The sequence below is a fragment of the Sitophilus oryzae genome, unplaced genomic scaffold (assembly GCF_002938485.1).
Source record: "Sitophilus oryzae breed Bouriz unplaced genomic scaffold, Soryzae_2.0 scaffold_306_pilon_pilon, whole genome shotgun sequence".
Classification (NCBI taxonomy): Eukaryota; Metazoa; Arthropoda; class Insecta; order Coleoptera; family Curculionidae; genus Sitophilus; species Sitophilus oryzae.
In genome coordinates, this window is record NW_022146870.1 from 341,263 (window position 1) to 470,107 (window position 128,845).

Below are 128,845 nucleotides of genomic sequence, written 5' to 3' on the forward strand. Positions count from 1 at the left end.
ATTATACACATATCTTTTTCGATACGCAGGATGATTCAAATATATTTTGAAACTCTAGTTGTGTATTATTGTATTGAATGCTACATAATTTTTTAGCTTAATGAATTTGCCATTTAGTACTGATAAACTACAATTCCGCATACTATACCGGGTGCGTCTCAAAAGTGGCTCACACCTATAACGTTTTTATTTTTTCAGATAAAAAATCGAGTTTGGTATGTTAGTACATATGGCATAAATTAAGATTGATTATCGTATTCAATTGTTTTCGGTCACTTAATTGTTAAGGCACTCAATTGTTCACCGGAAATGATTACAACTTTTGATTTTTAAATGGCACCCTCGGTATTTTGTTATTTTATTCGATAGAAAATGACACTTTAAATAGAATGATATATCATATGTCAACTTTTGACATTTTCGAATATGGTTTATTTGAAATGGCAACATGCGATTCATAACGACAATTTGACTCAAAATACAAACTGTGTGGTACAAAATTATTCATAAAAAATGCTTTTTCTAAACATGCTAACGAGCCACCCTACTTCCATTTGAAAAAATTGAGATATGATTAAAAATACGATATGGGCATCTTTTCACCTGCCAGGACAAAACACTAAATACATTAGATGATCAAATCTAATTTTCCAAGACTCCTTGATTACAAATTAGTGTTTTTGACACAGCCATGGCAAATACAATTTTGTTTTAAGCGAAAACGTCAAAAGTTGACATATTTGCTGTCCTCCATTCGCGAACTTCGAGTTCCGGGCTTTACGCCCTGGGGCTACTCGAGAACGGTTCTGAAAGGAGCGGTGCGCGATAGCCTGGTGCCTCCATATGGCGCGGAACAGTTCTGGAACTTTATGATTCAATTGAATGGAGTGAGTGTATCGCGTTCTTGAACAGTTCAGAGCTGCTCAACTGCGTGAAAGGAGGACAGCAATTATGATATGTCATATTCAGAGTGTCATTTTCTATTGAATAAAGTAAAAAAATACTGAGGGTGCCATTTAAAAATCAAAAGTTGTAGTCATTTCCAGTGAAACAGGTGGTCAACAGGTGGAAACAAGTGGACGAAAATAATTGAATACATCAATCAATCCTAATTTATGTCATACACTAACATAACAAATCTCGTTTGTTTATCTGAAAAAATAAAAAAGTTAGCTAGGGGTGAGCCACTTTTGAGATGCACCTGTTATATATAAAATATAGTAAAAATATTAAATGTCAAGGGAAATGTATTGTAATGAACATTGTAAAAATATTTCTGTCAATATACACAGTTATTCAAAAATATTTTCATGCTCTTGTCAACTCTAGTCTTATTATAGGTATTTTATATTTATATGAAATGCTATAACTATCAATTTTTTTGATCCATGAATTTGCCATTTAATTTTAAAAAAAAATCATAATTTTATTAAAAAAATTGGCATAATAATCTCAAACCAGAAACCCAATAAAGTTTTTTGGAAACATTTGATCACTCAGTAAATAACTTTTAAATACCTACCTCTCTTTTGGAATGCTAGATTTGTCAAGACCAGATTTTGTACCTGACCGAATATGTTCCGAAACTGTCAAGTCAGACTTTTTTTTAGATGTTGAGGAATTTACTTTATTTGCTATTGGCAGTTTGCTTTTCTGTACAGTCTTTTTAACGCTTGCTAAACGTTGAAGTTTATTGATATTTCTATTCAGACCTTGTTTGGAAGATAAATCACTTGTTATCGGTGTGTCTTGTAATAAGTTGGATCTTAGACTACGCCGTGATGTTAAAAATAGACCCCCTGAGTTATTTAATTTTTGTTTTTTGGTGTCACCTTGTGAATTTTTTCTTCCATTGACCTTGCTGATTTTTCTTTTGAGCATATTTTTGCGGGTCCCATTTAATTTTAATAAACCATTGTTAACTAATTGTGTGTCATTCCTTGCATTTAATTCCTTATTAACAATACTTGTACACTCAACATTATTGGGTGAAATTTTAACCTCAATTATATCACTTTTCAAAGGACTTTTTTCTTTTTTTTTACTTCCTCTACAGTTAGATGTCTCTGGTAAAAGCTGTATCTTCATATCAATGTTCCCTATCTGTTTATTTTCTCTGACAACTTCCTCTAATGCCTTAACTACCCTCTCCTTCAACATTAAGAAATCTATTTCCTCACCACCATTAGAACTGTTAATAGATTTAATACCAGATTCACCTATTTGTTGTTTTTTTAAAGGTGTTGAAGTGCTCATTTTAGCATTGTCATTAGCTTCAAAAGAAAAGTTGTCTTCAAAAGAAAAACTACAACTTTCTAATTCTCCTTTTTTTCGGAATTCCTCAAATGGAAACAAACTTTCTACATCCCAATATGGTGTTATAACTTCTGGATATTCCACCAACCAGGGCTGATTAATTAGATCTAAATCCAGAACACATATGTCACCAACACTAGTTAAATTGGTATCTAGATCTATTTCAGTTCTTTCTGTTAGATATACTGTACTGTTTGAAAATATGGATTCATCAGGCAGTGCAAAGCTTTCGTTGAGAGTATTAAAATACTTCTTCTTTCTACAACCGTAACATTTGTGATTCAGCTCATCACTATCTTCATTCTGATTATAAGACCTAAATATGTAGTCACTAGAATCACACTGAGGATATAAATAAATATCAGACACATTTTCAGCCTTGTTATCTAATAACAACTGTGATTTTACTGGTAAATCTTTGGGGCTTTCTTGATCAACAGGAACTATATTTACTGTGGGATTTAAATTAGAAGAAGTCACGGCATTCTCGCTTACAGATGTTCGAATTTCCTGTTCATTTCGTGGAGAAGCTCGAGTTTTTCTTATGTATTCCATAATCAATACCTAAAAGTTTTGTTATGTGAGGTTAATAAATAATGCCTATTTTGTATTTGAAAATTACTATTACTAGTTATCTTGATATGGACAACAATAATTGAAAAGGTATATTAAAATGAAAATAAAATAGTTTAATAGATAAATACATCATGATTAATGCAATGATATTATTACTATTAAATTCGATAGTATAGTTACATTAAAACATTGTGAATTAAACAGTTTAAGCTACCTGCAATGCTGTTGTTTTAGCTACTACGTATTCTGAGAAAATCAACGGCAAGTTTTGTATAAATCATTACCGAACAAAACTAAACATTATCACCAAATTTTCTTTAAATTTTAATCATGCCTTTATCATGCAAATGCATTCATCCATTCATGTTAAACCGCGAGACGGCGACAGTTATGAAGTTAGCAATATTTTCTATATAAGCAACTTTCCCGCGTTTTATTGTTCTAAAAGCGGGAAATTTAAATAACAGAATAAATTTTTAACAAGACTTTTAAAAGTAATAGTATTATCCTTGATTATGGGTATTATTATGGAAATTAAGATGGAAACATATTAGGACTAAAAAGAATTTCTACTTCTGTGATATCAACAAACTTAAATTTAAATGCTTTTTATGGATCTTAAAATAAATAGTGATGAAAGGATCGGAGATTACTTGCAGCCTGCAGCATCAATCTATAAGATCCCTAAGATCAATCCCAATCCCTGGCAACGGCCCACACCCTTTGAATAAGAAGACTAAGGAAGGAGCATAATCAGAGTACTCTGGCATAATGCTATCCATGTATTTATGCATGGTGGGCGGAAAAGCCACCATAAAAGCTCTCTAGGGTGGGGTATGGGGTGGGGATCCTTGACAGTTCTGTTTGACGATTCATTTGACACATTTGAATTTGATTTGAAATTTTGTGGATTTGTCAGTCTTTACGGAGCTTATTTTATGTTATTTATTATTTATTCTACTACTGATAGTTGTATAAAGGTAGTAAATCTAGATGGAAATTGTGGCAGAACTTAAATTAACAGTGACACTATCGCGATTTATCGAAAAAGACTCTAAAATAGTTGGTTGTGTAGCGTGCGGTAGATCTCGGCAAAAATTGAGTGAAATAATGGAACAACTTTTCGCTAGTAAGTGACTATATAATATACATACGTGTAGTAAACCGATCATTTATGAAATTCACTTAAATTAACTAAATTATATATTTTTCTTGCATTTTAGCTTTTATTTATTACTTGTCAAAGATTAGATGTCAAAGAATTTAGATACGTTAATTTGACTTACCTGCTTCAGTAGCGTATCGAATGTTTGTGTTAATAAATACTTATTATAACTTATCTATTTTATTAGAATTATGGGTATTTTTATAACAATTTTAATAACTACCAACATTTATTCATAACGTAAAATAAAACAAAGAATTATTGAGTCTATCCCACGTCTACCCTACATCATAGTTTTATATTTTTTAAATAAAATTAGAACGACACTGATAAACCGGAATTTAAGTCGGCCATATTTGAGGCCCATCGCGGTGTACCTAAAGTCTTCTTATTCAAAGCCCACACCGGTTCCATGTCCATAGCCGAGGACCGCAGTTCGGATTCCACGTAAACAAAGTAGGCCCTGTCTAGATTAGCCCTGGCAGCAAAAGGACACGTTAACTTAAAATTTACCTCTCTTTCCTTGTCTGAAATTTACATATGCGACTGTTATGAAGTTAGCCGTAATCATCTGACACTTTCCCGCCTTTTGCAATTATTACGAAGAGAGGAAAAATTTAAATACCAACAAAAAATAGTTTTAATTAAAGTTCATCTTTATTATCGTAAATTTATTATTTATTATACAAAATAGTTTTACCCTGTCAAATTTTAGCTGTAAATAACAAAATAAATTTTTAATATATCATGAAATATTGTTTCTAGTTATACCTATTAATAATATACTTATAATATTTATGGCAATATCAAGGCAATATCCGATCGTATCACCTATCCATCACCTATCTTAACCAACTAACGAACACTTTGATAAGATATCATTGGTTACAAAGCCGATACAGTCATCATGTAGTCTATTGTAAGGTATTCGTGGAAAACGTTAACAAAGAAAATACGATTTGACGTTAATAGATTTCTTTTTAATTATTTTTAACAATTTCCATCTGTTATAACTAAGTTTTAAAAATTTATTCTCTGTGAGTGTTTAATATGACGGATAAAAAAACAGGTTCCATCAGGTAAGTTAAATAAATAATTCTTTAGAAGATAACTAAATTGCCATATATTTTAAGATCGTAGCTCGATACAGGATGGCTATAAATATAATAAAATTTGAGGGACGATTCCTCAGATATATGTATATTTACTTAATTTCGGCATATAAGTACTCAATGGAGATGTATAGTATAAACGTAGGTAAAATACCGTATGATTGAAAAAAAAACAGCGTCAGCGATGGCTATGAAATGAAAATCGCTGTCATTTTATATGTAAAATTATATGGGGAATGTCTCTGTGGGAATGTGCATGTTCATTTCCAAATCAAGCCAGTGTACACACACAATTTTTTTAATAATTATTTTTTCTTGTGGAGGTTATGCTCACCCCTCAAACAAAAACTCACAAGCCACCACTGCATTTTAGATTAAATTTTCTGAACAATTTTATTTGTTAATAAATAGTTTTTACATAGATAATAAATAAATATTTGTTCATTAATTTTGTGTTTTACAATAATTATTTTCAGTTGCATCAGAACAATATATGTACAATACTTATTCTTTAGATTTATTCGCAAAATTATTAAAACGTTTTAAACTAATCCTCACTTTTTGTTATAGCGGGTGCGTCTCAAAAGTGGTTCACGGGCTCACGCACCGGGTGCGTCTCAAAAGTGGCTGAAATAACTTATACCTTTTTTACATGATACAAAGAATACAAGGTATGATATTGCGCAGGTTGGTCACTACGTCACAGGTGATAAACGGCACCATTGGTCGGCAAGCTCCGCGCGCCAATTTCAAATTGTCAAACAGATGACATAATAAATGTGAAAATAATTTTTCAAATGTCAAGTTCGATGATTTGACATAACTTTTGGGGTTATGTCCTAATTCTTCCCTATTTTAGGTCTTTTTTAATTAGTGGCAATTGGACAATATGAATATTTTTTTGTATGGCGTATGACGTCACAGGTGGTATGCGCAAACTTAACGAAATTGGAGCCGCTATCGATCATACCTTGTTTTCTTTGTACCATGCCTTTTTTATATTTTGAGATAAAAAAGGAGATTAAGTATGTTAGTATATGACATAAATTATAAGATTGATTGACATATTCAATTGTTTTTGTTCACTTCTTGTTTTACCGAAAATGACTACAACTTTTGATTTTTAAATGGCACCTCGGTATTTTTTTAATTTATTCGAGAGAAAATGGCACTCTGAATAGTGCGACATATCATCGAACCAGAGTGGCTCATTAGCATAATTGGAAAAAGCATTTTTTTACCCATAATTTGGTACCACATTTGGTATGTCGAATCAAACTGTCTTTATGAACCGCATGTTACAATTTCAAATAAACCATATGAGAAAATGTCAAAATTTGACATATGATATGTCATTCTATTCAGAGTGTTATTTTCTATCGAATAAACTAAAAAAAAATACCGGGGCACAATAGTCATTTTTTGAAATCTAGGTGGATAAAAATTCCGGTTCCTTAGGTGTACTAATTTACATTTGTTTATGTATATTGTAAAGATAAGAACTCATACTATAAGAAAATATGCACAAACAGAAATGCTATATTAGTTGATGTTTGATAAAAAAATATTGTATCGAGCAATTTAAAACAGGTATGGACTGCTTTGCAAATCCGCGCAGTAATAAAGTGAATTTTATTGACTTCGCTGTTCGTTAGCGAGTTCGTATGTTCGTGTTCGCTAGTTCAAAAGATTTCAAAATTTTTAAAACAGGGAAGGTGTAGATCAAGGTATGTAGTACTAATTAAAAATATAACACATTCAAACTTGAAAGGTTTTAATAATATAGATAATTGTTTCGTGGCCCGTGCAAAAATATTTATTTTTATTCTTCTTTCAAATTCAAAAAGCTATATAAATCGATTCCCGCGGATTTCTGTTTTGATTCTGGCTTTATAAATATACTTAGGCTTTTATATTAATTGTGATATATCCTTGTTTTGCATATATATTTGCAAGTTTTATCAATATTTTTTTATTCTCAGCGACATGTTCGGTCACCCGTAGAACACTTTTTGAAGTTTGGTGCCAAGAACCCGAAAAAATCCAAAGGTATATGCACTTTTTAATTGGCTACTTGAGGTTATTGGTGTAGATCATCTATCTGAGAAAGAGGAGTTATCGGTGCTAAATAAAATTTGAACATTTTCGTAGAAAATTAGTGAAAAATAGGAAAGCTGGCATATTTGTTTTCGATCAAAAAAACGGTACACCTTTGCTTTTTCTAGAATAAAAATTATATTCATAATCTCCGACTAGTTTCTAACAAAAACGGCCTCTCGACAATTTTCTGTTCGACAAAAGGTTTTTGCGTAAAAAATAAAATAACCCTATCTATATACATGTCCTATGCATCTTTAGGAATGTGGATAATTTTATTTTATTTTCTCACGCAAAAACCGTTCGTCGGACAGAAAAATGTCAAGAGGCCGTTTTTGTTAGAAACTGGTCAGAGATTATGAAAATAATTTATGTTCTAAAAAAAGCAGTAGCGTACTCTTTTTTCAATCATATACAAATATGATATTTTTACTTTCAACACCCTGTATCTAAGAAACGATGCATTTCCGGACCTATGTTCATAGGAACTTTCTATCATTTCATCTAAGGAACACGTCCTTGAATTTTGTGGTAATATTAAAAAACACCCTGTATATTGGGGATATTTTTTTATTGTTTTCTGATAATGCTGTTAGATTTGTGCTTAATTGGCCACTATTTGAATTCACTAATACTTACTATTAATATGCTAATAACTTTGTCGGAATTTAATAAGAACATTTATGTCCACCTAGAACGGATAAAATCTTTGAATAAGAAGACTAAGGAAGGAGCATATCAAAAATCTTAGGTACACCGCGATGGGCCTCAAATATGGCCGACTTAAATTCCGGTTTATCAGTGTCGTTCTAATTTTATTTAAAAAATGTAAAATTATGATGTAGGGTAGACGTGGGGTAGACTCAATAATTTGTTGTTTTATTTTACGTTGTGAATAAATGTTGGTAGTTATTAAAATTGTTATAAAAATATATAATTCTACGTATTTAAAATTATTATTATAAAGTTATAATAAGTATTTATTACCACAAACATCCGATACGCTACTGAAGCAGGTAAGTCAAATCAAAACGTATCTAAATTACAAGTAATAAATAAAAGCTAAAATGCAAGAAAAATATATAATTTAGTTAATTTGAGTGAATTTCATAAATGATCGGTTTACTACACGTATGTATATTATATAGTCACTTACTAGCGAAAAGTTGTTCCATTATTTCACACAATTTTTTCCGAGATCTACCGCACGCTACACAACCAACTATTTTAGAGTCTTTTTCGATAAATCGCGATAGTGTCACTGTTAATTTAAGTTCTGCCACAATTTCCATCTAGATTTACTACCTTTATACACTATCAGTATTAGAATAAATAATAAATAACATAAAATAAGCTCCGTAAAGACTGACAAATCCACAAAATTTCAAATCAAATTCAAGTGTGTCAAATGAATCGTCAAACAGAACTGTCAAGGATCCCCACCCTAGAGTGCTTTTATGGCGCTTTTTCCGCCCACCATGCATGAATACATGGAGAGCATTATACTCCTTCCTTAGTCTTCTTATTCAAAGGATAAAATGACCACTGTGCGAGGGTGCCATTTAAAAATCAAAAGTTGTAGTCATTTCCGGTGAAACAGGAAGTGACCGAAAACAATTGAATACGTCAATCAATCCTAATTTATGTCATATACTAACATACCAAATCTCGTTTTTTTAATTGAAAAAATAAAAAAGTTATAGTGGTGAGCCACTTTTGAGACGCACGCGGTAAATTCTTCAGTTCAGCCAGGTTGAACGTTTTCGCGCAGCGCTATGGAGACTTGTTCGATTTATATTCAGTACTAGTATTTAAAAGGACTAAATAAAAATATATAGAAACTTCTTTCAATGCGCAGTAGTGAACGGAACGTTTTCCAGACGTTGCTAGCTCTCGTACTAGTACGTGTCAAATTGATTTTTCATGTTTGTTTTGTAATTCTCTTGATATATTTTGTGTATATACCTTTATAACTCTTAATTCTTTACGCTCCTGAGGAAGATATAAACCATATCGAAATATAGAGCTTTAGAATAAATTAAGTTTGATTTAGAACAGACCGCTTCCCGAGAATATGTCACTGTTGTAAAAATACAACATTAGTTTTGAATTGAATGAATACATTTTTATACAAGTATTTTTTGTTACTTCTAACCAGTACTGCTTTTTATTATTAAGTACGTATATTATATTTGAATAAATATTTTTATTTTAAATGGTTTGGCTTGAATCCTTATCCATTGATTTGTTCTAATCTGCTTATTATGGCCATTTATTTACTTGAATTACTGGAATAATAATTCAAGAATTGTTCGTTTATCATTTATTAACATTTTTATTTCTTTTTAGTAAAACCACAGGTAAAACTACATACCAAAGTGGTCAAACTACATACCATACGTCTGTCGTTGTCAGTAGAGAATTCCACAGTAGAGAAGAAATCAGGTAAAATAAAAAATAGCATTGTCATCTTAAATAGCGTAACTAAGAGTAAAGGCTGTCCAACGAGTCAGGGTAGATTTGGACAGGAGACATCCCTAAATGACAGAAAATTTAATTTACGTGTGCATTAAAATGATAGCCACAACTGTCACTGCCATGTATCCTCGTTGGTCAGACTATAGTCCGCTTGGATTAACAATAGTTCCTATTCAAAAAGTCCTATTGTATTGAAAAAATCAGGTTTCCTATTTTAGATTTTCACTCCAATCGTTTTTCAATAGCAACATGCACAAGATAAAAATGAGACGTCAAGTTGCAAAACCCGCTAATACCGTTTTTTTTTAAATTGCCTAATTACATATATATTAATAGTGGACCCTGAAATCTACATAAACATAGTCCCAACCTGCAGCAAAAGTCTCCTATTCCTATATAAAATTTACTACAAATTATATACGTTACTGCAGTAAAATCCGTCTTATCCACTTATGTTTGCTCTTTATTGTCATTATTGTTGCAAATCCAGCAATTTTTCATAGGCTTTTTACACAAGTATAATATTACTACTGACGTCTTATCCAATTCGAATCCTTACCTAATTTTTATGAAATAGTATATCTTAGTTATTATTAGTTAGAACTGATTTATCGAGAGATGGCGCAGTCCCTGACAATATTTAATTACATATGACCCATTGAAAACCAGAGTGGTCTAAGTCAATTTTTTTCGATTTTCTAATTTCAATATATTACGATTCTTGATGTAGTTTTCTATCTACTCACCAACTGTTAGTCTATAAAAACATCATATATCTCACTCAAAATTGTAACCGTAAAGAGACAACGAGTTACATCCTAAAGCCAGAGTGGTACAAATGAGACTTAACCACATGTTAATCACTCTGGTATTTTGGTAGTATATTTCTTACGGCGTAGAGTAATTAACAGAACTAATTTTACTTCTAAAAGTTGATTGGATAAGGCAGTTACTAGTAAAAAATGCATTTTTCATAATAATGATAATGAAACGTTTTGCCCCGAAAAGTGCCTTCGCTGGAAATACAATGGTTACATTTTAAAATATCTGACCTACACAAAATATAGATAGAATTTCTATTTAGATATTGAGCATACATCCATTTGGTAAATAAGGCAGAGGCAGACTAAAAATATTCAATTACCTGGCGTTCATGAATTTTGGTGTCCTGTAAGGGTGCGTTTATGTTGGAGCGGCGATAAACGATAAGAGCAAAGCAAAGTACTGGTAGTAGCGAAGCAAAGAATATTATTATATTAATTTATATGTAGGTGTTTATATTGGAGCAACGCGTCGAGACAAGGTTGGCAGTTGAGTATCGATAAGAGCAGCGCTAATTCACTGCTTTTATCGTTTATCGCAGCTCCAACATAAACGTACCCTAATGCAAAAAAAGTAAAATATCTAACAACTATTTCAGTTTATACCGCCAATACATCTAGGGTTTTTAAGAACCTAGAGCTGTAGAAGCAATAAATATACCTTTTCTCTTTCTAAACCAGGACAAATATGACACAGAACTTTTAGAAAGTAATCTGCCCTATGAAGAGCTTAACTAGGATGTTTTTGATAATTCTGACACTATCAGATATATCTCTTAACTTGTTAAATTCTCTTATAAACATCTCTAAGACAGTTTTTTTTATTTACATGAAGACTTATTTTATATTATGCACTATTAGTCTGAGACTAATAGTGCAATCAATTATTTAATTATATTATAATTGAATATCTTGTATCTAAAAATGTACTAATGTTGGAATGAAAATCAATAACTAATTATTTCTTGTAGATATAATGCAGCCTCAGGAGAAAGTAGATGGACAACTACTAACTTGAACGCGACATTTCCATCAAGTAATAAGTAGATATATATTTTGTATTTTGATCTACATCATAGCCGATCTAGTCATCGAAACAGCGTGGTCTGGATTTTAACGTGTAAGACCAAACCAAACCAAACCAAATCAAATGTATTAAAAAGAGATAAAAGTTGGGTTGATACATTTCTTCTATGCGGTATTGCCGGACTTTGCATCAAAATTTCAAACCATACAAGTAGGCGTTTAGGAAAAATGTTGCATCTAGGGTTAGAACTTTATTTCTCACAATTAATAACTCATTTTAGTACAATTATGTAATCTGTAATAGATTATATTTAGCTTAGATATATTATCTTCATTTCAGTAGTATACATGAAAGTTTTTAAAATAGTTAATTTTTTTCTACACACATTTTCCTACAAGCGTAAAAACCGGCAACACTGTATGCTGCTTTTTATTTTGTCTCTCTGTCTGTCAACCGGTCATTTATATTTATCTTTGTCACATGCATTAAAATACAGACCACACAGATGAAGTGACCAGACCTTGTATGTAGATATAAGTAGACCAATTTCTTATAATATATACCTACATCAATTAAATTCTAGGAAAAAAAACAAATTCGGAACCGTCAAAAAATGTAAATAGCCTGCAACGGTTGTTTGAGTCTACATCAGCTGTGAATCCAAAAGGTTAATACTGGTTATATATTTTATCATATAATACATTACTTGCGCTTAGGGATTATTATACAATAATTGATGGGTAAGGAGAAAAACAGACGATGTGACAAAACGACAAAACTGACTTTTACAGAGAAAACTAATTTAATGTTGCTAAATATCATGTTAATGGTACCTACAAAAAGCTATTACTGTATGCGTTATTATTTGGACATCGTTTGTTATATTCAACTACTATTTAGCATGTGTTTGGGTCTTGGTATTTTCTCCAGATTAAGTTGATTACTTAAAAATTCCGATAAAATTAACATCTTTGGTTTTCCCCCTTACCCATCAATTAAAATAAAATTATTTTATAAAATTACCAAACACAAATACATATTCTATATTCACACTAGGTACAGAACTTAAGGGTCAGAGTTCTCATGACTCAATTGGCAGATTCCCTGGTTCTTCATACGGATACAATACTTCATACAATAATTCTAGAAGAAATACACCAGTTTCGCCTAGAACTGCTTTTAATCCCTCTTACACTACTGCAGATTATAATTCAGGAAGCATATCCAATCCTACACATCGACCGTCATATACTTTTCCTGCTCAGAAAACAAGTACTTTGTCTGAGATCCCAACATATTCTATTCAGGGACCAAAACTTAAAGGTCAGCAAAGATTTCTTCTTAGAATAGACATTTAAGAATAGATAAAATAGAATATCCGTGATTTAATTTTCCGTACACTGTTTTTCATGTTTTTTTTTTCAAAATTTTAATGTATTTTAAGTTCAATATAATTATACAGGGTTATTCACCCCATACCTTTCCCCATACAATACGGAGTACTGTATAAAATACCCTTTATATTATTACATTTTTAGTTTCTACGCTTGAAATAAAGGTAAATTTTATTAAGGTTTACCGCACTTTAATTAATAATTTACGATATTGTGAAAATGCAGTAACAACTTTAATGCTACATTCCTCTAGGCGTATTTAAGTTTTTAAAACCAAATATTGTACTGAAGTTTTTCTGTTTACTAGATTCTTGAGATTTTAAAAATTACACTACCTTATATAGAGTGTCTAAAAATTTATATTAAATAATTTCTAGCTTTAAACGACAATAACTTGCTTAATTTAAATGGAACACCCTGTATATTTTACGTGAATCAGATCACAATTTAATTGTCTATTACAAATTGTATTGTACCATTTTTCATTAACCACCATCTCTTCAATTTTTCGTTGAAAATGCATTTTCTTATCATTTAGACCACATTTATCAATATACCCTTGGAATATTGACATTTTACATATTTTATTAAGGCAACAAATATAAAAAATGTACAAGTGCTAAAAACGATAATATTGGTAGCCTATTTGTTGGTAACTACAACAAGAAAACTAATTAAATATTTGTAAAAGAGTATGCCAATTAAACATACTACCATTATTCCCGCCCAAATATTCATTAATTACATATTTAATTGTGTTAGTTAATAAATTATTCTAAATAAAAAAGTGGATTTGAATCAGAAATCAATATAATAATAAGTTATGAATGTGAATTGCGAATGTCCCTTTTGTTATAAATTAGCATTATTCAAAAAATGAAATCAAATTTATAAGGTGTTCTTTTTACCACACTGTCTAATACACATACAAAATTCAGTTTTTAATATTTAGAGCAACTATTATTAATCAACGTAAGCGGTCAATTAATGTAGTTTGAATACTGGGATCATATTAGTTGGTCCTCTTTAACAAAAAATATTTAAACAGCTTTTTTATCTTTTAATTTTAACATTAGTCAAAAAATGAAATAAAATTTAAAAGGTGTTACTTTTACCACACTGTCTAATACACATACGAAATTCAGTTTTTTAGTATTTGGAGCAATTATTATTAATCAACGCAAACAGTCAATTAATGTTAATGTATTTCGAATGCTTGTACCATATGATCGAAAAAAAACGAGTCCAGTTGGCTGGGAAATGAACATCAATGACATTTCCCATATAAATTTACATATAAAATGACAGCGATCTTCATTCCATAGCCATCGCTGACGCCGTTTTTCTCGATCATACGGTATTTTTATTTGATTAATTACTATTAGAAGAAATTTTTATTTTTTAGTGAAATAGTCAAACTATATAGACAATATTAATTTCTGTACTCTGTACTCTTTGAAAATTTGTTACCTCTTTAAAAATAATCTAAAATGTCAATATTGTATATTGATAAATGAGGTCTAAATTAAAAGAAAATTTATTTTCTACAAAAACATGAAGAGATAGGTAAAAATGGTATAATACAATAATTTGATAGACAATTAAATTGTACTGATTTGATCTGATTTTCGTAAAATATATAGGGAGTTTTTAAATTAAACAAGTTATTGCCGTTTAAAGCTACTAATTATTTAAAATATTTTTTTAGATACTCTGTATAAGGTAGTATATTTTTTAATATTGTAATACAAAAGTACTAAGTACTTTTGTATTGCAATATTAAAATCGGTGTATTAATATATTTTTTATATTTGTAGGCAAAGCTTTAATTATAAATAATATTAAATTTATGGAAAAAGAACAAGAAAGAAAAGGAGCCAAAAAAGATGGAAATGATCTAAAAGCATTATTATCAACTATAGGTTTCACATGCACGCTTAAAGAAAATTTGAAAGGACAGGTAGTTTTATTTATTTATTACCATTTATTCTACTTATGCTTAGGGGGCATCCATTAATTACGTGAGAAATACAGGGGGGTCAAGCCGAATCTCACTATATAAATCTCACGTAGAGAAGAGAGGAGGTTTCGGCAAATATCAGGTAATTTGTTTTGGGGCAAAAAATAGTGTAAAAATGTGAGAAAATCAGGTTAAATTAAAGTAAAACATGTTTCCAGTCTAAAATATGTCAATTCTTCTGTATATTAAAATCTATGAAAGGATGTCAAGTTATTTATAATGTGGTCCCCGATTCCATGGTTGAAAAATGATGGCCCGCAGTTTAAATTTCTAAAGACGAGCTAATGACCTTCTGTACGCAAGAAACAACTGTTTAAGAGTGGCTAAATCAGAGCAAAGGTGAAGGAGCAGATGAATTTACTGAAAATCACATGAATTTGTTGGTACCAACAGTCAAGCCGGCCGCACATTGAGACGCAGGTTACACAGGTGACTGCCCTACATCACCTGTGTAACCTGCGTCAGGCAGGTTAAAACAGTTCAGGAAAAATACGTGTTACGCAGTGTGAGAGCATATTGGAAAGCAGTCTTGGGCAGTTTATATAGAATTTCGGCGCGCGAGGTGCGAGTTTATTTAATATTATTATTATTATTTGGCCATAGGCCATTTTGATCATGGCGTTGTTTTCAAACAGTTCCGGGTCAGAGTCGGACGCAGAATTTAAAGAAACAGTTCTATTATACAGCATGTCAAAAAGGAAAACATCATTTTGGAAAAGCAATTATATGAAAAGGAGACAAAGTCACGGAGAATCGTGACAACGCGCTATAGTCTGAATTTTCGGAGCCCAATTTAATTAATTGTTCATCCATTTCGAAAATTACTACAACAAAAAAGTATAGCTAACCAAAAATTACATGCACGTGGCGCAGGAAACTGTGCCAGGGAGACTGCTCTATGCAGGTTTACGCAAACACATTTCTGTGCTACCCTACTCTGCGTTCCAATTCGCGCGGGTCTATACATTTGTACCGAATACAGACACCTGCACTGCTCTGCCCTGCGTCGCCTGTGTCACCTGCGTCTCAATGTGCGGTCGCCTTCCTTTTGTAATCACGCACTATACCGGGTGTTGCATCGTCGAGCGGGACATAGGAAATCCCATGTAAATTTTAATGGGGTCAATTATTGGCTTCCCTAATTATTTTAGAGAATAATTCTATTTAGGTTTATTGAAGAGCACTAAAACCCACATTTAAAAGAATAACTTTAGATATTTTTGATTAGCCCGTTTACGAGTTATCGCCGATTTCTTTTTGAAATATTTCTCCTTCCTTATGGCCCTGTATTTACTTATGAGCACCAGTCAAGGTAAAATATAACTGTCAAATGAAGTTGTCATTTCAGAAATTTATCTATTTAGTGCTTTATTATTATTATTATTAAAAACTCATACCTACATCAAAAATATTAGCCATGAATTACACTACCGAAGAAAAAGTATTGATGATTAAATGGTATTATCAAGGAAATAGTTATCAAAAGGTGTCGGACATGTTTGCTGCTTTGTATCCGAATAGACCGATACCTGGAAAATCTACAATCGCAAGGAATATCCAGAGATTTGAGACCAAAGGTACCCTAATAAATAACTGCAGATGTGAAGTAAGGCAGGAACAAAGAGAAGATGCAAGAAATGATATCGACTTGGAAGTTTTATTGTGCGTGGAAGAGAACGATGGAAAGATCAGCACAAGGAAACTTGAGGATGAAATAGATCACACTACAGCGTTTCGAATTTTGAAACGACATAAATATTATCTCTTCAAATATGAAAAGCACCAAGAGCTACGAGATGGGGACGAAATACGGCGGCAGGGGTTTTGTTTTGATATGATGGAAAGAGCAAACACGGATAGGGAATTTTTAAAAAACATGTTTCTCTGACGAATGCACGTTTACCTTAAATAATGAACCCAATGTTCAAAATTATCGATATTGGAACCAAGAAAACTAACACAGGTTTGTCGAAACAAGGACGGAATATCCACAGAAAGTAAATGTTTGGGCAGGGATATTCGGACACAATATTATCGGGCCATTATTTCTTACGCGAAATTTAAATGCAGAATATTATTTGGAACTACTCGAAAATCATATTTTACCTGCTTTACATGATGCCGCTAGGGAAAATCAGGAAGTTTGGTACCAAATGGATGGCTGCCCGGCACATAGTACCCTGGCTGTTCGGGAATATTTAGACAATAGTTATAAAGGAAACGTTATTGGCCTAAATCATACAGTAAATTGGCCAGCAAGGCCTCCTGATATTTCGCCAAATGATTTCTTTCTCTGGGGCCATTTAAAAAACAGGATATACAAGGATAAAAAATACCCAAACCTAGACGAGTTAAAAAATGCCGATTTCTGCCGAATGCAATAGAATTTCAGTTTACCAGCTAGCGAATGTAAGAAGAGAATTTTATGATCGCCTGGGTTATTGTCTAGCAGTCGATGGAGGAATATTTGAATATCTTCTTAAATCCTAAAGTTCTAACAATTTAATAATACCTAAATTAATAAGTTATTGAATATTGTAATAATACTATAATTAACCTTGTAATTGATTACTTTATTTTACTTTAATTCATATTAATTTGTATTTATAAATACATCTTTAAGATTTCCGATGAAGAAATGAGTTTTCAATCATTTTTCAATAATAATAAAGCACTAAATAGGTAAATTTCTGAAATGACAACTTCATTTGACAGTTATCTTTTACCTTGACTGGTGCTCATAAGTAAATACAGGGCCATAAGAAAGGAGAAATATTTAAAAAGAAATCGGCGATAACTCGTAAACGAGCTAATAAAAAATATCTAAAGTTATTCTTTTGAATGTGGGTTTTAGTGCTCTTCAATAAACCTAAATAGAATTATTCTCTAAAATAATTAGGGAAGCCAATAATTGACCCCATTAAAATTTACATGGGATTTCCTATGTCCCGTGCGACGATGCAACACCCGGTATAGGGTGATTCAGGGCGATGGCACGTTAGACGTTTATGGAGAACCAGTGGTGGATTTTTTTTTGAAAATTTGGATTTTTACATAAAGGCACCCGCTCTATCTTCTAAAATATTTTCAGCATTACAGTGTTCAAAAAGTGGTAGCATATTTCTTGTTTTAAATGGAACACCCAGTATATTATTACATTTTTGGAAACTTTCATATCTCATAGTTTTTCTATTATACTAACCTATAACTATCTCTAATAGTTTTTAAGATAAAAAATAAAACGTGTAAAATTGACAAAAAAACCTGATCATGAATAAGCATTGGTAAAATCATGAATTAAACATTTATAAAGTAGAAATTTTACTTAGAAGTTAACGAAAGTCGATATATAACTGTCTAAATAAACCAATTGGATATTATACAGACAGGGCAAAAATATTATTTATTTCCGTTTGTTATAAAATTATTCAAATCTTTGTTATTTTAAATTCAACCCTATGAATATTATTCAAAAAATCAAAAGACTAATAAAATTGCTTTTCAACGATATATCATGTTCCTATACCTAAACCTTCTGGTTTCTTAAGTAGAGCTATTTAAAAATTAATATAGGAAAATTAAAATAACTTTGGTTGCACATCATAATACGACCACCAGCAAACTCCATAAGACGACGCATGGTGTCATTGATGACGTGCAACGAAAGTTGTTCCAATTTCCCTATAATTCTATTATTATAGTTTCATTTCAAGAATTTCGTTACCATGGCAATTTTAGAAGTTTAGCACTGAAGTCTAATTGATACGTATAAAGTTTGAAAATTTGTCATGGCAACGATTTTCTTTAAACGAAACAATTATAATAGCATTATTAACTTTTAAATGGCTCTACCTTTTAGGTATAGGAACATGATATATTGAAAAGTAATTGAAGACTACAGGGGAAAAACGATCTAAGTCACATTTTCTTACTTTTGAGATAAATGATTTTGAAACTTTAAAGACTAAAGGAAAAGAAATAATAAAATGTAGCGAATCGTAAGAAGAAGTTTTTATCAATAGTTATATGTATAGACATTAACTGATTAACAGACAAAACAAAGAAAAATAATTTGTAGCAAATTTGTTAGATAAAATAAAACTCGTATTCGCTTGGTTCAATGGAAAAGTGATCCAAGTCAATATGGAATAATTCTGTATGTGGTTACTCCGAGGATTACTCGTGTTGGAATGAAGAGAAAAATATGTTTTTAATCTCATTTTGATTATTAATATTGTTATTATATTTTCTTAATATTTTTTTATTTGTTTCCTATTTTTATTATTTTTTTATTAATATTAATAGCATTAGATTTTTTATTTAGGAATGGCGATTTGTTTCTGATAAAATGAAACTACACTACTAGACAGTTCCATTATGGTTCCACTAGAACATTTCCAGAATTTAATTTCTTTGAATTGAAAACTAGTGACACGATAGACATAATCAGACTTCTTTTCTTAGACAGAAATAAAAGCAGTATACTTTAATTGATATAACTCACCATATCTGCATCGTTTATATGAGCATTGTTTGACGCACAAGGCAAATTTGTGTAGTAGTCTTGCAGAGATTCATCTACGAACTTTTTCAAAAATTGTAACTGCTCATACTTGAGTTTGGGCAAAGGAATTAGGTCAGCATAAAGTTGTTGTGGTGCTGAATATATAGCTATTTTTCTCTCTTGTATGCGTTGATATATTTACAAACATGAAATATGGACTTGGATCGGTCTTTCGTGAATTCACGTGGACTTAGATCGCTTTTCCAAAGTATTAATATTTTAATCGTTGATTTTAGTGGACTTAGATAATTAATTCAGTGTTACATTATTCCTCTTTTGGAACGGACACTTGATAGGCATAAGATGGCAGTGTTATCTCAATTTCCATTTTTTTTGGACTTAGTCCGTTTTTCCCGTGTAGTCTTCAATTTAATTTGGGTTTTGATTTTTTAAATAATATTCATATAGGGTTTAATTTAAAATAACAAAGATTTGAGTAATTTTATAATAAACGGAAATAATTATTTTCTCTGACCTTCCTGTTTGATATCCAATCAGTTGATTTAGATAGATCGGATATGCCGACTGTCCTTAACCTATAAACCAAATTTCAGCTTCCTATATGCCGAATTTATTATTTAACCAATGTTTATTCAAGATCATGTTTTTGTCAATTTTACACATGGTTTATTTTTTATCTCGAAAACTATCAGAAATAGGTATAGATTAGTACAATATAAAAATTATGAGATATCAAAGTAGTTTTCAAAAATGTAAGAATATACCGGGTGTTCCATTTAAAATAACAAAGATGTTCCCATCTTTGTATGAAGCGGCAACACTGTAATGCTGAAAATAATTTAGACAGATGGAGCAGGTGCCTTTATGCAAAAATCCAAATTTTCAAAAAAAATCCTGTCACCGGTTCGCCATAAACGTCTAATGTGCCATGGCCGTGAATCACCCTGTAGATCTCCATGAACTGAATTATACTTAAAATATAAGTTTTGAAAGATCTCACGTGACATTTAGGGAGATGGGAGGGGGTCTAGACAAATCTCACGGAATCTCACCAGTGCAGTGGGGAAGGGAGAGTCAAAAGATCCTCAAAAACTTAATTAATTACTCACGAAAGTAATGGACGCCCCCTTATCTAAAATACAGATATATTTAAATCAAAAAGAAAAAATACCCAAAGAGAAAAGTGTTGGTCTCATGCAAATAAAACTAAATTAAAATCACAGCACACACACGATTACATTATAAATATTAAAACAACACACATTGTGATGTAAACGTGTGTGTACTGTGGTTTTTATATATTTTTTCTCTGACGATACCCATTTTTATTTAACATGATATTATTTTAAGGAGATTATTAAGGAAGTTAGTAAATTTAGCAAATCTAATTTTAAAAATGATGATATAATTATTGTTACTATAATGAGCCACGGAACAAACGTAAGTAGTTTAACTGGTCAAGCGGTACGAGGTGGCTACACGGAAATTAGTGGAATTGATAATAAGTGTGTAGCCAGTGAAGAAATCATTGAAAAGTTTGTTAACAGTACCGATGGTTTAAAAGGAAAACCAAAAATATTTATCTTCCAATGTTGCAGGTATATTTTTTAAAAAATGTACATACTTATAATTGAATAAACATGCTTACAGGGGGGACGTAACGGAAATTCACAGGGACGCTGTGCCTATTTCGAGGACGCAACAACATTCTGACATTCTCATAGCACATTCCACGCTACCAGGTAACACATTTGATCTAATTTAATGACATATTAATATTATAATAATTTAACAGGATATCTCTCTAATCGCGATCCATTAATGGGTTCGTGGTACATACAGAGTATTTGTGAAGTATTCCGATCAAATTACGAAAGAAACCACATTGAAGACATGCTAAAACTTGTTAATCAGCAATTATCAAACAAACATCCTACCTATGGACAAACGTCCACATATGAATCAAGAGGGTTTAATCGATGCTATCTGTATAAGAGGAAGGAATAATTAATTCTTTTTCGTTTAAAACCGATGCCAAACCTGACGAATGTTTCGCTTGGTTTCGTAGATATTCGCACAATTATTACTACCTGCTTGCAACGAGTGGCATGACACATTTGAACGAATTGTCTTCTTTCACTAACATTTCCACTATTCGAACTTTTTCCACTTCCTGAATTTTTACCGATACGTTGAAACTGCAACTTTTCCAATCATTCGCTGCTCGCATTTTTCTTTAATTCACTTTTACCGCCAGAAGATGGATAGCATTCGTTCGCGCTGAAACCATTCGTCGTGACATCTTAGGCTAAGAGCATAGTGGAGCGGCGAGGATAGATGTGAGCAAGCAGCGCGACATCGCGGCCAAAACAAACCTGTTAAGACAAGTACGTGCGAACATAGTAAAGCGATCTGCTCGAGCTCGATTCAAATAATTTTGTTTTCATCGCTCTGTCGCGCTGTAGAAAATGATAGATTCTCTATTAAGATTTATTATTTGTAAGAGAGATTTTAAATGGGATCAGAAAGATAGTAATCACCATAACCGGTACATTTTAGATAAGTTATGAGATGAAGTGGCAACAAATTTTCGTAAAGGTTATAAAACTTGCCATACTTTCTCGGGTTTTTAAAAACTTCATCTAACCAAGTGTTTGCGACATTACTGCCTAGAATTTTAGCCACTCTTAACATTTTAAATTATCAATAAGCCAATGAAAATAATAAATTTGCACAAGTATCTCGCTATTCCTCGCCGCTCTACTGTTTCAACAGCTCGAGGCTTGCTCGACGCGGTATCGCGCTGCTTGCTCGCCGCTATCCTAGTCGCACTATGTTCTTAGAAACAATTCCTGGCGAATGCGAACGAATGGTAACATTCGTCAGGTCTGCCCTAGGTTTAAGGTATAAACTAGCCAAAATAAAATGTCAAAATAATATCTGTGCTAATATGTGACGGTATTGGACTGTGTCATATCTTTCTGTGAATTTGTATTTAATTTGTTCATTAGGTTCAATTTGTCATTTTCCAACTAATGTACTTTCTTTTCTAATCGACACTGTAATGTAAGACTGTTGTAAATATATGGATATATATACAGGGTGAGTCTTAAATTAGTACAAATGAAGACTTGAAATAAATAATGTGCTAAGTGCCAAAATCATTATTTCGAGATAAACATTTTTGGTTATATAACCAATGTATAAGAACGGGCGGTGTCTCCATATAAAATGACAGCGATCTTCATTTCATAATATGTATTTGGAAAGAAAAAAAGTTGATTAAAAAAATGCGATATCTAATAGGCCAGTTCCAGAGGGCACAAAAGAAATGCAAATCAGGTAGTGCATGGTTTAGATGAAGTGGATAATTCAAAATATCGAACTTATCGGTGACAAACCGATTTTTTGGCACTTAGAACATTATACTATATTTCAAAAATCTTAGCCCGTTCCTGTCGTGTTAAGCCACACCCAAAATTCTAAACACACGTGCCTTGATTAAGGCTTGATTAAACCGATTAAGGTTTGCAGAGCTTCAGCATTTGCCATAAAATACAAAAAATAACAATTTGTTACAAAACGATATAAATTATATATCACTGTAATCACAAAACTTCAATCTATTTCTGTAACGGAATTTTAAATTATGTCTTTATTTGCGAGAAAATTTAGTCCAAACATAATGAATATTTTTTTGATGTTTGACCATCAAAATCTTAAAAATAAAGAAGTTGTCTAAAAATGTGCTATAATACGGATATAAATAGTATAATATTTTATCTTTAATTTCCGTCTTCATTTGTGTAAAAATACCTAGCTAGTTTTACATAAAACGTTAAATAACGAACGCTTATTTTGCTACTTTTTCGGACTAGTGAAATGGACTCTTAAGCTTCATTCAGAACCTCGCAATTAGTGGAATAAATCAGTGGTTTTAATTAGCGTAGAAGTTTGTTCCTTTAATTTCAATGTGAGCATTCAGAATGTTAAAATTAGTGGTAGACATTTTCAATTAGTAGAAAAAGTTATCAAACTTTTAACTTTTCCACTAATTATACTTCAAAATTTGCGAGAAATGTCATTATGGCTTTGATTATCTTCCGTCAAGAGAAATTGTGGTTAGAAATCAAAAGTTGATTGTTTTATAAGGTACATATTAGGCTTTCTCTATGGATACAACTGACAACGCAAGCTGTTGCTAGGATATTTTATTAATTTTAATTGTGTTTTTTAAATATTGTGAATGAACGTAAACTAAAAAGTATAAAGTGTAATGAAAGCACTAATTTATTCCACTAATTGCGAGGTTCTAATGAAGCTTAAGCTGTGAAAAATGAGATGTAAATAACAGATGTGAAAAAATGCTAGATCACAAGAGTATGCCATGCGGGTTCTGAGTCCTGCTCTAAGGGTAGTCTTTGACTTGCTTTTTCCCCAAGACCAAGGCCAGTTTTGTTCGTCACTAAGGAAGATGTGAAAAAATAATGCAATATTTTAGCCCCATTTTTAGGATTCAGTCAAAAAACCATTTTGTATTGAAGAACTGTATAATTTTGTTAAACGTGACAATAAATATTTTTAAAATAAAGTGTAGAGAAAAAAATAATGTCATCAGTAGAAATTTTGCGTTTTGATAATCTAAATCTACGCTTCTAATCTAGCTAAGTTGTATATCACTAAAACTCCATATAACTATTTAGTTATATTGTAATTTTTAAATGTAGGTAATCCTTAATAGTATAATGCTTATTTAACGACTAATTATCACACAATGTATTTTTGGTTATTTATCATATTTTAACTAACTACAGATAACTGTCCGTCAGTAGTGGCATTTTGCTCTAGCTCTTTTAAAAGTGCATCTGCCTTCCTTAGAAGAACTTGATAGAAAAGACTTACTGGCTTGTTAAAAGTATACTCATTGCTTATAAATTTAAAATGAAGTCCTAAGATTATATTTAAAGCTGAAGCATCGTAACTATGGCAACCCGAATACCTAAAAAATATCAAAAATATACATTATTGCATAACATAAAATATACTACCGTTGATTGAAGAAATAAAAAAATGCGCAACCTTGTGGACGATTTCGTGGCAGAAAACGTGTCCGAGATGCAGCTGGCGTTACCGTCAGCCTGTCCGAGAATTCCGTGATTTAGTTTAGCTCTGCGCCGCTGCGCGCTGGTAGTTGTTTGCAGCCAATGACTAAAGAATACAAGGACATGTAACCAGGGTTCGGAAGTAGTTAATTAAGACGTAATTTACCTGATTAACTACTTGTGGTTTTCCTCAAAAACTACGTCTTTTCTCGTTCATTAACTACATGAAAACTACGTTAATAAACTATGTATTGATATTATGAATAATTTTCATTTGTATGAGGTGTAATAGAGATAATATGATGTAAATATTATATTTAAAGCCATATTTTTTCTGTTTTCTTAAATACATTATGTGTTTTTAAAGCTTCAACTTATTATAACCTCACCTTAAATCTTTGATATTTGAAAGTTACATACATAGGTTACATAGGGGTTACATAAACTACACCCTCTACATAAACTACATTAACTACATGTAATGTAGTTTATGTAGTTTTTAAAAGTAACATGTAGTTTTCCGAACCCTGCATGTAACGCCCATATACGGGCTGCAGCAGAATTTGTTACGTTAAGTAGGGTCCACATTTAGTAACATGTTATATAACATTGCCATTTAACAAGCTACATGTAACATGTTATAAAATCGGGGGACATTATAGTTTTTGTAGTCATGAATCGTTTTGGCGAGAAAGAGGTTCAGCTCGCAGCAGCGGCGTGCGTAATTATTTTTGAACAAAGAGAATGAAAGTCGAGAAAAAAGCGGTTTTGAGTCCGCCATAGCCTACCAGCAAGATCTAGATACAGTTGAACTCAATTAGCTTATCTTTTCAATACTTGCCTCGGCTGTTTCTCGTGATGTGTTTCTGTCTTCTAAAAACATTATAATAACTTAAAAGCAAAAGCAAACCATTTTGAATTATCCACTTCATCTAAACCATGCACTACCTGATTTGCATTTCTTTTGTGCCCTCTGGAACTGGCCTATTAGATATCGCATTTTTTTAATCAACTTTTTTTCTTTCCAAATACATATTATGAAATGAAGATCGCTGTCATTTTATATGGAAAATTATATGGGGAATGTCATCGATCGTCATGTTCAAGCCAACTGGATGGGAGGCCGACGGGACGCAGTTTTTTTTTCGATCATACGGTATTATTGACCAGTAAATAAACAAACCAATATCAGCTTACCACACTAAGATTCTGTGGCGCACGTCCCTGAAAATATGAGCGGCTAAATTAGAAATTTAGCAAGTGTTTACCGGCTACAAATGGATAACATCTAGCAAGTTATATAGCATCGAAATTTGCTAAATATAACTAAAAAATATGTAACATGTTATATAACTTTGCTATATAGCAAGTGTGGACCGTCCTTTAGACGCCATCATATTGAAGCCTACGGATGAGTCACCACCTCGTCAACAGCGACAATTTTAGCGATTTTTAATAATTTGTTGTGTGTAGTGAACTTTGTTTAAACTTTATTACAATGGTGATGTGTTCAGCTTTTAAGTGTAAAAGCCGCAATGATAAGAAAGAGCCAGGAGTTGCGTTTCATAAGTAAATAAACAGTCCACTCCACCTTTTTAGCGTTTTCTTATTGAATTTGGTAATTATTTTTCTGATACTATATGTACTTGATATGAGCTAATCGTCGATACTAATTTTGTACCTTTTGTTAACATTTTAATACGTTTCTTTCGTAATTAATTCGTATGATACCACCGCCTACACCATAGGCGTAGTCAAAACATCTATCAAAAATATAAATATCCCTTCAAGCAGCTAAGTTATGAAAAATATATGGCCACGGCACTGTTTGGAGCCTTGGTAACAATTTGGTCTCGGGTGTTATACTCTGTTTTTTTTCTCAGGTAAGATTTCCACAGACGATGACAGAAGAAAAGCAGATGACATCCCTTACCAACCTATTTATTTTACTAAAAAAAGTTTCTAATATTCTTTTAAGTTAACTATGGATGGGTTTAAATATAAATCCGTCATGCGTCGTCTCTTGTTGTTTTTAACGAGTTTTATTGGTTTAATTCAAAAGAAAATATGAAATATGATCTGTATCTGTATCTGTATGATATATCATATTTCAATTTTATTGGTTCGACGGAACGATGAACGACAAACGGACACCGATGCGTATGAACTCGCCTTTAGATTTTTGAGGCTTGTCAAAGTCTTGCCAAATTATAGGTTATAACAGATAATTTTGTGTCAACTTGTGTCAAATATCTGCGTTTTGGAAGATGCTGCATTTTGATTCGCGTTATTACGTGTGTTTTGTGTCTTTTGAAGTTAAGTGGGGGAAAAATCGAGGAAAAATTAACTGTAGACCAGAAGCACAGTTTATAGTTAATACTTGCTGCCCAGGCAGAAAGTCTTATACACCAATAAAGTTACCATCAATAAAGTTTGTATACCATCTCGTCGTAGATAAGTGCATCTCTTATAAGTATGGTACAAGGATCGTACTAAAAATATACTAAAAACTGGAGTAGCTGTAAAATATCGACATCACACGATAGGTAAATAATGGATTTTAGTCTTGGATTTAGTACTGCAGAAAAATAATGTCAAAAAAAAGTCTGGTTTAAAAAAATTAAGATTAAAGTTAATTAATCAACCTTTAAGGTATTAAAATTGGTAAGTGTTATTATTAATAAAATAGATTGTTTTATTTATGTTATTTTCTTTATTCCTGTGGAATATTAAAAAATTGTATTTCTATATAAGTTATATTGATAAATATAATAATAAATGCCTGCTTCTTGAAGTTTGAAAGTAAGAAATAGTTCTTTTTTATATTTTTTTGTTATGTGGTGTTTTGTTCTTGTTTGTTTTGTATTTACAAATACCGTAAATAAAATAACTCAATTACATTTTTTCAGTCTTATACAGTTTTTTTTCAGAATATTTTGAAGTAATCACTTATCTTATCAGTCAAATTTTAAATATATTAATTTCCTGCTATGCGTTCCAGTTGTACCAACTTATTTCTTTGTAAAATAAAATAAACTACTTTGAAATTACAATAACAGACACAACTATCACTGTCAAGGATCTTGTCAGTGTTTGATAGACTATATATGTCCTTGGATTCTTTAGTCATTGTTTGCAGCGCAGCAGATAAAGAATACTGTACCATAGTTCTACTTTCAGTCGACAGAGTGAGTGGTTACCGGAGACAGTGTTGCCAGAACTACTGATTAATCAATAGATTTACGGATTTTATGTACAGTACGTTAATAATACGGATTTTCGGAGACAGTGTTGTCAGAACTACTGATTAATCATAGATTTACGGATTTTAGGTACAGCACGTTAATAATACGGATTTTCTATCATTAAACAATTTAATATACTATTATATGATTAAACAGAGAACAGCGTCAGAGCTGGCTTGGAAATGAGGATCGCTGTTATTTCATATCTCAAATATTATGGTAAATGTCAATAATCGTCATTTCCAAGCCAACTAAACGACTTTTTTCGACTGTACAACATATTCAGTACCTATAAAAGAATTTTTATATTTGTTGTTTATTCTATGTTTAACACGAATAAATTTTCAATACATAAACGCGGATTTTTAATCCAAAGATGTTTTCGTCAAATGTATTGCAGATACTAAACATTTTAATATGGCAACACTGTAGCTTTCAGATGCACACTGTCTTCAATATGGCCGAATTAGGGAAAATAAGTGTTTTATGCGCTGACCGCAGAACGACTGGTGTCTCCACTGTACATCACTTAAGACATAAGGGGAAATCAAATCAACCTTGTCACAAATTCGCCCATTAGGTTTCGTATCTTTCCAATTCTTTCAATCAACAATACCACATAATATTTACCGATAAGAGGGTTTCTTATCAAATTTACATCCTGCTGCCTGAGCACCTATAGGAAATATACAATCATGCGTTAAAGTACATTGTATCCAAGGTAACATGACTTCTTGATGTATATCCTTTGTATTAACAAAAAACAGAACATCAGCTTTAACCTATAGATCAAACAAAAAAAAAACATGAATCTTTGGTTTCAGCCAAGCTTTTTGTATGTTTACAAACCATTTGTAGAAACTGAAAATTTTCAGAGTCTGTCCTAAAATACTGAAACATTTTCTTGTGGGTTAAACTAGTTACTGGATGCCTGGTTTGAAGAGGAAACGCCAAGACTCCCTTCTTTAAAGCATTGTTCTCATAAAGATCAGTAATCATAGTGTGTGTTATATTAGGTAAAAATCTGTAGTTAGATTCCATAAATAAAATTGCACCGGTGCGACTTAAAGCATCCTGACAGAATCAATATCCATTATAAAAACCTTTAAATTTTTAACTCATTATCACACTCACCTGAATAACTATAGGCCTAAATGCGTGTAGAATGTCTTCTTGTATATGTGATGGAAAATCATAAATGTCTAATGGAATAACTTGACATTTTGAACTATTACAGTAATTTTGAAGCTACAATAATATAAAATTTATATTATTGTCATATTCAGATTGTCATATTAAATATGTAATTTTTATCTGAAGCAAGGGGCAAACCGCTGACATATTTCTGTAGGGAAAGTGGGGATACTTGATCATATTCATTTTATTCAAAAATTTAATCCTTTTTAGAGATTTATCACTTCCAGGGCAATAAGTCGCAATCCGGAAACCGTGTGGAGCTCTTGCAATACCCGCTAGTTTCATGTTTGGACGCGGCCCAGTTCGTAACGTGTTTTCCACGCAGTAAAGTAAATAAATGTGCTCCTAGGTTTTTTGTTATATTTTCTGTATTACTGAACATATTTTAGTTTTTTAAATTGTAAAATAGTTGGTGTTTCTGGAATATATACTGAGGTTGTTCTACATTTAAACAGTAAGTTAAAATTTATGGTTATTTGAAATACGTTTTATTGGAATACTTGATTGATGTAGGGATACATGATCACAACATGGGATATTTGATCATACTGATCATGTATCCCCTATTATTGGTTTTTAAAATTCGCAGGCAAGAGTCTAATTTGCAGTAATCTGGTCAATTCGATTTTCTCTTTTAGATGCCGAGGATTTACCTATAAGCGAAAAGAAGGCGCAAAATCAAGAAGACACAAGAACTATCAAGACATCAAGAACTAACGCCCATCAGTGTTCACAATTTAAAGCTCGGAAAATTTGTAATTGTAGTTTTTAAAGAAGGAAGAAGGCTATTATCTATGTACAAATATTAATGTGTGGTAAATTCTGTTGATCATGACGATGGTGAATACAGAGTGACGTTATTAAAATGCACAGACAAAAGCAAAAAAAAATATTTTCACTGGTCGAATCAGATACTAGCGATGTGAAGTTTGAAGATATTATGGGAATAACTCTGGATCCAAATATTATTTTAAAAGAAGAACGAGTCTATTACACATTTCACAAACCTTTAGATATATTTGAGAAGGCTTAATTTTTTGAAAGTTATATCAGAGTACCTAAACCGACGAGTAGCGACAGTCCCGTTTTCAATTTTCTTTGCGGATGCGCGAAATAAGTAGGTTATCTGTCATACAAAAAAGCGAAGTTGCCACTGTGGCCATTTATCAAATATCACTATATACTTTATTTCAAGTATACCTCAGGTAAAGAATCGTTTTTTTAATTATTTATTACCAGTAAGATATTTTATACATTCAAATTTAGAAATAAGGATAAAACAAAACAAAAAAGATATGTATAAAACTTTATAATTAATTCCACTTCAAATTGTGAGCAGTGTATACCATGTTTATAGGACCACTTCATAAGTTGAGCAGTTAAATACGTAGTCTATCTGTCCAACACGTCAAAAGAGAAAGAAAATTTGGTCCCACCACATCAAAAGAGCCGACGGTTTCTGTCGCTACTCGGCGATCTACGTACTCTGGTTATATATACAATTTTGAATAAATAAATAAAGTTAACTATAATTATTTTCCTGTTTTTCTTTCTAAGTAGTTTTGTTCTCGCTAAGTTGTACTTAATTTATTGATTTTTGCATTTTAAGTAGTTTTTAGTAGTTGTTTAATAAGTGATCAAGTATCCCACATCGTGGGGATACTTGATAAATATGCAACAGATTGATTGGCAACAGAAAAACACATTTTTTTACTTAAGAACATTCAAATGGTTTTAAATTTGCAAAAATATTTAGATAACTGTTGGTAGAGTTGTATGTTAGCCTTTGTTCAATCATTTAAAAAAAAATTATTGTATTTTTACATGGAAATATAAAACAGTGATCAAGTATCCCCCACTTCCCCTACACTAATACCAAAAATGCCAACTAATACCACGAATAATACCAAGTAATGCCAACATCTTGTACACCAAAATACACCAGCGGTTTACCCCTCTATCTGAAGTTATATGTGATCATAGACCACAGATTCACACTAAAATAATTATTTTATCTATATTCTTCTTTGAATAAGAAGACAAAAGGAAGGAGCATAATGCTATCCATGTATTCATGCATGGTGGGCGGAAAAAGCACTCTAGGGTGGCGATCCTTGACAGTTCTGTTTGACGATTCATTTGGCACATTTGAATTTGATTTGAAATTTTGTGGATTTGTCAGTCTTTACGGAGCTTATTTTATGTTATTTATTATTCATTCTACTACTGATAGTTGTATAAAGGTAGTAAATCTAGATGGAAATTGTGGCAGAACTTAAATTAACAGTGACACTATCGCGATTTATCGAAAAGACTCTAAAATAGTTGGTTGTGTAGCGTGCGGTAGATCTCGGCAAAAATTGAGTGAAATAATGGAACAACTTTTCGCTAGTAAGTGACTATATAATATACATACGTGTAGTAAACCGATCATTTATGAAATTCACTTAAATTAACTAAATTATATATTTTTCTTGCATTTTAGCTTTTATTTATTACTTGTCAAAGATTAGATGTCAAAGAATTTAGATACGCTAATTTGACTTACCTGCTTCAGTAGCGTATCGGATGTTTGTGTTAATAAATACTTATTATAACTTATCTATTTTTATTAGAATTATATATTTTTATAACAATTTTAATAACTACCAACATTTATTCACAACGTAAAATAAAACAAAAAATTATTGAGTCTACCCCACGTCTACCCTACATCATAGTTTTACATTTTTTAAATAAAATTAGAATGACACTGATAAACCGGAATTTAAGTCGGCCATATTTGAGGCCCATCGCGGTGTACCTAAGATTTTTGATATGCTCCTTCCTTAGTCTTCTTATTCAAAGATATTCTTAGATATTCTGCCTATGTAAATTAAGTACCTATAGGTAGTTGATATCAAATAAACTTTTAGTCACGTGATTAAGCTTGACCGGCACAGCATTGCCCACTTTTACAAATTTTCTTTTAATCAAAATGTTTTAGGAATATGTCCATGGTTGGCAACAATTTTAACGTAACTAAAAGTTTAATTGGTATCAAAAAAGATAACTCTAAAGCAAATCAACAAACCTTATACATTTAGTTTTTTAACTATCAATTACATATATTATTTTTTTCAAGTTTAATATTCTTGCAAGCAACTTACAATTTTTAAACCATATTGGGAGAGTCCCAAGTTATAAACTATAATTGTATTATTTGGTAAAATCCTTGCCACATTGTTAATAAGTCCAACAGCCTGACTTTCTTGTCCTTCTAAAATATATGTTACAATAACAGGCAATGACGAATTTTTCCATACATCATCAGGATACAGTCTAGGATTCTTCTCAGGAAAACCCAAAATATCTAATAATTTTTGATCTGTTAGCAATGCATTCTTGTCCGCTTCGCGAAAATTATCCTGTATAATAAAATCATTATAGTAAAATATATAAATAAAAAATGCAGACTGTTAATGACTCACCTTAAAATTTTGAATTTGTTCATTGGTGGTGGAAACAATCGTCTGAATTGTTTGATGAGGCTTATTTTGCCCAAAAATAATAAAACCTAAACTTACACTTATAATAACGCATAATGTTATTATGAAATTTTTAATTCTCATTTGTACTTCAACTATCGTCGAACCATTTATAAATAATTATTTTGCTGCGATTCTACTCTATTCTTTAAACAACTTTATTACTCACATAATTAAATATGCAAGTCGCAATATAAATTACGTTTCTTCCTTGTATTTGCAATTAATTCACCTTCGCATTAACTTTCTCATATTAGCAAAAGCATAATCAATTTAACACTAGGAAAATCACAAAACACTTTATTGTTTGTCAATCAAATTAAAAATAAAAATTATGGAGGTTATGTTTAGGAATCTTCTTTTAGAAGACTGTTTGGCGCAGATAGAATAGCATATGCAGGGATGGGTGTTTGCACGTCCTTTCACTTTTTTACGTATCGGTGTTAAATACATGTACGGGCAACGGCCCAGCTACGTCGAAACACCGGTTCCCATTAGAACACCGAAGTTAAGCGACGTAAGGCGATGCTAGTTGATGGACGGGTGACCGGTTCGAAACTTTGCATCGTGCTGTTGTCCAAGGGAAAAGTGTAAAATCTATTGATACACACTGCTCATTCACGCCGGTTCGAGGCCGGATGAGATCGGATATCTCGTGAGTAAGAGTTAATTTAGACACTTCCTAAGTCGGTAGGCCATTGACCATGATATGGCCGAGGACCGCGGTTCGGATTCCGCGTAAACAAAGTAGGTCCCGTCCAGTTTAGCCATTGCAGCAGAAAGGAGACGTTAACTTGAACCTCACAAATACATGTACAAAATGTAGAGATATAGGACACAAAATGTAAAAATACGTAAAAATATAAATATATTCCTAACTCGATGTTTAAGTTTATTATGTGGAATAATTTTTTTATGGAAGTCCTTTGTGCAAATATATTTGCCTTCGTGGAAGAAGGATGGAAGGTTTGGAAATAAAGGATGTGTAAAAAATTATTTTTTGCTAATGTCTTTGGTAATGTTTGGAAATGTTAAATTTTTGTTTCCTACCTGCTAACACAGGAATTTACGCAGTTTTCTTGCCATTAGAAACGATTGGTATAAGAAACGATTTTTTAATAGATTATTTACACGTTTTTTCTTTAAAATTGCACACCACAGAATGACGTAGATAAAATTGGCTTGAACAGGGATGGTTAAAAAAATCGCAATGTTAGAAACTACGGTACGGTTCAAGAGGACTGTTCGATCACGTAAAATCGCCGCTGTCGTAGTGGCCGTGGATGCTTACGTCACGCAGGGACCAACGCTCCACAGTGCGGCGGATAGTTATTCTAGCGGGACAAAATCTCAGGAGCGATATTTGGGACTTAAAATCTAAGAACGTAGCAAATGGTCTAATATATGTATAGCAATCATATGGTTAAATTTATTTATTAATAAATAAATAAATACAAGATAATAAGACTATGATATTATTCGTACATGACACACAAAAACCGTACTGTATAAACTATTGCCAAATACATAAAATTATGATCAGGTGAAATACTTACAAAAAACTCTTTAGCAGTTATTTTTTAATTACTTTGTAATCTTGTGACACCCTGTATATTTTATTTTGAAAATAATAAATAAGATAGATATTTTAATTTTAACACTCGGTAATTGTAAATTCAGATATGGTACCTAAGTATCTAAGACAATTTTTTAAACTTTTATAAAAACTGGTAATAATCATTTAGTTTTACTATAAATTATCAGAAAGTAAAAAGAGACTTTAGCATATCGTCATGCTTTATTTAACTAGAATATCATTTGGATGTTTTTGTCTTGAGGAAAATTGCCGAACTGACTATTGGTGTCATTCATTAGCTGCCCATACACGGAAAGGCCCTGCCTTTGGCCTTGGCCTTGGGTCCGGGCCTTTAACCCAAAATACCATAGGTTTGCATGAAAGGCAAAGTCCGCGGATATATTTCCGCTATGGTAATTTGGGTGAAAGCCCCGGCCCCAAGACCAAGTCCGAAGGCCGGGCCTTTCCGTGTATAGGCGCTATTAATTTTTTTAAACTCAGTGCTTTTCGATGGAGTTAAGGTTTCAACAATTATAGCAGCATCCTTACTCCCACTCAGGGGCGGCTTGTCCTATGAGGCAGATGAGGCAGTGCCTCACCAATACATTTGAAAAATTACACGCATTAATCGATACATCTTTAATCACAATTTTATATTTTTTTCCCTATTTGCATCATTAATAATTGTATTTTTTAACCGTCATTCTACAATAAATTACGTCGATGGTATTCCTTTAACGCGCTTCCTTTCCCATATGCGACAAACTCGACGATGTATATTCATCTCATTTGTTCTTTAAGAAGTATATGTGCAGAGGTTTGCCTGTCGCCTTTCCTTGTCTAGAGTATTGTGGTATATCGCACTGACGGAGCGACAGCGTTCAGTGGAATCTTAACTCTGTAGAATGAAAAGAGAAAGCATAGGCAAAACCTTTAGTTGAAGAGAGATAAAATGTATGTAGTAGTAGCGCGTAAAAAGACTGTATTGAGGCGAGCCTCAAATGTAAATTTGAACCTTAAAAGCCGTTCGTTAAAAATATGTATCACTTCCCGATCAGTTCCCGATCAGCTCGAGAGATATTAGGCGACAGGCTGAAAATGCAGAATTGCATTATTTGGGAATTTGGCTTAGTTTGAATCAGAGTTTGAATTAATTCTGCCGGTTATTACACTGTTTTGTCCACGTTTTTTAATGTGAATTGTTCATATTAAGTAAATACCTAAAAAGTGGGCAGTGACTTATTGTTGATTGATATGATGATTTAGAGGGACCATGCATCATCAGAGGACTTCCCCAGGTCAAGTTTTTCGAATCATTTCTAAATAAATTGTGTATAGTCAAAAAGTAAAGCGACCTGTTACAGATTTCGTTTTGTTTTATTTTTATAGAATGGGTAGAAAAACAAAATTTTACCATACAGAGTAAAATATAAGAGAAAATATCCTGAGGTCGCTTTGATAAAAATTTACTGTTGCAATAGCCCTATGTAATAGGTACCGTATGATCGAGAAAAAACGGCGTCAGCGTTGGCTATGAAATGAAGATCGCAGTCATTTTATATGTAAATTTATATGGGAACTGTCATCGATCGTCATTTCCCAGCCAACTGGACGCCGTTTTTTTTTGATCATACGGTATAATACTGTGAATTATATTACATAAGGCTATTTCCGCAACTGCTAAAAATTTAGAAATATTTTAAATACAAAAATGTGCGCTTTTTAAGTCTGTAGGTATCTAAAATACTAAAAATAATATACAGTGTGTATTGCATTTAAAAAAACTGAGATATAGCATTATAATATTGCAATGTTGGCCGCGCCATAAAAAAATCCCTGTGAATGTGAATTTTTCTCGGATTTCTTCTTTTATCCTCTATACCTCGCTATATTATACGTACTTAAGCAATAATATATCAATAAGTTAAATTCACTCCAGGTTTTTATCACTTTTTAAAAGATAAAATTTTTCAAATATGAATTATCATGGAAATCCCGCATATATAGTGCTTCAAATAAATCAATAGTGTAATGTATGCTGAATTTTATGCTGAACCCAATTCTGTACAGAAAAATGGTAATGCGATTGCAATTTTAAAGAAAATATTTTTTTAGGATATGTACTTTTTTTTATATAGAACTACCTCGTACTAATGGCCACCCTATATACATACTAATAAAAATTCTCTTCTAATGTGCCTCACCATCTTCCATTGCTACGAGCCGCCCCTGCTCCCACTAGCCCTAAAGCTCATAGTACTTCCAAACCAAATTCTTCTTTTGAATGCTCTTCAATTAACCCTTTAACGAGTCTTTGTCTTTGTTTTGTTTTTATACTATCCGATTGAAATGAAACTTTTGGGCATTCACCTGGTAAGCTTGAACTTCCTGTGATGTGCTACCTGTGTTGGTAACTATTGGTAACTCAAAAGATCTGCATCATTCAATATATCGATATTTGAAAAAAATTGAAAGTTTAATATCTGCAGAACAAAGGCACGAAGGATTTTAACAAATAATATAAGTAATCTTCAACATAATTTGGCTTTGGAATAAAATGTATAAGCACTTGTAAATAATTAATTTTCGTATGATCTCTGCCTTGCTGAGCAGAAAACGACCAAATTTGGTTGATAAAAATGTATCGAAATACAAAGAATATTCATGCATTTTTATATCAATTGGAATGTCTACTATTTATTCTTATCAGTACACATTTTTTGGCTTATTTCTAACCAAACGGTTTTGTCCCGCTAAATTTATCTCCCACCGCACTGTGCGCTCGTGCGTCAAACGCAAAAATAACTGTCACTGTTTAAAATCTTTAGCGCCAACTTCAACTCGGTCCCTAGATGATGTAAAAAAACTGACAGTGCAGGAAGATAGGAATTAGGAATCGAACTATCCTTATCGCTATATAGTCATGGTACAAAGAAAACAAGGTATGATCGATAGCGGCTCCAATTTCGTTAAGTTTGCGCATACCACCTGTGACGTCATGCACCATTCACAAAAATATCCATATTGTTCAATTGCCACTAATAAAAAAAGACCTTTAGGACATAACCCCAAAAGTTATGTCAAATCATCGAGCTTGACATTTGAAAAATTATTTTCAAATTTTGACACAGTGCCTTCTATTAAAAGATCAGCCTACGGGCGGACTTTTGTTTACTTCATCAGCTGTACATACTTAGATATTGGGTTAGATTCCGTTTCATATTTTGTCGGTTGGTTTTTGGTTTTAACTCTTTGATTTTTGGTATTATTTATTATTGTAGTGCAAAAAACTAATTATTTTGGTGTTGAAGTGACATAAACTACTACCAGATATATGGTCACTCTCGGTTTCGCATAAAAAAATAGAAATTTTAAAAATTACACGTTGTGTAAGTGATTTAACCTAAAAGTGCCCATACATTTTTTACTTATCGTGATTTTTGTGTGTGTTTTTTAAGACTCTAACAATTCATCAATAAAGCTTAAGTGGAGTGTGTTTTTGGTGCTATGCCTCATCTTTGTTGTGTTCCTGGTGGAAAGGATAGTTACTAAGGATAGTTATTATACTAGGCAGCCTAAAGTGTCCGGAAGAGCAAGAAAAGTGGGTACGAGTTATAAATCAAGAGAATTTTATTGAAAATATCTTTAATAAATTTAAAAATAATATTCTCCCATGATGGTATTAATGAAAACTGGACAATTATGTTATTTTATTCATATTGTGGAATCTCCACTCCAAGTGTTGCTGGTTCAGCTTCGATAGATTCAAACACGTAAGTAGGTATTATGAACTAGGGAAAATAAAGAATATGTGTATTAGAGATCATGAAAAGATTATTATTTTGAATTCAAATTTTAAAAAAAGATTTTTGTAAAGACAAGACTGATACAGTTTAAAAGAAGAATGTGTTTTTGTTTGATAATATATAATGTATGTTAAGCATAACATATATTTGTTCAGTAATTTTAATGAATAGTATTGATTATTTATAATACCAAATTAATATCAAATATTTAAGTGATGGCTGAATACAATATGAATAAAATAACAATAAAATTGGTATATTTGCATAATACAAAATTAAGTTTTAAGAATAAAGGTGTTACTAAAAATACTAAGAAATTCATATTTCTTTGTTTTAATTGGTCTAATGTTATTTACATTTTACGTAAGAATTATACCGTATCATCGAAAAAAATCGGCGTCTAGTTGGCTTGGAAATGAACATCGATGACATTCCCTAAATAACTGTACACATAAAATAACTAACTTGAATTTTACATTCTTGGAAAATTTGATATTCTTGAACCTTGATTCTAAATATTCTAAATTTTTTGATTTTCTTGGAATTTAGGTTCGGGAAAAACGCTGATTGATTTTTCATTTGGTTTTTCATTATTTTTATTTGGTTTAAAAAAAACGGTTCGGCTAACATTATAGCCTCCATCAGTGTTGTGTCATATGAAAAAATAGTGTCGAATATAATCCAAAAAATTGCATATAAAATATTCACACCACGCACATAATGTTTACTGCGTACTCCATAGTCAATGTAGATAATTTTAGTGTTAAGAATAATAATTTAAAAAAATATGTGGTCATCTTTTGATAAGTTTATATTAGTTTATTAATTGCAGTAAACATTATGAGGTGTGAATTATATTGTATATGTAATTTTTTGGATTATATTCGACACTATTTTTCTCATATGACACAACACTGTGAAGGCTATAGTTAGTCGAATTTTTTAAACCAAATAAAAATAATGAAAACCCAAATGAAAACTTAATCAGCGTTTTTCCCGAACCTAAAATCCCAAGAAAATCAAAAATTTTAGAATAATTTAACATATAAAATGCCAGCGATCTTCAGTTCATAGCCATCGCTGACGCCTTTTTTAGATAATATTGTATTATTTGTAAATATAATTTTTCGAACATTGATACTTGCAAAATATACATATAAATTTTGTGAATGCAAATAATAATACATCACTATTAGTAGATATTAAATGTTTTTTTTGTTAAATTAGATCGATTTTCAAACCCCAAAATTTAAAATATATTTACATTTTACCCATTATCTTATGTACCTATACATTATTTGTACATTGTAAAACATTTGCTGCATTTGTATGGTTCATAGTTTATTTGCCAAAGTATTTATTACTATAAATAGGTATATATGTTGTAGTTATTAACTGTATATTATGTATATTTCATTTAAACTATATCATTTTTAAAATACAAACCAAAAATCTGAGGAATAATTATGTTTTCCATGTATTCTACAACATATTTATTAATCCGTTATATCTAACTAGCGTGACGTCATAAATCTCGCCCGGAGGCTGATCTTTTAATAGAAGGCACTGTTTGACACAATCAAATTTCACAGATAACACAATCTGTTTGATAATTTGATATTGGCGCGCAGAGCTTGCCGACCAATGGTGCCGTTTATCACCTGTGACGTAGTGACCAACCTGCGCAATATCATACCTTGCTATATAGTATCCTTGGATACGGTTTATTTTGGTAATAAAAAATAACGATACGTTTTTTACGTTTCATAAAAACTTAAAAAGAACATTCTTCTACAGATTCTAAAGTTTTTTTAAAAACTCTGTGTACTGTCGACCGTTTTAAATTAATTGTTTAATTTATTTTATTTTATTTATATCACGTTTATTTTTACTATTTAAAAAAGTAAATGATAACACGGTTTATTCTAATTTAAGGAAACGGCGCATTATTTAAATCATTTTAAATTTTGACGCATCAGGTTAAACCAGTGGCGCATCCAGAGATTTAGTCTGGGAGGGGTAGTGGCTTTGAATAAGAAGACTAAGGAAGGAGCATATCAAAAATCTTAGGTACACCGCGATGGGCCTCAAATATGGCCCACTTAAATTCCGGTTTATCAGTGTCGTTCTAATTTTATTTAAAAAATGTAAAACTATGATGTAGGGTAGACGTGGGGTAGACTCAATAATTTGTTGTTTTATTTTACGTTGTGAATAAATGTTGGTAGTTATTAAAATTGTTATAAAAATATAATTCTAATAAAAATAGATAAGTTATAATAAGTATTTATTAACACAAACATCCGATACGCTACTGAAGCAGGTAAGTCAAATTAACGTATCTAAATTCTTTGACATCTAATCTTTGACAGTAATAAATAAAAGCTAAAATGCAAGAAAAATATATAATTTAGTTAATTTAAGTGAATTTCCTAAATAATCGGTTTACTACACGTATGTATATTATATAGTCACTTACTAGCGAAAAGTTGTTTCACTCAATTTTTGCCGAGATCTACCGCACGCTAAACAACCAACTATTTTAGAGTCTTTTTCGATAAATCGCGATAGTGTCACTGTTAATTTATGTTCTGCCACAATTTCCATCTAGATTTACTACCTTTATACAACTATCAGTAGTAGAATAAATAATAAATAACATAAAATAAGCTCCGTAAAGACTGACAAATCCACAAAATTTCAAATCAAATTCAAATGTGTCAAATGAATCGTCAAACAGAACTGTCAAGGATCCCCACCCTAGAGAGCTTTTATGGTGGCTTTTCCGCCCACCATGCATGAATACATGGATAGCATTATGCTCCTTCCTTAGTCTTCTTATTCAAAGGGTAGTGGCAATATTTAAACAAAGTAATAGATTTAAATTACATTTTCGCTCAAAGGTATTGTACCTATGGAAAAAATTAACTTAGATTGGTCTGGATTTCTATTTTGATTGACATTATTAATTTATTTTGTGAGAAGTTTATTTTATACCAGATTTTCTTATTTATAAATTTCTTTTTGGGAGGGGTAATTACCCCCATTACCCCTCTCGTATATGCGCCCCTGGGTTCAAGTATTTTATTATTGTAGTGCGAATAAATGGATTGTTACTATTAATTATTTATTTGGCTTGAAAAACTAACAGTATTATTTTTTTGATACTCGAAAAAAGTAAAAAAAATGCAAGCTTGCGTTATTGATAATCACATGTAAATGTAGCTTTAAACTAAACCGATTATTTTTTACGTTGTAAAATATTCTCTTACGTTTCTGCAAGAAAATGTCATCATAATCTCACAAATTGTAAAAAAAATAAATATACAATTAAAGCACGATCAAAGATGCATACGTAATAAACGTTCTTCAACTGTTTAATATTATGGGGTTAAATAAAAAGCATAACTAGTAATAAATAATCTTTATTTTATTTAATCTTAACAATTAACAAAACTTATCAAAACGAAAATGAACACAATGTATTTCGGAATATTTAACTGCATAATCTTAACTTTCCATTATAAAAACCAAAATTGTAAATTTTGGTTATTGTTTTATTAAAAACCGTTTGAGTGTCGTAATGTTGCATTCCACATAACAACTTCTTTTTAGTCTATTTACTTATACACGTCGTAGTTCGCCTGGGATATAACAATAAAATTTTATTATATTCCCCCAATTAATTTCATCAATAAGTCTTCTTTTATCTGCAGAAAAAAATGTTTTCTTATTTTTTGCGTAAGTATGCTATGTTGATTATTAGCCGCGCTAAGTTAAAACAAATTAGAAACATATTGTTTTGAGATTTATCCGTGTTATGTATTTTTCCTGCCGCTGAAAAGAAAATCTACAGATAAATTAATTTAAATGTACATTTAGAAGTGTTTAAAAGATGAAAAATTGAAAACACCACACTTGTCACAATTCTAAGATATTCGTTTTCTATTTCTGCCATAATTGTGATTTATTTATAATTTTAAGCACTAATCAAGACAAAAGTGTTGGCCAAAAATTGTTTCCGAGCTTAAATGCTAAACGATTCTTTTCTAATTTGAATAAAAATGAGCTTTAATTGTATAAAAATGATAACATACAATTGTAATGTTAAATTACCAATTTCTCATGGTATTCTTACACGTACGTATAAATATATATATATAAAAAAACAAATTTTGGCGACCACAAAACTACCAAATTTGATTAACGCAGTCTTACCAACGTTCTAACTGAAGTTTTGTACTTGTTTACATATATTAACTTGAATTTATAATTGTACAAATTACAATTCGTTTTTTTACAAAAAAAATAAAATTAGGTCTATTACAAAATGCAGGCTAATTACATTAGTCGTTTCTAAATGTAATTTATTTAAAAACAATTTAGATATCAATATATTACATTAATTTTTACTATTTAAAAAAGGAAATGATAACACGATTTATTCTAATTTTAGGAAACGTGCATTATTTATATCATTTTAAATTTTGATGCACCAGGTTGAAGTATTTTATTATTGTAGTGCGAATAAATGGATTATTACTATTAATTATTTATTTGGTTTGAAAAACTAACCGTAGCATTTTTTTGAGACTCGAAAAAGGTAAAAAATGCAAGATTGTGTTAAAAGTGTCTGTTCCATTTCTGTATGAAAATGACAATCATAATCTCACAAATTGTAAAAAATATTAAATATACAGTTAAAGCACGAACAAAGATGTCTACGTAACCGTGCTTCAATTGTTTAATATTATGGGGTTAAATAAAAAGCATAACTAGTAATAAATAATCTTTATTTTATTTAATCTTAACAATTAACAAAACTTATCAAAACGAAAACGAACACAATGTATTTCGGAATATTTAACTGCATAATCCTAACTTTCCATTATAAAAACCAAAATTGTAAATTTTGGGTATTATTTTATTAAAAACCGTTTGAGTGTCGTAATGTTGCATTCCACATAACAACTTCTTTTTAGTCTATTTACTTACACACGTCGTAGTTCGCCTGGGATATAACAATAAAATTTTATTATATTCCCCCAATTAATTTCATCAGTAAATCTTTTTTTGTTTGCAGAAATTTTTTTTTTCTCATTTTTTACATAAGTATGCATGTTGATTATTAGCCGTGCTAAGTTCAAACGAATTAGAAACATAATGTTTTGAGATATATCCGTGTTACGTATTTTTTCTGCAGCTGAAAAGAAGATCTACAGATAAATTAATTTAAATGTACATTTAGAAGTGCTTAAAAGATGAAAAATTGAAAAACCACACTTGTCACAATCCTAAGGAAGATATTCGTTTTCTATTTATGCCATAATTGTGATTAATTTATAATTTTAAGCACTAATCAAGACAAAAGTGTTGGCCAAAAATTGTTTCCGAGTTTAAATGCTAAACGATTCTTTTCTAATTTGAATAAAAATGAGCTTTGATTGTATAAAAATGATAACATACAATTGTAATGTTACATTACCAATTTCTCATGGTATTCTTACACGTACGTATAAATATATATAAAAAAACAAATTTTGGCGACCACAAAACTACCAAATTTGATTAGCGCAGTCTTACCAACGTTCTAACTGAAGTTTTGTACTTGTTTACATATATTAACTTGAATTTATAATTGTACAAATTACAATTCGTCTTTTTACAAAAAAATTAAAATTAGGTCTATTACAAAATGCAGGCTAATTACATTAGTCGTTTCTAAATGGAATTTATTTAAAAACAATTTAGATATCAATACATTACATTAATTTTTACTATTTAAAAAAGGAAATGATAACACGATTTATTCTAATTTTAGGAAACGTGCATTATTTACATCATTTTAAATTTTGATGCACCAGGTTGAAGTATTTTATTATTTTAGTGCGAATAAATGGATTATTACTATTAATTATTTATTTGGTTTGAAAAACTAACCGTAGCATTTTTTTCGATACTCGAAAAAGGTAAAAAAATGCAAGAATGTGTTAAAAGTGTCTGTTCCATTTCTGCAAGAAAATGACAATCATAATCTCACAAATTGTAAAAAAATATTAAATATACAGTTAAAGCACGATCAAATATGTCTATGCAACCGTGCTTCAATTGTTTAATATTATGGTGTTAAATAAAAAGCATAACTAGTAATAAATAATCTTTATTTTATTTAATCTTAACAATTAACAAAACTTATCAAAACGAAAACGAACACAATGTATTTCGGAATATTTAACTGCATAATCCTAACTTTCCATTATAAAAATCAAAATTGTAAATTTTGGGTATTATTTTATTAAAAACCGTTTGAGTGTCGTAATGTTGCATTCCACATAACAACTTCTTTTTAGTCTATTTACTTACACACGTCGTAGTTTGCCTGGGATATAACAATAAACTTTTATTATATTTCCCAATTAATTTCATCAATAAATCTTTTTTTGTTTGCAGAAAAAAATTTTTCTTATTTTTTACATAAGTATGCATGTTGATTATTAGCCGTGCTAAGTTAAAACGAATTAGAAACATAATGTTTTGAGATATATCCGTGTTACGTATTTTTTCTGCAGCTGAAAAGAAGATCTACAGATAAATTAATTTAAATGTACATTTAGAAGTGTTTAAAAGATGAAAAATTGAAAAACCACACTTGTCACAATCCTAAGGAAGATATTCGTTTTCTATTTCTGCCATAATTGTGATTAATTTATAATTTTAAGCACTAATCAAGACAAAAGTGTTGGCCAAAAATTGTTTCCGAGCTTAAATGCTAAACGATTCTTTTCTAATTTGAATAAAAATGAGCTTTGATTGTATAAAAATGATAACATACAATTGTAATGTTACATTACCAATTTCTCATGGTATTCTTACACGTACGTATAAATATATATAAAAAAACAAATTTTGGCGACCACAAAACTACCAAATTTGATTAGCGCAGTCTTACCAACGTTCTAACTGAAGTTTTGTACTTGTTTACATATATTAACTTGAATTTATAATTGTACAAATTACAATTCGTTTTACAAAAAAATTAAAATTAGGTCTATTACAAAATGCAGGCTTATTACATTAGTCGTTTCTAAATGTAATTTATTTAAAAACAATTTAGATATCAATACATTACATTAATTTTTACTATTTAAAAAAGTAAATGATAACACGATTTATTCTAATTTTAGGAAACGTGCATTATTTACATCATATTAAATTTTGACGCACCAGGTTCAAGTATTTTATTATTGTAGTGCGAATAAATGGATTGTTACTATTAATTATTTATTTGGTTTGAAAAACAAACCATAGTATTTTTTCGATACTCGAAAAAATTAAAAAAAAATTGACATAGATAATACACGATTTAAAAAAAATAATTTATTTTTAGCTAACGCATTGTTTATTTCAAATTGTGGCTATAAGAAGATGTTACTACTGAACGTTGAATAGCTTATCTTACAAACTACGTATAGTGTCTCAGAAAAAATATAAAACTGATAGCTGGCCACGTTGTGAATACAAAAATTTTAGGTAAGTTGGTTTTTAATATGCTACTTTTTGCTGTCTTTTATTAGCTTTTAGAAAAATATTAATTTGAAATTGCCAAGTATTTATTTTATCATTAATGATGCTTTATAGATAAGTTTAGAGTTATTAATATTAACAGGAATATTAGACATATTTTAAATGTTTAGGAATATTGTGAATCTGTAAACAAATTCAATCTTTAATAACATTTTTAAAAAATAAAATCAGTTGATGTTTTATATTGCCGTAAAGACCATTTCATGGTATTTCTTACACACCAGGTAAAAGTATTTTACAAAAGATGTTTTAAAAAATCTACAAGTTTTAGAGTTATTCAAAAATGTTACTGAATTTCAGTAAAATGAAATATGCCATACTCTTATTTGGCCTCAAATTTAATAAAACAATATTAAATTATATTTTTTTATATGACTTCTTGTGTTGTCAGTAAATAACAATAAGAAATTTGTTGAAAAGCTTCTTAGGCTGGGTTAATTTAATAAAAATAATAAGACATGTTATTTAATAAATTTTTGTTCAAAACATAACCTTATCGGATATGATTCAATTTTCATTGTTATTTATAACAAAGAAAGCTGCAAATTTTAAGAATCTCTTTCATTCTACACTAATCACAGCAGGATATGCGAGATACTTATCTCTATACAAACTCTGGTACCTGCGGTTATCTTGTTTATCATTCGTGTAGAATAAATTATTGAAATTTGCATCTATGTTATATTCTTTTGAGATTTTTTTTCTTTTAATATATTTACTTTATATAGGTAAATGGAGGGAGAAGGCATATCATAAACTAGTTTACCTAAAATTTTTTAGGCTATACTATATATTTTGTTACGCGCTATTTTACACACTTAAATATAGCCAAAATTAGTAGTCTAAAAGAAAAAAAAATCTGATTTGGCATTTACTTCAACACCCCTTATAACCACAATTCTGCGCGTAATGACTTAGGAAAACGAAGTGGTATTGCGTTAAAATGGGACGGGCCGACGTTGCCAGCATGTGTACATTTCAGCAAAAATATACACCATTGCAAAACGTTCTACTTTCCAACCAATTGTAAAACGTTCTTAATAAATAAATCATTTTATTATCTATTATATCATATACAGGGTGGTCCGAATTGTATTAAAAAAAATCTTTTTTTTTGTATTAATATTTCTTAGAAATGTATGCCCTAAAATGTTTGGTTTCGGAGATACAGGCTGTAGAAGTTTCATTTTTTTTCAATTTTCTCTAAATGCCGTCGCTATTTGGATGAAAGTTGGTGTCACGGAGTGTTTTGACATGAGAAATTTGACTTTGACATGAGAAATATGACTCCTAATTGTAGAGAGCGCCACCTACATATTTTTTAACTGGTTTAAAGAGTAATAACTTTTCCTCCGTGCCTGTATAAAGCTATTGGATAAAAAAAAACGTACATTTACGACATTTTTTATACGCAAAAAGGTCTCTTGTTTAAAATCGCCACTAGTAATGGTCCTCGAGATATTTGGAGTCAAAATTATCAATAACTGTCATCATTGACATAAATTAAACATGTTGACTAAATAGTTATAAGATTGAAATAATGCCAAAAACTCAACAGAAACTGTTTTATCACAATTTTTTTGAAGAAACATTTATGATTAATTTGAAAAAAATACGAAAAAAATACAAATGTTTACAAAGTCATCATTTCAGTAAAATAACTATCTACTCAACTTGTTTATTTTTTGTCAATAATGATATGTATTGACTATTTCCATTCGGAATATCTTATAAACGGTTGCTCGTTGTGAAAATACATTTTTTAAGTAAAAAATGACGGAAATGTATATTTTTTCACTCAATAGGAGTACAATAGATTTGCAATCGAAATAATCAATACCTGTCATTATTGACATGTATTGATTATTTCATTACATCGATAAATTTAGAATTGTTTTTGTGCCAATGATTCAACAGAAATTGTTTGATCACAGGTTTTTCTAGAAAAAAATATGATTAATTTGAAAAAATAAAAAGTTTCCAAATTTGTTATTTCAAGAATTTATGGTAATTTCGTTCATACTTCTTCTAGGTTGTCTTAAGAATATTCTAGAATGTTCAGCATGTCAAACATTATTTCCAAAATTTTTAATAACCCTAGATTTGAGCATACGAAAATTAATTTGGTTTTAGCATTAGCTCAAAGAAATATCCTATATGAATAGAACTATAAATAGTAACCATACATATTCTTGAAATTAGGAATAATGTTAGTGTTAGGGTTAAGATCAGAAGTATGAACTAATTATTAGTATTTTACATATTGTTAAAGATATTTTCATAATGTGCCGTCATGAAAGTTGGTAAATGAAAGGTATATAACCAAATTTTTGAAATGAGTAACTTCAATAATAGAGAATATTATAAAAAGTAACAACATTTGGAACATCTTTATTCATTCTAGATGAATCATAGTATAGTATAATATAAGTACACAAAGATTGGTACCTGCAGATATTGTGCTATAGCTATGGTAAAAGCGAAGAAAGATGATAGTTATCTTTCTTGCACGTTATTAATCAATTAAAGTAATATTTCTTTCAACAGTATATTCAATATAATATAATTATTTAATCTCAATATAATATTTTTAATAATCCATAAGCCGAAAATAAGTAAAACGCCGACCGATAAATCAAGCATAATTTGATTACCTGAGGTAAAGCGGCAACGTCGCCTCGCTGGTATGCATTTGCCGCACCCCGGCCCGCCCATCAGCCGCCGGCACAATTGGGGCAGTGTGTCGTGGCCCGGTCTAGGTTGATGACCCGGCCTACGTTACGTGGTATTGGCCAGAGTTCGCGCGTGAACTTTAACCCGCCACTCTATTTAAAGCCACGTTTACACCGTTTACTTTAAATTACACTGGTCTGCATAAAATATTTTTTCTCGAGCCTTGCTACCATTCCTGCTGAATCTTATGTAAAATGACGCCCTGAAATATAGAAATATAGCTCCCGTTTTCTTCTACTACCCACCATTTTCGGGGGAGTCCATTCTCTCTATTTGTATCATATTGTCAAAACTTAAATATAGGCCAATATGGGTTTGGGGAAAATCATGTTTCAGTAAGCCAATTCGGTGTAAACCCTAGGGAATCTTCCACGTAACGTCGAGCTAGACATGTTCTTATAATAAATATTATTAATTAGACAGTTAATAGAGAGATATGGCAAAGTCCAATACTGCCACTATTAGCGCTGACGTTATTTTAACATTTGCGTTTGTCGAACTTCGAGTTATGGCAACACAAAATAGCGTTGATTGATTTTGGCGATTATGCCAACATTTTTAAAAATTTAGCCTTAACCTAGTTTTCTGATTTTGTCAATCAAAAGTGCATCTATATTCATAATTTTCTTTATTTTTATAAAAAAATAGCTATTAAATATATCAGGAGTTTTAATTAGTGTCTAAAAGAAAGTGTGTCTAAAAAGACTACAATTTAACCCAATAAAGAGTTATCTCAATTTTTATAAAAAATACAGTATCTCAACTGATAAAATAACGTTCCGAAACTGTCAAATTAATGCACGGCGTCTTCTCCACCTAAATACCGGTATGCGGTAACGTTAATAGCGCACAAACGCTTATTATGACACTTTAACTGTCATAGTTGCCAAAATAACGCCCCCGTTACTACCGCCATATCGTTGCTAATACCCCGTATCTCTCTAATATCAGAACGACGTAATGTAATGATTCAAGGCGAAGTTCGTCTCAAATATTGGCGCAAATATACAAAAAACGGTTTGATGACGCACCTACCGATAACTGCGACGAGAAGATGAATATAAAAGAGTATGTTGAGGAGTATGAGTTAATAGTCAGTTATGAGTGGATGAGTTAATGAGTTTATAAGTAAATAATAAGTAAATATTTTCCTTCGGGACCAAAGGATCGTAGACGATTTTTTCTGGCTGGGAGTAGGTAAAACTTTCTTGCAAAATTTATTATTGTTTCTAGATTCAGATGCAAAAAAACGCAACGGAGAAATTTTTAGTCAAATTTAAAGTGTCATATTTTTGTTATTTTTAGCCTTATTTTCATGAATTTTTTAGCAAGCTGTATACAATAATTATATCAACTTTAATTCGTAAACTCAGTTTTCTATAAACTTCAGTACTTGACATATTATACAGGGTTAATCGAGGGGTTGTTTTTTACCCTAACTTTAAAACAGGGTGCAATAATTTCGTTTATAAATTTTTTCTAAAATATAATTTTACGGTTAGAACCATATCTCGTGAGTATCTTGTTTTTTGGATCATGTCAGTACATGCCTTGGTTAATTTTTAAGAGCGAAGTGAACTTGCCACAAACAATTTGAATTTTTTTCAAATTTCAAGCTATTTTTCAATATGACAAGGCGGCTTTGGTGATTATTGTGAACTATATACTACTATGCACTGCCCATCATGTTCGACTTGGTTCTTAAAGAAGAATGGGAAACCATAACGCAATGTGATATATGCAACCTCAATGACAGTATGAGAGGAGGTATACAGGTAGTTACAGCAGCCAAGGGAGGCAATAACAAATATTCGGGTATTTTTCACAATTTTTTTCCTGTTTGTATACTTGAGTATTACAGAGATATTTTCTTTAATATCGTTAGTTCCTGTTATAGTTATGAATGTTTATTAAAACCAGGACTGTATCGTTAGTCTTTAACGTATTTTTTAATTTAGTATAGAGTATCCAATGCAGCGTAATATAACGTTACGACAATATCACTAAAACGATCTCGTCATATTAAAAAATTACATCAAAAAGTTATGATAATTGAACAAATTGCAAATTGATCGTGATCAGTTCATTTCGCTCCCAAAAAGTAACCAAAGCATGTATTGACGTGAATCAAAAAACAAAATGCTCAGGAGTCATGATTCTGATCGTAAAATTATATTTTAGGAAAATTTACAAACGAAATTATTGCACAGGGTGTTTTAAAGTTAGGGTAAAAAAACAACCTCTCGATTAACCCTGTATGATATGCCAAATAGTAAAGTTTATAAAAAACATAGTTTAAGAATTAAAGTTGATATAATTATATACAGTTTGCTAAAAAAAGCATGAAAATAGGACTAAAAATAGCAAAAATATAAATTTGGCCAAAATTTTCTCCGTTGCGTTTTTTTTGCATCTGAGTGAATATAATTTTTTATATGTAGCTATACACTTGTAACTTTATTACCTACTAGAGGATGAAAGCTGATATATGTAAAAAATAAGTGAAAATTATCACAGTTTATATACGATAAAAAAACGAAAAAAAAAATCGATCACTTTTATTGATTTTATTACAATTTGAACGGGACTTGAAAAAAGGCTACCGCTTTACTACAAAAGTTCATGTTTTCAGAACACTTAAAATCTCTAGTACCTCATAAATAACAATGTTAGAGGCCAAAATAATTCTTTTCTTCCCATCAAAATTATCGAAAAGCAACAAAAATAGGTAGGGGTGTCTCCCCAAAAACGATGGGTGACGGGTAAAAACGGATGTCCTATTTGGATTCAGAAGGTAATTTTGGAATGGTCAAGAATGGTGTCAGAGAAAATTCTCACGCAGGCCAGTGTTATCTTCGTGGAAATGTAGGAAAAGAAGTTGATCGATTGTCATATAAATCTTACTTAAGATTGATTAACAGAAAAACAAATTAATTAAATAAATATCGACATTTCTTATGTAATTTAAAACTGTGTAAACGAGCTTTAAAACTTTCATGTTCTAATCAATGGAGATTGAGCGGAGTAGATAGTTAATTGTCGAAAATTGTTCAAACATTACTTTTGTATGTGTGTATGATGTACGTAATAACAATATCCTTATTGTAAACAAACAAAATGTATTTAAAAAGTATATGCACGGTTAACTACGGTCTATTCAATGTTTGAATTCATGAGAGTGACAGTTGTTCTCTGTCTTAATTTTAATGGCGGGTTTATACAACATAGTCGTAACCATAATCACAATTTTAGTGGTAATCATAAAAGTTAAAACTATTATTTTAAATATGAGCGTTTATATACAAGGTGAGTTTCCTACGATGTTCTCTATGGGCACCTCGGAAACTACTGGAGATAGAGAGTCGGTTATATGGGGAAAGAGTTGCAGTTTTATCGGGTCATAAATATGCGCCTTTCAGATTTTTGAAAAAGTTCATGGCTTACAAGATATTTTGAAAAAAAACAAATTTTGGCTATTTTAAAAATTGTCCCTAATTCCGTTACAATCTATTTTAGACAAAATGTTTTCAGATAAAAGTTGTAGATAATCACATCCCTAATGAGTTTGTGTTTGTGTCCAATTTTTTCTAAAGTTTGTCATTTTTGACATATGACACAAACATAAGTTTTTTTTAAATGGAAGCCATAGTTGGCCATTCAGGGATATAAACTATAATATGTTTTTTTTTCGAAAAATTACTGAGTTACCTATAGCCAATTCTTATAATTCTTGACTTTCTTGACTAATTTCACTTAGTTGGCATGGTATTACTACTTCTTTATGATTTATAACTTATAAAAAGAGAGAATATATTATTAAATGGTTCTTTACAATTTACATTAAACAAACTAAGATTTAAAATATAATATGACTAAGTATATATATTTTAAGTTATTTTAGAAAGTGTTCAAAATATCCGCCATTGTTTTGAGGACATAAATGCATATTTTTAAAACTGAATTACTACAGAACGACCGGTCGACTTAATTAAACTTACTCTCGTACCACCTCTTGTTAAAACCTCTTATAAACCTTGTCGTTAACCATACCACATAAAAAAAATTGATGATCGAGGAGGCCATGGAATTGGTCCACCTCTTCCTATTCCTGACTTATAATTATGATATAAATAATTTTTAACATTTTTTTTATTATAGGGAGGGGTGTCATAATGACAGTCATGTTGGAAGCACTCTATTGATGCGCGAGTATCTAAATTTAACTTTTCTAACATGTCTTGAAAATCGTTCTCTAAAAAACGTAAGTAAAGTTCACCAAAAGTTCAACCAATAATAATCCTCCACACTTTTCTTTATTTGAAAAATTCATATTTACAATTTTTGTTTATTTTAATTTACAAAGTTTGGAAGTGACAGTTTCACATTTGATGACGATTGATCTTGTTTCCATGTCTAACTAAGTGAAATTGTTTAAAAACGATATAAAAACTGGCTATAATTCAGTAATTTTTTAAAGAAAACATATTATCGCTTATATCGCTGAAATGCTTAAAAAATGGCGCTTTTTATGAAGTCATGGCCAACTATGGTTGCCATTTAAAAAACATGTGTTTGTGTCGTATGTTAAAAATGACACGCTTTAGAAAATATCGGAAAACACAAACTCATTAGGGATGTGATTATGTACAACTTTTATCTGAAAACTTTTTGTCTAAAATAGATTATAATGGAATTAGGGACAATTTTTAAAATGGAAAAAAAATTTTTTTTTAGATATCTAGTAAGCCATGACCTTTTTCAAAAATCTGAAAGGCGCATATTTACGATCCCATAAAACTGCAATTCTTTCCCCATTTAACCGACTCTCTATCTCCAGTAGTTTCCGAAAAACCCATAGAGAACATCGTAGGAAACTTACCCTGTATATAGTCTAAATAATAACAATTTCAGATAACCCATAAAAGGTAAGAAACGGAATACAGTCTAAATTATTTATTCTGTCAATTTATGGATGGCTTTACTTACTAATACAGTGAATGTTAAAAATAATGATAAATTCTGTCCGAAGAGTCAAAAAATATTTCGACAGATATGGCATCCAAAAAATGGCAGGAAATACCGTACGATCGAAAAAAAATGGCATCCAGTTGGCTGGAAAATGACGATCGATGATATTTCCCATATAAATTTACATATAAAATGACAGCGATCTTCATTTCATAGCCATCGTTGATGCCGTTTTTTCTCGATCATACGGTACAATTTACGTATGCATGAAAATGACACATATGTAAATTGTAAACCGTGCTTTTCAGTAACATAATTATGCATTTTTAGTCTTCATAACAAATATAATTTAATTAAAAAAAAATGAATATAATTAAATTTATACAGTTTGATCATCAAACAATACATCCAATTATATTGAACCTATATCGTGAATAATAAAATTTTCAAAGAAAAAATAACTCGTGGCAACAAGATCAAGTAGTTTTCCCGTACATATACGTTTTCAGCCACAGTCCATTACAAAACAATATACGACTTAATATAATATTAAAAATGAACGTGTTACTCACCAGAAAAACAACGGCACAGTTTTGCGTCGACCTTGGTCTGTCTGAAAAAGAACTCCACTTCGTCTCGCGACATCCGCCTTCATAGTTCTTGGCAGTGTTTTAAAAGAGGGACCGGAGACGGCCGGGTTGACCCGCCCACGTCTCTTACAAAAAATCACAAATCGGGACAGCGGGGAGCCCGTCCCGACAGCCGCCGTAGTAAGATTATCTAATATAGACCTACACGATCTTTTTTCATTCACATGAAAAATTACCTAATTTTATCAGGTTTTTGACAAGGCTACAATGCTACTCCCGTTCGTAAACTTTCGTCGATTTGTTAAAACGGCTTTAATTATCTGTTAGCAAGAAGTTTTCTTTGGTATAACGAAAACCAACATCATTTAACTATGGTAACATTTTTAACAAAAGAAAAAGTTTTAACAACCAAAAAGGTGTCATATTTTCGTGTGATTTAAAAGGTTTCTAGCTTATGAGTAGAGGTACAAAGATGCGGTTTTCACATTACTGTGCTACTTTTTTATGAAACTAAAGATGCTATACACAGATTTCTCCTTGCCTTTTTAAGGTAGGTTTCTATACACGCGAATTGCGAATATTGTTGTTAGTGGTCAATTTCAAAAAAATACAGAGGCGGCAAAATTGACAGAAAATTGTTGTTAACATTTTGCCAATTCGTATAATTTAAAATCAGGAGGGGGGCGGGAATATTGACAGTGATTTAGTTTTTGCGAATATTCGGTGCGAATTTTTAGTTTTTAGCATAGATATAGGAAATAAATTTAGATCGGAATGCCCGTCAAAATATATAATTATTTTAGGTCGCGAACGTTGTACGCGATCCGGCTCTGCTATAGCGGTTGCTAAGAATAACCGCCAAACAAGAACAGAAATAATTTTCTCTTGTCAAAGTTAGAATCTTCAAAGATTATAAATTTTTTAAAATTTAAACCGCCCTCATTGAAAAAATACCGAAAAGTGTTTAAAGCGTCCATTTTAAAAGTAATTATTGCTATCTTGTGAGTTTAATTTAAATTTTACGTACTCAAACCCGTGATATTTGTTTAAAAGTGGCATTAAAAACTTAAAAAGCTGTGTTGTAAACTGTGAACTGCAAAAACCACCGTGGACCGTGGCATAACGTCGATGTCGGTTTCCAATGTTTTATAGGTATTTCTCATACATGTCCTTATACCTGTAAGGACAACAGCAAACTGATCTTGTAAGCAAAACACTGTATTTTATTTATAAAATTAAAAGAAAATAATAATAAATTTCAATAAACAATATTTGGGCGACATAATTTCGGAAAAAGCCGAACCGCTCCGAAATTATCAAAAGCTTTGGGTCGCGACCGTTGCAAGAATAGCGCCAAATGGTATTTACATTGTCTTTATGGGCACTTTCCAATCTAAACTTGTTTTATTTATCTATGGTTTTTAGGTTGTAATATGTCATCTTCTGTCATTTATTTCTTGTTATCGTTATAATAATACTCATGGTAATAATATAAACATTGGTTAAGATGGAAGAAACTGAAAAGGTATGTATGAAAAAATTATGCATAATCTTTATTAAGTACTTATTTTTTTACAATCTAATTTAATTTTTTTAATTTGCAGTACGAAGTTCAATGTTTTGACTGCAAACTGGTAATGTTGGAATATTTTCAAAACCATTGAGAATCGAAACCCCTTATAGACATTCTATGGTAATTTTTAATATTTTCATCGTTAATTCTCATTTATTGCACTAAATTGTGATATGCTTCTTGCTGTTTTCATTCTTTAAATATATCGTCCCATTGCTGCCAAAAGTCACTAACTTTGTGAGTTCCATAGTGAAACTGAGTTCCATAGTGTTTTTCACTTAGAATTCATAACTAGATTTTCGTTGGGAGCTGTCATTCTTATGTTTTTTAATGAGATACTCTGTATATTATTATTACTAACTTTTTAACATAAGCGACCGGTTAAAATTAGGTTATCAAAAGTATCGAATAATTTATTCGACGTCAAATTTTGATTATTGGCTCTTCCACGCTAGTTTCTGTGTATGAAATTATTGCACAAGTGCATCAAAAATATCAATAATGATTGAGAGAGTGTTATCTAAAAGCAGCAAGTTCATTTTCAGTGCAGTTTATTAAAATAACACGACAAAAAGCAAAATTATCGGGTAAAATTAAATTAAATTAAATAATAATCTCTTTTAAACTAAGTTGATTTATGTTAAACAGTTAAGTAATAAAATTTTTACCTTATTTATAAGTATAGAGTATATTATATTTTTAGAAACCTTATAACAAAGCAAATAAAATAATATATAGAGTGCCCCAGGGGGGTGACAGTGAAATAGGAAAATTGGAAACAGTCATTAGTGTCATTCCTGTCATCTCCTGACGACAAGTATGGCCGCCTAGACAAGGACAGCAATGTTTCTCTCTAACTATTGTCTAACTTCACAGTTTAGAACTGACAGATTCGACAGATTTCAGAGACAACTTCAGATTTGTTCTAGAACAAATTTCGACGCCATTTTAATTCTCTCCGTTTAGTTTTGTTTTGTAAATTCAATTTGATATTTCGGCAGAAATTTATAAATATAAAGGTAATAAAGCATATAAAATATATATTACATGAAAAATCCTGGAGGAAAAGACGTTTCTGCAGTACTAGGTATGTCCCTTGTATATTAAAAGTAGGTAGTAAATAAACACTATTTCTGTATTTTTAGATGCAAGATAATTTTGTTATGTTTATGATCGGCGATTTTTTTGAAAATGGAAACAATTTACAGCTAGGTAAGATCATTTTTAACTATAGCCAACATTAGTTATCTCCAGTATGTGCGATTTATTGTCAATAATGCAATAAATCTGACTGATACAATCCGATTGTTATCCGACTAAAAGTCTCTTTTTGCTTCTTTTTGATTTATTTTTTTTATTACCAGGTCTCTTTGGGAATAATGGACGCTTTTTTTAAACAGTATATTTGTATTTTATACCTACTGATATTTTTATTTGTTAATTTTAGTATAAAAAAATTTGTTTTTCTGTTTTCAGGTTTTTGTATAAGGCTTCCGTTTTCATGTTCCTGCCCCCGTTTTCTGTCCCTGATGGCTGTGAATACGTGTATTTATTTACAAATTACTGTAATTCATGCTTATACCTTACTAATTTACGTTAAAATTGCATATAATTAAGTAATTGCTGTTGAAATAATTCAATTCTTTATTTTTTATATATATTTAGTCACGTTGTCTCATATTTCAAATAAATATGTTTGAATAAAATTTTGTTTTGTTTTATTTATGATAAGAAAGAGTACAAAATACATTTAAACTGAAAGAGGGCCCGCCATTGAATAACCGGAAACGGAAATAAATACGAAGCCATCATGTCAACCTGTCAATTGGAAAATTAGTTCTCCAGACGACAACGAAGGCTTTCGGTGGCGTATCGTGTTTCCACGATTTAACACAGAGTTGACACTTCTTTCTAGTTAATTATTTTATGGAGTGCCCTTTAAAAAAATATAAATGTGAGCCATATTTCGAAAATAACACCTTCCAACGAAGAACTAGTTACGTTACTGCATTTTACGTGAAAAACTCTACACAGTTTTCACATTTTCGATAAGTTATAATTCGATAAGTTATAATTCGAGAAGTTTCGATAAGTGTTCAAAACCGAGATACAAAAAGGGTCAAAAAATGCAACAAATTAAAATTTGCCCTGTATTTCAAGAACTAAGAAAGCTAGGACAATTCTGTATATAGCTTCTTTAGTTTAATAAAAATAGTAGTATAGTGATGTGAAAACAGTATCTTTGTATCTCTATATTCATAAAGGAAAACCCCATAAAACACACGAAAACGCATTACAAATTACAACCATTTATATGAGTAGTATGTTTTAAATTAGTATATAAGTTACGAAACACTGAAAGAAAAAATTACGTTCTCACACTTCAGTTTGTGTATTCATTGATCAGTCAAAAAATTGACCTTGTTTTCACTTTAACTGAAAGTGTGAATATACTGATCAGTTTTACTGAAAACGTATTCTCACGTTTACTATTCGTTTAGTAACACTGAATCAGTCAAACTGCTTCAGAGAGACTGGCAGGTGTGACCGAACCCATCTTTAAGCATAATTGTTAATCTCCGTTACTGAAAAGAAATTAAGAACATAAAAAAAATATTCAACAGTGATTCTTTATATTTAAACTGATGTTGAATTTAATTTTTGTATCAACAACATAAAAATTTAGATAAAATTATTAGTTTTGTATTTCTTATTTATTGTGATTTCTTTATGTATTTTGATGTTATTAAAATAAAGGCCATTTTAACAAATTAGATACAGCAACAAGTTCTACAAATTTACATAAAATTAAACATTATGCAAACCATTTTCAATGTATTTGATTTGGGAGTAACAGTTTAACACTTGTTCAAATCTGGAACGATTCTTATGCGATGTATATAAGGTAGGTCGTTTCGCACAAATCGTCTATTAACCTAGTACACTCGTCAAAATTTAGAGTGTATAATTGGCACATTTTTACGTTATGTCTTAGATGCGTTCGTTCTTTTTCTAATTTTTGTAAATAGAATAAAAATAACGAATAATTTTTCACCAAAAAATATTCACATTTTAACTAGAGAACAAACAAGTCCTAAGCGCATTCATAAAATCGTATATTTAAAGTTGGCGTTTCTGGAATACATAATTTTACTCGTTAGAATAAAGAATTGTAGTTACATAATTCATAGGTACACGATTGACATTTTCTTTCTATGAGATATTAGCTTAATGAATGTGTAAAATGGACTACAAAATATTTGTACTATATTACTTTTTGGTATTTGTATTGTAAGATAGTTTTTTTATTACTTACTTGTTTATACTCTAAAAAAGCTTCATTCAGAACCTCGCAATTAGAAGAATAAATTAGTAGTTTCAATTAACGTAGAAGTCTGTTTCTTTAATTTGAATGTAAGCATTCAGAACATCAAAATTATTTGTATGAATTTCTAGTGGAAAAAGTTAACAAAATTTTGACTTTTCTACTAATTATACTTCAAAATTTGCGGGGAATCTCATTTTGGCCTTTGATTATCATCCGTCAAGAGAAAATCAGGTTAGAAACCAATAGTTTATCGTTTTATAAGCTAAATATTAGGCTTTCTTTATGGATACAACTGATTACTGCAAGCTGTTGCTAGGATATTCTATTAATTTTAATTGTATTTTTCAGATATTGTGAATGATCGTAAACTAAAAACTATAAAGTGTAATTGAAACCACTAATTTATTCCACTAATTGCGAAGTTCTGAATGAAGCTTAAAGCCTCAAATTAGTGGAATAAATTTGTAGTTTCAATAACACTATACAGGGTGCTACAAATTCGAGGTACGAGCATTGGTATCTCGGTAACCGTAATAGATACGAAGATGGTTAAATTGGGGCAAAGTTGCGCCTTGGGATGTTCACCACGATACCATCAAATTTTTTTTAAAATTTCAAGGATTGCTGAGTTTTTTGGAAAAAACAGATTTTTTTAAATCAATTTTATTTTTTCCTGTCGTTAGTTTTTAGAAAATCAAAAAAATAATTGCACATTCTCATAGCCACTTTATTAGGGCTATCTGTTAGTGTTTTTAGATTTTCAAATTAGCTGATAATTTGTGAGATAAAGAGGCCGACTTAATTTTTTTAAATACGGACCTGCATTTTTTATTTTAGATTTTGAAAAAACTCGGTCTCCTGAGTACAACGATAAGCACACTTTATACTTCTTTTTTGTTTCAGACATTTAAACACAAAATTTATTTAAACTAATTTCAAGTCCGGCTCTGTTTTTTAAATATTTAAATTATTCATCGTTACAATATTGATAAGCCTTCAAATTTAACTATGACGTGGGGTAAAACATTGGATACGAAAAATCAAATTCAATGAAAAAATAATTGCATTACTTGACGTCATTTGTAAAAGTGAAATCAATATTTTTCAACATTTACAATAAAGAGTACAAAATGCATTCGGAAGTATAAGATGAAGATATGTTCAAAGAGCTATAAATAAAATTGAAAGAATAATAAATTTCCGCAATTAAAATTGAAAGAACAACAATTTCCGAAACTGTTATATTCCGTCTTGAATTCAAGATATTTAAGAACTGTAAATAGTTCTTATATAAATATTTATTGGAACAAAATCTGCCGCATTTTCACTTTGTGTGAAAAGGCGTCCGAAAGGAAAAGTCCGCGGACTTTACCTTTCGTTCGTTTTATTAGACAAATCTAATCTCCGCGGACTTGGCCTCTGACAGGCATTTTCCGCCAAAGGCTTTGCCTGTCAAAGACTTGGTCTTGCCCTCAATCTGCAGGTCGGGCCTTTCCGTGTATGAGCACGTGTATTAGCCTATAAAACAATTAACTTTTGATTTCTAACCACAATTTCTCTTGACGGATGATAATCAAAGGCCAAAAAAATGATATTACCGCAAATTTTGAAGTGTTTGTCAACTTTTTCTATTAACTGAAAATTACTACCACTAATTTTGACGTTCTGAATTCTTACATTGAAATTAGAGGAAGAAACTTCTACCCCCTAATTGAAACATCTAATTTATTCCCCTAATATAGAAGTTTTGAATAAAGCTTACCTAAAATGTTAATACTTTTTTATCGAACCTGTAGTTTCGTCTTTTGCCATGTTAGTGCGTACTGTGTGGAATTTAAAAATTAATTATTCTGTAAGATATAATTATAGCAAAAAGCTCCCACGCTTTGTTAGACTATAAAATTTGGCACAGTTGTATCCCGTTTCAATTTATTAATTTATTCCTGAGAGTCGGAGAACCACTCGAAATTTTGACAAATATACAATCTGAATTCATCAATAAACAAAATGGCAATTGAGCAATGTACAATCGTAACTCAATTATAAACATTTTTAGTTATCTAAACAACTCTGTTTATAAATATTTTGTGTCTATTAATTTTTTCCTAATAATGTCTTAAAATATTAAATCTTAAATCGACTATTCGCGTGTTTTTAACACTTATAAAAAGTACAAAGCGGGTTTTAGTTGGATGTAGAGTCCGTGCGCGGCGCTGGCGATCGAGAAAACGTCACTCGGCGTAGTGTCCGTTTCGTCACAAAGTTTTTTTAGTTTATTGGGCAAAATCGAAGAGGCTGTTCGTCGTTTATACCAATTAAGGCCTTTCTAACTACAATAGGTCACAAGATAACGTTATTATACTACCTGTTTAGAAATTTTTTAACACAGTCCCAATTTTATCCAAACTATCTAGTGTAAACGAAATCCGTATATTTTATTGTTTAAATTAGGCATAAAAATCTAGATATTGTTTCTATCCTAACCAAAAATATATATAAAAAGTTGCAAACTTTGCTGTATAACTCTCCTGCTTCGTAGGAGATTCGTTTCTTCTAAAAAGTACCTTTGGGTATTTCGCCACTAAAAGAAAATCTACAATATAAAACAGTTATTTTTTGTAAACACCGCTGCATTGATCCAGCGGAGACCAATTTGTCGGTGGTATTTTACTAATAAAACAAATTTGTCTAATGGACAAAAATGCTTAACTTTTCAGGAGATATTGTTTTTGCTTCCGACGACGGGATAAGATATACCTCCTGAATTAACGTTTCAGGAAGCAGTTTTTTATCCGTTAGGCAAATTTGTTTTATTGGTAAAATACCGCTCACAAATTGGTCTCCATTGAATCGACGCAGTGGTGTTAACAAAAAATAACTATTTTATTTTGTAGAATTCCTTCTAGTGGCGTAGGTGGCGAAAACCCAGAAGAATTTTTTGAAGAAATTATTATATAACGTTATTACTTCTATAGATTTGAAACAATTAAATATGGGATATGGGAAAACATAAGACAATATATTTGCAGCCTCATTAACAGTACGAACCGACGGCGACGTCTACAGTCAGTTATAGCGGCCAAGGGAGGCAATACAAAGTATTAGAGTAAGTTTTTTGTTTGTACACTTAATTATTAGAGTTATTTTTTTTTAATATCCTTAGTACTGTTAGTGTTACTAATATTTATTAAAATCAAGCCTGTTTTTTTGTGTTCCAACTTTTTAAAGTTTTTTAAATTTTAATTAGAGTTCTAATCAGTGTCGATATGACATTACGGCAATAGCCACCAAAGCCACCAAAGATTAAAAAATAACATCATAAAGTGATGATAGTTGAAAAAATTGCAAATTGTTGGTGGCAAGTTCATTTCGCTCTTAAAAATCAACCAAGACATGTGTTGACATGAGTCCAAAAACAAAGTGCTCAGGAGAAATGGTTCTGATCGAAAAATAATGTTTTAGGAAAAGTTACTCACGAAATTATTGCACAGGGTATTTTAAAGTTATGGTAAAAAACAATCCTTAATTTAACCCTGTATAATAAGCCAAATATTAAAGTTGGTAAATTTATATACAGTTTGGTAAAAAAATAATGAAAATAGGACGAAAAGTAAAAAAAAATATAAATAATACTTTAAACTTGACGAAAAAAATGTCCGCTGCGTTTTTTGGATCTGAGTGTATAAAAATAAGTCGTCTAATAAAAATAAAAATAAGTTGCCTTAAATATTAATACTGTAAATTAAAAACATAGGTCAATATAAATAAAAATAAATCATCAAAATAAATATAATTAAAACCAGACTATCGAGAAATATTTTGTCACAAACAAAACTATAATAAAATGGGAATCAGGTACATACAAATTATGTTTATATATTGTTTTTTAGAAACGGTTATTGGCATTGCGCAGAAATATAAATTTCCATCAAAATAACCAGACGTTTGAATAGCTTACGTAGTATTTAGCTACTCTATATAGCTAGTAAAGTAACTATTTTAACTGTAAAACTTCATTCAGATCCTCGCAATTAGTGGTTTCAATTACACTTTCTACATTTTAGTTTACCATCATTCAAAATGTCTAAAAAATACAATTAAAATTAAAAGAATTTACTAGCAATAGCTTGCGGTAGACAGTTGTATCCATACAGAAAGCTTTTAACATTTTTTAAACATTTAACCTCATTTAACTTATAAAAGAATCAACTTTTGATTTTTAACCACAATTTCCTTTGACTTATGATAATCAAAGTCGAAAATGACATTCCTCGCAAATTTTGAAGTATAATTGGTAGAAATGTTAAAAGTTTGTTAACTTTTTCTACTAATTGAAAATGACTATCCCTAATTTTGGCGTTTGGCATTGAAATTAAAGGAACAAACTTCTGCGCTAATTGAAACCATTCATTTATGGCACTAATTTTGGGGTTCTGAATGAAGCTTAACATACATAAAAAAACGTATAGTATAAAATGGATCCTGTTTTTACCCGTCTATTAAAGTTTCTTTTTTGGATAAAAGGGTTATGTGAAAAACGTGTTTATAATAGAAAAATTATGTTGCATAAAAGTGAGTTTAACATAATTATTTATTATCTACTATTCCTTAATCTTATGCAAGTCGTACATTAGAAATAAAGTCTATTTGAAAATTTTATTGCGAAGTAAAAAAACTTTTTGGCAGTATGTAAAAATTGATCTATTTGTAATCTCGTACAACCTAGTGTAGTTATAGCCGTCAAAATGTTTAGAATCTGACACTGGCCTCTAAACGACAGCCTCCAGGAATCGTACCCGGTCGCGACAGGATATGTGCGCACCGCGCGCTCGATTGTGCGCAAGTTTTGGCAGTGGCGTTCACAGCCGGTCCTCCTCCTCTTCCTCCTCCTCGCCTTCCTCCAGCACTCCCTCGTTCTCCTCACGGTAGCCCGGATGCTCCGAGATGGCGTAGTAGTTGCCGTTGTAGATGACGCCCAGTTCGCGCATGTCCGCGCCCCGTATCGTGGCCTGGATCAAAAGAAAAAACGTTTTAGTATAAGGATTATAATTTATTATATTATAAATCTTAGTTTATTACTTATTAGTATTATTATTTGAGCAGTTGAAAACGAGAGTGGTCTAAGTCAAAAAATGTAGTTTTCAGATATGGGGCTTCAAAGTTAACGGCTTACTGTATAATACTCACATAAGATATTATCATTGTAACACTTTGGTATTGTAACAAAATGGGACCAACTTAAATTTTCGCATAAAAGTAGATAATAATAATAGCAACAATAAGATGATATTTTTTGTCAGTTTATTTTGTATTTTTTAATTTTTTGACTTGGACCATTCTGGCTTTCAATTGATTGAGACTATTAGTGCATAATCTAAAATATGTCTTCATCCAAATAAAAAATATATATTTAAAAAAAACAAAATATGTTATCGTGGGGACTATAATAAAAAAGAAGAAAAATTAACTAAATTAAAAAAACTGTATCTATGTTTTACAAATGTTAATAAGATAATGTAACGGTTTAACAAGTTAAAAAATATATTTGATAGTATCAGAATTATCAAAAACACCCCAATTAAGCTCTTCATATGGCAGATTATCTTCTAAAAGTTCTGTGTCATATTTGTCCTGGTTTAGAAAGAGAAGAAGTATATTTTATGCTTCTATACCTTTAGGTTCTTAAAAAAACCTTGATGGACTGGCGGTATAAACTGAGATAGTTGTTATATATTTTACTTTTTTCCATTACAGGCAACCAAAGTGCATGAAGGACAGGGCATTCTATCTAAATTTTATATGGGTCAAACAGTTTAAAATGTAACAATTGTATTTTGAGCGAAGACACTTTTCGGAGCAAAACGTTTCATTATCAGTATTACGAAAAATGATTTTTTGATGAATAACCGTCTTATCCAATTAAATTTTTGAAGCAAAATTGGTCCTGTCAATCAAATTACGCCGGCGCCGTAAGAAATATCTAGCAATATTCTAGACTGGCTAACATGTAGTTAAGTCTGACTTGTACCACTCTGGCTTTCTGATATATCTTGTTGCGTCTTTACGGTTACAATTTTGAGTGAGATTATATGAAAGTTTTTATAGACTAACATTTTATAACCTCGTGAGTAGATAGAAAATTACACCCAGGAATCGTAATATATTGAAATTAGAAAATAAAAAAAATTGACTTAGTCCACTCTGGTTTTAACGGCGTTTTTATTAGTTAATTAGTAATAAGGTATTTATTTTGTCATCATTGTTTTTTCGTCAGATATAATGTTGCAGTTACTGATATAAATTATATTTTTTCGAAAATAATATAATATTTTGAAAATTGCACATCCTATAGGGTGGCGCCTCTCATACGACGCAGAGGCTCCAGGGAAAACAACAGTTTGTATTATAATTAAATTTTGTGAGTATATGTACAGCTGGTTCCAAAAAAAATGAATACGACTCTTTACACATTTTTTCGAATATTTGGGCAGTGTATATTTATGTGTCAAGTATTTTGACATGTTAAGGTTATTTTGACATTGTATAAAGCAACTTTGTTTTTGACAAAGTGAAATTAGAGAAATGGGAGACTGGTATCATAGAATATACTGCCCGAAATAATAAAAATATGTTTTAAATCGAACCAGCTGTACGTTAATTGACAGAACTTTTTAAAAATATAGAGAGTTCTACAGGGTGTCCCCCAAAAAAGTTACGTATCAAAGTTGTTTTTTTGTAATGGAATACCCTATATATTAATTGATTTTCGGATTCTGGGAGAAAAATTAAGGTGAGTTTTATAAGAGAAGTATATGACTAAAATGTAAGGTTTTTGACATATTTAACATTTTCTACAAATAAAGAACAATTTTTAAATTACAATAAAAGCTACCTAAAATGGAATTTACCCGGTATATCCTAATATGTAGTTAAATTACTTATACTTTAAGTCAAATTAAAACTTGATCCAAAAAGTTATACTGGGCGAGACAAAATTAATATTGAACATTGGTCACCTTTAAAAGCATGTTACTCTTTTATTTTAAACGGAACACCCAGTATATTATTTCGATATTCAATATCAAAATACTATTAAGGTTGCCTACCCCTCAAACAAAGATTTTCCTAGATATTTTCATTTACATGATTTGATCAGAGTAGATCTTTAGTATTTGATAAAATCTAGGTGGCTGTGATATGTCTGACGTTACTTCCACATAGCTGTCTAATTAGTTCAACTTTAACAACTAGTTCTCATTTTGTGTCAGTTAAAATACACACACACACAAAAATTCTCAGAAATTTGCCGAAAATGCAACCTACATCAGAAAGACTTGATATGATTCTATCAGTTGGTGAATGCAGTGTGCATTCACCATTTAATAGAATACTTAAATGCAACTGATTTTATCTAGTCTGGGTTTTTTTAAGGGGATATGGTTAAAGACAATGTTTAAAAAACTCGACCAACTATTGTCGACAACATGAGAGAAATTATTGCTTATTATTAGCTGCTTTTCGAGGAAGAACTCCACATATGCCTTTTAAAGTTAAAAGATCCTTTTGAAAAGACAATCATTGTATGCAGTTAACAGGAATGGATGCATTTGAGATTTCATCTAGCTAATTTTTGTCATATAATTATAGGTTTATATCTAGTTTTAATTGTGTAATAATTAAAATATGCTTTAAACGTGTATCTTCTTATTACCGTTGAGTATTTTACTCTACAATCTTTAATTTTTGTTAAATTAACAAAAGGTATATCGCAGCCACCTAGATTGTTTCAAATAATAAAGATCTACTGACGTAAAATCATAAAAATTAAAATAACTCCGAGAATCTTTTTCTGATGGGTAGGCAACCTTAATAATAATTTGAAGATATATGGATTCCCCATTGAACACCAGAATAATATACTGGGTGTTCCATTTAAAACAAAGGAGTAACTTGCTTTTAAAAATGACCAATGTTCCATATTAATTATGTCTCACCCTGTATAACTATTAATTTGTATAACTGTTAACTTTTAACATACAATGCTTATTGTATTATAATTAAATATCAGGCTATACAGGGTAAATTAAAATTTATGTAGTTACTAAATTATTTATTTATTGTAAATTATTTCTAAACTTTATTAAAATTTATAACTCTCATGTACAGGGTGGTCGAAATTGGTCTGTTTTAACAGAGAAAACCTATTTCCTGACTAGATAGAGCAAAACCGACATGGATATCATGGGCTCGATTTCTGAGAAACTTTTAATGGCGTAAACCGCCTGTTGATATTTTCACTGCCAACTGAGATACGGGGTCTTTTTGAATTTTTTGCCATTTGAAAAATTGCCCATAACTTTTGTATTTCGCGGAATAATAAAATTCTGTAAAAACGTTCTTAAGGCACTTTTTTAAACACTCGTGGCGTACACAGTTGTTTTCTATACTTGCTTTTTTTGACAAAAATAATAAAAAATATAATTTTTTAAATGCAAATCATAGTTGGCTATAAACTTAAAAAAATGCTGACGTTTAACCTCTTCCAACGATATAAAGTTATGTGTATTTATTTCAAAGGATGAGATATTAGGTTTTTTATCTTTGCTTCGAATCGGGCCTTGGTTTTGTGTTGACCCATTGCCTAATTATTTTTTATCACAATTTAATATTTTATATTATTATTTATCTGCATAATTAAAAACCTTTGAAAAGGTAAATCAACATTCTATATTAGTATTACCAGTTACAAATAAAACGCCAGGGTTACAACTGAACTATTAAATGGAGAATTGGGTTGGAACAAGATGCCTGCTCTTGACCTGCTAGGTCCTGCGATTTAACTCCTTTCGACTTTTTTTATGGGGGGAATTAAAAGACCTTATATATAAGGGAAGAACCATTGGGACGAGAGAAGAATAATTATTGCTGAAGGCTACTAGGCAAGCTTTTGGGCTTATTAAACCAGTTCGCCTAATCAATTGTTGTAGCCCTGTGCTCAAAAGATGTTTATTGTGTATTCAACAAGGAGGTGCTCAGTTTGAACATCTTTGATTTTTTTAGAACTATATTCGTCACGCAAAAAATACGTTTTTTTAGTTTTGTTCTTTGCTTATTGTAGCGATTTCAGTTGTAATTACTAATACTAATAGTTACCGTTACTACTAACAATAGAATGTTAATTTACTTTTTCAAAAGTCTTTAATTATGCAGATAAATAATAATATAGAATATTAAATTGTGATAAAAAATAATTAGACAAATAGGTCAACACAAAATCAAAGCCCGCTTCTATATAAAGATAAAAAACCTAATATTTCTCTCATTCTTAGAAATAGATACCTATAACTTTATATCGTTGGAAAGGGTTAAACGCCAGCATTTTTTAAAGTTCATAGCCAACTATGATTTCCATTTAAAAATTATATTTTTTATTATTTCTGACAAAAAGAGCAAGCATAGAAAAAAACTGAGTACGCCGCTGGATTGTGCTTAAAAAAGTGCCTTAAGAACGGTTTTACAGAATTTTATTATTCCGCGAAATACAAAAGTTATAGGCAATTTTCCAAATGGTAAAAAATTCAAAAAGACCCCGTATCTCCGTTGGCAGTGAAAATATCAACAGGCGGTTTACGCCATTAAACGTATCTCGGAAATCAAGCCCATGACATCTATGTCGGTTTCTATGTCTATCTAGTCAGGAAATAGGTTTTCTCTGTTAAAACAGACCAATTTCGACCACCCATTGTAAACCCTAAAAAATAACCCCAATAAACCTTGCCTCAAAGACAATTCATTTCCCACTTTTTGCAATTATTTTTTTTCTCTCGATCTTGTTCTCTAGCTATCACACACATTGTACAGAATTGAACACTCTACAAAAAAGGTCTCTTAGAATTTTTCGATAAACCTACTCCTTCAAAAGTTATTCACGGTTAAAGTTAACCGGTTAACTCGGTAAATTCCTAAATTCTTCAATTTTTTTGACACAATTATAATTATTTTTGAAAAATTTAATCTATTACTGTAAAAATATACAATTCTGATGGTGTTAAGGTTGGGAACTAAGAAATCTTCAAGTCTAATGAAGTTTAAACCATTTCAGTATAGCTGATTTATTTTAATAAATATGCTTTAGTTGGATTTTGATATTTCTTCTTATACTCGCTTACAATCTGAATCACATATTGTTTTTCATCTTCACTTCTAGATAAAATATTAATGTACTCTTCTGACGATTTAACAGCTCTTTCTGCAGTATCATTAACTACTCTCAACTTCTTAGATTCAAAATCTAAGCCTGTCATATATCAAGGATCCTTTAACCATTCCGTACTGGCTAACTGCAGAAAACTTGTATCAATATTAAACCGTGTAAAAATTGTAACGAATTCGAATTTATGAAATAATCAATGTGTTTGTTTATAAACCATTTAAAATCATCCTGATTAAAAATGAAGCGTTTAGAAATATCGAATTCTTCGTCATTATTCAGTTTTAAAAGCTTCGATCATTTTCTGCCTAATACTACCGTATGATCGAAAAAAAAACGGCGTCCAGTTGGCTGGGAAATAACGATCGATGACGTTTCCCATATAAATTTACATATAAAATGACAGCGATCTTCATTTCATAGCCATCGTTGACGCCGTTTTTATTCGATCATACGGTATAATAAGTATTAGAATTAACTACCTGTCATGCATTCAATTGTTTTTCATGATTTAAAATTGCCTACCATGGTATCATGGAAATTGCTTTTTTGCAAATAACAGATTAAATTTTTTAAAAATGATCATAATTTTGTCAAAAAAGTTGAAAAATTTAGGAATAATGAGTGGTTAACTTTAACCGCAAATAACTTTTGAAGGAGTATAGGTTTACTGAAAAATTGCAAGAGACCTTTTCTATAGAGCGTTCAATTTTGTACAAGAATGTGTGATTGTCATGGCTGCTAGAGAACAAAATTGAGAGAAAAAAAAATATTTGCAAAAAGTGGCAAATTCCTATGTAATTTAAATGGGAAATGAATCGTCTTTGGGGTAAGGTTTATTGTGAATATTAGGGGTTTACAATGGTCTGTTATTTTTTTAGAGAAATGATCAACTTTGTAAATAACGGACACCCTAATGCAGCAGGGCCATGTCTTTATGTAAAAATAAAGAAATTGTATAACTTTTTCCATAGCAACTGTTAAAATTGCCTTATATCTATCAAAAATAGTAACCGCAAGGTAGATTAAATGATACTTTACCAGCGAGGATAGGTTAAAAACTTTATTTCTTCTCGCACGTTTTTTAATTGCTTCCATTTTTGAAAATGCTTGTATTCCTTTTCATAAGTTATTCGGGATTTAAATGGAAGTAGTTTGGATATGGCGTTTGTCGCCTCAGTCTGAATATCTGTTGGTAATTTACTTATTTCGTTTTGAGCCATTTCTGGCTCCAATTCAATCAGCAATCGACATGAAAGGGAATTAAAAAATATTGACTCAAAACTGACAACTAAAGAGGCAGCTTTATTTATTTGTCAAATTACAAACCAACGCCAACCCAGCACAATATTTTTTCTACTTGTAATAAATTCCTTGAAATAATAATTTCTGAATATTTTTTAAAACGTAACTCGCTATTAAAAAAAAATATTGTTTTATACACGACGATAAAATTGCATTATCGTCTCCCGAAATTAATTCATTTGCGATTTCATCGCTCGTGAATTAATCTTTTCGGTCGACGATAAAATACCATTTTATTGCCTTGTATAAAAAATAAATATTATTGTACAAATTTTGCAATAAATAAAAACGTACCTTTATAGTCCAGTTGTAGCAGTCGTCGCTTTCGCTCTCACGATCCAGGCGTTCGACGTCCAGGATCTTGGAGCTGAGGCGTTCCAGGATGATGCCGATGTCCTTGATGCTGAGGTGGCGTTTCTGGTCGACGCTGAGCTGGTCCACGAGCAGCAGGAACTTTTCGGAGGTGACGGCCTCGTCCTCCATGACGGTGTTCTCCGTCTCGGACTCGGAGGACTCGTGCTCGGAGAGGCCCCCGCCCCGGCCGCCACCTTCAACGTCTGCAAAACGGGTGCAGGTTGCCTATTTTGAGATCTCTCGTTGATTCTTACTGGGACTGCTGCGCAGGGCTAGATTTGACGAGGGGGGCGAACCGAAAGCGGGACCGAATGCGGACAGGCTCAATCAAATGAGTTGAAACGGATCAAATATAAAATCAAATCAAATCTTTAGTTATAAAGTGGTACAAGGTATAAAGTGGTTCCGGAAACTTTGGCAGCATATTCTGCAGATAAAAATAAGTAAAAAAGTTCGTATAAATGTATGTCCTGAAATGCTTAGTTTCGGAGATACAGGGTGTCATTTTGATTTCTTTCTATCTAATGTCTGAAGTAACGTCAATATTTGGATGAAAATTGGTATCTGGGAGTTTTTTTATATGAGAATTTTGTACTCAGTAGTTTTATACAGGTACGGATGAAAAGTTGTTACTCTTCAAAATTATGCAGTTAAAAAATATGTAGGTGGTGCCCTCTACGAGTTTATCAATGTCAGAAAAGTCAAAGATACCAATTTTCATCCAGGTATTGACGTTGCTTTATAAATTATTTGGAAAAAAAACGAAAAAAAATTGATACACCCTGTACCTCCAAAACTAAGCATTTTAGGACATACATTTATACGAACTTTTTTACGTGTTTTTATCTACAGAATATGCTGTCAAAGTTTCCGGAATACAGTTCGTACCACCCTGTATATTCAGTAACTTAGGGTTTCCATATGTTAAGGAAACTTAATATTATTTTTTTATTTATTTTCTTAGTATAAAATTAATTATTTTAGCTTATTTCTAAATTTTAAATTGCTTCACTGTAAATACCTGTTTCCTGCAACGAACATTGGCGTACGCATGCCCTAACACTAGGCTAACTGTGACATATTTGTGAAACATTGTAAGACGAAATTATAAAAAAAAACGATACGCGCGGAATGTCTTAATTTTGAAGTTAAATAAGAGAGCTCTTTGAAGGTGATGCAGAAATGCCGTTGTGGACTGTATATAAATTTATTTTTTTCTGGTTTTATTTTATCTGTGTAATTTAAATTTAATTACTGAGAAAAACCACACAAAGAAAATGAAAATCCCGCTCCTACCTTAATGGTCGTCTCAAGGTGCGATTTCCTAGCGACGCACACACGACAAAATGTTATGTTTAGCTTGACAAAAATCCAGATTATTTTTTTTTCGTATGTTTATCCACAGATTGTTTTTCTTATTACATTTGTAGAGCTAATTTTTAAATATTATATTTTTTTCCATTCAACTAGAATAGTCCAAGAGTTACCAAAAATTGATGCAGTTTGCACCTTTCGTGGAGCGCAAAAGAGTGTCATTTACATCCAGCACAGCCATTTGAATTTTTTTCTACTGTCAATAATATGTGAAAAAAAGCTTGTAATAAACTTAGAAATTCATAATTTAGAAAATATGTCTTCTTAAAATTAAAAAAATCTTTTCTTGATATTACAGGACTGTTTTTAGAAATTAGTGCGTGACTCCTTACAAATAAAGGGCTATTTCAAAAAAAGGGCAGATTTGGGAAAGCTGATTTTTTTATACATGTATCAACATACATTCGCGATTTTAATTTTATGAAATTAAAAGCGGAACTCCGTGGAACTCATTACTATAACCCATTATGAAAACAAAATTATAAAAAAATAAACCAAAAATAGTGTGTTTAAAATATATTCTTTAAAATGGGACATGCATATCGACGCTTTGTAGAAAAAATTAAGCTCTGCCTGTTTTGCATTAAGATCTGTTTCTAAGGAGCTTAACTTGTCAGTAGCTAGAACTGTTATTATTATGCACTTTTTGAGTCGCGCCTCAGATATGCCCTTCCATTCTGGGGTACGTGTTGTGCGACTCAATTTGACCGCATTTTCAAGCTCCAGAAGAGAGTTGTTCGATATTCACTGGGACTAAACAGCAGAACTCATTGCCAGGACTTTTTTAAAAAATTAGAAATATTAACTCTTCCTTCCTTATTTATATTTGAATCCGTTTGCCTAACACGTAAGCATGTATCAGCTTCTCAAAAAAGGCCATCTCACACTTATCCACTAAGGAACGCGGAGCAAGATCTTTATCTACCTACCCCACGCTCACAGTTAGTTAAAAGTTCAATATTATACAAATCGAAAAAAATGCACAATCACCTGCCATTTGAAATCAAATCCATAACATAATTTTCTTATTTTGCAATGCATTGAAATCTTATTTACTAGACAAGGCTTTATACGCCGTAAATTACTTATATTTTGATAATCGAATTTGATCTTGTAAACACTGGTGTAATATTTGCTATTACTATATTTACTATAAACTTACTAAATATTTTTGAATCTTATTTTTTTTTTATTCTTTGACATTATAAACATTCATAAATGTTTATTTTAAATAATAAGGCTGACTATGTAATCTGTATACCTGTTTTGTTTTTATACTTGTTATTAGTTTTTATACTTTGTTTTGTATTCTCTTTTATTTGCTAGTTTACTTTACTTTTGTCAATAAATGTCAATAAATAAAGGCATTTATTTTATTTTATTATATTGATGTTGTTTAATTGTACAACATGTCTGTAGCTATATTGTCCATAATGATAAATAATTTTCAAATGGCTGTGCTGGGTGTAAATGGCACTCTTTTGCGCTGCATGTTTGTGCAAGGCTAACGCTGTTCCCAGAAAGTGCAGGCTCCATCAACTTTCGGTAGCGCTTCCACCGTTATAGTTAGTCGGAAAAAATTATAAAATTTAAAATTAGGTCCACAGATTATACGACATAGATTTTATAACAACGACAGTGAGTGGTTGAACATACGAAAAAAAAATTGTAATTTCGATTTGTGTCAAGCTAAACATAGCTTTTTGCCGTGTGTGCGACGTCTGGATCCGCGTCTCGCCGCACACTGGTTCGTTTTTATGAATGTACGTCTTTTATTATGTCAATGAAAAGTAATATATCTAGGAATGTATCCCTTTATAGGGAGGCGAATCAGTATGCATTTACAACGTACGATATTTTTGGCACTACTTAATGCTACTTGATTTAAAAGTCTATAATTCGCCGTTAGTGAATGTTCAATATACAAAATAAAAAAATATACAGTCAGTTAAAAGTGGGACAAAATAAAATGCGTATGAGTCTATAATGTGAGAAAACATTTTTCTATCATTTATTATCCAGATTTTAACATCTTTTTAAAAAAGGATTAAGCGTATGGTAGTATTTGCCTTGCATTAAACTGAAATATTTTAATCCGTTTCACCTCGTTTGACTGTATCTATTCAAGGTTGTGTAAGTAAAGGTTGCCTTGTAACTTTAGTCTTTTGATTTTCATTATTTATTTATAGAAGCTTTTAGATCAGATTGTATATTTCTGCAGTGAAAATTGACAATTTGTCTTATTGCAGTATAAAAGTTTCTAATAAACCATAATAATAATTATAACCATAGTCCTTACAATGAGAACTCTCGCTTCAAAATAATTTTGATCCTTCGAAAATTTGAGTTATTGAACCTTGTTTCTAAATATTCTAACTTTAATTTTCTTGGAATTTAAGTTCGGGAAAACGCTGATTAGGTTTTCATTTGGTTTAAAATCAAATAAAAATATTTAAACCAAATGAAAACCTAATCAGCATTTTCCTGAACTTAAACCCCAAGAAAATTAAACTTAGAATAATTTTAATATTGTAGTATTGTCAACATTTACAAAATTATGAATGATTTCAAAAAATAGTATATATGTATACTATGAAGAGTTTCACTTTGAAATATGGAATACTGTTTTGGAAACAAATACAGAATATTATAACATTGTTTCGTCTATAAAAAAAACATTCAGTGGGGTATATAATATTTAAAATTTCCGACAGCTGTATAAAGTTCAAATCCATTAACGTATTGACAGTGTCAGCCTTCAAGAGTGTGTTATATTTACGTTCGATATAAAAGCAAAAATTATAACAACAAAAATATCACCCCTATAATACAAGAACATTGCCCACATATAAACTTTCCTTGAATAAAAAAAAAGCCCACCTACAACAACCTACCTGGTAGCATACAGGTTATCGGCTAAAAAATACATTTTTAAATGGACAGGAGGAATATTATAACTTAATTTAGGACTCTATTGTACAGAGGAGTGCATTAATTTCTGATATGTAATGGCGGGTCTCCAATTTTTAGCATGGAGCATAGAATTTTGTTTTAGATTTTAATTTTGTTGCTGACGTAATTTGTTATATGTATTTTAATTGTACTTCTTTTATATCTATTTGATTGTTTGAAACATCTGATATGTTTAAGTCGGCCATATTTGAATCCCATCTCGGTGGATCTAAGATTTTTGATATGCTCCTTCCTTAAGAACCACCTAACTAGACATAAAACTTGTCAAAATTAACATTAATTCTAGAAAGATCAAAAAAGGATAGAACGTTTAGGATAGAACGTTTCCAGAAACACAAATAACTTCCAAAGAATTTTTTTTCTCGAATTTTAAACTACACTATTTAAAAATCTTTCTTACTCGATGTAAAAATAGATTACAACCATTTTAAGATCAACTGGCAGTAAGCGCCATTCCAAGATAAAGAAGAGTTCGGAACAAGTAATGACATCTATAGGACTTGACCTCGCCAAATTTATTGTCAATTGTCATTCTCCAACCGTCTTTAACGTCATTTTTTTCGATCGTATGGTACAAACGTGGTGGATACGTAAGTTTGAATGATATTGGTCTAAAGTTACAAGGCAACCTGGATTCATTAAACAACATAATCAATTTAATAGCCTTGGTACCTACCTAAAAAACGGACATGACGTGGCTGTGGAGACGCTTGAGCTTGTTGCGCGCCCGCCTCCTGGATGGGCGACGTCGCTACCGATTTGTGCACGGCGATGCGCCGACCCTCCTCGTGCAGCGCGCAGCAGTGGAAGTCGCATTCGACCGCGCCATTCTGGGGACTGCCGGCGCGGGGCAGGTGCGCATGGTGCATGCACTCGGGCGTGTGCACGTGCACGGGCGCTTCCAAGGAGCTGGCGCGACGGGCTCCCATAGATCGAACCTAACGAAAAAATTATAATAGGTTAAGTCACTTTTATACGAGTGTATTCACATGGTACAACACAATGACTAAAGAATACAAGGACATGTAACGGCCATATACGGGCTGCAGCAAAATTTGTGACCTTTAGAGCCATTTTTTTGGACATAACGAATTAATCATTAGCTGTTCATCAGTGACAATTTTAGCGATTTTTAATAGTTGGTTGTGTGTAGTGAACTTTGTATAAACTTTATTACAATGGTAATTTATTCAGTTTTCAAGTGTAAAAGGTGCAATGATAAGAAAGATCCAAGAGTTACGTTTTATAGGGAAATAAACAGTCCACTACACCTTTTCAGCTTTTTTTATTGAATTCGATAATTATTTTTCTGATATTATATGTACTTGATATGTGCTATACGTCGATACTAGTTTTGTAACTTTTGTTAACATTTTAATACGTTTTTTTCGTAATTAATTAGTATGATACCACAGGACACACCAGAGGCGTAGTAAAAATATTTACCAAAAATATAAATATCGCTTCAAGCGGCTATGTTAAGAAAAATATGTGCCACAGCACTGTTTGGAAGAACGGTCACAGTTTGGTCTCGGTTGCTATTTGTCCTTGTATTCTTTAGTCATTGGTACAACAAAATTGCGTTGATTAATTTTAGAAGTTCGATCTGTAAACTCCATCCTAACCTAAATTTTATTCCTGTATTTTCTGATTTGTTGGGTTTCGATAAGTAAATTGAAAGTTTCAGTTAAATTATATTTATATATAAAAGAGTAAGCAACATCTTGAAATTGTACTTCTTGTATTTATAACTGCAGAGCAACTGTATACATAATTTTCCGATAAGATCATATTAAATCTGAAATAATAAATTCGATGCTATGTACTAAAACTAATAATTGTAATCTTTAAGAGGAAAGTACAATACGATCTAAATGGACAGAGATGGCTTTTAAATGAAGATCGCTGTCATTTTATACAGGGTGAGTTTTCTACGATATTCTCTTGGTATCTTGGAAATTAGGTACTGGAGGTAGAGAGTTCGTTAAATGGAGATAGAATTGAAGTTTTAAGATGTCAAATATATGCACCTTTCGGATTTTTGAAAATAATTTATGGATCACAAGATATTTTGAAAGAAAATGGTTATTCGACAACGAGTGAACTTGTTTCCTGCAAACTAAGTGAAATTAATCAAAAAATATAGAATTTGCTACAACTTAGTAGTTTTTAGAAGAAAAAAAAACATATTATAGCTATGTCGCTGGAAAACCTAAAAAATAGCGCTTTTTACGAGGCCACGGCCATAGATATTAATGGAATTAGGGAATATTTTTAAAATAGCCAAAATTTGTTTTTTTTTATAAACTTTCAAAAATCCGAAATCCAATATCTTTGACCTAACAAAACTGCAATTCTTTTCCCATTGAACCGACTCTAACTCCAGTAGTTTCCGAGATACCTATAGAGAACATTGAATGAAACTCACTCTGTATGTATAAATATATGGAGAGTGTCGTCGATCGTCACTTCCAAAACAACCGGATATATTTTTAAGCTAATTAATATTTACTTATATTTTTTACGCTTATATGTAGTAACGTTTATTATGACATTTTAACTGTTAAAGTTGTCAAAATAAAGCTTCAATCAAAACCTCGCAATTAGTCGAATAAATTAGTGGTTTCAATTAGCGTAGATGTTTGTTCCATTAATGTCAATGTAAACATTAAGAATGTCAAAATTAGTGGTAGACGTTTTCAATTAGTGGAAAAAATTATCAAACTCTTAACTTTTCCTTTCTAATTATACTTCAAAATCTGCGAGAAACGTCATTTTGGCCTTTCATTATCTACCGTCAATAGAAAGAACACTTGATTAGAAATCAAAAGTTGATTGTTTTATAAGCTAAATATTAGGCTTTCTCTATGGATACAACTGACTAACGCAAGCTGTTGCTAGGATATTTTATTAATTTTAATTGTGTTTTTTAGACATTGTGAATGATCGTAAACTAAAAAGTATAAAGTGTAATTGAAACCACTAATTTACTCCACTAATTGCGAGGTTCTGAACGAAGCTTTAGAGTCTAATATTTTTAGGTTAACTCTATTTCGAGGTCTACATACCGTACGATTGAAAAAAAAAACGGTGTCAGTAATGGCTATGAAATGAAGATCGCTGTCATTTTATATGGAGAATGTCATCGATCATCATTCCTAAGCCAACTGGATACTGTGTTTTAGTACTTTTTAAAATATTGTACTTTCTGGTATGGATTTTGCACACATTTACTTTGAGTTTGACATTTATCGATTAAAATAAATGAATTGGTGGTTAGTGTACCGATGTTGCTATAACATGTTAATTTAGATATACCTATTATAATATTTAAAAAATTACCGGCTAACAGAACAACCGAAAACATACTAATTGCGTGCAAATAAACTTAACACTGACTTCATCGTGGTTTATCACAGTGATCTGCGGGCTGGCCCTCCTAGGAGGGGTGAATCCGTCCTGAGCTGGTGATGGCCCTTTGGGCGTAGCCGCCTGAATGCCTCCTGGCGGTCGTTTACTAGGTGAAAATTTGGCAGGCGACGGTACGTCGGCAGGCCCCCTTCCAGGCCGCTGGTCCCAGTGCAGAACAACCGTGACCCGGCCCTATACGTACAAAATTATTATTGTTAAGTAAAGAGCTAGTGGTTATAAACTAAGGTTGTCTGGTAACTAGGTAATGGTATGGAAGCTAGCGGAGGGTAACTTAGGGCTCTTGCATAGGCATATAATCAACGAAGTTGCTAAGGGTTAGATTCCTAAGCAGTCGCCATCATTCGCCAAAACGCATACTAACCTGGTATATTCACGGATATGCTCTGTTTTTTTTCTCAGGTAAGGGGGGATTTCAACAGACGATGACAGAAGAAAAGCAGATGACGTCTCATACCAATCTATTTATTTTACTAAAAAAAGTTTCCAATATTTTTTAAGTTAACTATGGATGGGTTTAAATACAAATCCGTCAACCGTCGTCTCTTGTTGTTTTTAACCAGTTGTATAGGTTTATTTCAAAAATGTCAGATCATATTTTAATTTTATTGAACGATGAACGAGAAACGGGCGCCGATGCGTATGAACTCACCTTTAGATTTTTGAGGCTTGTCAAAGTCTTGCCAAATTATAGGTTATAATTTTGTGTCAACTTATGTCAAATACCCTGCATTTTGAAAGATGATGCATTTTGATTCATGTTATTACGTGTGTTTTGTGTCTTTTGAAGTCAAGTGGTGGAAAAATTGAGGGAAATTTAACTGTAGACCCAGAGCACTTTTTATAGTTAATACTCGCTGCCCAGGCAGAAAGTCTAATACACCAATAAAGTTACCATCAATAAAGTTTGTATACCATCTTGTCGTAGTGTATGTCGTAACATATACTAAAAACTGGAGTAGCTGTAAAATATCGACATCACACGACAGGTAAATAATGGATTTGAGTAGTGCAGAAAAATAATGTCAAAAGATACTGGTTTAAAAAAATTAAGATTAAAGATAATTAATCAACCTTTAAGGTATAAAATTTGGTAAGTGTTATTATTAGTAAAATAATTTGTTTCATTTATGTTGTTTTATTTATTCCTGTGGAATATTACAAATTTGTATTCGTACATAAGTAAGAAATAGTTCTTTTTTATATTTTTTTGGTATGTGGTGTTTTCTTCTTGTTTGTTTTGTATTAACACATACCGTTTTTTTACTAAAATAACTCGATTACATTTTTTTAGTTTTATACAGTTTTTTTCACAATATTTTGAAGTAATCACTTGTCAGTCAAATTTTAAATATATTAATTTCCTGCTTTGAATAAGAAGACTAAGGAAGGAGCATATCAAAAATCTTAGGTACACCGCGATGGGCCTCAAATATGGCCGACTTAAATTCCGGTTTATCAGTGTCGTTCTAATTTTATTTAAAAAATGTAAAACTATGATGTAGGGTAGACGTGGGGTAGACTCAATAATTTGTTGTTTTATTTTTACGTTGTGAATAAATGTTGGTAGTTATTAAAATTGTTATAAAATATATAATTCTAATAAAAATAGATAAGTTATAATAAGTATTTATTAACACAAACATTCGATACGCTACTGAAGCAGGTAAGTCAAATTAACGTATCTAAATTCTTTGACATCTAATCTTTGACAAGTAATAAATAAAAGCTAAAATGCAAGAAAAATATATAATTTAGTTAATTTAAGTGAATTTCATAAATGATCGGTTTACTACACGTATGTATATTATATAGTCACTTACTAGCGAAAAGTTGTTCCATTATTTCTCATCAATTTTTGCCGAGATCTACCGCACGCTACACAACCAACTATTTTAGAGTCTTTTTCGATAAATCGCGATAGTGTCACTGTTAATTTAAGTTCTGCCACAATTTCCATCTAGATTTACTACCTTTATACAACTATCAGTAGTAGAATAAATAATAAATAACATAAAATAAGCTTTATAAAACATAAAATATAAATAACATATAATAGTTAATAATAAATAACATAAATAAAAGACTGACAAATCCACAAAATTTCAAATCAAATTCAAATGTGTCAAATGAATCGTCAAACAGAACTGTCAAGGATCCCCACCCTAGAGTGCTTTTATGGTGCTTTTTCCGCCCACCATGCATGAATACATGGATAGCATTATGCTCTTTGAATAAGAAGACTAAGGAAGGAGCATAATGCTATCCATGTATTCATACATGGTGAGCAGAAAAAGCACTCCAGGGTGAGATCTATCACTGACTGATTTGTTTGTGGAAACAATTGACTAACAGACATCTCTGCTGAATAAGAAGACTAAGGAAGGAGCATAATGCTATCCATGTATTCATGTATGGTGGGCGGAAAAGCCACCATAAAAAAGCTCTCTAGGGTGGGGATCCTTGACAGTTCTGTTTGACGATTCATTTGACACATTTGAATTTGATTTGAAATTTTGTGGATTTGTCAGTCTTTACAGACTTATTTTATGTTATTTATTATTTATTCTACTACTGATAGTTGTATAAAGGTAGTAAATCTAGATGGAAATGGTGGCAGAACTTAAATTAACAGTGACACTATCGCGATTTATCGAAAAAGTCTCTAAAATAGTTGGTTGTGTAGCGTGCGGTAGATCTCGGCAAAAATTGAGTGAAATAATGGAACAACTTTCGCTAGTAAGTGACTATATAATATACATACGTGTAGTAAACCGATCATTTATGAAATTCACTTAAATTAACTAAATTATATATTTTCTTGCATTTTAGCTTTATTTATTGTCAAGATTAGATGTCAAGAAATTTAGATACGTTAATTTGACTTACTTTCAGTAGCGTATCGGATGTTTGTGTTAATAAATACTTATTATAACTTCTCTATTTTATTAGAATTATATATTTTTATAACAATTTTAATAACTACCAACATTTATTCACAACGTAAAATAAAATAAATTATTGAGTGTACCCCACGTCTACCCTACATCATAGTTTTACATTTTTTAAATAAAATTAGAACGGCACTGATAAACCGGAATTTAAGTCGCCCATATTTGAGGCCCATTGCGGTGTACCTAAGATTTTTGATATGTTCCTTCCTTAGTCTTCTTATTCAAAGATTATGCTCCTTCCTTAGTCTTCTTATTCAAAGGTACCAACTTATTTATTTGTAAAATAAAATAAACTACTTTGAAATTAAAATGACAGACACATCTATCACTGTCAAGGATCTTGTCGTTGCATAAAGTATACTGCATTGCATGACTTGAATAGGCTTATTTCAAAGTCGTTATAGGAACAAGAGATATCAATGGTCGCTTTTTTAGATATTGAGGGAGCATTGGCCAACAAATCTCTAGAATGGTGGAGAAACTCACCAGGGCAGAGACATTCGTCAAAATTTACGGCAGACCCGGTAACCAAAGACAGAAAGACAGTCAAAGCTCTAGTGGGTCTACCAACAGGGCATTGTAAGCTGAATAGGCAGAGTTTCAAAGTCGTTATAGGAACAAGAGATATCAATGGCCGCTTTTTTAGATATTGAGGGAGCATTGGCCAACAAATCTCTAGAATGGTGGAGAAACTCACCAGGGCAGAGACATTCGTCAAAATTTACGGCAGACCCGGTAACCAAAGACAGAAAGACAGTCAAAGCTCTAGTGGGTCTACCAACAGGGCATTGTAAGCTGAATAGGCAGAGTACTTAAACCGACGAGTAGCGACAGTCCCGTTTTCAATTTTCTTTGCGGCTGCGCGAAATAAGTAGGTTATCTGTCATACGAAGAAGCGAAGTTGCCACTGTTGCCATTTATCAATATCTCTATATACTTTATTTCAAGTATACCTCAGGCAACGAATCGTTTTTTTAATTATTTAATAGCACTAAGATATTTTATACATTCAAATTTAGAAATAAGGATAAAACAAAACAAAAAAATATGTATAAAACTTTATAATTAATTCCACTTCAAATTGTGAGAAGTGTATACCATGTTTATAGGACCACTTCCTAAGTTGAACAGTTAAATACGTATTCTATCTGCCAAACACGTCAAAAGAGAGAGAAAGAAAATTTGGTCCCACTACATCAAAAGAGCCGACGGTTTCTGTCGCTACTCGGCGATCTACGTACTCTGGAATAGGCATCTAAACCTAATGGAATGGACGGCCGAAGCCATCGGTATTACTAGAGAGCTACATGGAGAGTTCAGTCTCCAAGTTGCCAGAGTTTGTGAAAATGATAGATAAAGTAAACGGCAGATATAGAGATTGGTAAATTGTTGATACGATGGATTCACCGAATGATCCGGATATTGAAATTGTCCGGATCATCAACTTCGACAATCGTATCCGTATTGAATTTCAGATATCTAAATATTTAGATATTCAGATATCTGAAATACGTGCGATATTTAATTATCATTTAAATTCAGATATCAGAAAGATATTCATTGCAGATATCTAAATATCTAGATAGTCCAGATATTTAAATATCTGGATTACACGGATATCATCCTGATTGGTACAATAATTACCAGACAACCTTTCTCTCTCTAATTTAGTAATACCCTTTAATACTTAAGAATGGAGTTTGAGCTACTACCTTGTTGTCCATGATTTTCCATGAAGGTGTTTCATCCTGCAGTTCCAACGCATTGATTGTTTCGCATACGATGCGGGGTATAGCAGAAACTACTGAAACAAACACGGGATAAAATACTACTTGGTCGATAACAAGCGACTGAAGTCAAAATATTTTAAATTTACAAATATGATATAGACACTAAAAGTCACTTCGAAGTCTCGATATATTATTAAAATGTTGTTTTTATAACAGCTTCAAATTTAATTTACTAAGAATATTTTAACGAAATTAAAGGCCCTCAAATTAAAAAATACCGGGTGCGTCTCAAAAGTGGCTCACACCTATAACTTTTTTATTTTTTCAGATAAAACAATGAGATTTGGTATGTTAGTATATGACATAAATTAGGATTGATTGACGTATTCAATTGTTATCGGTCCCTTCAGGTTTCACCGGAAAACTTTTGATTTTTAAATGACACCCTCGGTATTTTTTTACTTTATTCGATAGAAAATGACACTCTGAATCGAATGACATATCATATGTCAATTTTTGACATAGTCACTCAAAAACAAATTCTATTTTAAATTTTAATCTAGGTGCCATGGCTGTGTAAAAAACACTAATTTTTAATCAAGGATCCTTGGAAAAATAGATTTGATCGTCTAATGTTTATAGTGTCTTGTCCTGGCCGGTTAAAAGATGCCAAATCGTATTTTTCATCATATCTCAATTTTTTCAAATGGAACGAGTGTGGCTCATTAGCATATTTACAAAAAGCATTTTTTTACGAATAATTTGATACCACACACTTGGTATTTTCAGTCAAATTGTCGTTATGAACCGTGTGTTACAATTTCAAATAAACCATATGCTAAAATGTCAAAAGTTGACATATGATATGTCATTCGATTCAGAGTGTCATTTTCTATAGAATAAAGTAAAAAAATACTGAGGGTGCCATTTAAAAATCAAAAGTTGTAGTCATTTTCTGAAACCGGAAGTGACCGAAAACAATTCAATACGTCAATCAATCTCAATTTATGTTTATCTGAAAAAATAAAAAAGATGTAGGGGGTGAGCCACTTTTGAGACGCACCCGGTATATGTTTCATAAGTGAGAGGATTAGTTCTGAATTTTTTTATTATTTTAATAAAGTCTGTCCAACGAGTCAGGCAAGATTTCGACAGGCGACAGGACTGTGAAGTAACCAGTCACTGTCAAGTATCCTCTGGTTGAACAGTCTATATTATACCTTTATCAGTATGAGGTATCTAAGTTAAAAGATGACAATTTAAAAATGATAAAGTAATTGAAGAATGTATGAAACAAATAGTGGCGTAAAGCCTCTATTTGTGGCCTAGATCCATCGTCGTCCAGAATCGTGAGTTTCGCTCAGGATAGCTGTGGCGGTAACCATCATCAATCTGCCTGGAAAAAAAACCACAATCCTGAATTACTCTGGATCTAAGTTACAAATTGGGACTTTAGAAACTCGTTTGCTCATTATATTATTTTGCATTTCCATCCTCAAGTCGTTAACTTGGATGTCTAACGTATTTGACATTCGTAATTCGTGGATAGATCGCAGATCGTGTGTAGGGACTTGTTCGTTAATGATCAACATGGTTCGTGTATGTGTAGCGATTTGTTCCTGCAGGCGGTACCTTGACAAATATTAAGATCTTCGCATCAGCACAAACTGCTTATTCGTCTAAATTTAGGCTATATTCAGAATTAATTCGTTAAATACCTAAAAGATTTTAGTTGCTAAACTGAAAAAAAAGCTAGATCTACCCCCACTACCGTTTCAGTAAGACTGAACGAATAGTGAACATGAGAACATGTCAGTGTAAAAATAATACTCAGACCTGAACAATATATTCATACTTTTAAGTGAATCTGAAAAAAAATGAAAGATCTCTAGATCAACAAAATGTAATCATTACAAGGAAACACTAAATCAATCAGACTGATTCGGTGAGATTGAAAAATGAAAACACTCCTTGCAGCAGTTTGATTGACTTAGGGACACTCGGACAATCGCGTCATTGATGACGCTTCTGTCTCCTCCTTTGGTTGCGACTACTCTAACAATAGTGGTAGAGCAAGCACTGATTTTGATAATCTCAAGAGCTTTAAATACTAGTATTGAGAGAGATTGACGTAGATAATACTGACCTGCGCGTATTACATCTACTCCCGCCGGCAACCAGCGCTCCCCCGGCCTCAGCAACAGCAGCACGCTGTTGGGCGGCAACGTTCGAAAGTATTCGGCGTCCTCTACCTGCGTGCCGTCCGACTCCAAAACGAGTCGTACCGGTTCGGCGGCGGCGACGCCCAACTTGTCTCGACCGCGCGCCACCAACTCCTCGAGGCTGCCCACCACCAGCCCCTTGCGCACGCTACGTTGCCCGTCCCATAGCTTGAAGGGTCGCTTGCCGCGCGCGTCCTGTCAAAAACACTTAGGTTAGAATCATAAAAATTAAATATGCTATAAGCCGCGTACCTAACGAACGAACATGAATACGCACAAGTGCCACCACATTGGAAACACATGTAATAAAGCCATATAAAATATACAGGGTCGCTTTTATGTATGGTCGATTATTAGGTAAAATATAGGAGGTACCGCAAAAAGTTAAATATAAAAGTTATAGGGTATATAAATATCTATTAGTGGGTAATAAATATAAGTATACAAGGTCGGTCATAAAGTCGTGGCACATTAAAGTTTCATTTTTTTAAATGGAACTCCCTGTATATTATTGCATATTTCCGTTCTTCCTTAAATTCTAAGCAAAAATCGAAATACATACAATGTACCTCATACCAACCGTTTCCGAGTTATTGACTTTTGAAAAAATCCCTTAAACAATTTCATTTAATTCATTTCGATATATTCAGTTTTAACAATGCCATTTTGCCGAAACTGTTATACATAATAATATTGGACATTAGTTCTCAGTAGTCATTGGGGCACTTGAGCCAGACAGACAGCCAGATATCCGATATGGATAAATAGGAGTGTGACGTAAATCAGGTAAGAACAGTTAAAATACACTAGTGAACAAGAATGAACAGGTTTGGACCACTTTGAACCGCTTTAAAATAGAAATAAACAGGTTTGAACAAAAAATGAACAGGTCTGTTGTTTTAAGCTAAAAAGCGGTTCAAAGCAGTTCAAAAGCGGTTCAAAGTAATCCAAACCTGTTCATTCTTGTTCATTAGTGTATTTTAACTGTTCTTACCTGATTTACGTCACACTTCTATTTATACATATCGGATATCTGACTGACTGTCTGGCTCAAGTGCCCCAATGACTACTGTTCTCAAGTTAGAATTTATAGATGTATAAAATGAGAGTATATCGCACGTCTGGAAATTACAAAATTTTCGCTTAACATTTCAATTCTTCAATTTATGTACATTGTGTATTACGATTATTGATTAAAATTGAAGGAAGAATTGAAATATGCAATAATGTACAGGGGGTTTCATTTAAAAAAATAAAGTTTGATGTGACACAACTTTATGATCGACCCTGTATACTTAAATTTACTAATAGCTAATAGAAATTTAAAAACCCATTACAACAGTATCACAGTTTTTGCAGAATGGCATCATTAATTCAAATCAAAGACATCAAAATTAATTAAATCGAATTGTTTAAGTGATATTTTCAAAAGTCAATAACTCGGAAACGGTTGCTTTGAGGTACATCGTGTATTTCGATTTTTGCTAAGAATTAAAGGAAGAATTGAAACATGTAATAATATAAAGGGGGTTCTATTTAAAAAAATGAAACTTTGATGTGCCACGACTTTATGAACGACCCTGTATACTGAAATTTATTACTCGCTAATAGATATTTAAAAATCCTATAACTTTTGTATCTTTTTGCGGTACCTCCTGTATTTTACCTAATAATCGACCGTTTCCATACATAAAAGCGACCCTGTATATATGTTTCGAAAATGTTTCTTATTTGTGGCATACCGTATCCATTTTGCGTCAAGAAACAGACACAATTATTAGAAACATTACCTAAAATGTGTCCAAATGCTACTTGGGAATAAAGTACCTACATTATTGGACATAAACCTTTTAATATACAGGGTATCAATAATCCGTGAACAGAGAACTACTATGTATTTTTGGAAACAAGATAAGTCAATTGGACACAATTTACCTCTACACAAAAGTGGATGGAAGTTCGTTAGATGGAATCAACAAGAAATAAACCCCAAACATTAATTAATTTAAAATTTATGAAACTTATTGTAAATATCGATTTGTGAGACTGACATAACATTCCACATTTTTGTCAACTAGATTATCACTCTTACTGAATCTTAACGCCTGATGTGACTTGACAAAAAATAAAACTAAAAGAGTTTCATTGTCTTTATTTATTTTACTTTACACAATGTTTCGGTCTGAAGTATCACTGAACGTTATCAAGCGTGACAAGAAATATTTTGGCATACATATGTCATAAATTCAAAAAAAGACAAAAAATGTAGTAAACACCAGATTTTTTTTTATATTACTAGAAGACTTAGTTAGTACAGTTCATACCAAATAAACTTTTAGCACAGATTAGGTATCCTATAAGTATACAGATAAAAATCTTGTCCCTAATTCGTGGTACGAAAATTGTTTTTTATGACGATGTGCAAACGAGTCCAATTTCCTGTGCGCAAAAATAAACTCGCGTAAAATAACAATAAACAGCGTAATAGAGAGATATCGCTAAACCGAATAGCGTGCATGGACGTTAATAAGGCCAGGTGTTATTTCCTTGACGTGAGGTGGTATTAACTCTCTTCATTTATAGTTATCGGATCGGAAAGAATTCTGATCGCGTCGCGTCCGCTATTTAAACTTAACCTAACTTTGAATTTAAAACTTTGAAATTGTTTTGTTTACTAGATATTTTAAAACTAAAGGGCTAAAGTGCTTATTTCCAGTGCTTTATTGTTCAACGTCTGCCAGTGGGTTTAGGGCGACAAGCAACAAATTCTCTTAGAAGGGCTAAGTCGTCATCTGCTGTAAACCTAAGACTCTTTATAGGTTCTTTAGTATTGGAAGAGGTGGAATCCATATTTTGGGCCATATTTATTTAATTAAAACTTATCCCAGCTACTTAAATATCAAATTACCTAATAAAAAAGCAATAATTCAAAACAATTCAAACATAACCTAAAATAAAAGATTATGGTTGTTCTGGGTGTGAATATGATAATCTGAAATCAGCTGGGTTTACTGTTTAGATTTTTCACAACTCAAAAGTCCATAAAATAAAGGGACGTGTTCAATCTGCTCTTTAATTACACAACTCAATAATTATTCTACAATAAAATAATTATTGAAAAACACGCTATGTCTTATTTGTCAGCCGATGCCGCTCTTCTTTTTCTTTTCTTCTTGGCACCGATAGACTTCGCTCGGGATTCTATGCACAGCCCTAGTATGGATGGGATTGTCGATATCGATCCGCCACATAGCCCCCCCGTAGTGAGTTCGCCAACGGTGAATTTACGATACATCTGGAAGTGGCGGTCTTGAGAGTAATTTTCTTGATATGGTGAAGGGCGTCTTTTTCTTGACAATGGCGGGTGGCATCTTTTCTTGATGTTTCTATGCTTGATATTTCTTCTAGGTATGGTAATGCATAAGAATGTTCTCCCTGTATTTCTCTGCTATTGGAAACATATGCTGGCTTCAATCTATCTACTGATATACTTTCTGTACGCCCATTGACATCTATCTTGAAAAATTTTTCGTTCCTGAACAATACCTTGAATGGACCAGCATATGGTGGAGATAAAGGTGGTCTTACTTGGTCCTGTCTTACAAAAACGCAAGGCGTTTGCAAAAGATCCGAATGCACGAATGGTCTGTGATTGGCATGGTTGCTTGCGTTGACTGGTTTCAAGTCCCTCATTGTTGTTCTTAGTTTCTTAATGAAATCCACTTCATCGATTTGTTGTTGGGAACTGCTGAAAATTTCACCTGGTAGCATTAGTGTTGTGCCATAAACCATTTCGGCTGCTGTACTATGTATGTCTTCTTTTAAAGTGTTTCGTATACTAAGTAGGATTAGTGGTAAACTCTCAGTCCATTTAGTGTTATTTGTTGCTATTAAGGCATTTTTAAGTGTCTTATGAAAACGTTCAATCATTCCATTGCCTTGAGGGTGATAAGCAGTGGTTTTGATATGAGTAATGCCCAGTAAATTAGTGAGATGTTTGAATAAGTACGATTCGAATTGCCTACCTCTATCTGTAGTTATTTTCTGAGGTATTCCAAATCTTGCAATCCACTTTTCTATCAATTCTTTTGCAACATTTTCACTTGTTATTTCTTTGATAGGTATCGCTTCTGGCCATCTAGTAAATCTATCAATTATTGTTAATAAGTATTTATAATCATTGGAAGGTGGTAATGGTCCTACAATGTCCATGTGTATATGAGAAAATCTTTGCTTAGGTACCTCAATTTTAAGTAATGGTGAATGGGTATGTTTGTTTACTTTGGATCTTTGGCACTTAATACATTCTTTTACCCAGATATTAATATCCTTTCTCATATTTGTCCAAACAAATCTGCTTGATATTAATTTTTGACTTGCACGTTGCCCTGGATGTGAAATATCGTGAAACTTTCTGAAAATTCTTTTTGTGTAGTCCTGTGGAATATAAGGTCTGATTCTTTGGTCAGTTAAATCACAGTATAATGGTTCATCGCTGTCTGGAAGTTTGATAAGTTGAAGTTGCAAACTGGATTTGACTGTTTTGTTTATAATATTTAGTAAATTCTGGTCTTCTTTTTGTTTGCTTGCAATGTCATTGTAATTGATCTGCTCTATGGTACAAATGGTTGGTCTGGATAAAACATCTGCTACTATGTTTTCTATTCCTTTTATATGTTGGATGTCAGTGGTAAATTGACTAATAAATGTTAATTGTCTGATTTGGCGTGGAGAAGCTTTTTCATGCTTTTGTTTAAAGGCATACATTAAGGGTTTCTGGTCGGTGTAAATTGTAAATTCCCTTCCTTCCAAGAAATGACGAAACTGCTGCACACCACTATACATTGCCAATAACTCTCTATCATATGTGCTGTAGTTTTGTTCAGTGGTGGACAGTTTTCTGGAAAAGAATGAAATAGGTCGTACTATTCCATGTTGAGTAGCTTGATGTATAACTCCTCCAATAGCTTTGCTGGAAGCATCTACTGCTAGAGCTAATTTGTCATTTGGGTCAGGATAGATTAGTTCTGTTGAATCTGCTAACAATTGTTTTATTTTCTTAAAAGCGTCTTCGAGTTCTTGATTCCAATCTATTTTAGCTGATTTTGATTTTACATTTTGTAACAAATTAGTCAGGGGTAACATTTCTTGAGCAGCATTAGGTAACCATCTTCTATAGAAATTGATCATGCCCAAAAATTGTCGAAGTTCCTGGATTGTTGTTGGATTCGGAAAATTTCTAATGGCTTCTACTTTTTCAGGTAATGGTCTTATTCCTTTAGATGTGATTATGGTTCCTAGAAATGTTACTTCTTTTTCGCCAAATTTACATTTTTCTAAATTGATTGTGAGACAATATTTTGAAAGTCTGTTGAAAACAGTGTCTAAGTGTTGTTGATGTTCTTCACGAGTTCTGGATGCGATAAGAATATCGTCGATGTAAACATAGACGTATGAAAGGTCTCGAAAAATGTGGTCCATGAATCTCTGCAGGGTTTGTGCTGCATTCCGTAAACCAAATGGCATTTTTACATACTCAAATAGACCAAAAGGAGTGATAATTGCTGTCTTGGGAATATCATCCGTGTTAACTGGAATTTGGTGAAATGCTTGAGTTAAATCAATGGTTGAGAATATGCTTTTGTTGTGTAAATCATATGTTATGTCTTGTATGTGTGGAATAGGGTAGCGATCAGGTTTCGTGACTGCGTTGAGTCGACGATAATCGCCACAAACTCTCCAAGTACCATTTTTCTTCTTAGTCAAATGTAATGGACTTGCCCAGTTAGATGACGATGGTCGTAAAATACCCTGTTCAATGAGCTTTTGGAATTCTTCTTTAGCAATAGATAATTTATCTGGTGATAAACGTCTGGGTTTTGAATAGACAGGTGGGCCTTTTGTTTCAATAAAATGAAAGGTATTTATTTCAGTTTGTGTTTGACAAATGGGTCCAAGTATATTTGAATATTTTGTTAACAATTCTGTAATGATATCTGCTAAATGGATAGCCTTTACACCCAAAACTTCTGTGTCTCTGACTTGGCAGTATTGTGTTGTTGTAGTATAAGAATCAATAAGTTTTCTGTGTTTTAGATCAACTTGAATACCAAAATGGGCCAAAAAATCAGCTCCAATGATAGCATGGGTAACTTGTGCTATAACGAACGTCCACGTAAATTTTCTGTTTAAATTGAGATCGATAGTTAATTCCTTCTTGCCAAAAGTTTTAATTAGTGATCCATTGGCTGATAAAAGACTGAAATTTGGATCAGAATTGCCTGGGAACCTTGATAACGGAAGGACACTGACATCTGCGCCAGTATCAATTAGAAACTGTAATCTAAATTTCTTGTCTGATATAAAAAGGCGGCTTGGTGTTGTAGGAGATCGAATTGCCGCATCTATCGACTCCCTGCTTCGTTTCCCATAAATTTACATGGTTTTTCACACTTCTTTGCTTTCTTCCCAAAGTTTTCGTGGTACCAACAATTTTCATTAGTGGACTGTGAAGATCCTTGCTTCTGTGGCTTGTTCTTGAGTTCTGTTGTTAATTTATTGACTTGTTGCTTCAATTGGTTAATTTGATCTTCCAAACTAGACATACCATAGAGGTTTGCTGGTCTGTCTAATGTTTCATTTATTTTGTCAGCTATTTCAGCTAATTTTGTTAGATCTTCGCCACTTACCATTAATATGGCCTTCATTGTAGATGGTAACTGCTCTAACCAAAGAGTTTTAATGACAGAGTCTTGTAATTTATTGTTATTTAGGCTCTGCATTTTGTGTAGGAGTTGTGAAGGTTTCTGATCTCCCAATGCAACTCCTGCAAGCAGTTTTTGGATTCTGACTGTATCGTTATCTGCAAATCTGCTAATTAAACGATTTTTGAGTGCTGAATACTTGTCTGTTGCCGGTGGACTGCGTATAAGGTCGGCTACTTCCGTAAGTGTTTCGCAGTTTAGGCTGGCAACTGTATAGTCGAACTTGCAATCGTCAGTTGAAATCCCAGCAGTTCGGAACTGACATTCAATTCTGTAAAACCATAGTTCTGGCTCAGCTTTCCAGAATTCGGGGGGTTTGAAACTGACTCTGCACAGTTCATTTATTGGTTGGTTGTTTGTTGATTGATTGGAATTGTTTGTTTGAGTAGTGCTAGCTTCTGGATTGTTTGTTTGCATGTTTGGTTGGTTGGTATTGATTGTAATTTCAAGCTTCTTGGATCACGTCGGGGTCACCAATATGGTTGTTCTGGGTGTGAATATGATAATCTGAAATCAGCTGGGTTTACTGTTTAGATTTTTCACAACTCAAAAGTCCATAAAATAAAGGGACGTGTTCAATCTGCTCTTTAATTACACAACTCAATAATTATTCTACAATAAAATAATTATTGAAAAACACGCTATGTCTTATTTGTCAGCCGATGCCGCTCTTCTTTTTCTTTTCTTCTTGGCACCGATAGACTTCGCTCGGGATTCTATGCACAGCCCTAGTATGGATGGGATTGTCGATATCGATCCGCCACAAGATCTCGCCGGCCGGCTCCGGTTGTCAAATACCCGCACATGCCCATTTAAGCAATTTTAAACGTTATCAGAGGTTATTTAGAAGAGCGCTTGGTGTAATTGATCCGCAAATTACGTCAGGCGGTAACGTTATTAGCGGGTGTTGCGTTAAAAATTGACTCGCGCATATCGTAACCATGATAAGGTACGCGTAAATACTGGATGACGCTATTCGGGTTTCCGATATCTCTCTAATAACTGTGCCGGTCAGGCGCTGTGCACAATTTTAGATGCCATAAGTGGGCGCGCTATGTGCGCAAACTAGCCACCTAACTAGTGCCCGATTCCGAAAATTGGAACCACGAAAAACAATAAAGAAAAAACAAAGATTATAATCTGTATAATCTGTGCTTTTGGTCACGTGATTAAGCTTGACCGGTACAGTGTTGTCCACTTTTATATAGTCCGTCTAGAAAGTATCCGGAATTTTATATTTTTCCTAATTGTAATGTATTTTTTTTCTGTAACACTCCAAGAGGTTGTACTACATCACGTAGGTTGTGCCGCTAGTAGGCTATGACCAAAATCACATGGCAACACTATCTGTCAAATATTGTTGATTGTAAACCGGCTTAAGATTTGAGAAATAATGTCGGAAGTAAAAAAAAGAGAAATGGTGGAATATTTGTATAGAAAAGGTCTTCGAAACGTTAAAAAATTACTGCAATTGACTGAACTGAAAAAGTGCATTATATGAGACAATAAAGAGGATAAAAAATGGCACAGATATGAAGCATGGACCAGTTTCAGGAAGACCGCGTAAGATTCGCGAAAACAATTTAAACGCTTTAGTAGCATTAGGAAGACAGAATCCGCACCTAGGGATTCGCAAATTGGCTAACAGATTTGGAAGTCAGCGAAAATTAACAGTGTGTCCAGAAACCGTCCGCATGTCACTGAAAAGACAAGAGTATATATCGAGGAAGCCAAAAAAAAATCCCTGTAATAACACCTCTACAAAGGCAGCGAAGAATGGATTTTTGTCAACGTTTTCAAGAAGATAATTTTAATAATATTTTTATTTCTGACGAAAGTTGTTTCCAGCCTTGGTGGAAACCACCTAAAAATTCTATCAAAAGTAAATGTTACCGTTCAAGTTTCAAAATTTCCCACTAAAATAATGGTTTGGGGAGCAATATCTCAGCGTGGAGTTACCCTCTCCTTTTGCTTTCTTTTTTTCCGGATACTTTCTAGACGGACTATATATTTTCTTTTAATCAAAATATATTAGGAAACAAAAATAAATTAATTTAATAAATATATAAACAGTTTTTATATACATCAACAAAACTCACCTTCTTAACAGCACTTAAGGGGCATAAAGGGCCATTACTACCGCTATACCGTTCAAAATATTCTAATAAAGTTGCGATGAGTTTTTTACGACTATTAAGCTAACTTGTATACTTCGCACTAAAAGAGGTTCTAAAAAGAACAATGTTTGACTGCAAGGTCTACCAGTAAACATTTTTAAGCTTAAAGATTTTTTTTTTCTGTGGGAAAGAGAATCTTGCATAAGACACCCAGCACTAATAAAGTAAACTACTGTCCTTAGTGCCGGGTAGTGCCGGATTCTTACCGGCTAAAAAAAACCACACTTTCCTAACGCTGATCATGGTGGAAACCGCTTCCGCATTACTTCGCCATGATAGCTGTCTGTTTACTGTCTTCTTATATCATTTTCCTTTTCCTCTAATATTTGTCTTAGTATCCCTGCAGTTAGTTTCCACATTTCCTCTGTCCCAGTGAGGTATTTCATCATATTTTCCGCATTGAAAACTGAGCCGGTATGAGTTTTATAATCATTACGAATGTAGTCCCATCTCGTACATCTAAACAGTGTATGTTCTGCGTCATCACTATTTCCACAGTAGTTGCAACTATCTGAGTCCCGTGTCTTTCTTTCCGTTAGATAGTTCATAAAGCAACCATGTCCCGATAGAGCTTGCGTGACAAAGTAATCAGTCTCTCCGCATGGCCTGGATATCCATTGCCTAATATCAGGAATCAAATTTCCTGCCACTTGTCGAGTAGGTCCCCTCTTGCGATTTGCTTCTGTACTCCATTGTAAATTTCCTTCCTTTCCTCTATTAATAGGTCTATTTGTGGGACGCCTGCTATTACGCCTGCTGCCTCTGTGGAGATTGTTCTGTAGGCACTTGCAATTCTGATGGAAGTAAGTCTTTGGATCCCCGCGAGTTTTTTGTTCTGCTTTTATTACTCGTTACGGTGTGCCAGAATGGAGCCGCATAGAGTATTTGAGAGTGTATTACGCTACCTAATATTTTTCTTTTGGAGGATCTTGGTCCCCCAATGTTTGGCATGATGCAAGACAAGGCTGTTAGTGTTTTTCCAGATTTCTGTATAGTTCGAATTATGTGTTCCGTAAATTTTAATTTAGGGTCCAGCCATACTCCTAGGTATTTGATAGCTTTTGATGGAATAATATCCACGCTCTCTATAGAAAAGCATATTGGCTTCACCTTTCGTTTTGTTGTTAATATTATTGCCTCTGTTTTCTGTGGTGCAAGTTTAAGCAATTTACTTTCCATCCAGTTTGAAATTCTTTGAAGGCCGGTATTTGCTTTGTTCATGAGAATTTTTTCATCCTTCTCCACTATTGTCATGGCTATATCATCGGCAAAACCGATTAAAGATATTCCGACCGGCATTTCCATTCTGAGTAGGCTATCATATAAGATATTCCACAATGTGGGTCCAAGTATGGAACCTTGGGGTACACCACTGCTCAAGGGTATTTCTTTGGTCTCACCTTCCGCTTCTATAATAAGTTTCCTATCCTTAAGGTATGATGCTAGAAAAGCTATTAGGCCCTCGTCTATTTTTCTCTGTCTAAGACTCTCTAATATTACTTGTCATGACGCGCTGTTGAATGCGTTTTTCACATCCAAAGTTATTACCGCGCATAGTCTTCGGTGAGCAGCAGAAAAATCCTGTGCCTCCTCCGCTATTTTGAGTACTTCTACTAAGGCATCCGTTGGTTGTTTCCGTTCTCTAAAGCCAAATTGTCTTTCTGAGAGATCCCCGGTGCGAGCCAATTCTTTCTTAAGCCGGTTTAATATCATATGTTCTAGAAGTTTACCTTCGACATCCAGTAAACATATCGGTCTTTAAGCTTAAAGATGGCTTAAAGTATCTATACATACCTTATACTCTATACAAAACTAAAGTGTCAAAACGAATGACAATGTCAGGAACTTGACATTTTTTACAGCAGAACGGTCACCTAAATCCCCAGCGCGAAATTTAAATCCCAGTTAGTCAATGCGGCGCCTAATATGTCCATGATTGGCCAACAATAAAATTAAAAATCGCTCCTTCGATTACGTAAATAAAAATTTAATTGATGATGTGATATATGAATGATATATAGAACTCTAGTTATATTTTTAGATTTACAGAAAAGTTGGATTGTATGCTTTCTGTGTGTAGACATAATTTATTGATAAAATTAGTCTTGTTCAGAAAGCACGGATGAGCCTATCGTTGTAACCGAAGCTACAAACGATGACCTGCCATAATCTGCTTTATTTAAATTGTCAGCATCTAACCATATTTGAGTTAGTTGCTTAAAACTAAAATAGATAGATATAGATTTAGGAAACTATTGGGTAAAATAATTAAGATAATGGGTAACAAAATATTTAAAGAAAGAGAAAAAATATCAAAATAAAATTTTTTGTCATTGTATTCTTTATTGTCATTGTATTGTATCTATGATATAGATTTAGGAAAGTATTAGGTAATAAAATTAAGATTACGGGTAACAAAATATTTAAAGAGAAAAAATAATAAAATATTTTTTTTTGACATTGTATTCTTTGTTGTCATTGTATTGTGTAAAATTATATTGGGTAAAAAATTAAGATTAACGGTAACAAAATATTTAAAGAAAGAGAAAATAATATAAAAATTATACAAAAACCTAACCTAACCCCCGTTTTTCCCAGACACCCTTCCAAGGGTGCCCTAGGGAAAATTTTTAAATAAAAATAAGTTTGCTTACACTTCTCCTTAGATTAATGATGTCTCAACATCATTAATCTAAAGAATCTTGTTATTGAATGTATGCTCTGTCGATGACCGATTTATAGATAAAACCAGTCCCAAAGCAATAATTGATTCATCGATGCTACTGAAGCAACATCGATGACCAATCACAATCTACCACGTTACGACTGCTAACATCGATATTGAGTGCAAACGATGAAGCCATATTGTCTCATCGTGGTGAAGCAAAGACAAATAAACGATACGATGAGTGATAAGTATGATAACGACGGTTTAAAAATAAAATAGAAAAACATGTTGTTTCATCCTGGGAAAGCGAAGACAAGTATGATAAGAGAAAGCAATTCTAACCGACGCGACGCGACGCGACGACGGCCTAATAACCCGAAAAACCGAATCTCTTAAGAATGTTTTGAACTCAAGAAAAACATTAAGGATAACAAAATATAATTAAAAATAAATCAAAATTAATAGATCAATATTGGTAAGTGCAGAGTATTGTAATGTAAGTAAAAGTAGTGTAGGGTATTTCTTGGATTAATGTCTCAGCATCAATAATCTACGTAATGTTGTCATCATATGTATGCTCTGTAATTTAGAACTGATTTATAGATACAATCAGTTCCGTTAGTCCAAAGCAATGATTGATTCATCGATGTCGCAGAAGCAACATCCATGACCAACAACGATGTGCCACGATGCGATTGCTAACATCGGCATTAAATGCAAACGATGCAGCTACATAGTCTCATCGTGGCGAAGACAAACATTTTGGTAGGAAAAACGTATTTGAGGTTTAGTGATTTGAGGAAGTCTTTGTACATGTTTAAGGAAAATCTCGTATTAAGAAATCATAGGACTAATAGAATTTATATTATTAATATACAAACATTATTGATGAGATATAAAAACAGAAAATTATATATTTTCTATTCTGGAATACTTTTTCAGAGTGGAAAGAAGATTCGAAACATTTTAGTAAACTACATTGGAACCGAGGGGTAAACCGCTGGGGTGGTATTTATTGTACAAGCACTTGGTAATACTGGTATTTTTTTGGTACTTTTGGTACTAATTTGATATTTTTAGTACTAATTTGATATTTTTGGTACTAATTGGGTATTATTTGGTAATAAACTGGTTTTAACTGGTATTAAACAGGTATTTGGTTGGACATCTGGCAACGGTGGATGTGGATTAGACGCACGTGGCGACGGCCGGGAAGCTGATTGCATCATTTCTAGCCCATTTGCTGCCATTTGCGTTGAAAATGAGCCGCCTTCGCGCTTTTTACACGATCAAAAATTTTTGGTGTTGACCTATTATATATGAAGTATTTTAAAGTTTTTATATTTAGTGTCTAAGGTAAGTACCTACTTAACAATAAAATATACTTCCTAATATACATACTTAAGAATAATTACTTGTATTACGAGGTTAGGTTGCTGGCCTGTTTGAAAAATAGGTTATTTTTACCCGATATTAATTACCCAGCTTGCAATTTTTTAATGCATAAAAATGATTATTACGAAAAAACGGTACATAGCGTCATACGAAAAATGTCAAGAAATTAAAGAACTCGCATCATGGAAACATAATATGGATCTCATTATATAGAATTTCTTATTTTTCTTGTGCACATAATTATATTTTTGAGCTTATAACAAAAAATTCAATTACTTTTTATGTTTAGTCTTTATTTTATAAATTTGTGAAGTATCGATGTTAATGGAACCGTTAAAATGATTTTTTAAACGTGTCATGACAGTAGCTTTATTCGAGTTCCCAAAGAGTACAGTTCTAGAACGGTTCAAAACACTGGCTCAATATGATTTTTTGCAACTTTTGACATGAATGATTGTCGTAATTAGACTGTGCGATTGTTTTAAACCGTTCTAGAACCGTACTTTTTTGGAACTCGAATTAAGCTTATACGTTTTTCTGACCTAATTATCGTAGTTTGACATGAATAGGCCCTAAAGCTCCAAATATCTTAAATTCTTTAGATACTAAAAAGAATAATACCAATTTGGTATTTTTAGTTCTAATTTTTTTTTTTTGGAAATAATTTGGTATTTTTGGTACTTTTTTCCCAAAATTGGCATTTATTGTACACCATTTTTGGCAGCGGTTTGCCTCTCGAATGGAACATTCCAGATCGTTTATAGACCTAAAAATGGATATACAGGGTCCGGCAATAGTGCGTCGGATATCTGTAGCTTCCAGAATAAAAAAATTGGTAATTTTTTTTAAGTACAAACCTGAAGTATGTACTAGGATGTATTTCAGGAAAATATTTTAACTTCTATAGGGTGGCACAAAAAAGTGTGAGTAGTTTTGGATGACATTTTTTTTAAATATAACACCCTGTATATTATTGCATTTTTGGCTTCCTTTTAGATCACTTTACATAATCCTAAGATATGAGTATATATATTTCGATAGTTTCGGAAATATTAATAAATAAATAAAAAATGTGTATTTTTCAGTCTTTCTTAAAAAATTATTAAAAAATATAATAACTATCTTGAATTTAAAACTATATTAGGTATTTACTTTAGAGAGTCTGTACCTACTTCGCTATAAATATGGTAATCGTAAATCACACAGGATGTTCTAAATTCTACGCCAAACTTTCTAAAATTTAAACCCATTTTTCTTTGTTTTTTTTACATGGAACACCCTGTATATTATTTTTTCATCAAATGGAAAATTAAAAAGTGAACATTTTTTTACATTTCAAAATTTTAAACGGTTTCGCAAATATTCGCGGTTTTATAGTTCATAAGGCATTTTTCATATGAAAGAATACTGCGTGTATCTGCAAAACCATTAAAAATTTTGAAATGTTTTAAATAGAAGAAATGTTAATTTTTTAACTCTCCAACTAATAAAAAAAATATACAGGATGTTCTATTTAAAAAAAAGAAAAAATATTTTATATTTCAGAAAGTTTGGTGTAGAATTTTGTACACCCTGTATGATTTAAGATTACAATATTTATAGTAAAGTAAGTATAGATCATCTAAAGTAAATACCTAATATAGTTTTGATTTCAGGACAGTTTTTCAGGCAGTTCTTGCATTTATAACAATTTTTTTAAAGAAGGTTAAAAAGTATATGTATATATTTTTATTTATTTATTAATATCTCTGAAACTATCAAAATGTACTTACTCATATCTTGGATTAAAAGTGATCTGAAAGCAAGCCGAAAATGCAATAATATACAGAGTGTTCCATTTAAAAAAAACATCATCCCGATCCAGTCACACTTTTTTAAGCCACCCTATAGAAGTGAAAATATTTTTGTGAAATACATCCTCGTACATACTTTAGGTCTGCAGTTAAACAAAATTCTTAACTTTATTATTCTAGGAGCTACCAACGCACTATTGCCGGACCCTGTATGTATAAACATATGTTTTATACATTTTTACGTAAAAAAAACATTTTTTAGTAAGAAAATAAAGAACTATCTATATATGTTTTAAAATAAAATTAAATATATATGATAAAATTAAAAAATATGTAATCGTTAAAATATTAAATTAACAAATATAATAAATTACGGAGTCCATGTGTAATTTCACAGATAGCAAGTTTGGGTAAACTGACACATGTTACAGACTATAATTTTAATTAGGGACTTTACTGTATACGCATAAATAGATACAGGGATCCGACTATGTGGGTGCTCCGGTGCTCCAGCACTCATGAGTAGAGATATAAAAACTAATCAGTAAACAAGCTTTAAGCGAATACTTATCTCATCCGACACAAAAATTAAATAAAATGATATTGATATTGAAGTTCATATTTATATAATATCATATAATAAGTATATATAAGAACATATTTCTGCTAGAATTTATATAGGGGTGAAGATAGTTTTCAGTCTTCTCGTTCAAGCTTTTTTTGTTAGTCAAATCTTAAAGCAAAAAACATAGACACGGCAAATCTCATTCAAAACGGGTCTCGTTCAAAATATCGGTTTATAAAATATTTTAAAAAAGTATTTTTTTTTTAAATTTCATACCCACTAACGGACAAAGAAAACGCTTTTGTATAGATGTAAATTGTGTTCAATTAATTAACTACCCTATTTTTAGCACAAAAAGATCTTTAATATAAGTGAGTTTGAGTGGTTCAGGATATTGATTTTAGATGTTTACAGCTAACAAATTTTATTGTAATGAATTAATATTGATTTAGAACAGCTGTATTATTTTCAACTATAGTATGGTAACAGAAGCCTGCATGGTTTGGTATTGGCTCTATATGGCTCCTTGATACATATTCAGATATTTTTTTACTTAAAATTGTTGGTGATATCATAATCCTTTGGGATATGATGATCATTTCTTTTATTTTAAGTTGTGAGTACTGTATGTAACAGCAATCATAGTAGGGGGAGTATTATAGTTTACTTATATACGGTTAAAATAAAAACCATAATTATAGTACTATTATAAATTAAATACTAAACAAAACTTTAAAGTAAAATTGAGTTTTATGGAAAAATTCACTGTTATATGAAAATAGTGTTTATGCTACCAATTTAATACATATATATATACATTATACCAAGCCTGTATATAAACCTGTAAAGTACGAAACAAAAATATAGAATTAAAAACGACAATAGCATTTTACAATTTAAATAGTACCGTTAAAAAAACACAATATTAGACCATATTATGCTTTTATCACTCATAAAAAATACTAATCAGATGTCAAAAAATTGTACATACGCAGTGAGCATTTTATTCCTTTAAGGGAAATGTGTCCTAGGTGACGTCGATGTTACATTAGCAGGCCTTTCTTTTCCCTGATAAAAATGAATAAAACGCAGATACGTAACTGTTCCCTAAAAGTGAGAAAACTTTGTTCACTGGGTAAAGAGTTTGCAATAATAGCATTTATGTACAGTTGTTTCGTTATTTTTAGGATGACAATTGAAAAGTATCTGTCGTGATGGTCCCGTCGACAAGAAATGTAAAAATGTGGGCTACCCAAATTTCTTTAATATCATCCCGAGAGCCCCTTTGCCTGCGATACTCCAAATTGCAAAATTTCAAACTGGTCATTATACAGGGTGAGTCTTAAATAAGTGCAAATATTTTGTAACAGTCAAATTTCCTCGCTACGACCTTTGTGTGCTGGCTCATAAATCATCGCAAATAACTATTATTTTTGCATCATGTTTACTATAATTTTATTCTTAAATATTATTTTATTTAGTATTTTACCATTATGCAACCGAATATACACCACGATATTATACAGGCTACAGCTCCACGATATTACCACTGGCCCAGCATTAGAATTTTTGTCTATCGCTCTATATCTTTGATCATCACTTGTCACTTGTCATTGTCAAAATCAGATGTTTTTGGATTTATTTATCCCTTGTTTTGGTTATTCAAATGTTATAATTATCAGATAAAATGTCGTAGTTAAATTGGTTATTTTTGATGTGGATCGCAGTGTACAATTCGTTCATTTAATTGTGGAATGTCTGAGTTTAGTTCGTTCATTGACCGGATATAAAATATGGCTGTTGGAAAATATTCTAGAACATCGTTTTTTATTTATGCCTTTTTGTGAGTTGGACTAGTCGAGATATATAGTTCTCTATCTATATCCTGGAGGGAGATTTCCGGTTGAAATCTGATTTTGTGAAGGAAATCGAATCCTTGCATCACTTCTTGTGCACTCCCCGGCTGAAGAGTGTCGTCGTGAAGAACTGGCTGCCGTTTCGTGAAGCATTCCCTGTTGGTGAATAGCAGGTCTTCCTAGAGAAGGATTAAGGCTTCCGAAACACATTTGGTCAGAAACGTGGTTGGATTTTGTTGAGTTTACATGGACCACCGACCAATGGGATTAAAATAGCCAAATTTTCCGACTGATAGTCCGATTCCACGTGCCCAAGAAGTCCCCGAATAGTTCCAAGGTATGCTATAATTCTTCTGCCTATTCTAAGTCAATGCTCAACTGATTTTTGTTCATATTGTTGTCTGGTTTTCGACTTTTCCACGCCCACGTTATCTTTCTTAAATCTTATTTGGTTGTTCGTAATTGTAGAGCAAGAAGACCGATCCAGAGCGTAGCACAGAACAGTCTAGAATTCCATCCGTTCCTGTTGTCCGTGTAGAGGTACCCGTTGGACATCATAAACTCTCGTTGAGGTAAAGTTCAGATTTGATTAGTCCTTTATCACCTTTATTGTTTATTTTTATTGTTAAATTTATTTATTAACTCCTACACGTTGTGCTAGTCCTTGTTCTATAATTGAGGCTCTTTTCTAAGACAATCAATGTTATTTAGGGTTTTTATGTTCACCTTTTGAAGTCCTACACCTACCTTTCATCTGTACCTCTGCTGACATCCGTGGGCCCCAGTGACATTCATCGAGCTGCTGTGCACCGCCGTAGCCACTCTGTAGCTATACACCGTAGCTCAGCCGGAAGTTTTCAAGTATATCACATCGAGTAGAGTAAGACTGTTTAGATATTTGTATAATTTTAGATTTGATTTATGGGTATAAACCACCCTGATTGTATCTAGTATTAAGTTAGATAAGGGGGTTTGACGTCATAGGTTTAGTCATTACATTTAATTTAAAATTCTATTTTCGTTTCCAACCTTTCGATTTAAATAATTTCTTAACGTATTACATTTTACGTTCCATTCGTTTTTTTATATATATATATATATATATATTTAACTTTTTAATATTTTAATAAATTGCTTAATTATTTTTAGTACTATTATTAACAGTCTAGTCTCATAGTTAAGTTAAAAAAAGAGTCACTTAAATTTAACGAGTTATAGCATATTTGAAGTTCATGGTAGTTGCACTCAACAGTTCGAGGTTAGTGTTGAAGTCTACTTAATAGTTACATTTTTATTGCCGAGTTCATAGAGTATAATCTCCTATTTTTTTTAACGCCCTTTTATTAATATCTTTGAACCCCGACCACCCGGCTGTTAAAATTAAAAAGCTAGTGGCCTCTATGCAACTCATCCTAATTAAGTAAACTTGTGTTTTATTGAACTTCAAATTAGAAAGGGCGTGGCAATTTTTAGTGGTAGTATATTTCGACCGCCGAAACAGGATTATAAGTTTTTTTTCGCGAAAATATAAAATTGAAAATTTGGAATCTTTTTAAAACTTTTTTAGTTTTTAGTAAAAAACATAATTTCCTGATAATATGGCAACATAGGTAGTAGATTAAATTTACAAGAAAGAAAACCCAGAAAAGATGCAACGGTTCTCAAAATTTAAACAAAATTTTTTTTTTTGGAAATTTTCAAAGTAAAACAACTCGGTTATTTTGGACCTATTTGAAAAACGGTAAATAAAAAAATAAAAAAAGGAGAAAATATGTATCTTTTATCAAAATCTACCAGCACTCAAAATATTTGCACTTTTATAAGACTCACCCTATATAGATTTCTGCTATAAATCTAAATACCACTTAATATAGTAGTAGTAGGAACATGCTATTAAATACTGGATAACAGAAAAAGAGATCTGATATTGTTTAATATTTCTAAACTATGTAGTATATACTTCTATAATTTTATTTATTTATTATTAACAAGGATATATGTATCTAGTGATAATACTACCGAATTAATACATACAGCGAAGCCTTGCACAAATCTATAATTTTTTACCAGAAAAAGCATAGTTATATTCGAGCTTCATGCTTTTACGCATTTAGGTTTGCGCATTATTGTACACTTTTTGTTCCGTGGTGGATTTTTTATTGCAACATAATATAACTTAAATTATTATTTTTTAGCTGACAAAACATGAACATACCAGAATAACGAGTCGATTAACAACATGCAATTAAACGTACTGCAGAACAAGCCACATTTTTTGCAACACTATTTTAGTGTACAGAGTGACAATTTGAAAAGAAGCAATCGGAAATATCTGGAGAATGATCTCAAATAGAATATCTTTTTACTTACAATTGTTTGTGATATCATAATCTTTAAGAATATGATTGTCATTTCGTTTCTTTTTTTAAAGTTAAGTGTACTGTATGGAAATATTGGAGGGGAACATTTGTTTTCCTTAGGTGTATTTAAAAACTTAATTATATTTTTTTGTTTAAGAAAAAGTCAAAATTAGTGGTTGTCAAAAATATTCTTTAATTTTAAATACCGATATCTCGAAAAGTAATCGTATGATTTAAGATCTTGCTAAATTAAAGATTGTAAAGAAGAAACAATGAAATTTTGAACGATGTGACACATAAAGTAGGTTTATATTGAAAATTTTGGATGGCTACACCTTAAGGGGTGTGGCGGGGTAAGTCAAAAAGTATTTCATTTTCAAAAGTTTTGCCTTCAATACCCCGAAATATATTTGAGATCATTTTAGTAGTATATTTTCTCTAAAATATATCTTTGATTGCCACAATTGCTTGTTTAAATTGTCACTTTGTAATCCATACTTTAATATTATGATAGTAAAATATAGTTTTTATTAATTTACAATTTAACATGTAGACAAAGACTTCTACATAGTTCTAGTTTTTCGAGTAAAAAAACGAGTTTACTAGTATTTGTTATTAGAGTATTAAAAATAACGATTGATATGTTCTTTATTGCAAGAATGTACACTTTTTGTCACAAAATCTTTTAAATGCGATTTGATGCAAGCCAAACTCTTTTTTTATCGTACAACAAAAAATTAAATAAGACAGCAAAATCGCTTTTGGGTTAGGTCAAAAGACATTTAGGTACAAAGGTATACCCTAGTGCAAAAAAGTTTTTCAACAACGAGCAAACGTAATAGAACTAAATCTAAGTAGCACCGTTCGACAGCCAACCAAAGATCACTACATGTTGAGCACACAGTACACCTCCTTTCTTTCAACACTACCTGCAACACGCCCATATCAGCCCCGCTGGCTCAGGCAGCCTGATCCGCCTGGCCCGGCCGCCGCATCGTGACTGGTCCTGACCTACCCCGGCCGGCGGAACGCGGGTGCGTTGAACTGGCCTACTATGCGCCACGGCGGCCGGAGTATATGCCGGTCGACGAGGCGGGACGGCTAGAAGGTGCACGCTGAGGGCGTGTATGGGCTGCGGATTCAAATTTTGTCGAATGTTTGTAGATTTGGTGGTTTAAAACTTCAATTTAGAAACCAGAACGTACAGGTGGAGTCTGTGGCTTATATTTTCACGTATAAAATATCTTCTTGGATTTATATTTTCTTTAATATTACTTAAATTTATCACGACGTTTTTTTAGTAAGCAACAACTAAACTAATAATGTTGAGATAATGTTTAGCATTTTTTGTCCGTCGAATTTGTGATCGATCAACGAAGTGACATAAAAAATTGTATTTTTTGGATTTTCAAATGGCGAAAAATTCAGAATTATTTTCGAGAAATAATGTTAAGCATGTTACAAAAGTACTGTAGCGTCAAATTCTTGAAGCTGTTGATAGGAGGAAGCCTTCCATTTGTCAATTTTTCGTCAACCACTTTCATATTCAATTATTTCATGATATGGACCTTTTTTTTTCTCATGATAGGATTCCTTTTATGCCATGATAGTTGATAATGACTTGTGATACAAACCACTATAAAAACAAAATCAGCCATTTTCGCGCAAAAGTATAAGATATTAGATATATCCTAATTAAAAACTCAAACATTATAGAGAACAAAAACATCTGTTGATAACTTCCATCTACATTGTATTTTCTGATTTTCTTAGTCCACCTGTTAATTTAAAATTAAAAAATAATCTAAATTTTAATTTTAAAATATCTACAAGTAACTAATTTAGAGTAAAAAGTTAAGTTAGATGATCTCTAGATATTGAAACATTGTATAGCTACTTTACATTATTTTATTTTTATATTATTGGAACCAAAGTTAAAAAATATTTATGTAAGTTATATTTATTACAACTACCTTATAATAATTGTAATTAAGATAAGTGAGAATATTAAGTTAATTATTTTATTTTTATATTTTAGCTTTACTATTTGTCAAATTTATTTGCCTGACTATATTGAACGGAAAATAACTAAAAATTTAAATATCTACAATACGTTTTATAATCACAAAAAGCGAATAATTCTGAAGGAATTGCAAAGCAGTATATCTATGAAATTATGTATTAGTATATAGATAGTAAAAATAAATAACTGTTAATACACATATTTGTATTATTTTCTTTACTTACTATTGTCTGTGAAATCATAATCTTTTGGAGTATGATGGTTATTTCTTTATTTTTTAATTCAAAGTACTGTACTTTGTAAATTAACTGACAATATTTATTCTAATCCATTCATTTTTTAATGTGATTCAACAAAAATACAAAACTTTAGAGTTAGAAATTAAGTCGTAGTGAAAAATGCATTGTAATATCAAAATAATGCTTATGGTAAATTAATACATAACAGAAGCTTTGTATACAGTCATGTACAAAACAACAATATACAATTAATAAAGACAATAGCAGTTAAAATACCTATTAATAATTTTGAATAAATCAAAAGTAAAAGTTACTATAGTAAAGTTGTATATCATAGGTATTATTGCGAAAGATATCGAGAAGGTGAAAACTGTTTACCTAACAACGGTAGATCTTTTTACGTAGAATACCGTGGCGTGGTCTGTTATTCTACGAAAAATATATTTTTGAACATATGAACTAAAGTTACATTTTTTTTAAATTAAACTAACAATAAACTTTTTAATACTCTTTACTGCAATATTAAAAAAAAATGATTAAAAGTTAATTTTTATTAGTAGGCCATGGTTGATAATAAAAGAAACTAAAGAATTATTAAAAGAATACTGCTGTCTTTTGTTCTATTTTGCGAGCCACTGATAAATTCATTGTATTAATAGGGAAACTTAACTCTTTACCGCTATTTGTAGAAGAACTTAACTATTTTTTTAGCTAAGTTACGTGAAATATACTTTCTGCAAGATGGGGTTCCCCTTACAACATTGAAAATATTAGAGTTTTGTTAAATGGCTATTTCCTAAATCAATGAATTGGGACCAATATCGCCTGCCTGGTCCCGGGATTTGTCCGTTTTCGATTTTTGTATTTAGGGATTTTTGAAATATCAATCAACTAATTCTATCAAACAAAAGCCAAGCTTTTAGATATTTGCAAACCCATTTCGTTATAAAAAAGAAGGAACATATGGAGATTGGGATACATACATACATACATACCGCCATTACTCGCTGACGAGTATTTGACACGCATCAGAAGATGGTTACGCAAGGCGTTTCCTTTCATGAGCTTTTCTGTGACTGAAAAGCCCGATACGTGATGTTATCTGTCTACCGCACTCCAGACATTCAAAAATCTCATTGCTTTGTTGCCTCTTTACTTTTTGATTGTCGCTCTTAACTGACTTTACAATTCTTCTCCATTCCGTTCTATTGTGAGCTGCCTCTTCCCACTCATTCTGCTTGTTAATTCCCTTTAAGTTTTCGTGGAAAATATCCTTGAACCTTTTGAGTTCTCCACCCGGCCTCCTCTTACCGTCTACAAGCTCACCGAAAAGCAGATTGGGATAGAAGGAGATTCAGTGGTAACAGTTTAAAAGTAAAATATTTCAGTCCCAACAGAAACGAAGAGGGCTATGATAATTTTGTTTGTAGCATCTTTTATTTGACAAAAAAGCGGGACAGGTTTGTGCAAACCGCATCCTCCAATCTTTACTAATAATGGAGATACTGTATGATTTCAATCAAAGTGGGACACCGTACACAAAGATTGGTATAATACAAATTGTTCTAAAAAGAGCAAATTATTTTTCATTGGAACTTCCTGTAAATTTTCTTTATTTTATTAAATTCTATCTAATTTTAGATATTAATATCAAGAGAAATGGAAATTAATAATAAAATATTAAATCTGTAACTATGATCTCGTTGGTTCGACCCGATTCCCTATTTATTTTCTGGATGAGACTCATTTATTCCTCAAACCCTGTCGTTGCAATAACAGGTTTGTTAGCTTTAATTTTAAAATTATTAAAAATTCATAAAGAATAGTAAAGAGTTACTTAGTGTTCTATATTATTAAAATGTATGAGAAAATAATGCAGAGATTCTAATGTGACCTATTTCCTCTGTTCGTAACTAAATTTACTTGTTCTTTAACCAGCTCAAAATTCAATTTTAGAAAAAAAATTGACCGGGAAATAGGCTTAGTAGATACTATATATATATATTATATTTAATTATTCATCTGTACAAATAAATACGTATCGTTCTTTGTTATATGATAACAAATATAATATAGATGTCATAACTATGACATCTTATTCTCAAGTACTTTGAAATTGTGTTACGTACATTTTGTTATTTGACCAATATTTTTTATTGGCTAGCAAAAAACGGTTATACATTTCATGCTGAACAAAGTGTTAGTTTTAACGGCCTAATTTACAATCTTATTACACAGGGTGGTTCAAACTGTATTCTGGAAACTTTGGCAGCATATTCTACAGATAAAAATAAGTAAAAAAGTTCGTATAAGTGTATGTTCTAAAATGCTTAGTTTCGGAGATACAGGGTGTAAAATTTCATTTTTATTTCGATTTTTCCAAATAATTTCTGAAGTAACGTCAATATTTGGATAAAAATTGTTGTGTGGGAGTTTTTTGACGTGAGAAATTTGATTTTGATGTCAAGATGACTCTTACTTGTAGAGGGCGCCACCTACATATTGTTTAACTGGTTTGAAGGATAATAACTTTTTTACCGTACCTGTATAAAACTGTTGAGTAAAAAATATATACATTTACGACGTTTTTTACGTAAAAAATATACATTTACGACGTTTTTACGTAAAAAAGGTCTGTTGATAAAAATCGCTACTAGTAATGGTTCTCGAGATATTTGGAATAAAAATTATCAATACCTGTCATCAATGACATAAATTAAACATGTTAACTAAATAGTTATTAGATTGAAAGCTCAAATTTGAAATGTTTTTATGGCAAAAGTTCAACAGAAACTGTTTTATTTGGTTGGTTGGCCAAATCATCTTTTCGAAGAAAAAATTATGATTAATTTAAGAAATAAAAAGTCCCAAAATTACCATTTCAGTCAAAACTCAACATGTTTGTTTTTTGTCAATAATAACATGTATTGATTATTTCCTTTCTAAATATCTTTTGCTCGTAGCGAATTTTACTAGGAGACAGTTTATATGTAAAAAATCACGGAAATGTATGTTTTTGAACTCAGTAGTTTTATACAGGGGCGGACGAAAAGTTATTACACTTCAAAACAGTTAAAACACATGTAGGTGGAGCCCCCTATAAATAGAAGTCATATTGACATCAAAATCAATTTCTCATGTCAAAAAACTCCCAGACACCAATTTTCATCCAAATATTTAGGTTACTTCAGAAATTATTTGGAAAAAATTGAAATAAAAATGACATTTCTACCCCTGTATCTCCGAAACTAAGCATTTTAGGACGTACATTTATACGAAGTTTTTTACTTAATTTTATCTGAAGAATATGCTTGAATATTCCGTTTTTTTTTCCAATATATTCGGAAGTATTCGGAATTTTTCTAAATGCTAATTTTATTGAGCATCAAATTGCGCAACTTTGCCTCCATTTAACCGATCCTTTATTTCCTACGGTTTCCGAAATCCCAATGAGGAGCGTCGTATTAGAGCCACCCTGTACATTAAATATAATCCTCAAGCCACAAATCCATAATTCTGAATTATTAAACTTCGCAGTTTTGAAAAAATGTGTAAATTTAACATTTATTAATAAAATATAATTATTAGTTATTTTTTTTTAGTTTAACTCCCTAAGTATTTATCTAAGAAATTTGTTGGATAAAAGGCAAGAAAAAACACTAGCTACTACTTAGTAAAACTGATTTCTGGTTGAGTGGCTTGTCGCGACCCTGGTTCAGAGTTTACATCTCTTTTATCATGTTATTCGAATAAGCCCTTGAATTATTTAAAGTAGATACATTATATTTTAAATTTTCATTCCTAAACCTATCTACTTATCGAATAATTTCCTCCGGTGCAGAATCAAAACTAGTCGTGGACTAGTGTAAATCGTACGGGAGCCGGGCCAAGCCAGTGCGATGCCCTGGCCTACGCCGACCGTCGCGGCCGGAAGCCGGAACGGGCCGATGACCCATTTACTCGGCGTAGTACGCGAAAGTGGGTCATCGTGCCGGAACCCGCGCGCTCCCCCCAAAGGTTGTGCAGCCGTGTAATCTGTGACGTTTCGCTAGTGGCCGTTACATTACGCCATCGCACAATGCCACTAGAATTAGAGTAGACTGGCGGTAATTTTATTGGTTGTTTCTTTTCACTATATATCTGATATTTTTCCAACTTTTGTTATCTTTAGACGAAAAAAACTTCCTGTCAAAAATATGTGTATAGCCTAAACGTCAAATTTAGTGATTACCACAGCCACTGTACCATAAAGAGAAGACATTAGAATTTAGAATGAGTGGGAGGGGGGTTAATCACTGCGACCTTACAGATCCATTGTGTCCCCCTTTCTTGAGTCATAATTCATCACACAGTCCCAGGGCTTTGACAAAAGCCAGTATCTGGGACGGTTTTATAGAGGGTAGTTCTCCATCTCCAATATCAGTCGTACCAAAATTCATGGCACGAATGGTTGTCGTCTCGGCGCACTCAGTGATGAGGTGTACTGGTGTTTCCCCATCTTCACCACAGAATCTGCATTCGCCGTTTCTTCTTAGTTTCAATCTACTTAGGTGTTCATTGAGAGTGTCCTGTTAAAAACCCCGTGACAACCCGAAGATTGTTCTTACTTAAACCCAGGAAGATCTGTGATTTTTCTTGATCATAAGCCCTCAGAAACTACTTCGAGTGTCTTAGACCGTTGCAAGATTTCCATTCCAGTCGCGGATGGAATCTTCCAAGTTCTTGAGTTCCGCCTTGAGTTGGTTACCACTTGGAAAGCAGAACGGTTCTGGTCCAGTTAGTGGAGTGTTCGCTCCTTTCCTAGCTAGATTATTTGCTTTTTCATTGCCTTCTATCCCTTGGTGAGCAGGCACCCAGAGTAGGAGGACTTTGCCTAATTTATTCAGCTTCTCTATGCATTCTTTGACCAATTTCGAATTGATTGATACTGAGTTGATCGCTTTTAACGCTGCTTGACTATCAGACAAGATGGCTATTTCTTGTTTCCGATAGTTCCTATCTAAGGTAAGTTGAACGCATCTTTCGATAGCGCAGATTTCTGCCTGTAGGATACTAGGGTAAGTGCCCATTGGTTCGGAGTATTTAGCTCTCGGCCCAAACACTCCGATCCCTGTTCCCGTATTGGTTTTGGAAGCATCAGTATACCAAGTTATGGTATGGTCTTTTAACTGCTGGGCAAGCGTTTCGCTCTCCCAATCCTTTTTATTGCTCAATACTACATTGAGATGTTTCTCAAAGTTGTACCTTCTTGGCATATCGTCCACTGGGAGTTGCAGGAGTGGTATTTCCTTTATGAGGGTGTTCCAAGTCCCTGATCTGACAATTCTCCCAGTACTAATTCCGTACTGGGAGAATTGTCAGATCAGGGGCTTGGAAAGAGAAGACATGTGGCTATCTATTTCAAAAATGAAATTGTTTGAATGTCATATAATAATGACCGCAGCTGTCATGGAATTGAGCGATTGAAAAATTATCATAAATCATTTTTTCAAATAGAAACCCATTTTTTTATTTCATTAGAGAAAAGGCTTTTCAATTCGTTACTTTTTGACTATACATATTCCTATACCTAAAATAAATTGTTTTTAATTTATTTAAGATTTAGTTTTAAAGCGTATATTTTTCTTGATTTTAACCCGTAGCCTATGACTTTAAACGTCAAGTGATGTAAAACAATAGATCTGGCCATATCATATTGTGATACTCTGTTCAATTAGTAGTATGTTATCGATCATCTTTTCCAAGTCAACTTTGCGCTGTTGTTTTTTTCAATCATACGGTATTAATAATATCAACTATTAGATATCATTAAAGAGCGAAAATACGAGATATATTTTTATAAATACACTTTTTAAACTCTCAAGGCAATAATAGCATTTATAATATAGGAAATTCAGATAATTCGTTTTCTGACAGATGAAATTAAATTATCTGACTGTTTGACCAACTTAACCAAGCTTAATGTTAAAGAAAGCTAGATAAAATCAAGAAAAATATACGTTTTCAAACTAAATCTTAAATAACTTAAAAACGATTTATTTTAGATTTGGTTTGGTTTGGTTAGGTCCTGTCTGTTTAACACTTAATGTCAAAGAAAGCTAGATAAAATCAAGAAAAATAAAGCAAAGCAAAAAGCATTTGGCAAGGACGGTCTATTTTAGTTTGTTTGAGTCTCATCTCCGGTATGGAATACCATTCTGGGATGTGGCTAATCAGGGTCTACTAAACATTCTTTTTATTTTACAAAAAAAGGCCGTACGATTTATTGTAAATGTACCACATAACGAATCCTGTAGACAACACTTCAAAGTTCAAAAAATTCTTACTCTACCATCTCTTTTTATTCTGGAAACATCATCCCTTATTTTTAAAAATCATAACAGACTACAGGGTCCTATACCCAATATTGTTACCCGCCAAACCCTGAATCTGCCCTTGCCACTTCCAAATAGCACCTTGGTCAAAAGATCTATAATATATGAGGGCCGAAAGGTCTTTAATCATCTGCCGGTAGCTTTAAGATTGGTTAATTCCATAAAAACCTTCCGGAGGCTACTGAAAAAAGAACTTTTGAATAGGGCATTTTACAGCGTTGACAAATTCTACCGGGACACCCTTGATATTAGTGTTTAGAATTTAGAATTTTTTTATCTTACATTTGTTCTGTATATTGTATCTTATTTTACTTAGTTGTTTAAACCTATTTTGCTGATTGTTCAATCTTATATTTACGCAAATTTTTTGTTTTTTGTTTTTATATTTGCACTCATTTGTTTACTTTTCATGAAACTGGTTTTTGATGTTGGGATTGCTGGCAATAAATGTTTTAGGTTTAGATTTAGGAATATTATGCTTTGTTAAAAAAAATTTATATATTTTTTAACAAAAAAGTATTTTTGAATTGAATTGAATTGAATATACGTTTTCAAACTAAATCTTAAATAACTTAAAAGCGATTTATTTTAGGTACAGGAACATGTATACACAAAAAGTAACGAATTGGAAAACCTTTTTCCTAGTGAACTAAAAAAGTGGGTTTCCATTTGAAAAAAATGATTTATGATAATTTTTTAATCGCTCAATTCCATGACAGCTACCGCCATTATTATATGACATTGGAACAATTTAATTTTTGAAATAGATAGTCACATGTCTACTTTTTATATGTCACAGTGGCTGTGGTAATCACTAAATTTAATTTTTTTCAAACGTCACAAAAGTATTAATTTTTGCGACGTGATTGACAATATAAAAAAGTCATTTTAACGCCTAGACATAAAAGTAAAGCAATTGAAAACAAAGAATGAAAATAATTTTTATCATATTTTTAATAGTTCTTAAGAAAATTATAATAAAAATGTGTAATTATAATGATAAAATATGTTCTTTCGTACAATAAATCATTCGCCAGGATTTCAATAAAGCATAGTAAAACCTTAGTAAAGCCAATGCAATCGACAACTGCCGAAAGAACCCGAATGTGTTCGTTAGTCCTATCGCATTGCATCCAAATAGGCGCATGTAAAGAGCTGCCAAGATTTCTTTTGATATTGAAAAGACTTCTATTGGTTTATGTGAATAAATTAGTTGTCCATATAGTCTGTAGTAACAAATATGGAAAATTTTATAATTCAAAAGTAGTAGTTAAATTTTCTTGTAATGTAGTCCGTTTAAAATTCAAATAATAAAAAAAATATTGATTTAGACAGATGCTAATAGGTACAAAAATAAATATATTCAAATATATATATATATATATATATATAGGCTAAGCCTTGAAACAAGTGCAAATATTTTTAAGGGTAATATATTTCGACCCCAGAAACACGATTATGAGGTATTTTTCGGCAAAAAAAATTATTGAGACTTAGTAATTTTTTGAAAAAATTTTTGGAATTTTTTTTAGTTAAAAAAAATTATTTCTTAATAATATGGCAACATAGGTAGTAAATTAAATTTTAGCAAAAATCATTTTTTTTGGAAATATTCAAAGTAAAATATCTAAGTTATTTTGGATTTATTTGAAAAACGGTATAGAGAAGATGTGATACTTTTATCGAGATCTACCAGCCCTGAAAATATTTCTATTTATTTAAGACTAACCCTGAATATCTATATAAATATTTTTAATTTATAGAATATCCTGTAATGAGACAATAAGGAAACAATATCCTCACAATCTTATATTATTTTTTTATTTAAACATTCTTAAAACAAGATTGTGAGGATGTTGTGTCTTAATTCCCTATACCGTGTGCGTCTCAAAAGTGGCTCACTCCTATACATTTTTTATTTTTTCAGATGAAAAACATCTAGTGTGATAGTGTATGACATAAAATAGGATTGATTGACGTATCAATTTTTTTTCGGTCGCTTTTTGTTTCAACGGAAACAACTACAACTTTTGATTTTTAAATGGCACCTTCGGTATGTATGAATAGCATATTACAATTTCAAATAAACCAAATGCAAAAATGTAGTAAAATTTGATAGAAAATGACACTCTGAGTAGAATGACATATCATAAGTCAACTTTTGACATTTTCAAATTGTAACATGCAGTTCATACAAAAAATATACCTAGCTAGAAAAAGAATGGATTCTGCCATACTGAAAAATGGTCCTACAGAAGTGGCGCCATCTATTGAGTAGGGCTTGTTTTAAATGGATCGAAGCGCGGGCTTTTTAAATGAGCGTATTTATTGAATTTTACTCTAAAATAATTAAATTTGATTATTAAATCTAATTTTTTACACAAATTCAACAATACTAATAACAAGTATCGTTGTGATGTGTAAAAAATAAGATTTAAGAGTATAATTTATACAATTATTAAATACAATTAAAGCGAAACATGTGTAAATATTATTTATTATTTAAAGTTTTTATTTATAAGTAAAATATTTAAACATCGTTTATTATAATAAAATAAGACCAACGTAACACGCCCAAAGTTTTGTAAATGGAGTAAATATAAATAGGTACTTAAATGATGGCAAAAATAAAAGACATACATTATATTTTTAGGGCCACAAACAAAAGGAATTGTCTAATAAAAACACATATAACAAATTATAGTTTGAAAAACGTTTTGATGATCATTTTTGATAATATTATGATTGGCGCTATGACAACGACAATATCTTTTGAGAATTTGACAATAGTATGACAATGGCCGTTGGAAACTATGGAAACTACAAAAAAAATCTGATTGAACGCCATCTGGCAATAACTAGTAGCAACTTCTTAACCTAAAAATTAATTGCACTACCACCTAGCGCCCGAGGCTGGAACTATTTTATTTGAAATTTCCGTTGAAACGGTGGAACCGCTTTTGCTATTTCACTTTCCGGCCTCTGGGTTCATAAGGATAATTTTACTCGAAATACCAAGTGTATGGTACCAAATTATTGGAAAAAAATGTTTTTTTCCAAATATGCTAACGAGCCACACTCGTTCCATTTGAAAGAATTGAGATATGATTAAAAATACGATTTGGGTATCTTTTAACTGACCAGAGGACACGAGGCTTAAAACATTAGACGATCAAATCTATTTTTCTAAGGCTCCTTGATTAAAAATTAGTGTTTTTAACACAGCCGTGGCACTCATCTAGATTGAAATTTAAAATACGATTTTTTGGAGCGAAAATGTCAAAATGTGACATGATATTTCATTCTACTCAGAGTGTTATTTTCCATCGAATAAAGTAGAAATATACCGAGGATGTCATTTAAAAATCAAAAGTTGTAGTCATTTTCGGTGAACAGGAAGTGGCCGAAAAGAATTGAATACGTCAATCAACAACAAACAAATATATGTTGTTTTTATTATACACTCTAGATCGAAATTTAAAATACATTTCTTTTCAGCGAGAATGTCAAAAGTTGACATATAATATGTCATTCTATTCAGAATATCATTTTCTATCAAATAAAGTAAAAAAATACTAAAGGTGCCATTTAAAAATCAAAAGTTGTAGTCTTTTTCCGGTGAAGAAGGAAGTGACCGAAAACAATTAAATACGTCAATCAATCCTCGTTTATGTCATATACTATCATACCAGATCTCGTTTTTTATCTAAAGAAATAAAAAAGTTATAGGGGTGAGCCACTTTTGAGACGCACCCGGTATATATTTAGATAAATAAATGCGTTTCATGATTTGACAAATTATGATAATTATTTATCAAAGAATACAAACTTTTTATTTTTCTTTTTTCTTTTTTTTATTATGAAATGGTGTTACACTTTGTAAAATAATAATTATTTCTTTTATTCAAAGGTAAAGCAGCAACCACAGTCTGTTTGGTAAAATATTATGACATTAATAATATAATAGGTCTATGAAATTTTAATTTAAATATAATATATTTCTTCGACTAATTTCTTGTTGTGGTTTGTCGAGAAAATATAAATTCTGTTCCCAATTAGACTGTAATCACATTCGATAAAATTTAGAAAAATGTATTTCGAAGCCTTTCAGATACTAATGCAGTACAAGGTCTTTAAATATCGATCATTTCTTATTATTTTATTTAGCTAAAAGTAACTACCATGTTTCAATATATTTTATTACGTAAAATTTATATGTATAGGAAATAAGCCATAATCGAGGCCATAATACTGTTTTTGCAATATGATTTTGTTAGAAATTGAATTGAGCATATTTTAAGAGATATATGATGAATTTTAATACAATCATTTATTAAAGTTATTTAGTTGTAAAAAACTGATTGCTTGATAATATTATGTACATAATAATATGAATAGATAAAATGAATATATAAATAATATCTTAGATATTTACTCACAAACATTTATGAATTCCAAGTAATAAATTATATTGAATGATAGGGTTAGCACAGTTTTATAGATAATTTATTATATTACTATTTAATAGTTAATCATACACAAAATATTTCATAGTGTGACACGAATAACTTGGACATTGTTTAGAGTTAATTATTTACAGTAGAACATGTGTGTCACCCTTAAATAAATAGGTATATAGTTTGCTGGTAGTGTTTCGTAGTAATGGACTGGTAAGTTTAGCCATAAAAAATAAAGAACTTTATGGGTATATAAATAGATACATGGTATATTGGACACTTCGAAGCATACACGGGTATAAACTTTATTCGTTACACTTAAATGTCATTAGTTCAAACAACTTGTTATTCTGATAGGTTTGTTACTTTTTTAATTCTATTTACTCAAAATTTATTCAAAATCCAATGTAAACTTATAATTATACAATTATAATTAATTAGAATATTATATAAATCATACATTATATTGGAAGTTTGTTAACTCTGTTAACATAGTAATATACCTAGAAAGAATTCCTTATTTATTTCATCTTTATAAGGGAACACTAAAAATAAGCAAATTTGCTACTAGCCTATCATGTTTACAATTGTGCATTCTATGTGAGCGCGGCCAAACTATGTTAGTACTCAGCCATAAATTAGAGTTATTACTGTTTTGTTTACTGCTGTTTGGTATAAAAATGACAATATATTTGTTATATATCATTGTAAGTTTCATATGAATATTTAAAAAGCAATGTTTAACCATCGTACCTGTCATGTCATTATTATTCTACAGTATAGTGTTCGACAGAGTTTGAGGTTAGATAGAATAATATACCTATGTTATATATCATTTTTGTCACAAGGGCAACACCTTAACGCCTACGTATATATCGTTATATCTTTTTGTTCAATTTTTGCTTCATGAATCAAATAATTTCAGTATGAGTACCTCTTTTAATAAAAACTATGAACTAATTTAGGGCGTTGTAAAGGTAAGCTGTACAATAAAATACTACTTTAGACCATAGATAAAATAAAATAATCTTCTATTAAGATAGATATGAAACTTAATAGTAAAATATTGGGTCAAAGCGCCCCTCCGTGTTCTTAGTAGAGACTACGTTTAACCCAGCGCCTTCGCCTTTTCTGCTGTAAATATTTTTTATGTTTATATTTGATTTCAAAGGATTTAGTTTTAAAGTTACACTGATATATTAATATATCAGAGTAACTTTAATAAAACATTAGAATATATATATATATATTTTACAGTTTATTAAATATAAATTTTGACTACAAGGTAGATAGTAAATCACAATATTTGATAAAACTTATAAGTATACCATTTTTACAGTTAATAAATAATAAAACTATTTCTAACTATGATATTTAAAATTTAGATAGATAGAATATTAAAAACATACCGGTATTTGCAGACGCAGGCCCAAATTCAATAAAAACCAAAATTTTTCCTGCGAAAATCGGGCTTTTTTCACAGAAAAGGTATTTTTTGATTTATCAACAATCACTGTCAAGTTGACAATATACAGGGTGTTTTCTAATTAGTCTAAAGAATTGTGGTGTGATTCCTCACGTGTTCTTAAAACAATTTTTATATAACCATTAGGTCTAAAGTACTTCTTTTCTGATCTACAGGGTGTTAAAAATTTAAAAAAATCGATATTTTGCTTAACATAAATGGTACACTACTGCTTTTTAAAGAAAATATATTTTTTTCTTGACTGGCCATCCTTTTTCAACAAAATTGATCTTTTGAGTTTTTCTTGTTCATCAAACGGTTGCCGAGAAAAAAATGAATATACTTATTAACAGCCCGCCTTAAGTCGTTTTCTAACGATATTTTATTTTTTAGATTAATTAGGAAACACCCTGTATATGCATATCACAGGCAACCAAATAAACTAGTAACCTCTAAAAATTATTTTTCCTACCACTAGCAACATACCGTGTTTTTAGTGAGTACTAAATTATTTTATCAAAATTTCACCATATTATTATAAGTTTCCAGGCAATGATTTTAGACTTCTATATATCAATGATATACTATATCGTAACTAAGGAAACGGTACGTAGACAACAAATTTGTTTTGTTATTGTATATTTGTGCATTCTACATTCTATGTGGGCGCGGCCAAACAGTGTTAGTATTCAGCTATAAATTAGAGTTATTACTGTTTTGTTTACTGCTATTTGGTAAAAAAAAGACAATATATTTGTTATATATCATTGTAAGTTTCATATGAATATTTAAAAAGCAATGTTTAACCATCGTACCTGTCATGTCATTATTATTCTACAGTATAGTGTTCGACAGAGTTTGAGGTTAGATAGAATAATATACCTATGTTATATATCATTTTTGTCACTTAAGGGTAACACCTTAACGCCTACGTATATATCGTTATATCTTTTTGTTCAATTTTTGTTTCATGAATCAAATAAACTCAGTTTGCGTACCTCTTTTAATAAAAACTAATAGACTAATTTAGGGCGTAGTGCAGGTAAGCTGTACAATAATAATCTACCTTAGTCTTCTGTATATCAATGATAATATAATATATCGTAACTAAGGAAATGGTACGTACACAACAAATTTGTTTTGTTATTGTATATATGTATGGTATGTGATTACTGTTTAAGATGTATTATTTGCAAATAAGAACACTTAAATGGATTTCTGTTGGAACGCTTAAGAAAAAAAGCGTTTTTCTGGATATTTTTTTAGTTATATTATAGAATAATCATAGAAAAATAAACACACGGGGAAAATAGCGTATACACCTAGTTTACGGTACGGTTAATACATTCCATTGTAAGTTCGTTGGCTTGTTAGGGCAGGGTGTACCTAGGCGAGCGCGTGTGGGCGACAGCAAGACCTGTCAAGAATGGGAAAACATACAGGGGTGACACCGGCGACAGGGTATCATCCCGTACACGGGACAAGCACAGATAGCATGGGGACTCTTGCAAGGTCCAAAGCGAGGCGGTGCAACAATCGCATGCATATTGGTGAAGGGTTAAACGGGGTGGGGTGGCGATACATGTACCTCTCTTGCCATCACGGCATCGTCGTGGTGCGGCCTGTTTCCGGCCGCGGCCGCGTCCTGCTGCACTCCCGCACTCACTGGGTTGTGGGTGGGGCCCCGAGACGCCACGGCCCCTCGCTACCTTTGCTTTTTCCCGTCTCGACTCGTCCATTTCCGGGCACAATGGCTGGCTGCCGACTCTGTGACCCACCGTGCGGACTGCTCGCGCGCCCCCTGCCGCCCGATCGATATAAGGGCCTGGCATCAACGCCGGGGTTGTGACTCCGCGACAATTTCGTGTGTATATTTCCGAGGTCGGATTGTACTATCCATGGCTGGGTAACTTGATGGAAATGGCAGTTCGTTAAAAATAGGTTCTTCCTCCAATAACCAGAGTGCGCAAAAAGTCCAAAACCGTCAATATTAACAATAATAATGTCGGTAATTTGATTTTTATATGATAGGAGACGCTTTTGTTGTGATTTTTACTGTTTGATTTCGATTTACACTTTCGAATTATTGTATGATAATTAAATTCCTAACCAGAGCTGCAAGCTCACAGGAAACTTAAGTCTTTTTTGATTTAAGTCATTTTTCGAAAGCTAACATTTTGGAAATAATTTCTGATTTAAATCTTTATTCCGAAATATAAAAGATGTCATTAAAAAAGATTTAAATCTTTTTTATAAAAGACTAAGTCATTAAAATATTTATGTCTTTTTATAAAAGACTTAAGCCAGATTTTTATATATTTTATGATACATTTTAACAAACAGTTAAACTGTTAGGCGGCAGCCATGCAGTGTAAAAAGCAATGCTCAATAACACTAGTAAATAAAATATTAGGTTTTTGGAACCGGTTTCGATTATTTGTCGTGTACTGAGTCTGTTGTGTTTCAGGTGAATCTCCCGACTCCGTTATGTAGCCCGATAGACAAACTAAAGAAAATTATCTCGAATAATATATTGAAGAGTACCTTAAAATCCTCCAGCCCTTACTTGCCATCGATATATTACATAGTGATCAAAATACATCACCACTTTTTAATAGACATGTATTCGATGACATCTGTGAATGGACACATATAAACTACTACAAAATCGGTTAAATTTTATAAAAAAACATATTTTTGTGTTTGTAGTTGTTCTGAAAATTAACCGTTTTATTTTATGTAGTTTTAGTCTCATCTGTACCTACAATACATTAATTTGCTACTTAGTAAGAAAATCGGTAATTAGTAATACAAGAAAATTCATATTATAGTCTGTCCAACGACAAGATCCTTGACAGTGATAGATGTGTCTGTCATTTTATTTTCAAATTAGTTTATTTTATTTTACAAAGAAATAAGTTGGTACAATTGGAACGCATAGCAAAAAAATTAATATATTTAAAATTTGAGTGACAAGTGATTACTTCAAAATATTGTGAATAAAACTGTATAAAATTGAGAAAATCTAATCGAGTTATTTTATTAAAAACAATAATTACAGTATGTGTTAATACAAAACAAGCAAGGGGTGTATTTAAAAACACATATCAAAAATGATTTTCTACTTTCAAGCCGTGTTTCAAGCTCAAAGCAACTTCCTGCATTTATCGTTACATTGTTACATTTATCAATATAATTATTCAATATGATTATTATTTACCTATCGTGTGCTGCTAATTTACAGACACTCCAGTTTTTGGTATCATATACAAGATAGTATACAAACTTTATTTGTGGGTAATACATCTCTCTGGTCATAATCTCTGGCAACTGTCTCTGGCGGTCTCTAGGCACCGAATATTAACTGTAAACTATGGTCTGGGTCAACACTTAATTTTCCCGCAGGTTTTCCTCCACACAATGCAAAATATTTATCATTTCTATTTGACACAAAATTATAACCTATAAATTGGCAAGACTTTGACAACTCTCAAAAATCAAGACGAGTTCACAGGCATCGGCGTTCGTTTGTCGTTCACCTTTCCGTCAAACCAATAATATTTTTCAATTTTTCAATTTCAATTTCAAAAGTACTTTATTGTTTAAAAAATATACAAATTTTTGTTAACAAAGCATAAATATTCCTAAACCTAAACCTAAAATAAAAAAATTGTGTATAATATAAGATAGAAATACATCCATTTAAACAAACAAACAGTATTCAGAAAAATAGGTGTAAACAAGTAAGTAAAATAACATATACAATATACAGAATAAAGAGAAAATTAAAAATAACGCTAAAAGAATAAGTTAGACTAACAAGCAATTCTAGACTCTAAACACTAATATCAAGGAGCCCCGGTAGAATTCAATAACGCTGTAAAATGCCCTATTTCAAAGTTCCTTTTCAGTAGTCTCCGGAAGGTTTTTATGGAATTAACCACTCTTAAAGCAACCGGCAGATGATTAAAGATCTTTCGGCCCTCATATATTATAGATCTTTTGACCAATGTGCTATTTGGAAGTGGTAAGGGCAGATTCAGGGTTTGGCGGGTAACAATATTGGGTATAGGACCCTGTAGTCTGATACGATTTTTAAAAATAAGGGACGATGTTTCCAGAATAAAAAGATATGGTAGTGTAAGAATTTTTTGAGCTTTGAAGTGTTGTCTACAGGATTCGTTAAGTGGTACATTTACAATAAATCGTACGGCCTTTTTTGTAAAATAAAAAAGAATGTTTAGTAGACCCTGATTAGCTACACCCCAGAATGGTATTTCATACCGTAGATGAGACTCAAACAAACTAAAATAGACCGTCCTTGCCACTTGTGAACCCAGTTCTTCCCTAATTGCCCTAACAGCAAAGCATCCAGAAGACAACTTGCCACTTAAGGCCAGAATATCGTCTTCAAATCGCAGATTTCTATCAATAATAATTCCTAGGAATCTAGTCGCAGGAATTCCTGCAAGCAAAACCCCCTCGAAATGTAGATTTGCGATGTCACATCTAAGCCCAACAACATGCGTCTTGGATAAATTTAAACAAAGGTGATTTGAGTTAAACCACTTTTAATGAAGGATAAGTCCTTGCTTATGATTCCCTTAAGATGCTCAATGTTCTTGGCCTGCCATAGTGATGATCTGCCATTTTTTGAAATAAACCAATAAAACTGGTTACAAAAAAACAAAGATGACGCATGACGGATTTTATATAAACCCATCCATAGTTAACTTAAAAATATTAGAAACTTTTTAGTTAAATAAATGGATTGGTATGGACGTCATCTGCATTTTTTGTCATCGTCTGTCGAAATCTTACCTGAGAAAAAAAAAAACATTAGTTATAACATTTAAAAAATGTACTTAAATTGAATTCTGGGTATCTTGACTTGAGGGTAATTATATAGATTTAAGTCATTTTACTAACTTAACTTGCAGATCATCATGATTTAAGTCAAAAATATAGACTTAAGTCCACTCACAGAGTCCACTTAAATAACGTTATATTGATTTAAGTCTTTACAAAAATGACTTGACTTGAAATAAAATGACTTATGTCAATGGCTTAAGACTTAAATCATTTGAAATTTATGTTGAATTTGACTTAAGATTTAAATCATTTTAATTTAGAAATGACTTAAGTCTTTTTAAAACCTTAGATCTTATACACCGAGAGCTGGCTACATAAAAATCCTTATCATCGTTACATGGCTAATTTTTTTTTTGTGTGAAGTATCCTTTTGTGTAGCCATTGTGAAATAGTCATGTCTGTCAGCGCGATCCCGGGGCTTAAAGCAGGGGCGGCCAATCGAAAGGTGAAATTTTGACACTAAAATTATTATAAGGTACACAAGTTATAATTGCCAAATAGCTTTTATTTATTATTAGGAAACGTGTAAAATTGTTGACAGACATTTTTCTCGTGGCTGAAATGCCGGTAGACAACGAAAGAGGCATAGAATTTTGACAAAAAAGAAAATCATCCCATACATGCATGTCGGTTGGTGGAATGTCATGTTTATTGTTAATTTATTTAAAAGCCGTATGCAAAAGGACAGACAAAAAAATCGTTATTGAAATAATAATAAAAAATATATTTATAATATAATCGTATATTATATGATTTATCTATACTTAAATGGATGAGGCGGCCAGCGTTCCCTGAATAAAGCGCTAGAGTAATATCGCGCTTTTGATAACTGTCTGCAGCTGATTGAGCCACGATCTTTTGTCTCATGTCCTTTTGCATACGGCTTTTTAAAATAAATAAATATGACATTTCACCAATCTGCATGCAAATATGCCATAATTTTTTCATTCTTCAAATTTCATTTTTTAATCATTTTAAATTTCTGTGCCTCTTTCGCGTTGTTCGTCGGCATTTTAGCGACTAGAAAAAATGTGTGCCAACAATTTTCCACGTTTCTTAATAATAAATAAAAAGTTATTTTCGCAATTATAACTCATGTATCTTATAATATTTTTAGTGTCAAAATTTCACCCTTTCGATTGGCCGTCCCCGCTTTAAGCCCCGATCGCGCTGGCAGGCTATTTCATAATGGCTACACAAAAGGATACTTCACACAAAAAAATTAGCCATATAACGATGATAAGGGTTTTTTATGTAGCCAGCTCTTAGACTGTTATTTTTAGAACTGATTTGTGCAGCTCTGTTCTAACGTTTTTGTAACAACGGTGTGACAATTTGAGGAGGTAGGGTCCGAAAGACACATTAGTAAATAAATTAAACATACCTATTAATATATATTTTTTAAGCTAATACTGTGAATGGGGAAACAAAAAAAATCACTTTACTAGCAGATATTTAACTTTATTTTAAGGTACATAGATTACGCGTTGCGCTGTTAGCAAGATCAGCAGATAATTTAAAATAATATACAGGGTGGTCCAAACTGTATTCCGAAAACTTCGGCAGCATATTCTTCAGATAAAAATAAGTAAAAAAGTTCGTAAGTATGTCCTCAAATGCTTAGTTTCGGAGATACAGGTTGTAGAAGTTTCATTTTTATTTCGATTTTTTCCAAATAATTCCTGAAGTAACATCAATATTTGGATGACAATTGGTGTCTGGAAGTTTTTTGCCATGAGAAATTTGATTTGATGTCAATATGACCGCTATTTGTAGGGGGCGCCACCTATATGCATTTTAACTTTTTTGAAGAGTAATAACTTTTCGTCCATACCTATATAAAACTACTGAGTGAAAAAATATATATTTCCATGATTTTCCACGTAAAAAACGTGTCTTGGTAAAAATCGCTACGAGCAACCGTTCTCATGATATTTAGAATAGAAACAGTCAATATATGTCATTATTGACAAAAAATAAACATGTTGAGTAGATAGTTATTTGACCAAAAATATAAATTTGGGAACTTTTTATTTCTTTTAAATTAATCATAAATTTTTCTTGGAAAAAATAACGATAAGACAGTTCTGTTGAACTTTTGACACAAAAACATTTCAAATTTATGATTTCAGTCTAATAACTATTTAGTCAACATGTTTAATTTATGTCAATGTTGACAGGTATTGATAATTTCGATTCCAAATATCTCGAGAACCATTACGTGTAGCGATTATTCCAAGAGACTTTTTCTACGAAAAAAACGTCGTATATCTATATTTTTCCTTAGTAGTTTTATACAGGTACGGACGAAAAGTTATTACTCTTAAACCAGTTAAAAACATGTAGGTGGCGCCCTCTACAAGTAGGAATCATGTCATAAACACCCAGACACCAATGTTCATCCAAATATTGACCTTACTTCATAAATTATTTGGAAACAATCGAAATAAAAATGAAACGTCAACACCCTCTGTATTTCCGAAACTAAGCATTATTACTTTTATCTGCAGAATATTGTGCCGAAGTTTCTTGAATACAGTTCGAACCACCCTGTATAGTAAAATTGATCTAATTTGTTTCTGTTATTTCAGGTCTCAAACGGAATCAAAGTGGGATCCTTGCCTCCGCTAAAATTATACTTAGATATATATAGTTATTCCTCAAAAGTGGTTTCTTCTAAAACTCTTTAATTTTTCAAGGTAAAAATAAACGAGATCGTGTTTTTAGTATAAGACATGTATTAGGATTGATTAACGTATTCAATTAGTTACGTTCATTTGATTTTTCACCGGAAATGACTACAACTTTTGATTTTTAAATTGTACCCCGGTATTGTTTTACTTTTATTTGATAGAACATAATATTCTGAATAGACTGATATATCATATGTCAACTTTGACATTTTCAATTAAAAAATAGCAATTTAGATTTCATTCTAGAGTGCCATGGTTATAAATATAACGACAATTTTTGACTAAAAATACCAAATTTGTGGTACCAAATTATTCGTAAAAATGCTTTTCTAAATAAGCTATTGAGCCACCCTTATTCTAATTGAAAAAAATTATTATGATTAATTAATTATGATTAAAAATACCATTTGGGCTTCTTTTAAGCCAGGAAAAGGCACGAAAAACATTAGACGATCAAATCTATTTTCCAAAGCTCTTTGATTGATTTTGTTTTAAGCGAAAATGTCAAAAGTTGACATATGATATGTCATTCTATTCAGAGTGTCTTGAGAGTGTCTTTTTCTATAGAATAAAGTAAAAAAAATACTGAGGGTGTCATTTAAGAATCAAAGTAGTCATTTCCGGTGCAACAGGAAGTGGGCGAAAATAATTGAATACGTCTATCAATCCTAATTTATGTCATATACTATCATACCAAATGTCGTTTTATTATCCGAAAAAATAAAAAAGTTATAAGGGCGAGTCACTTTTAAAAAACATCCGGTATAGGGTTTTCATACAAGTTTTTGGAAATTCCGGACAAATAAATCATGAATTTATTTATGTAAAGTCTGTCTAACGTAGGGTTGTTAACCGTCCTCTGTTCCAGAGGACACAGTCCTTTTTTTGAGTCCCGTATTGAAAAGTCCTCTTTTCTACTATACTATACCAAACTCAAAATATAAAAAAATATTCGTCTGTCGCCAAAATGCTTAATAAAATTATTAATTTGGCAACAGTGTATCTTTCTCTACTCCCACTCGTTCGTACAGAAAAGAAAGAAAAGTTCGTACAGATATTTATGTACAAAAATATTTGTGGAAGTGTTTAGGTAGCTTTTTTGTTTGCTTACAAAACCGTCAAAATTATGTTTTGAAATAAAAAGTTTTGTAGAGAAAATCGTCTGTTCTATTTTAACAAAATATTTTTAAGTAAGAATAGTATATTACATACCGAGGAGGGAAGTGTTTCATTACTGTCGAGAGATTAACTATATAAACATTACTTACTACTAAATTATTAATACTAAGTATTTATTACTAAATAATATATACTTATTTAATGCTAATTAATTATTAGGTAATCCCCCAAATATTTTTTGTACTAGTTTAAGGTCAACGTACCTCAATTAATTTGAAATTTGACAGCGATGACTTTTATTAAAACAATTAAAATACCTATGATTTTTTAATGAATATTCCGAAAACCCCATAATTTGTATTTTTAATCTCTAAAAATAAAAGTTGTGGTTAAAAGTGGGAAAAAGCGTAGCAATGTACCTAAATTTCTTTATTTGTTAAGTTTTGAACTTCACTAGGCATCTAAAAACATAGATATTTACAGCATGTTAATTAGATTAGCAATATCAGAGGCAATATATTTTATTAATACTACTAAATAATAAATAAAACTACCATTTTAAAATCCAATTTTGTATTAAGAGTTATTTAATAACAATACAATATAAAATTATAATGTACAAAATACAATACATCAAACGATGATACACCATTTTTAATATAAACATGTACCTAATAAAATCTTATCTACAAATGCACAATAATCAGTTTGCCA

General features: G+C 31.6%; 4 protein-coding genes across 9 annotated transcripts in view; 1 reads left to right on the plus strand and 3 right to left on the minus strand.

Annotated features, from left to right (window-relative positions):
* Window positions 1-3,278, minus strand: part of LOC115884634 — a 114,903-nt gene extending 111,625 nt beyond the window's left edge. For 4 of the 5 annotated variants that reach the window (XM_030903292.1, XM_030903291.1, XM_030903290.1 and 1 more), the window contains exons 1-2: window positions 3,107-3,278; window positions 1,523-2,880 (exon numbers count right to left, since the gene is read on the minus strand). In XM_030903292.1, coding sequence (XP_030759152.1) covers window positions 1,523-2,871 — 1,349 coding nt within the window. In that variant the 5' untranslated portion in view covers window positions 2,872-2,880; window positions 3,107-3,278. The remainder of the gene's footprint in view (window positions 1-1,522; window positions 2,881-3,106) is intronic. The other variant, XM_030903289.1, reaches the window with a different exon arrangement.
* Window positions 3,279-4,918: 1,640 nt separating this feature from the next.
* Window positions 4,919-22,631, plus strand: LOC115884630 (caspase-1-like). The gene is made up of 9 exons (XM_030903279.1): window positions 4,919-5,136; window positions 9,616-9,711; window positions 11,537-11,601; window positions 12,176-12,259; window positions 12,649-12,915; window positions 14,804-14,946; window positions 20,882-21,129; window positions 21,182-21,273; window positions 21,327-22,631. Exons 1-9 carry the CDS (start codon window positions 5,108-5,110, stop codon window positions 21,536-21,538), a joined length of 1,236 nt encoding a protein of 411 aa, XP_030759139.1. The 5' UTR covers window positions 4,919-5,107; the 3' UTR covers window positions 21,539-22,631.
* Window positions 22,632-24,062: 1,431 nt separating this feature from the next.
* On the minus strand, window positions 24,063-32,933 carry LOC115884633. Its single transcript, XM_030903287.1, has 6 exons — window positions 32,546-32,933; window positions 32,225-32,482; window positions 29,013-29,126; window positions 28,728-28,952; window positions 28,509-28,660; window positions 24,063-24,530 (listed from the first exon to the last, which is right to left on the minus strand). The coding sequence occupies exons 1-6, from the start codon at window positions 32,684-32,686 to the stop codon at window positions 24,332-24,334; spliced, it is 1,089 nt and encodes a 362-aa protein (XP_030759147.1). The 5' UTR covers window positions 32,687-32,933; the 3' UTR covers window positions 24,063-24,331.
* A 30,522-nt stretch (window positions 32,934-63,455) lies between these two features.
* Window positions 63,456-121,064, minus strand: LOC115884653. Of its 2 annotated transcripts, none has more exons than XM_030903310.1 (7): window positions 121,036-121,064; window positions 85,236-85,506; window positions 83,072-83,163; window positions 78,376-78,579; window positions 75,653-75,914; window positions 70,570-70,832; window positions 63,456-63,769 (listed from the first exon to the last, which is right to left on the minus strand). In XM_030903310.1, exons 1-7 carry the CDS (start codon window positions 121,045-121,047, stop codon window positions 63,620-63,622), a joined length of 1,254 nt encoding a protein of 417 aa, XP_030759170.1. In that variant the 5' UTR covers window positions 121,048-121,064; the 3' UTR covers window positions 63,456-63,619. The 2 variants fall into 2 exon arrangements, with proteins under 2 accessions (XP_030759170.1, XP_030759171.1); XM_030903311.1 differs by lacking the exon at window positions 121,036-121,064 and adding an exon at window positions 96,047-96,059 and having other exon boundaries at window positions 83,072-83,160.
* Between the last annotated feature and the right edge of the window lie 7,781 nt (window positions 121,065-128,845).

Excerpts from the sequence above, each read along its gene's own strand:
- LOC115884630 (XM_030903279.1), top strand. The coding sequence starts at position 5,108 with ATGACGGATAAAAAAACAGGTTCCATCAG. Across the intron at positions 14,947-20,881 it reads AAGAAAATTTGAAAGGACAG|GAGATTATTAAGGAAGTTAG; the intron begins GTAGTTTTATTT and ends TATTATTTTAAG. Across the intron at positions 21,274-21,326 it reads AGCACATTCCACGCTACCAG|GATATCTCTCTAATCGCGAT; the intron begins GTAACACATTTG and ends ATAATTTAACAG.
- LOC115884633 (XM_030903287.1), bottom strand. The coding sequence starts at position 32,686 with ATGAGAATTAAAAATTTCATAATAACATTATGCGTTATTATAAGTGTA. Across the intron at positions 32,483-32,545 it reads AACAAATTCAAAATTTTAAG|GATAATTTTCGCGAAGCGGA; the intron begins GTGAGTCATTAA and ends TTTATTATACAG. Across the intron at positions 28,953-29,012 it reads TTAGGCCTATAGTTATTCAG|GATGCTTTAAGTCGCACCGG; the intron begins GTGAGTGTGATA and ends TGATTCTGTCAG.
- LOC115884653 (XM_030903310.1), bottom strand. Across the intron at positions 83,164-85,235 it reads AGTAGATGTAATACGCGCAG|TAGTTTCTGCTATACCCCGC; the intron begins GTCAGTATTATC and ends TGTTTGTTTCAG. Across the intron at positions 75,915-78,375 it reads CTGTGATAAACCACGATGAA|GTTCGATCTATGGGAGCCCG; the intron begins GTCAGTGTTAAG and ends TTTTTTCGTTAG.